Below are 114,274 nucleotides of genomic sequence, written 5' to 3'. Positions count from 1 at the left end.
AGGATGAGCATAAGGTTTTGCCTAAGTGCAGCTGAGGACAAACCATCGCCTGTGGGAGTTCATTCCTTGTCATGGTGGAAGACAGAAGAAGGGAAATCTCCATTGACTCTCAAAGCCCAGGTGTCATTTTGCAGGCTAGGGACGGTGGAATGAACATCTCTGTTTTAAATACATAGAAAAGACAGCAGGGACTGTAAACTGGCATGGAAATCAGTGACATTAGAAACCAGAACCACTGCTGAGGGACTGCAAAAGCCAATAGGTGTCTCTGGCCTTCAGAGCAGCAGAGCCATCAGTTGGATGCACAGTCAGTCTCCTTACCCCTTGCAGAAAATATGTCTGCATTCTATGGGAATCTAAACAGCATCCCTTATTCCATCCTGGCTTTTGCTGCTGTTGTTTCCAAATTATCCATACTAAGAAGTTGTTTCCAGGGTGAGGATTTTCAGAGGATAAGGTATAAAGCTTTCCAGCTGTACTGTCCATATCTTAACAAGCTGGAAAGGCCAGATGCAAGGAGCTTCTCATTGTTTCCCACAGGTTGTGTTATTTCAATGTGTAGCTGGGATTAAGCTATCACCTGTAAAATGCTGTCTAATAAGAAAAACAAAGAGCTTGAGTTGTAGTGAACAATGTGAAAAGACTAGAGAAATGAAAAAACTATGAGGACATCCCTGCCTGTAGCCCAGGGTCTGAATTTGCACAGTGAAACCGTCTTAGCAGTAGCAAGCACAGAACAGCTCTTCTACTCCAGCCAGTCAATGGTACCTCCTGGGCTGCTTCAGCCCTGTGTGGGGAGGCTGGGGACTCTGGGTCCTGCCACAGACATGGCCATCTGACATTATCAGGCAGGCTGAGGGCTCCCTTGATCTGGAGGCACACACCAGCCACCCACCCACCCTCTGCACAGTATTCACTCACTGTGCACCTGAGATGTTTCAGATCTTCCCCTCTTGCCCTGATACCAAAGATATTCTCAGCTTCCCAGGGCATGAGCTCAGGGTGTCCAGCTCTCCAAGTCTCTGCAGCCACCTCCCAGTTGCCATTCCCAGCCTCTGTGTGAACAAATAACAAACACCAGCCCTTGACATGTGGAGGAGCCAAGCTTAATGCACTTAAATGGAGCAGCTTCTGATTTGGTTTCCCATCTTTGGCCCACCTGTGAGTACCACACTATTTATTTCTTATCATTAAGTAACGGCAGTATTAAACATTATAAGGGCACACTGAACCTCTGAAACAACTTGGTTTTCATGGTAGTGTACGTGTTTGTTGAGGCACTGCAGACTGAGCGTGCCTGGGCTGCTCTCCCCTGCCCTGTTTGCTCCACAGAGAGCTGGTTTCTCCCAGCAGCAGCTCCTCCCCAAGCATCCCCAGGCAGTGGGCAGGTGCCCCAGGCCTGCAGGAGCACCCAGGTGCTGTGGACCAAGAGACAATTTTGGCAAAGTTATATCAGACAGAAACTCTTCCTGCATCTGTCAAAAACGAGTGTTGGGAGTGTGGCCTCTGGTTTTCTCCTGCCTGGGGACAGGGGTTCCAGCAGTGCTCAGGGCTGGCCTCATGTTCCCCACCAAATGGGATGGCAGGATGATGGTGATCAGTAAACCCCCCTGAAAAAATCCTCTTAGATTCTAAACTTCATTTGTGCTGCTCATTGGCTGCACTCAGAGGGAACATTAATTAAGGGTCCAGTGTGGTAGTTTGGGGCAGAACTTGCAGTTCCTTGCCACCAGCACCTTTTTATTTCCTGTCATTATTCCCATTTCCAAGGCAACCAAATAGTTTTTATTAGTATCCGAAGAAAAAGAAAAATCACATCCAGGGTTTCAATCCAATAAGGATCTAAGGAAGGTTACTAAAGACATCATGCTCAATGTTAGTCATACAAACTAATGTTTCTTTGGTATTTTGTGTTTAATTTTCTTGTTCATGTGGCAGACATGTTTGTGATTTATTTCATTATTTTAGATCCTCTTAGATTTAGCCCTGCTGGTCCTTCAGCTCTTATGCAGAAGTCCCAAAGACCCCGGGAGCAGAACTGACTGAGCAATTACCAGTGAGTTGGGCACATGGTGCCTGGTAAAAATGAAGAGCTTAATTACCTTGGGGATTTTATTTGTGTGCACAAATGCTTCAAGGAGACAAATTGAGCTGCATTGCGATATGTTTATCTCTTCCACTTGCTCACTTCAATTCCAAGCAGTCTTGTAGTTAATATTTGTGTATTCAGCATTATTTTTCTCTTGAACCTGAAGTGACCAATATTGTCTTCCTCTGACAGGAGTACTTAATACCTTCTGATTTTAAATATTGCTGAGTGATGTGATGGATGCAAAAGTAGTTAGACATTTGTGTGCTGGCTTTGGCTGTGATATAGTTAATTTTCCTCACAGTAGCTACAATGAGGGTCAGTTTTGGATTTGTGCTGGAAACGGTGTTGATAACAGAGGGATGTTATCATTATTGCTGAGCAGTGCTCACATGGTGTCAAGGACTTTCCTGCTTCCCACCCCATCAGCAAGGGAGCTCGGGGTGCACAAGGGAGATGGGATGGGACACAGCCAGGGCAGCTGACCCCAGGGATACCCCAGACCATGGTGTCATGCTCAGCATGTAAAGGGGTAGGGGAAAGAAGGAGGAAGAGGGTGACAAGTTCAGAGTGATGTCATTTGTCTTCCCAAGTCACACTACCTGTGATGGAGCCCTGTTTCTCTGGGGATGGCTGAACACCTGGCTGCCCCTGAGAACTGGTGAATGAATGCCTTGCTTTGCTTGTGCATGCTTTTGTGTTCCCTATTAAACTGTCTTTATCTCAACCCATGGCTTTCTCACTTTTGCCCTTCCAATTCTCTTTCACATCCCACTAGAAGGGAGTGAATGAGTGGCTTTGTGGGACTTAGTTGCTGGTTGGGATTAAATCACAACAATTTGTTTAAATTTGGGCAGGTATTTTTGATGCTGCAGAAACTAATAAATTGAGATAAAACATGACCAAGAGCTGAATGGATCAAAGTGCCCAGTTCCTATTTAGGTCCATGACCATTCCACAGGGAGAGCTTTCCCTGTTCCCTCAGGCTGTTGCTTCATTGCAGCACAGAACAGACACAACAAATCGAACTTGTAATGATCTACTACGAGCAGACTCACTGCAGCAGCATGGAGTTCAGTATATCCTGTGTCTTGGCAAAATTAGATACCTCTCTAGATCTAGATGAATGCTTTGTAAGCAAACCTACATATCCTAAGGAAGACTTTTACTATTCAGAAAGGAGAGAGACAACTATGAATTAAATTAATTTGGTCGACATATTTTTCTTACAGCTGTCTAGAATTGCAAGTGTCCTGTGTGTTGTTGCCTCTAGCTGTTGTGATGTGTTAATTTCCCCCCCTGGTTCTGTTGTAAGCTCATCTGGTGGTATCCTGGGTCTCCAGCTGGTTCTCTGCCAGGCAAGGCCCATGGGAAGGACACGCGGAGGCGAGTGGCTTCCAGGCACACCAGGGGCAGCTTTTGGGGACGTGGCCCTGTGCTGCTCCATGCTTTGGGAGTCTGTACCTACTGAGCAACGTGTCAAACCTGCCTGATAAAAGGAAAGTAGATGATCAGGCCACCAAAGAAGACGGAGAATTTGGCGGAGGGTTGTGTATGTTTTGTGCCCCCCAGCACGTGCACGGTTCCCCCAGCTATTAACTTCCAGTTAGGACCTTTCCTGAGCTCTTAGTGTTAGAATAAAGTTTTCTTCTGCTGATAATGTATTTGTATTATGCAATGTACTCAGAAAACAGAAAATTATCTCTCTATGACTGTCCTCTCCTCTCGAGAAGTTCTTCTCCTCTGTACATATGATATGCAGAATGTATGGGAGTCTTACCAGCGTTGGTTTGCATTTTTAAGACTGTACTAATTAATGTGTGATACTATTGTGTTTTTGTAGTGGCATCTTTGATGTAAGATGTAAAAACTATTTAAATTTTTTTTGTTATTGTTCAGCTTTTAGAGATAGCACCAAGGACTGCATGTTCACTAGAATCAGCCCTTTCCAGGGGCTGCCATAGCTGCACGCAGGCACCGGTGTTTCACCCGGCATGTAGCACCTGCGTTCCTCTCTTAAAAGGGGTCAGTTTGGAGTGGAGATGAATTCTTCCTGAAAAGTCTAGTTTTGTCTTTCCCTCTCTCAATTCAAGCTGTGTGATTCCCTCCCACGCTGTGTGCCAGCCCTGGCCCCACAGGAGACCTGGGAGGAATGTCCCCTGTCCCGGGCACCCCGCTGGCATCGGGCTCCCTCACCCCGTGGCTCACTCCTAGGAACGTGGTTTTCCTTGGAACTGCTGGCTGTGCCAGCACAACAACAGTGGGCTCACATTGCAAGACAATTTGTGCAAGTGACTTTAAAATGAATTAACTAAAATTGAGGGGAATGAAGGAAAAGAAGAGCCTGAGCAGCAATTTTAGGGTCAGAATCTTATTGGGGTGCTTAATATAAGAAGAACTTGGGGCCAGTCCCTAAAAGGTAGGACCATTTGAATGGCTTAGGTCTACATTTCTTGTCAGGTTTGGAGAATGAAGTGGGGCTCAGATCCAGTCTTTCAGGCAGGGTTGACTTACTGGATAGACTGAGTCTGAGATGCTTCTCCAGATTGTGTAGTGGGCCAAAAGACAAGACATGCTGCAGCTTAGGAGTTATTTTTCTTTCAGGTTATTTTTTTTTCCTTTTTAATGGAGAAAGCAGTTCAAACTGCACCTGGCAAAATGACTGACTTCAAAAGCATGTTTTTCCTTGTTATATAGACACTCACAAAACAGCATTGTGTGGCTAAAAAGGCACATTTGTGACAGTTTCTTTCTGAGTGCCAAAATATATAAGCAGTATTGTTTGAAGGGAAATAAAAATTTTTTTACTGTATTGTTATTACTGTTGAACAAATATATTGTTTTTAAATGTTAGATTTTGAAGACTTTTGTATTGTAAATTGTTTTGTGACACGGTGCTTTTTCATACTGGAATTACTGATTGCACCTAAATATTAATTATTGCTTTCTTATATAAATATGTGACCTTGAACAATCTTGATGAAAACCGATGTGTGGTGGATACCAACAGTTCAAAAAAATTCACCTACTGAAATCCCCTAAATGTTCTTTCCTACTAATAAACATTCTGCTGCAGCTAGAGTGATGATGTGCCGTGTGCTTTATTCCCTTCATGGTGGAGCCCTAAAGCCTCACGTAGCTCCTTGTTCTGGGGAGAAAAAACCCCAGAGATGCCTTTGCCTGCTGCCTTCACTGCCCTCCTGTCCTGCTCACTGCTGTGGGCACAGAGTCAGAGCTGTGCAAGCCAATCTGGAGGGCTCAGCCAGGGCTGGAGCTGGGCACGGGCACACTGCAGCCGGCTGGGTGCTCCACTGCTAACACGGATTTTGTTCCAGCAGCTAAAGCCAGCAGCTGGGCAAGGAGTAGGACATCATGGAGTGGGTTATAAAAGCAAAGGAAGGACAGCATAAAGTTGAGAGTCCTGGTACTGTGAAGCTGGAAAGAGCAGCTTAGCTGACTGACAGCAACTTTTCCTGCGATAGATAAATCTCTCTCCGGGTTTAGAGGAGTTTTTTATCCCCTAATGATAAGGGGATAAAATGATAAGCATCAAAGGAGCAGGATGTGCCAAGGGAGCATGGGCATGTAGCTGTGCTTAGTTGCTCTGAGATGAGGCTGGTGAGGCAGCAGCAGAGCTTGTCACAGCAGGGACTCCTGCCAGCCTCAGACAGGCTCTGGAGGGGGCTGGCTGATGCTTCTGTGCATGCTCCTTAAGCTCCCCAAATTTTCACTTCGGTTAAATTTGGAGCTGGGATTAGCTGAGTCCAAAAAGTAGTTTAAAGCCTACTGGAAAGTAACAGAAACCAGTGCCTACTTCCTCTTCAGATTAAACAAAAATGCCTATTTGTGGAACTGCACATTAATCTGAGCTTGAGACAGGCTGGAGACTGAATGAAGCATCATTTGCAGTATTCAGGTATCTCCTGTGCTCAGTGCAAACTTTATTACACAAGTTTCCAATGTGCCAGACTCCCTGTGATGTACATTCCCCCCACCCTCCCTTTAGGGCCATGATACGATTTAGCATAAAAGACTGGGTGTAATGAGGTGTTTATTTGTACAGGGGGGCTAAAATCCTCCACTTACCCCCTTTGCTGTCCCTCCTCTCGCTGTGCAAAGCCATCTGCCCCAGGCACTGGAGCAGTTGCACTCCCACAATCCCAGAGTGGAGCTCCCACCACCTCAGGGAGGAGGGAACTGTGATCCTGCAGCTCATGGCTCCATCTGGAAAGTGGTGTGCTCCAGAATCCGTCAGTGTTTTCTGCAGCACAAATTGAGCCAAGAGACTGAGAAGGTGCTGAAAGGGACAGCTTTGCTGCTCCAGTGAGTCCCCAGAAGTTTCAGTCGGGAGCTAGAGGTGGAGAGTTTTGCTTCCTGCTCCTAAAGAGGGGTCAGTCCTTCTCAATGACCTTTAATGAAGGTGACCTGAGTCACCTTGCTGGAGCCTGGCTCAGCCATGCCAGACACAGCCCAAGCCCTGAGCACACAGTGGGTGCAGGGGCTCCCATCCGCCCACACACTTCTCCTCACCCCTCCATGGCCCTGCAGATGGAGCACTGCCAACCACACAGCTTTAAAGCATTTGCATCCCAAGAGCCACTCAGTAAAGCCACTCCTATAAAACATAATTAAACATCTATCACAGGCAATGCCCAGGAAATGTGATTACCTTAAAGGGCTCCATGGGAGCTGATCCTGGCTCACCCTGCACTGCTCATCCAGAGCACTGAACTCCTGCACCCCACTGTAAGACAGGGCTGTCCTGCTACTGCTTGGGGAATCAACCTTTGCTGAGGAAAATGCTTTTTCCAAGCAATTTCCCACCTACTAAGATGTTCTGACCTCCCGAATATTGTTTGAAAAGCCAAACTGAACGGGTGGAGAATAAAATGTTTGATGAAAATGTTTTACTGCAAGATACATGGCCAGGTATGCTTCAGTGCTTTTGGAGTAGGTGTGGTAAGGATCTCAACTCAGGTGCCCAGGAGTCGCAAAGAAGTTACTGTCAGTGCTTCCAGCCAGGTTCCCAGGACACTCCAACATGTCACAGAATCACACAATAGCTGGGGTTGGAAGGTATTTCTGTAGTTCATCTGGTCCAATCTCCCTGCTCAAGTGGGGCAAACCAGAGTTGATTGTCCAGGACCACGTCAAGGCAGCTTTTAAATATCTGCAGGGATAGAGACTCCACAGTCTCTCTGGGCACCCTACTCCAGTGCCTAGTCACACAGTAAAAAGCATTCCCTGATTTCAGAGGGAACCTCCTGTGTTTTAGTGTGTGTCCCCTTGCCTCTGGTCCTGTCACTGGGCACCATTTAGAAGAGCCTGACTCCATCCTCTCTGCACCCCTTCAGGTACTGGTACATATTGATACCTCCTGGAGAGATGTAGTAATACACACCACAGCAACAGCAATATTGTCTCATACATAGGAATATTTATTTTTTTCCTTCTTAAAAATGTACAAAAAATAAAATAACTGTATTTACAGCTTATCAAACCCCTCTCCCAGTTGCAACACTATTAAGTTACATGAGCTAATTCTTAAAATAAAAGCACACTATTTATACATTAAGTTTCCTTGTTTGCCAGAAAGACGGCTTGTCACAACCTTTGGCACAAACATTCTTGTTTGTATCTTGTCTCAATTAATAGGAAATGGAAGAGCATATAAACATTTAATAAGCTTTACATTTTATAAGTCATAAGATACTCCTCTCCAGTTCCATCAATATACAGCATCTCTGACAGCTAGAGAGTTTAGATTTTACTAATTGTTTGAATTAATTTACATTTAAACAATTCATAGAATGAAAAAGAAAAATATATAAGAAAGACATTTGATCTCTGAATTCCATTGACCAAAAACTTTGTGAGAGAGGACACACATGATAAAACCTTTGTAGCTTACACTCAGTGTTAGAAATCCTCCAAAATGTCTTGATGGGGTGATCATAGTACATCCACAAAACTTCACTCAAGGGATCCACTATATTTTGGGAATATCAGCACCTGACTGTGAGAAAGAACTAGAATTTGAGAATTTGAATGGGATTTCATAATAAAACATCTAATGGACGGACAAAGTGCCAAATCTGCAGCAGGAACCAAAATTAGAAGTTCTCCTTTTGTACATCTCTAGAGTTTTTCAAAACACAACATCTACAGACACTGCATTTTCTTCATAGGGAAAATGCACTGAGCAGCAAGCCACTCTTCAGGCTGTACTATTTAAGATTCAAGACTGCTGTCTTGAAGAAGAGAAGGAAATGAGAATTTTGTTCCTTTAAACAAACAACCACAGCAGTTCCACAAAGAGACAAAGGAGGCAAGACAGATATTCCTGTCCCCTGCTGAACAGTAGACAAATCCTACTTCCATTTAACTCATAATATTTGGAAGACCCAGCATTAATCAATATTTTTTTATCAAACAAAAGCAACATGCATATTTTAAACAATATACATGTAAGCACTGTGTACTCCTCAGGATATCTGAGTCAAGCAGGGCACAAGGCAGCCACTGCTTCAGAAGTTTGCATTACTCATACCACTACTGCCCCTTTCCCACCACTCTGATGGGCTGATTTGGACCAAAAAGGTGAAGCCTGAGAGCTTGGAGCTTGCCACAAGCAGCATCCAAGGTTCAGTGCTCCTCCAGCAGCTGATGCTACAACTACAACTGAAGGGGGTGCAGCACGGATACTCAGTGCTTGTGAGGCACCTGCATCTGGAGCAGAGAAACAAAGCCCTCAGAGCCTGGCAGATAAAGTAAAGGATGATCATCCTTACCTAGCTCTAGTTGTGGTTTTAAAATAATCTTGCCACCAATCTAGTCACCTTCCTGATAACTTCACTGAGACTGTAAGAGGAACTAAAGGCAGGAGTATTAGCTTTCTACTATCAGGAATCTGCACACTTTGAGATGTATTTAGAATAGCTTTCAGTTAATCTTGGAAGCAACTTTGCTTTTCTGGACAGTGGCTGACTGAAGGCCCTTAAAATGACAATGGAAAACTCCTTAACTCCCAGTATTCCTGAAGCACTGCACTTCTCACTGATCCTACACTGCTCCTCATCACAGGATGCTGCAGCACCCAAGAGATCTGTCCAGACATCTTGACCAGATGAGAGATCCCAGATGATATTCTGAGGATTCCAAACACCAACAGAGAAATACAAGAACTGACAGTACTGCTTACCAGTCCTGTGTGCTGGTCCCTAATGCTTCCTGTATCAACTGTCCTATTTTTTTCTTTAAGAAAAAATTATCTGGGATAAGTCAGCATAGACTTTTTATCTCAGTCTGAGCCAAGTAGAAACAAACAGAACCATCATAAATCTCTTGTATTCCCAGATTGTTTGCTCTTGAACAGCATAGCAAGAGCATCTTTCCTGGAGTGCATTTTTATATAAAGTTAAGCAAATTACAGCAGAACTCTGCATCAGAAGGGGAAAGAGTGCATGACAAAAGAAAAGGGTGGGAGAAAGACAGAATACACACTTTGCTTTACAGGCATATGTGAATTCTTGGTATGTTAGTGCTGATGCTACCAGCCTGAACCCTTTATAGTTTCTGCTCCCACAGAAACAACATGTACTTAACATTTCTATTAAAGAAGAGATTTTAATGGGATGCTACTGCTAATGAAGTTAAGAAAGTGTTCATGAACTTACAGGACAATTCATGCAGATATGGCCAAATTAGACTGGTCAGTTATCCCAGCTACTTTACTTGAATGTAAATAGCTCCACACATGAGCCCTGTTAAACATGGCAGTGTTGCTTTCTGCCATTAACCACCAAATAATAAAGGTTGTGTGACTAAATGAGAAAAGGTTTTAGAAAGAAAAGAATAAACTCTAAAGGCTGCATGTAGGAAAGGACCCCACTTCTGTCTGTCACACATCCATGCACAGTGGTAGAGAATAAAATTCAACTGAAACTCATGGAATTATATGCTAAGTGAGGAGCTCTCCACAACAGCCAGAGGAGATGGAATGGAGAGAGAGAGATGCTGGGTTTGGATGTCATAGGGACATTCAGGCCTTGAACCCCTTTCCTGGTATGAGTTTAGCCTGCACAACTTTATCTCTTCACAGAATTCATAAGGCAGGTGTGGAATTTGATGGAATAACCATGTAGTTCAACTTGGGTTCAGATGCAGCCCTTGAGAGAGAGACCAATCTCCACTCCTCAGTTGTGGGATACTCAGCCTCCAGTGGAAAAATTGTTCCAGTTTGATAAAATATCTACATCAAGCCCAGGCTTATACATCACCCAAGTGTCCTAGGAATCACAGCTGAATCATTCAATGGAGATACAAGAGCAAATACACTTAAAAGGAAGAGTCTGAAGTCCTGTTTCTTACAGTCTAGAGGAATGCTTTGATGCACAGGCTGCTGCAGAAAGAACCTTCCCACCACAGGTTTGAGAAAATACCACTTTAGGAGCCTCTGCTTCATCAAAGGAAAACGATCAGGAAGAAGTCCCTTCTGTACCTCTTGGCAAAGCAGGCAGCAGACACACGGTGTCTCTTGGATTTTGTTCCAGCTGGATGGGAGACTCAGGTTCTACAGCTGGGACTTGGGCACCTACAGTGGGCCCCATTATGCCAGAGCATCCAAGACCCAGTAGCAGAGTCTGCTCTAATATTTCAATATACAATTGTGTGAGCAAGGATGGAGCATATGAGTACAGATTCAGTTATCAGCTTCTCAGTACACACTCTTTAACAGATTGCAGCAATTTAATCCTCTAAGAAAGATTCTATGAAACCCTAAACCAAATACATACAAAAACATAGTGGCAGTAAACATGCCCACATACAGTAGTTAAAATATATTATTGCATATTATAAACATTATATACAAGGTTAAAATGGTTTCTTTACCATTTACTTACAAGTTACATTTGTAGCTGAATGCCTTACTTACAAGTCCTCATTGCTACATGCTGAGAACTACCAGAGGTATTTGGCAAGACTATACAGTAGAGAGAGATATGGATCAGTCTGAGCAAGTGAATTGTCAGCCACTTTGCCCATCTTTAGCACTGCAACAGATTTTTAGCAATGACAGAGTCAACTACTGGTAAAGTGATTTATACCAGATTTCTGAAATTAGACCAGCATAGTTACTGAATGTGTTTTAGAATGAGCTTATCCACACTGAAGTATGGATTAAAATGCTGCATTTCACATTTGCAGTGGGTCATCTGGTTACAAATCTGGGGGCTGGTAACTGCTTGTACACTAGAGAGTGAGGAACAATAAATAGGGGACCAGGTTACTGTGAATGGCCTTGTCCTTGACAAACCCAAGGCTATATCTGCAGGGGCTGCAGATGTGCAGAATGGACAGTATTTTCAATGCAGTCTTGTAACAGTTTCTCTGATCAATGTCTGTCAAGTTTATGGGGAATCTGCTTTCCAAGAAGGATGAAATGCTGTGGTTCCTTACAAAAATGGCTCTGCCTGAGGCTAGATCTCTGTCAGTGTGATCTTGAAGCCTTCAACCATGCTCTCCATGTTCAGGATGAATGTGTCCTCGTTGGAGTAGTGCTCAATAATGTTGTCATCCATGTTTACCAGGATGCTGGTGACAAAGGCAGAAATCAATGTTTTTATGTACCAGAACACTGAAAGGAAAAGCTTTACACTCTGCCACGTGTACTTGCTTCTCTACAACACAAAACCAGACTCCAGCACACGCCAGTACAGGCTCACCAGTAGGAATCACCAGCAAGATCTGCCCCGTAGTCCCTTGTAGTCTTTGGATTAGAGGCTGCTCCTTGCCAGAGCAGTTAAGGGACATGCCAGTGCTGGGATGCTAACACACTTAGGCTACCTACAGATGGGCTGCACTTCAGATCCCTGGCAGACCCAGCCAGCTGGTGCTTCCCGTGCCTGGTGGTGGCTCCCACAGGGACACATCTGTGCTACTCCTCAGACACACCATGTGAGCCGCTGCACCTCTGTGGTGGGAGGGAAGCACAGGGAAGCAGTGGAATTTGTGCTTTGCACACAGCTCACAGACTTAGAACTCAGCTTAGATGTGAGACTATCAACAATGACTACACAATTGTGTAATTGTGTAATGTACAATTACAAGTGTATATGAGTGTTTTCCTCACTCTTTACCTCCAAGTGTTTCTTCTGTCACTTAGAAAGAAGCAAAACATGAGAAGTTTCACCTGTCTTCTCAAAAGCTAAAGAAATTCCCAGACAACAATGCCCTAAGCTAGTTACAGCTGAAAATAAATTACTGGTTTAAAATTATATTGCTACAATATTGTGGTTAAATAGAACTTTAAAAAACAGTTGAAGTGGAGAGATTTAGTTTTATGGCAAGGAGCAGAAGCCTAGCTATTCTAAAAGTCCAGCTGTGATGTTCATGTCTAAATTTATTCAGCTGAAATGGCTGCAGCAAACATTGCCTGTCTTTCAGAGTAAGACAGTGGCCTTCTCCCTAACACTGCAGGAAAACTCCACACTGCATTCACAGCAAAGGCAGCATTTCCCATGCTGGCCCTCCACGAGGTTATTAAGCATATTGCCTACAAAACAGACTTTACCCACATATCTTATCCACAAACCTTTCCTTCACAGTAAGCTTATGAATACTGGTCAGACACAGATTGGAGATCCATGTTTCCTATTCTGCCATCCCTTACAGTCTCCATAGACATGAAGATTTCAAGCACATGGGTTTGTCTCCTGAAAGAGTTTGTGCTGCCCAGCATCATGAGGCCCCAGGTATAACTGGGATCTGTGACTACTTCTAAAGGATCCTGCAATAGATCCTTAGGAAGGTAAATAACTTACCCCTTTTTACTCTTCTTATAAAGTTTTGCAATCTTTTCAACTGGCAGCCCATATTTCTCAGAGATCTGAAATAATAAAAATAAAAGAAATATCACTAAAGATGAATGAGAAATATAAAAATATCACCTCTTACCTTACATAAGACATTAAAACAAAATCTCTGCAAACTTTGACAGGATAGCTATAGAGAAAAGTCTGTTACAACCATATCATGCTTTCATTTAAGGATGACTTGGGGAGCAAGAATCCTGAGCAGCTTAATCCAAACTCACAATTGTCTCCATTCAGAAACTCAGATACTATAGTTTTCATAGGGTGTGAGCCATCAGAACTGCCCCAGGATCTCCTAGTGCTCTGCCCGAAGAGTCAATGTTCTTCCCAGCTTCAGATTTTACCAGGGAATTTCAATCTGATCTTTCTGTTGTTTCTTAATCTGATTTTTTTTGGCTCATAGAAGCAAAGACTTCTCCCACCAGGCAGAAGGCAGACACATGGCAACCCAACAGGAGCTGATGGACTGATGGAATAACAAAAACGTACACATTTCTATTTCTCAAAGACATTTCAAGGACTCTCCATGGTGGTACTTCTGTCTGAAGTGTCTTCAAGGTACCTTTAATTGTGGGAGGGCTACCAACATCAAACACACAGAACTAAGAAACTTCTGTATTGTTGGGAAGGTGACTGAGTCACCTTCCCAACAATACAGAAGTTTTCATTTTACAGTAGCAAAATGAAAACACTGATTCACAAAACATCATCTGAGTGTATAGATAACAAGATGAGACGTCACAGAGAAGTGTGTTATCAAGGTAAAGAACTTGTAAAATAAACTTCTTACTAAAGCAACTAAAACAATAAAGCAGAAAATACAGTAAAACTTTAGAAGGAAGAACTACTTAGCTGACAAATTACCCATGCCAACAAGTACTTCACATGGGTGCTTTGGCATTGCTTTGCAGCAGTGTACTAGTAACTTTTTGGGATGTCTATTCTGCAGTGAGTCTGTGGTGTGCTTATGGTGTCCCTGGGCCCTTCATCTGAGCCAGGTTTGCTTTCCAAATTATGATTCTTCTTTGAGGGAACAGGTCTCACAGTTCACATTTTAGAAGAGGATTGTCCCAAAAGGCAAAATAGTTACAGAAAAATTACTTTTTTTCCCCCTAGTGATTAATGTTTTGTGTTGTTCTATTGCCAAGCAAAGTAAGTGTCCAGCTCTTCCCAAGTGAAATGAAGTTGCAGCTAAATAGCTGACTACTTATCTTTTGCATTAGAGAACTGAAATGCATAATTAAAAATCCATTTAAAGACTGACAAACATCAGGCACTGTAAAATCCTTTCTTTGTGTTGGCATTCAGAGTTCTGTTGAGAAAAGGTATTTTAGGAAGTACATTAAAGCAATTATCACAAAAGAGAAAATGGAATGGATAAACTCAGCACTGAGGACAGATTCAAAGAGGCTGAACACCAAGCACGGCTCCCATCCAGACGGCCAAGATTTTCTGAAAGAGAGAATTAATTAGCCTACACTAGTCTACAGCACCTATAATAGTATAATTGTCATCGTAGCCCAGATGCAATTTTGTACTTAAAACTACCCCTAATAATGCACAAGGCTATCAGCCTGACTGGCATTCTATAGCAAAACTCCAAGATTCTGAAGAACCAATAAAACTTCTCATACACTGAAAACAGTGTCCTCTGACTATTAGCATACATCAGTGGCTAACAGAAAGGGGAATAACTGATGGGGTACAATAGACCCATCCACTCCCTAAGTTTTCCACCTTGCAGAGAATAAAATACAAACTGAATTTGGGTGACATTTGCTACTTCAGTTTTGCTTGCACCAGCATGTTTCACTGTGCATTTACTCTTTATTATCCTCTGGTCTTGCTTATCATGAACAGAATGGCATCAGATAAACAATCTGGTGTTGAATTTTTGTATCTGTGCTTCTGTTGTACCCCTAATTTTAGGTTTTCATGTAAAGCAATAATAAAAATGGATGAATTTCATCAGACATTTGAAAAAAATCCTTTGTAACAGGCATTGGAGAAAAACTGGCAACCCAAAACTGCAGAAAGTGTCACAAGTGTGTGAACACAAGGAAATGATCTCCCTCTCTGGGTTGTTAACTCTGATGCCCAGTGATACTGTAAAGACCAGCACTTGAAGACACTATTCACTGACTCCATGCAAATAAACAAGCTGAGCAAAACATTTCTTGCCAAGGAGGCTTAATAGCAGCTAATATACAGCATTCTGCAGATTCCAGCATAAATCTTCCCTGGGATATTTGGCATACCTAACACTCATGCATTCCAAATGTTGCTCAAAGTAGTTTGGGACTCTGGGACACCACTTCCTACATAAACTATGAGAGGCTGGGCTGAGAAAGCCTTGCCTGTCACACTGCCTATGACAGGTGTAGGATTTATATAACATGCAGGGATTACTGAGCTTTGCAAAAGACTTCCAGCTGACTGAATAAGCACATTTCTCAGGAACCCCTGGGATTCAATCAATTATACCAAACAGCAAGCTGTGGAAGCAAGGCTTAAAGTGGGGGTATGGGAGAGCCTCCCTCTCCAGTACAAATGTGCTAAGTCCTGATGCAGAACTGGAGAAAGCACAGGGCAAGCATCTGCTAGGGCATCTCACTTAACACCCTCTTCTCAGAGTGTTTGCTGCCAGCACAGGAGGACCACCTTTTACTGCCAACTTCCATACAAAACTACAGGATTTCTCACCTGAACCCAAGCAGGCTACATTAAATTTTTAAAAGGTGTCTTTATTTGGAGCAGTATTTTTCTTATCATCTCAATTTTCCATTTGTCAATCTTCTGAGCAGAGATTTATTTCTGTTAGGATGCCTGAAGCAGAGCAACAGCCTTCTGAGTGGCACTGAAATACCTGTCTGGGTGTCCCTTTGGGCTGCAGTCCCCTGGCATGGCAAGTTTTTCTGATTGCATGAGCCACCAGAAATGCTCTCTGCTGGAGTCAGACCAGAAAGGGCAATACCTGGGTGGGTCAAGGCATGTAGGAAAACATCTTTGCCAGCTTATTTCTATTAAATAATCTGTCTGTTGCCCTACACTGGCTGGAAGATCACGTATATATTGGCAGGTATCTAATAGTCTAAGCTAGATCTACTGAACTCAGCTGTTAACTTTTAATTATTGAAAGATTTTGGGAGATGCTTGAATTTCCCAGTTTGAACTGCCTTCTGTAATTTGAATAAGTATGCAATTTTGCACAATGTAAGACTGAGGTACCTACTGAGATCCACAGTTATCCTGACTTTGGATCAGGCTGAAATCAAGATGTAGAGCTGGTCAGTCACACATATATGTCATGTTTTGCTATTTTCACTTGATCAAGACTGATTAGCAAAAACCAAACATATGAGTAGCTTCCTGAGACATGCTGCATTTCTGAAACCCAAAACCTCTAGATATTTGCCAAAAGAAAGGTATCTGAAAAGGAATCTAATTGTTAATTTGGAATGGGGGTATATGTGAGAATAAAATAAACATAGGATCTGAGAAAACCATATAATTAATAACAGAAAGTTAGGGGAGAAGTCAAAGATCAGGAATAATGACTAACAAAAAAAAAAAAAAAAGAGTAAAATCCATAAACAGAGAAGGAGGGTATGGCTGAGGATCACTGGAGCTCCCTTTCAGATCTGAGGCTCTGTAATACTCAGAAGCTCAGTTCCTAAATTCTTAATACTGAGAAAAGAATGACGCATTTAGGACATGCACAATTACAAAATTACATGATTTGCTGCAATGACTGTAGAGACAATATTTAAGAATATGCAGTTTGACAGCTTTTTGGCATTGTTTTATCCACAATATCCTACCAAAGAGAATTCAGATTTTCTGAATGTGTTCCTTCCAGTGAACTGGGACATTTTACAACAGATCAGATTTCTCTGGTGCCGAAAACATGCCAGTGAGTCAGCAGCTGCACTGACTGAGGCATGCAGAAACCCTTCCTGCTTCTGCACCAGCTTTGTTTTTGTTACATGGTGGCTGGAGAACAGGCATGGAGAGGCACAGACTACTAGAGATAAAATATTCATGCTAGCTTGAACAGATTATAACATACTTTTAACTTCCATACAAAGACAAGATGAAATCGTGTTGCAGCTTACCATGAATCAAACTGCTGCCTCTTCAAGCAAAGCCTGGTTTTTGTTATCCATGTGCTCTGCCTGACAGCTGAGCTGCAGTCACAGCTAACAAACAGCATCAGCAGAAGCACAGTTAGGACATCCTTAGCGTGCCACTGACTCTCCTCAGAGATACCCCCATCTAAAGAGGTGCTTTAAGCAACTTCACTAACCCACAAATCTTTTTCTGCCTTCTGCTACTGGCCAAATACTGACCAAATAACTCAATCTTTACTGCATTAAAAGTGTTCAGTAAATGTAACAAGATACTGTGATGGTTTTAGGAGAGTATAAATATACACATTCTGGCACTTGGCTGAGTTCTCTAGGGGCATTTTCATCCATTTCCGTCTTCTCCCCTACAAGTAAACAAGGCTGGAAATCAACTCAGCATCCCACATGTCAATCTCACATTCCTCCATTGAAGCAGTGAGACACATGATTATTTCTTAACTTTTCCCTTACCAAATTTCATGAGCCATCAGCTCATATAAACAAGATTAAACATGGAAACAGCAACTCTCATGATGACAGCTAAACCTCAACTCAAAGAAGCAGCAAAGAGGCAAGTGGTAGGTAGGTCATGCTGTAAGTGAGGACTAGAGAAGGAATTTGAGACAACATATGAATGACAAGTCTGCACTGGCTCAGCACCTGCCTCTTACATGCTGAACAGCAATTGCACAAAGGCCACATGAAATTCCCACAGAAACATTGCATCCTTGGGCCTCTTCTTGGAAACCAGGCTGGGAATGTACTGACAAGCATTACAGGAAAAGATTCAACAGGCTCTGAAACATCAGTTCAGAAAGAAGCATTTCAGAAAATGAAGCTTGCACCTCTCTCCTTCCCTGACACTGGTTAACTACTGCAATTCCTCAAAGCTCAGGTGTCCAATAATCAGCTCTGTGATGCTATTTAAAACCAGTAACCTGCTGATAACACTGAATTAGGAAAATGCCAGCATTTCAGGGTTCCAGAAAGCTTTAAGAAAAGCTTTAAATGCACTTGAGAATAACTTCATCTTTACATAATGGTTTATGTCAATAATACATGGAAAGCCTCAAGATTTTCTTGCCAAGAAAGACAAACAATGTGAGGACATTGGATACTTACAGCTTCCATTAGCCCCTTCACTGTGGGTGATTTCAGCATCAAAGCATCAAACACCTCATCTGTCTCCTTCCTCACATACAAAAGCACTGAAATAGGGAAAAAAAAAAATCAAACCAGGAGCAGGTTCAGTCAATTGCACAGATGAAATACCCCACACTGAATAGAAAAACAAATATTAATCCATGACAGATAAAATGAAGCACTGAAGATGGTTTGCACTTAAAAAGATGTACCTTTAATATTATCAGTGATCTAGACATGGACAATACATTGGAGTTGCATTGAAAATACAGTATTGAAAATTTAATCTAATGTGAAAAATCTCTATCTTCCAGAATCTAAATCTCCATTTACAGAAAGAAGCTAAAAAGCACTGGGGCCTTGTCCCTTGGTTATAGGACAAAACACACAATCTAGGTCTTCTTAAACCTCTGTCTTGGCTTGTACCTCTCCAGGTTTCATCTAAAAGGCTTGAAAGGACATTCAAAAAAGGCAAGTCTGGGTTGCCTTTAGCTGTGCCTTTGAGAGCAAAATCAAAGAAGAGGTAAAGAAATAGTTGTCTCTGACATTACTGGGCGGATGACTGCAAATGGCCTGACCAGTATGAAATTAAACACTGGAAAAAATGAATTCAAAGTAATTTGAGACTTTACAGGGGAGACATTCAAGAGCACAGCTGGCAGGCAGGCATTTACCAGTGTGCCCACCTGCTTAGGTACCCAAATGCCATTTCTGTTCCTCTTCCTCCCTCAGATGTTAGCTGCTAGCTGTCCACAGGCACAGTGCCCTGCCCTCTTTAGCTTTTGCTTTCTTCACACCAGTTCAGGTAAATGGAGGAACCTTGCTATAACATGGCAGAAGCAAAGCAGACAGGTATACAAAGCATGTAAGCATAGACACTAGAAAAGTATTTTAGGCATAATCTCACATGACTGATAAGTAACAGGTTGAATAAGACAGGTTCTGCAATATATTTTGTTTCCTAAATGAACTGCCTTTTCAAATAGCACTGCTGCACAAGAGGTACAAACACACATGCACTGTCATGTCTGTGGGACAAATTACATTGGTAACCCGTTTTTTTTTTGGGGGGGGGGGGGGGGCAGTATACAGAAATGGGCATCTTTTGAAACTGCAAATTCTCACGGTCCAAGAGACATCTTCACCATGTAACTCAATAGATGACACTCAGATGAACCAAAAAATTTGATGGTATTTTTCACATACAAGTAATTGTGTAAAGTTAATTCTCAGGCCAAGACTCTAGCAGGATGGACACAGGCCCATTTGTGGAGGATTGTAGCTCCTTTGCCCAGGTTTTGAAATGACTGGAAAAAAATAATGGGTAGTTCAGTTCCCTCACTGGGCCTAAAAACCAAGCATGCAGGAGGACAATGTTGGATTTTTTGCATCTTTAATTCAAAAATATGAGCCATGAAACTGCAACCACAGCATGCAGAGCCACATCCTTTTCACCTATATTTTGGCAACTCTTGGGGCCTGGCCTGAGAACATTGTTTCAATGGAGTTAGAAGCAGAGACAACTTTGGGTCACAACTTAACCTGTCAAAACATAAAAGAAAAACAAAATTCCACACCAGGAGTTAAATTTTACCATGCCTGATGTGCTTAATCACATGAACAAGCTCTCACTCAATGGACTAATTTTACCAGTATTAACACTTATATTAATTTAGTAAACTTTTTCCTTGTGACTAGAGGGTTGTCCCGGAACACCTGGCTTTACAAACACCTGGAGCTCTGCCAGCCTTAACAATTACAAATATATCTGAAAGGAGAAAAAAAATCACTTGGTCCAAGGTTAAACTTGGGTACATGACACAATCCCAGTGCTGAGCTTTACATCTCTGCTGTGCTTGGTGTGCCAGGCAACATTACACACACACAGAGAGAGGATTAGTAAGCACACGGGAGGGTTGTTAGGCTTTTCTTTACCCTGACAGGTGTGAAACTCCTGGCTTTGATTTAGTAGAGTACTCTTCCACAAATGACTTCTGGTGACAGTGATGCCTTAGGAAGTCCCTGTCTCATCCGTATCCTTACACCCTCTTGTTCTGGCTCATCTCAACAAATTTTCCTGGATGAAAAACTCTCTCAAACAGCAGATGCGAGTGAAAAAACAACACTTTTGTTGAGTTATTCTTCAGACACATCAGATCCCTGCCTCAGTGTACCATGCAGCCCCACAGGCTTCATGCTGGCAGAGCAGCAGAGAGACAGCCACAGTGGGAGGCACAGCTTAAGGGGAGGGAAAAGGGCTGCAAAGGCTCCACTGGGCTCAGCAGCAGCACTGCCACTGAATGCCTGTGACCATGTAACACAACTCATGTCCTCTGATCCTACTGTCATCACATTCACAGCGTCTAGATGGGCTCACTCTAATAGTACAAATTAAAAGATTTGGAGGTGAACAAGGGGGAGATCTTGTACGAGGTAATGAGCTATTTTTGCCTGAAAGGTACAAGATAAATTCAAATTTGTCTGATCTACTGCCTGGTCTTAGCCCTTAACTTTCTTGCCAGCACTAAAAACTACTGCAGACCTTAATATTTTTTAGATGTTAAAAAGATTTGTATAAGATGGGGGAAGATAAATTTGTCTTTAATTACTTAAGAAATAGCCCCAACACATCAAATTGCTGAGGGGCAAAGGGATGTTGTTGCACCAGTGAGACTTTTAGAAGCCAGGCCACCCGAATTGAGGATTTATGTGTGAATGCAGAAGAACAATGTTAGATACCTCTTTTTAAATTGTTAACAACATACACAAGGAAAAATGAAATTAAGGACACAATAAGTCAGTAAGACCTGGGGCTTTAGGAAGGTCTGAGCCTGGGCACTACCAGTGCTGTGACTGGCACCCTATGAATAATGACTACAGTCTCTGTCAAGTAGTCTCTGGATAAAGATGTGGCACATCTTAGTCAAGGAAAGAAGGGCTGGTAGCTGTAATTTAGCTTTCCTTTCTCACATTTGGAGTTTTCGTTATTGCCCAGGCACAAATTCCCTTGGCTGGCTCTCAACATCCTGCTTGCTATGAATCCAAAATGTTTCAGAGTAGTTCAACATAACTTTCCTAAGAGACAAAAGCTACCCAAAAAAATTACTTTCTTGAAACTGAGAACTACAGGACTGGAAATCCACCTGATCTATAATTCAGCTGCTGGATTTATAATTAACTGCAACTCCCTATGAAATCTGAAAGGGAAAGTGAATTGAAAACTTACTGAGAACTCAAAACAGGAAAAAGCCAAGTCTAGCCAAGTAACTAGCTGTGATGCACATTTGGTACAGATTAACATACTTCACATTTCTGTGTTGGGCACTTGGACTTCCCTTAGAGGTCAAGGAGATGAAAGAATAATTCAAAAAGAGGCAGCTACCTGAGTGAGAATACAAAGAGCATTTGCAAATCCCTTCAGACCTGTTTTCTTGAAGGCTGCCCCTTAATATTTTTACTTCCACCATACAGTGTTACAAGTAGGTCCAGAAGGTAGGGGTGAGGTCATACACTTCCACTTCAGTTCTTCAGTGGAGCTTGGACACCTCACTGGCTGCTATTTACCTGCACTGCTCTCCTAATAAGACACTTTGGGATTACATTGCCTTTAATGTATATTTTAATGTCTATTTTCACATATCAGACCTGCTCCCTCTCAAACATTACACCTGCACCCCATCTACACCTGCTCTCTAGGACTCTTGATTCTGCTGTACCAAATAAATCTTGAGAAAAGAAGCTTTCAATATGGCTTTCAATATGGCTGGGGAAAAAAACCCCAAGCATTTTAATACCAGTGAATCCTCTGGCAAAGATAGAGTTATCAAATGGGTAGGCTCAGCTGAGCTGCACCCCACCAGCACAATCCCAGAGGCAAGGTTGCGGATGGCAGGAAGTTCACCAGGGCAAAGGCCACACTGGAAAAGCCTTGGCCTCCAGCCAGCATATCCAAGATGAGAGAAACACTGAACAGGAAGGGGATGTGAAGACAGCATCCTCCAGCTTCTCTGCTTCTGTGCCTCTCATGGATTTAATCATTTTACATAGCTTTGCCAGCAGCTAAATTTTCTTTCTTTCTAATCTTATCCTTGAAATACCTGCAAGTCCTGAATGCTATCAAAACAACTAACCAAAGCAAAGGATAGGAATAATCAAAGCAAACCAATACCTCCTTGCAGACAACTTCCTAGGCTTCCAGCTGGGAAGCCCAGGTGAAATTGTAGGAAATGACAGTTCTTTATACAGCCCTCATGGCTGTCATCTTCTGCTTGATAGAGCCCTGATAATGTGAATTGGGCCAAGGTCTTGAGTCAACCAAATACAAGTCCATAGTCAGTGCTAACCTCACATAATTAATTTAAGATTTAATTAAAAGAATCATATGTTCACATTTATTTCAAGAAGGTATCAGTCTCCATCCTATAATCTTCTATGCTTCCCCTGGTTCAAGCAGACCACCCTAACCAACAGAGAAACTTGGCAAATGCGGGCTTGTGGGAAGCAATTTCTATAAAGCTCTGCTGCAACTGTAATAATACCCACCTGGGCAGCAAAAACAGTAAAGGGGAACAAACCCTTAAACAATTCTGTTACATCTGCTGGAAGATGTCTCTCCATGTTTTATATTTCTAATAAGGTAGGAAATTTCTGATTTTATTCCACCCAATCTAAGTTTGCAGTCAGCAGGAGCTTGCCTGTTAAGGTCTCTGTATTTGACCCAATGCATCTTGCATATTTGCTTGTGATCCCAGACAGAACAGAAAAGATGAGCAAAAGTTAAAAATAGACCATCACAGATTTGCTACTAGAACTTTCATAAACTTTGTAGCTTGGCCAAGAACCAAGAAACTTTCTAAGTTTTTTCTATACACTTGTGTCCTGATCCCTTCTTGAGAAAGCACAGTCCTTTTTTTTTTTTCCTGACGTAATTTTTAGCATTTGTTAAAATGCCTCCTTATGGACTGCAGATACAAAGATCTCCTCTCCCATCTACCCATATTTGCACTTGCATCCTACAACTGACTTTGTCCAAACCACACCTGCCCCTCCCAGTTTGAGGGTTTGAGTCCCACAGAATGATTTTTAACTGCTAAGAATGGATTGTTACCTCTTTTCAGACCTTCTTCTTTGATTTGTTTCAAAGGGGAAGGACCAAACTCTTCCTCCACAGGCCGGAACATCCTTTTGACCAGGACACTGCTACTAGAATACACAAAACAGGGACCATGTCACAGTAAAACTGTTCTCACAGCAGGAGAGGAGACAACAGCAACAGTCATGACTCACTTTGTACTCTGGCAAAAACACCCACTAGATACTCATGTAGCACCAAAAGCAGAAACTGCAAGGATTTAGTTTTTGATGCTTATCTGAACTATCTAGGCCTCTGCAGTTGCTGAGACTGACTGGCTGGGACAGGTGACAAGAAAATATGTTCCAATGTTACACACTAATCTGAAAAACCCCAAAGGCCCTTAACTGTTTAAATATTGAGGGAAGGGGGGTGGTTATTGCTTGATGCAATAAACCCCTTTGTTTCTCAAATTCCACTGTAAGCCTTATGAAGAGCAGCAGTTTCAAAAAGAAATAAAAAGGGCCTCATGTTTTCAAGCCAATGTTGACTTCAGGTGCTTGGCCAGTCCCTACTACAGGTCACTTTTTGCAGATTTATGGGAGCAGTTATGTTACTCCAGAATCTCAAACTTGAGGGTGTGTACTTGGGGATTCAAGCAACTTATAAAAGTATGGGGCTGGCACACAATGTGGGCTGAAGTTCAGCAGCCCATATTAAAACCCTTATTTCATGGCACCTCTAACTATCAGAGGGACTTTCATCAATTCTTCCAGTCCCTCCAAAGTCAGATCGGGAGTGCTCCCACTTCCAACCTTTGTCCTTCCCAGGTTCTCTCTTCTCTTTCTGCCTTCCTCTTCTGGCACTTGGCCATTCTCTCTGCAGTTCCTGTATTTGTTGCATACACGTGTGTGCACTGCTAAACAGCTTTCAGGAATGCAGTGAAGTCCAGTGCTTCAATTAAAAATTCCCAGTTTTTAAGTTATTTGAGAACCCTCATGCTTAAATAGATGCTTACTTCATTATCAAATATATTGTCCTCTTCCTGTATCAAACCTTAGGGCTCTTTTACTTGGAAATGTATTAAAATACAGACATAAAAAGCAAACAGTTTACATGGGAGAACATGAGGGAAGGGGGAGAAAGGGGTCAGTTTTATCTGATTTCATATTTTGTATCAACTTTCTATGAGTTTAAAATGTTAACTGCAAAGCTTGTGAAACAATAAATATCTTACCCTTCTCTCTCGTCATCTGTATTGTAGTAAACCTAGAAGGATGGAAATAAAAATCAATTATTCCCAAAACTCAGACACTTGCTTAACAGAATAACTTCAAAAGGGAGAAAAGACAACAAGTTTTTGCAGTTTGTCATATGTTAAAAATCCTTTTCCTCCTATAAAACACAAACACCTCTAGTTCAAAACTGTTATCTGGAAGAAGTGTGGCTTAGAGAAACTGTTGTTGAATATCATCTACTGGAAATATATCAAAGTTTATTTGAGAGACATTACCCTCTTCCCTGCTTTATATCATTTTCCCAATTATTTTACAATCCTCTAAATCAGATTGCTACTCACCTAAATAACCCTTAATACAGTTTAAGCCACAACACTCAAAAGCTTTTGTATGTATTTAATACTGTCTGAAAATCTAATTAAACTATAAAGAACAAGATTAAACTACAGGCCTAATGGGAATACAATTACTAAAGGTACAGCTGAACATTTTTTGCACAGCTGTGGGCAGAAGCCCAAGTCCAGTTTTGTGGAAATCCACGTAGCTGAAAGTCACCGGGACCAAATTTACAGCAGCAGCAAATGCAGCTGACAGCAGCAGGGGAGGTATAAAATCACACTCTCTTGTCCAACACTTCACAGAACACTCAACCAAACTCCTCACAATGTGCCCACACTGCAGGTCTGCACCAACAAGCGCAGCAGCCCTGCAGCTGCTGAGCTGGGCAGGGCAGGGCAAGCCACCCCAGGCAGGTCTCTAGCACTGGCTCAGAGCACACTTGGCTCTCACTGGGAGCCTTCCCTTCTGAAACTATGCAATGAAAATAGCTCAGAGGTGTGTGTGTGCAAAGCTGAGGGCTGTAACTATGAGTTACAGCAATAAAAGACATGGCTGAACATTGCCTAAGAGCTAGGAAATGGGGATATCTTCCAGTTAGTTTAGAAAATTATTTACAGGATTATATATATTAAGGAATGTTTCTACCGTCTCCTGTTTTGAAACAAATCCCCATTTTGGTTTGAAAGCCATGAGGACAGAAGGTACCCAACACTGATTTGTGAGTGGGCGACTTTCCAGCTTGGGAGAGTAAGCCTGTGACAGCTGTGATTACAATGTCTGTGCTCTTTGTGCTTTGCTCAACCACAATTCTCACTGCTTCAAAATTGACAATTCCAAATGGCCTGTCCTTTTAACAACCTTCCTAAAACTTTCTGATTTTTATGGATTCCCACAATGCATATTAGATTTCCTCATTAACTACTTGTCTTAATAAACATATGCATAACTGTCTCATTCTGCTCCCTGAGATGTTAATGAATAACACGTTCATAGTAAAAAAGTTGTCAGAGCTGACCCTCCAGTTCAGGCTTTCAACTTCCCAGCAGGTGATAAAATAGAAAAGAGCCAAGTTAGGAAAGACTTATGTTTACTAATGATAATAACTACCAATACTGAGTATTTAACATTAGCATGACAGAGTTTTTACTTGGAAGAGTGAAAATATTTTTTTCAAGGAATTTCCAGATCTCTAAGTGATGCTGACAGAAAACGGGTAGTGGTGTTTAGTGACCCTACTATTGACCTTTCTACACGGGTAAGAGCTTGGTCGTTGTTTTCAGCTGTGACAGGGAGGGGGATCTCTGCTACCACAAGGTGGCACTTCATTTCATCAAGCCAGAGAGTACACTCAAAACCAGATTGTGTTTCAGTCACAAATCAACCTTACACTTGAAAGCAAAAGAATGACAGTACTGTAACAAAACTGGTCAGTTGTCAAAGAAGTATAAACTCCTCTGCACCCAGAACTCAGAAAGGTACTTGCCTTTTCTAAGGTCCTCTATTAGTGATGTGCCAAAACTGCATTTACCAAAATGAGAGCTGAAACAAGTGGCCCCCAGGAACAGCTATTTACTTCCCAAAACCTGCCCCAGAGCAGAGGCAGCCAGGTGGCAAGTGGGCACCTGCTCATTTCATTATTTCCTACCTGCCCAGTTCTTTGCAGGTTTCCAAAGTGAACATCCGGTATGAAGAGAACGGGCTGGGAATCCAGGTCAGCCATTGTTTTGAAGAAGGTGATATCACTCTTTTTCTGCAGAGGGAGTGCACTCAACTTCCCTTCAGCTGCTAGGTGGATCACAAAGCACAGAGTTGTGAAGGGAGGCATGGTAAGCGTGACTTAGCCCCAGACCAGAAAGGCCCATTTCACTCACCATTATTACATGAGGCTTGGGATGCCTGGCCTTTGCCTTTCTTCCTGTTCTGCTTTCTCTCTTCATCTCGGATTTTCCTTTCTGCTCCCTGATGCAAGAAAGATAACAAACAGATATTACCCAAAGAGGAACCACCATGAGCTTTGTACTCTGCAATGCCTGGAACTACAGCATCAGACACACAGAAATGCTAAAAGAGAAACTGGTTACTTCATTGAAGACAGATCTGTCCAGTCTGTTGGGAAGGTTTTGCATGGATCACCTGTGCCTGAGACTCAGCTGGCACATCCAGTAGCTCCCAGAGCTGCAGACAGCAAGAGGAACATATCCATATGTTGGTTTGGAGGAGCCAGGACAGGCAGTGTGCAGTCTGTAGCAGGACTGATGCCAGCACAGCTTGTGCAAAGGGCATCCCAAGGGCATCCCAAGCCCAGTGTCTCTGCAATGGACAGAGTGCTCAGGCCAAATATTTTGTGTATGTAATGGCATAAAACACCTGCAGGATTGCTATCATTTTACATAATGTCTGTGCTGAGGTCTTCCCTAAACTCTCCTCCACCCAATTTGTCTGGGGGTGGCTGCACTGTAGCCAGCTGTGCAGAGCCTTTGAGAACTGACAGTCCAAAAAGGCTGTGCTGACAGCTTGCCAACATTGCAAGGGTTCTTACAGAAAAATACAGGCATTTCAAACTGGGAGAAGCTCTCCAGAAATAGGAAAGCAATGTAGCACTGCCCTATTAGGCACCAGGAACTCCTGGGAAGTTGCAGGCTTCTGTTATGTAAATACACTCTCAACAAGTTTAAAAAATAAAACTTGTTATTGGCATAAAAAGCAGCAACACCTCCTTTGAAGTTCTCCTAATTTACTTTATAAATAATGCCTATCACATTGTGAAGGGTAATGAAGATCCATCTGCTCCCAGGCAGTTGGCATGCAAGATTACAGAATTTTTTTCCAAATTAAAATTAGAAGTTTCTTGAATAGAAAGGGAGAGGAGGGAGGTAAGGAAAGCAAAAAACACCCACTCAAGATGGCAAAATTCACACATGAGTCAATGAACCAAGTTTAGAAAGAGTGCAAGGAAAGATGTACTCCTGGCTGTGATCTATCAGTAGATTTCCAGAGACTGAAAGAGCTGGAGGAAGAAATAGCTCTTTAGGAAAACATGAATGTGTCAAACAGAAACACTGCCTCCAGACCAGGTCCCAGTCCAGTTGTCACTCACCAACCTCAACCGCAGAAGCCAAGGGATTGAGAGTTGTGCACTTATCAAAATTGTTTCTAGAGGTACATTTGTAACCTTTAAAGACACCTGTTCTTTGTAAGAAAGGAGCAAAAATACACATCCCAGCCCTGTTCAGCAAAAAGCACAGCCTGAGAAACCTGTGCAGCACAAAGGGCTCTGCCAGGTGGCCGCAGCCACACCTATCACTCGGTGCTGCCACTCTGCTGTTTCTCACAGGAAACAGGATGAACCATCAAAGTACTTCACACACAGCACCAAGTGTGAGTTTTCTCTCAGGAAAGCAGAAACTGAGGAGGACCCAGCCTTTTATACATAATTAAAAAAAATATATTTTACTGATTTTCTGTAATATTCTTTGTAACCATGAACTCGGTGACAATTTACAGCTTTCTCTTCAGTCATTCATTCAAGGCAACACAGCCCAAGATCTCTGAGGGGCAGGCAATCCCTGGGCTGGGCAGTCATTCCCATCTAGCAGCGTTTATTTGTGCCACAGTCACTTCACAAATGTGGCAACTGCAATACCCACAAAACTACCTACCAGCCCTTTTGAGCTTGGAGCAGCCCACAGGGCAGGGCCAGCCCAGCCTACAGAATGGATGTCATAGTCACAGGGATGAGACCACAAAATTATTTTTGCCTACTAGAGCATTTCTGCTGCATAGTTTTGAGAGCTGAGCCATCTGACACATACCTAATAAAGCACAGTTTGCACATCTCTTCAGGACAAAAGAAACTACCTTTCTACTGGGGACTATAAACTATGCTGCAACAAGTGAAATAATTGAGTTCTTAATTTTTTCATTGATATCTGGGCTTTGTATAAATGCAAGGAGTACTTCTGCTACTAATTATTAACAAAATGCAGCTTACGAATTTCAGCTGACTCAAAGTATTTTCTTCCTAATCTTTAAACTTAAGTCTTGCACCACACTGATGCTCATATGTACTGTTGCTTCTAGTTCCAGGCTAAAGCATTCCACATCTCTTTGGGCAGGCACATAGACATAGGCTGATGTCTGTGTGCCTGCCCAATGAGATGTGGAATGCTTTAGCCTGGAAATAGAAGCTCTCTCCAAAGCTGAAGATTAATAGTCAATTAGAGTTTCTAAATACTCTATGATAATCCATTTTCTCTATGATGATCCACACCAAAAACAAGGACGTGTGAACTGCACATATTCCAAAGAACATGTATTTTTCAGGTTAAATAAAACTGGATTAATTTATTTTATTTTGGATCAATTTTATGGTATTTGCCAAGTCAAGTTCTGCTTCTTTTCAGCAGATAATCACATGTAGAAAATCAAGTAGCTCTGAAGTCCCAGTTCTTTCATACACAGTGGCTAAACATTGTGCAATATATAAATATAAATAGGCCTGGTAGCAAGTTTCCCTGACAACCTACTTAAGGAATAAAAATTAGATAAACTTATAATGCAGCATCAGTGATCTGCACTGATGACTGCAAGGCAGAGAATTAGCACTGACAAAACAAGATGTGGACTGTAACAAATGCTTTGAAGATTGCCTAGTGAAAAACAAACATGGGCAAAAGATTGGATGACAAATAGGGAGTATGGTAAAGTTAAATTTGTTAAGTAACATTTACAGCCTTTGCAACATTTATCTCCATACATTTATGTCACAAAGCACATACTGGATGTTAGTTCATGTTTCTCTCTAGTTTATATGTAAACTAATATTAAAATGAAGGAATTGCCAGAATAAATACTAATTTATATATATATAATATGTACCACATAGCTAAATGCAGATTTATTTCTTCAAAGATAACTCTTTCCACAACAGCTACGCTGTGTTGCAGCTACAAGACATTAATTTGTCAGTGAATGTTCTTAAAAACTGGACACCTCCACCTGTGATTTATCTAAGTGAATATACAAATACATCCACTGGTTCTAAAGATGCACCACCACTACAGAAAGAAACATTTTTAATAACACCTCAGAGACAGAAACATTTTTTTCTTCCATGTTGCAGAATGAGAAACATTTCACACTTAGGGAAGAGGAATTTACTGTGCAGTTCCACCAGGCCAGGTGATTGTAATAAATCAGGTACTTTTGTCATCAGCTTCTCTTTGAGGCTGTCAGATTGGGGCATAACAGAGCAGTTCACACTTTCAGAATATATAAAGATCATTATATGATTGCTGAGTGGTTTTTTTTATGTTCCTATAGTACCTCTTCAATTCATCAGGACAAGGAGGTAGGCAATAAATAACAGTCACAGCTTCATGGCCTTCCCCAAGGAGGCAGCAAGCTTTGTCCATGTCACTGGGGGGAGAGCCCCAGGCTAGCAAGAGAAACTCAACCATTTAGCACCACCTTAACCAGAGCCAGGGGTTTATTTTGACCCAGCCACACCAGCTACCTTCCTCTGAGCACATTGAATTCTCCCAGTGCCACCAGCAAGTGGAAATTCTCCAAATATTTATTTACTTACAAAAGCCCTGTGACAAATGGATGTTGGTAAAGATCTGGCAACATAAGTTTGGGGACAAGCAAGAATTTGTCTTTTACCAAGTGCAAATTAGCACAAACTGTCATGTGCATTGACCTCAATAATTTTCATTTGCTCAAGTCACTTTCACACCTGCACTTTTCACACTTAAAAAGCTCTACATGTGTGTATATATTTATATTAAACACATATACAGCCTATTATCAATACCCTTGAGCCCTTCAGTTCCCACTTCCAATTTCTGATGTGTATAACACTTTAACTACCCCTGTGATCTCTCCTACTTTGAGACAGTTTTGATTAATAGACTCAACATTCATTTCCTGCTTTTTCGTCTGGATACTTGAAGCTTCAATTAAGCCAATAGCTGCAATGAACATTTATTATTCAAAATCTCCACCAGTTGTATCTAGAGGTCACCCTTGATGAGTTTGTGCTCTGAATTTCCTTCCTTTTTTTAAATAATTCAAATTTTTCTAATTGCGCTTCAGAAACAGGTAGATGAAAACGACTTGTTACTTTGATATTTACTGAGCTTTTAAGATCCAGCTGTAGCTTCAAATCTCTCAATATTTGACATTCAAAGTTACAATTAAAAGCATAGCATTTTGGCTGCAAGAAGACCTCAGTGCAAACATTTACATTCATTACTTCCAAAGATTTTCCTCCACTAACACAACAGACTGATCAGCCCTCAAGATGTCAAAACAGCAACAGGGGAATGAACTGAAAAGGGGGAAGGAGCAGCAACACAGAGACCTGAAACAGTTGAACTCTTACCCTTTCAATTAAAAAGTTAATGTTATGTTTTGCCTGGGGCATGGCCTTTTGTCTTTCTATTCCCACCTGTAGGATGGCAAGACTAATTTGGATAAAATTCCAAGTCACTTAAATAGACGTAGGATCCTGAATCCCTGAACCTTGACTAGAATCCAGGCATCAGCTCCCCTATGAAAGATGTTTCTCGGCATGGAGAAAGTCATCAGCTGACAGATGCTAAACAAAACTGAAAAGTGGTCACACTCTCTTTGAAGTATCATCACTGACATTTCTGAGGAACTGTTTCTATCTGGTGATATACACTGCTGACCATGACACTGTCTAATTCATTCAGGCATGATCTATGTATGGTGCTGAAACATCTTACTAGTCTCCACAGAGGAGCAGTCATACCTACAGCAAAAAACCAAAATTTTGCTTAAGAGGGTGTGAACACACACAAAAAATAGTGACTGAATTACAAAATGGGAATGGCTAATATATTTTTTGTATTTTACTTTTGATAAGAAAATCCTAGCAACATAAGAGTTTCTAAAATAACTGCAAGCAAAGCAGGGGGAAAACCCATCAGCTGTGTCACTGGAATTTGCTGGTTTCCATTGCATTATATAAGGGAGCTTGGCAGACCCTCACTGAAAGAGCATTTTTTCTGTCAGAGAAACTGATATGAAGTTTATCTATCTATCCGGGCTGTCAGAAGGGAGGACATCAGCAGACTACCACTTATGTGAGTGAGCCTGTGATCAGCACTGACCTTCCAAATAGAGATACTTGCATTTGCATTTTCTATTACTTTATTGATATTCCACAATCATGACCTGTAACATGCTATCCTTAAACAGTCCAACTATTGCTCACAAGCTGAGAAATCAGGGCCAAAAAGGCTGCAAAGCAGTAAATTAATGACATGATAATCACTTAGATTTGTGATACAGCTGGACCAAGTGCTATGATGAAATACAATTCTTTAAGGAAAGAAACAGCATTTAATTAGGTCTAAAATACAGCAACAATAAACTGCCTAACAAGATTCCTCCTTTATCCATGGTAACTGTGCTTTGCACTTACCTTGTCACAAAAAACCTTGATCTGGCAGTAGGCTCGGTGGATAGGTTTATTGCTGCGGTTGTTGTAGCTGTAAGTATCGATCTGAATCATCAAAGGAAGCCCTTTTACTCCTTTTTGTGAGGAGAAGTCTGTGCTCAAGCAATTGACTGTGATGAAAATCTGTGTGCCAGAGAGATTACTTTTTAAAATGTGGTGCAAACAACAATTAAACTTCCAGAAATACATAACAAGAAATGGGAAAATAAAATAAAAAGGTTTTAATTCAGCTATGATGCACGCTCTGGCAATTCACACATTTATCCTCCACTTCTGTCCAGCAAAGACACTCTATCCTGGGAAGAACAAACTTGAAAGCCATATATTGCTGCTTCAGTTTGGATCAGAAGCTCACATTTGAGGTGAATCATTTGGTTCTCCCAACTTATCATGCTTTGGTTCACACCAGAGGCTCAGAATACACGAACTAGATTCTTTTTGGAAGACCCAGGCCAGAAAGATACGTTCCAGGAGCACTCAGATCCTCCAGCTGCTCATAGTTGCTTAGTTCATGGGAACTGACTAAAGATAATCTGAGATAAAACCTCCTAAAACGTGCCTTATGTGGATGTCAGGTCTTTAGCCCTTACTTGTTCCACTCCTCAACCCTGCTCTGTATGTTTGCACTATTTGTTGATACAAATCATCTTGCTTCACCCTTTCCAGTTGCCTTAGGTATGGCTTGCTCATCTGACAGCTCATTCAAATTCAGTGGGACAAAGATAAACTCTACTCCTTTTATTTTAAACATTTTCTTCACATCTCATTGACACTACTGCTTTCTTCATCCCATCAATAGATACTCCTGTGTTTCACTTTAAGGGCCCTTCGCAGTCTTTCCTCCTTTTTAAAGACCCTGTGTTTCAAACTGGGAAGGAATTTTTCAAATATTCATAAAACTACTCCCTACATCTTCTCAGAAGTTCTCTTTGTTCCACAGCATCCACACAACTTGACACTGCATTCAGAGAGTCACAGAGTCATCTGAGCTGGAAGGGACTGGGAAGCATCATCGGGCCCAGCTCTTAATGGCCCATCCAGGGATGGAACCCACAACCTCGGCATTAACCAACAGAGCTAGCAAGTCCCCTGCTTGCCTGTGCTTCAGAAATCCATCTCTTGCTCTCCTTCTACAACAAAAACTTACAACTTAATAGCCACTAATCATCTACCTCTCATTAACTCAGTTAGCACCATGGGACAAGGTATGTGTCATCTGTACAGGACCTGGGAGTCTTCTCCCACCACCAAAGTCTTCCAAGGACTATTCTGATGTAAAGCAAACACTATAAACTGAAATACCACCAATAGCTTTCAGTCAGGATGGCATTCATAAAACTCAAGAGAAGAAACTAGATTAAAAATCTGATTTTCAGCCCAGTGAGGAATATGTGCGTTACATAATAATTTGGGGCAATTGTGTATTAACTTGATCCTACTTTTCACTTGCCTTTAGTTTAAAAAGCAACAACAAAACACCAAACAAAACAAAACCCCAAGTGTGAACCAAGGAAAAGAACTGAGAAAACCAGCAGTACATACTTCTGAACCAGGAGGATGTGAAACCTGCCCCAGAAGAATAAGGAGGCTCGGGAAAGAAGAGGTCTCAAACTGGTCTCTCAAAGAGACCTAATGCACCCTTCACAGGGCAGAGGAGAGGGCAGCAAACCCCTGGGATCTAGGAGGATTCCTGAAGGAAGAACATGAAGGACATCCCTCCCCCCTCCCCCTCCATTCCACAAACAGGGAAGATAAACCAACAGCATGAGCAAGGAGAATGCAACATCCCTAAGAATGCAACATCCCTAAGAAAGACAACTGAAAATAAAGAAGGGCTCCAGCAGGGCTGGTGGGGGATACTTTACCCTCCTGGCAGAAGTTAACATTACAGTCAGGGTCTTTATGATGGAGCCAGAGCAGCTTGTTTGCCTGACTGAGCTAATGGCCCCTCCTCTCTGCTTCTGATTGTATCGCAGAGCTGCATTTACAAATGAAATAGTTGAACTTTAACTGCCGAGAGAAGAGTGAGGCAGGGAAAGGCCCTAGGTGAAACTCTGATTTTGAAGCTGATAGTGTTATTTCTGTTTCAAATTACAAGTTGATCTCCTCCAGCCCCAAAGATAAGTGTAGACAGTGAATACCCTCTGAAATACAACAGCCTGAATTTTCATTTGCCTTCAGAATAATTTATAGTGTCGGGGCAATGGTTTAAAGTGTGTGTGAACACACAGTAGTGGAAGGAAGCCTAGCATAAAACAGAATCTGGTCTCCCTATATTTTAGCCCATACTTCTGCACAGATTTTCCAAAATGTACATTCAAATGTGAGAAGACATGCAGGCTTTGCATCTATCTAGCAGTTTGTACTTCTTCCACCCTTGCTGCACACTCAGCTGAGAAGCAAAAAAGATCTTGTCCCACCTTAATCAACTACATACACTGTGTCATCTCTTCCACTACCTCCACAATCACAGAGCAGAGTAGGAACGGCTGGGGAAGACAGACTTTATGCTTTCAAGAGTCTCCCCACAGCAATAACAGATTATTCAGCATGAATAATAGATAGATGCTGTAAGACTCAATATCTTGTCCTGACACTGTAATACATCAGGATCTCTCTGAGGAGCAATGACTGTACATTCATGCACATGAAGTGTACTACACTTTCTGTCATATCATTTGCACCTCACAGACAGACAGATGGATTTGAATTAACACAGATCATTGATTGTGGGGAAATTTACTGTCTCCATGCAATGTTCTATTAGCTTTCCTGTAAAGCACCACACTGACTTTGGATTTGGAAAACACAGGGGTGTATAGAGTGAAAGGAAAGAGGGCATAACTTCTGTTTTTATTTTAGGGAGCTTCTTCTTTGCATGACTGAAGATTTGCACCAGTGCAGCAGGCTACTATGGTGAAGAGGACCTGAAGAAACATCTGAACAGTCCCCTTCTCTCTCCCCTGGTCTAACCAGAAACCACCTTCCCAAAGCAGTGACCTGCTCTGAGCAGCACTGATTTCAGCCATTTGTCCAAACACATCCTGCTTTGCCCTTTGCAACTCTCATCTTCCCCCTCTTTCCAGCTCCTGTCCATAATGCATGCACTCCCACTCTTGATGAGACAAGGGGCAAAACAGCTCCATGGGCAGCCACAAAATGGAGAGCTATTCCACTTTTCTTAGAAGATATCCAGATTTAAGATCTCCTTTGCTGTGGTATTTTGCATAGTAGAGTTAACATGGTTAGAAAATGTAGAGTTAAGTAGAAATTACAGTAGCAGGAAGAGAAATCACTGTCTCCCTCCTAATCCCTGTCTACACTTGTCTTAGAATTGTATTAATAAAAGTTAGTATGATTGTACCCAAATTCAGACACAACTTTTTTCTCCTGTGCAAACTGGATTTTAGCAATGTTTTGCTATCTGGAACATGTTGTATAATTGTCATTATAGTGATGTCTTTTTTTTTAATGTCAGCATATCTTAGATTAGAGCAATTAATGGCAGAGTTCCACCCATCTAGTCTCCAGCTCAGGCATGCCATTAGCAATTAAATACTAATTTAGAGAAACATTTGGTGCTGAGAAAGTTTCACAAGTGGCCCAAGATAACAACAGCTCTTCTATTTGTTATAGATCACGTCTAGAAAAAGCACTCTGTCTTTTGGGGACTACTCCTCCACGGTGTAGCTGCTATTATAAGAATTACTGTTTGTTAAATACTGCAGCATAATTAGGGATGTACAAGACACAAACACAGTAAGCTGCCTTAAGGGAAAGCAAGGCTCAGAAGTGCATTTCCCTTTCTATCATTTAATTCAGCCAACATGACTCTTGCTGCGGTCTCTCAGCTTATACACTAAAGGTCTACAGCTATGAAACTTCTAATATAAGCCTTTTATTACTATTTACATTTCTGGCTCCCATTGTCTCAGAAACTGCCAAGGGCAGAAGGGAGGCACAAAATTATAAACTTAAAGCAATTTCTCTACTGAGTACTGGCAATACATAGAACCCTGGTGATGGGTCTCTTAAAAGTCTGCTTTAAAAGGTTCCTCCCTCCAGACCCTAACAACAAAGAGTTAACTGACTCGTCTCTCAAATGACTAACATCAATCCCATCATTCCTCACACACACAGAAAGTGTGGGTTTATAGTTTCTCCTACCAGCCGTTACCTTATAAATCCCACACAAAGGTAAGACCTTTGTTTTATTTCAATACAAATGTCTCCAGCAAATGTTTACACTACTCTTTTGAAGCTTCCTCAACCCACACCACACCCCGGCAACTACATAAAAATGCCATTTGCTTTGAATCCCAGATGCATACTTACCAAGCTATTTGTATACACTGAATTTCAACATTATGCGCTACCACAGGTTAACTCTTCTCTAATATATACACGTGTGTGTGTGCATGTCTCACATCTATATATACACTCATATATATATATGCACACTTGCACACACAGACATGGTTTATTAAAGTAGCTGCCAAGTCTAATCCTACATAATTTCTGCTACTAACTCCCCAAAATGAAGCATCTTTTCTTTCAACCTCTACATTTTTAGAGTAGAGAAGACATTAATTTCCTTCCCAATTAAATTGATGTAACTTGAAAAGGAAAGTCACGATTAAGGAAAAAAAAAATCTTATCCTAGTCAAAGCCTGGCCTAAGTATCACTAACAATGTTTAAGAAATATGGATTGCCACAACACAAATTACTGCTAGAGACAATGCTGTTCTATAAACTTGATTTTACCATTGTACCCACTGGAATTGGAGCTCACTTTGGCCCACAATATCCAAGAACCTAATCTGGCAAATCAGTCACTCTTTGAAAACAGCTTATTACTGTATGAGCCATGCCAAAACTCATTAAATAACTGGAAAGGTTCCCAGAGGCTTCAGCATACTTTGGATTAAAGATCTACATTTCAGTTAAATATAGCAGGGCAGTTATTGCACGCAAGTATACACAACAACTGCTCAGCACACAACTCTGCACTCACTGAAATCATCTCACTCATCTGCCAGCACCTGCCTGAATAACACAGCCACAAACATGTCTGTTTATTGCATGTCCAAGTTGCAGTGCTTAGCAGAAATCTGTGATCTCTTGATATCACTGAAAACTGTTTGTCTCTTTAAGGTGTCATATTTTGTTAGCAACTGCTCACTGAAGTAATATCTTTGATTTTTAGGCTAAAAAATACTTTCCATAAAAATATGCAATTGTTTCAAGAAGTAACACTGTCACAGCCAATTTAAATGCTCCAAGCACCTACCAGAGAGAAGTCATATCTCAAGGAGGTGGTATGGTTTATGACAAATATATTATCCTTTGACCAAGACAATTCTGTCTCTTTAACCATCTTTCTTACAAACTAACTTCTGTCAGCCCTAACACTGCAAGCAGACAAATGAATGTCTATCAGAAATGAAGCTGATTCTGTTCAAGAGCCTCCACTAGAACTTTGTCCCCTTGCCAGATGCTGCAGCAAAATCATCTACAGGGCAACAGCAAGGCAACTACATAGCTTCTAGCATATTATAAGGACACTTTCAAAAGACAGTTAAAATGTCAGCCAGTTGTTAATTGTTGTTTGTTTCTTCATCTTTTTTTAAATAACTCCTTTAAAAATACCAAACATAGCATTTGGGTTCAACTAAAGGGAGACAACAAATCACCTTACCCATAAACATTACATATTTATAACAGAATTAAATATGGGAGGGAAACAAAGATGGATTGTACAAAACTGTTCTTCTCTTCCTACCCCTGCTCCCTTACAGCAATATTTTTGTTTTAAGAAAGCACTGAGCTTGACATGGCTATAGAGCCTTCCCCTCATTTCCCTGGATCCTGCTCTGAGACACAAGCCCCACAGTGACCTCTAGATAAGAGCCCCAGCAGAAAGGGATGCTGTTCTAGAAAAGGGTAAGGATGTGCCAGGACTAACTCTCCTCTGCCAGAGGCAAGGGAACTGCTGCTGTCAACCAGACACAGCGGAGAGAACACTAGCAGAGTGGTGCTCCTGACTTCGGTGCTGTTTCCTTAGATCACAGAAAGCAACAGTGTGATAATTCCACCTCTTGACATGCACTGTACAAGATTCTTGTTCTGCCAAGCAGCAGTTGGAAGATGACACACCAAGCATGGTGAACTGGAGCCAACAGCCCAGTTCCACTGGCATTACTGGGGCAACACAGAGAGGCCTCTGCCTGTACCTTCTGCATTCCTGTTTATCCCACTAAGACCCAGAATGAAATGCTGCCCTACCAGCCCTTAGCAGGCTCACTGGTAGCTGGCAGATTCTGACTGCCACACCATTCTCCTATACCCTCATCCTGCAGGGCTGCGAGGGGAAGGCCTGCTCTGTCTGTGTGTGAGAGGAAAAGTCTGACTTCAAATGAGGAGAACCATGGCTTTAAATTAGCTGCCATCCAGGTGGAGTAGGAAAGTGAGAAACCTGCTGCTCAAGATAGCTCTTCTAAATGTGGGGTTTAGTTTCCCAGGAGAGGGAGTTCTATTTGGTTAGGTGATTTCTACTAGTTATGTTTGATTTTCCACATCACTCCCCAGTGCACTTTCAACAAGAAGTATTTCTTTGCTTCTTCCAGGGCCAGTAGAGTGCCTCATCATATCCCAACTCAGAGGCCCTGAAAAGAACCGTTGTGTGCCACTTTTATCTGACTTGATAAAAAAGAAAGGCTTTTGTGCCTCTGAGGGGGTTAAGTTTTAATCTTGAAATTGTGGTGAAAATAGAAAATAATACCAAACAGAAACAATGGAGGCAGTTGAAAGATCATAATTCAAAAAGCTTAGGAAAAGGGAGTCTGTAATTATTCTTCATCTCCCATGGATGAGGTAATTGCTGGAGAAAAAACAGCCTTCAGTGAGGTGCCTTAGCACCCACAGCTTTCCAACATCCTATGGGAATCCCCAGACCCAGTGCAAGCAGTTATTGTATCAAACTTCCCAACAGGAGCAAGCATGTACACATACATGTGTGTGTGTGGGGAGGGAAACACTGGAGTGCAGACAAGGTGATAAGCTTTCACGTACAATCTGATTGCCAAACACTAAAGCATGTTATAAATCCTCTTTTATCAATACATTTACAGTTCAAGCTCCTAAAAGATCAGATATTTAATACCTCAAAATAAATATGCATAAGCCAATTTGCATTTTAATCACTATTTCCTGCAGAAATACAAGCAGCTTGAATTTCACTCTTAGCACTTTTTTAATCCAGACGGAGTCTTTACTTGAAAATCTCAGCTTGTTTTGTTTCCAGTGATCATTGCAAAAGTTGTGTTTATAATGTTCTGGCACCCAAGGCAAGAGCCAGGTGAATGGTGTGAGATTAGGAAAAAACGTCTGAGGTTAATACCTGACATTAATGGATGTGACTTCCTTGTTCCTAGATCAACATGGGTGTCTTGCTAAGTCTGGCTTGGAGCTGCAAATGCAAATGTCTTAGAGATCTGCCAGCCCGGGGACAAGACTGCCAGGTTCTAGCCCTGGTAGTGCTTCTGCAAAGGTCCTCGAGGAGGACTGATGCGTTGGAGATCCCAAATCGGTGTTTGCTTGCACAGTGATCACACACACACACACCAGTCGCCTGTTGTGACTGCAGAGGACAACCTACTGTATTTTGAAATGGAAACACATAATAGGGAAATATCTGGGCCGTTGAAAATGTAATCACTACATGAGTAAATACAGCACCATTAGCAAGTGGGCCAAGTACAACTCTGTTTATCAACGCCTGCTTTTGAAAGAGCTGGGTGATTTTCAGAACTATTGTCTTTCCTTTTAAGATGCGCATCAGAGATTAAATCCCTGTTACTATAAACAGTCAGTACTTTCAGTCAGGAGTCAGGACAGTGGGCGTTAATGCTACCACTCAGTGTTCAGTAAAGTTCTCAGAGGACTCACTCTGAGGATGCAACCTCTCTAATGCTGCTGGAAATGCAGTGGGCAATTGTGCATGAAGAGGTCTTTGTATTTGAAAGATTCACAGCTCTACTTATGCCCTGGACATTTTGTGTTCAACATGAAAACGCTATCAGGAGTTTGCCGAGCTCAGTGTTTGCTGTTTATTAACTACATCCCCAAGAGTACTGCATTACCCTCACTCATTTTACACAGCCTATTTCCCTTGTTGTTTGCTTTCCGGGGGCCAACTTCTTCCTATAATTACCGGCAGTTTTTCATTTCTCCCACACTAGTCTATGCAGTTGAAGCACTCTAAGAGCCTTTGTACAACCTTATCTGTAAGAAACTAGTTAAGGTGTTCTGATGTCCTGGTTTATAGGTCCACTTAAGAGTCACATTCCTGAATGAAAACCCCATGCCTGAGGGTACCTGACCATTAAAAAAGGGAAAAGAAAAGAAAAAAAAACCAAACAGAAAAACGTCTCAGTCCTCAAAAATACATTCATTCCAAACTGCAAAGATGGTCTGCGTAACAATATAAAATAAATGGCACCAACACAAGGGAAGGCATAGTCTAACTTACAGAATACGGATTATTGGAGATGCTGAGAGAGTAGAAAGTTAGTTGACAATTTGGAGAAAGAAAAGAGACAGCTTGTGTCTTATACCAGGCTTTGCAAATAGGAAAAAAGTCTTTTACTGTTTCTCAGGCTGGGACCTACCAACAAGCCCTCTTATTTCTCAGAAAGGAGGGAAGTGGAACAGTGCCTAACGGTGGGTGGTACTTATAAATGGATGCCGTCTGCACGGCTTTTCCTCACCTTTGCCTCCTCATTGACATCCCAAGTAAAGGACACAGCATTGAATGCAATTTCTTCAATATTCCCAATGGTATTAAAACTCTCCTTGTAATCAGCTGAAAGAAAAAACAAGAGTCATGAAAAAACCTGAACTGTTTTACAACTCATAGTGCTTCTTTGCTTCTTAAGCTGGGTTGTCTAGTGCATCAAAACCACCTCTTGTATTGTTTATGATTAATTATGAATAACCTTTATTACAAAGAGGTAATATAATGCAACCTGAGTCTTAAGCATAGTATATCACTAGCTAATGTTCTTGCAAAATATTGTTGGCTCTCAAAAAGGAGTGTGACTCTACTGGCAATGAGTCATTGCATTCATTAGCTTGGCCAAGGAACGGCCAAAACTGGAAAATTAACTGAAAACTATTGAAGCATTTTAAGGGAGTGTTCAAACCTTGATATTAAGAAAACACATGGTAAATCCTAAAGAAGCTTTCTAAAAGTCTAAGAGCTATGACTGGAGGAAATCATCAGTGTGCATTCCAACTTTTGCGCTGGATGCTGGATTAATATTTATATATTATTAAAAACAAAATTAAAAAACCCACAAAACTCCAAACCATCACAAATCCCCCACAAAGAACCAAAACCACAAAGATCCTTTTTCCAAAGTATGTGCATCACTAAAACAGTAAACGAAGAAAAAAAAAATTATTTGTCTGACTACAATATCTGCACCTTCTTCTCACTTCTTCCCCACGTGTTGTTATTATTATCATCAATAAACTAGCATTTTGGAAGGAATGAAAAGCAAAAGGGAGGAAGATTTCAAAGTTTACTAATCCTCTCCCAAAACAGTAAGGCTGGAAAACTATATAAAACAGACGACTCCCAAGTCCTCTTTATAATTGAAAAAAAGAACAAGCACTGCTTTTCTCTCACTTTGCTGGACAGTTTAACACCTTTTATTCTTTTTGATGACAGATCAAGAGAGATACCAGGTAATAGCTGCTTAATTAAAGGAACTTCCAGATCGTTCACACTAATGGAATAACTCTCCTTGGGACAAACATTTCCTAAGAATTCCTCGAGGGCTGTAATTGGACTCAGTGCCAGAGGGCTGAGATTACACTCCTGATCTAAAGTTTGCCCAAATCCGTGCTTCAGAGGCATGCTGATTCTTAGCTTTGTAATCAGTTATAGAAAGAGGGCGTTTTTGTATTTTGTGGGACACACAAATGATTCCAATATTCACTCCCTTTGCCTAAACTGTTGATCTCTAAAATATAATTTCTAGATAATAACTGTTTTAAAATAATTTATAACAAAAAACATTGCTACAAGAATAATTACTTCATGTTTGAAACTGGCAACCAGTATACTTTTCTCTCATTTGAAACACAAGAATGCTGGCATCTCACTGGGCAAATAAAATTGTGTTCCTGGGATCCATTAATGATTTTAGATACAGTAAAAAAAACCACTTTAGACCATAAGAACAGCACAAGATATTTGGTGATGTAGCAAATTAGCAAAGTGTTTGAGAGGGCAGGCAGGCTTTTCATTCCCACCTTGTACTCAGATCTCCCTTTTAACTGAAGTCATTGGCTTCACTCTCGAAATTCAGTGTAGGGATGCAAATGAGAGGAATTAGAAGACACATAAGTAGTTTAATATGCATGTGCACACATCCGCCCACCTCTTAAATTTATGATTCACCAGAAAGTGCCTCGTGCAACTGACTGCTGCATATGGGCGTGCTGTGTAGGTGCTCTTTGGAAAGACATGAACAAGATGTCTTGTAAAGACACCTGTTTTCTTGTCTTAAAAGGCTGTCAGAACCTCACAACCCACCAACCCTTCCTTTCTCTCAACACATGCCTGTCCTTTAATTGCTATACACAAATCTCATGGATTTGTGACACTGTCAAAAAGCAGAAGTGCATCCTATTCCCCTCAATTTACATCCAATTAAAGAACGATCCTCAGTTGATTAAGAAACTGTTTACACTTCAGAATATTTGAAAGCTGTTAGAGTGACTACAACTTTTCCACTTCTCCTGCTGTGAGTTACCAGAAAGAGAAAATCAGCGTGTTCAATAAGCAAAAAATGGTTGCACAGGAGTTATTTCCTCTTTTGTTACATAAATTGCATATAAAACAATGGCAAATTTTTAATGTTAAACATTAATCATGCATTACATGTCATTGCATACTTTTGTATTGTGCACATAAATAATACAAACTATCCTGAAAAAAACAAGGGCAAGTTTCTATGGAGCACAAAGCTTCCACACCCACACTTCATATTTGAACCTGTTCTAGTATGTCATATTATTGTACTTATTCTGAATAATCAATATTCACTGCAATTAAGTATTGTATTCTTTACATTACAATTATTTTAAAAGAAAAAGTTAGTGATCCAGTGTCACAGCACTATGAAAATAAAGCTGTTTTCCCCCTGCCCACTTTATTCCTCCTACAAAAAGCAAACATGCACCTTACTCCTTCTTCAGAAAAATCCATTACAGTACATAGTCTAAATTTTGGAAAATATCTTACCTTCTTGCTTAATAAGTGTCAAGCCCTCAGGTTTATTCCTCAAGCACTAAGGACTTGAATACATGTAAGTACATGTTTGTCTTTATTAATATCAACACATCTTCAGACTTGTCACTGCACCTAATCCACTGAAGCATCCTTCCTCCTAGGAGGTGCACCAGCCAGCACACAAAACAAATTAAAGCAGTGACCCCTGTTTGTCTGGAGTGAAGGAGCCAGTCACTATTCCCTCTGATGTCCAGAATATAACTGCAGGGCAGAAAGCAGACAGACAGATCCCTTCCACAATGGAAAGCTGCACAAGCATAGTCCCCGTGTCCATCTGAGATCTGAACAGCTGGAACTGGAGCATCCCAAATCAATTTGATCCTCTGCCTGCTAAGGATCATGGTCTAGATTAAAAGTGCATTCATAAACAATTAGAAAGGATTCACAGATTCTACACACATCAAATTAAGAGTAACATCTATGGAAGAGGTGATGCGGAGTTTTGGACACTTAATTTTCTTTTTATACAGGGCCTGGACATTAACTCAAAGTATTGAGAGGATCCCTTCAGGGATCTGAATTTTTAACGTAAAGAGAAATCTTCATAGAGTCATTCAAAATAATTTTTGCATCGAAGGGACCCCTGGAGGCTATCTGGTTCAAGCAGGGCCAGCTTCAAATTTGGATTACGTTATTCAGTTAGATAATTTGATGGTAAAACTAGAAGATTTTGCTAAATGCAGTTTTGATACTTGGGAGCCACTCTGGCCTAACAAGCCAATTAACCGTGCCAAAGAAAATGAAATGTACTTCAGAAACACCATACTTGTAAGAGGTAAGGCTATATTTCAGTTGTTCTCAAGAAAACACTACCGAGCAACATTTAGGTCTCTTTTTTGCTGAAAACTGAGGTGAACCATGCTCTTACAGCTCTTATATCTGACAAGAAGGGCTATATCAGTAAGTCTTACTACATTGTGCCTTGCTTGTGTTTGCAGCGCAAATAAAGAATATGCACCTCAGTATTCACAAGTGCCTCAAAAGTCAGAGCAGGGCTATTTCACCTCAAACTAATGAAAAATTAAAAGACATTCACTTTAACACAGGTAAACATACAGCTCATGCACAGCACTTATTTTGCAGAGCACTATTTTTCAGAATATGTATCGTAAGTTAACTTGTTGGGGTAAGGCAACTGAAATGTGCCAGGACACCACAACTGCAGTGGAGTCAGAGCGTGCTGGCACTACAGTGGAGCGAGCTGCTCAGCACATACTTTTCAAAGGTGTGAGCACTACTACCACGAGCTTGTATGGACTAGCACAAAAAAAACCAGGCAGTCTTCAGAAAGAGCTGTGAAGTGGCCTATTTCTTCTTTTAAGGTGTCATGATAAAAGTAATTTGTTCTGGGGTGGTGGTTTTATTGAGTTAGGTACCCCAATGGACAAGAAAATGGGGGCAAGGGAGAAAAGAATGAAGTTCATGAAACAGTTCAGCCAGAAAAATGATGAAAAGACAAGAGGCAGTGAGGATACTCTGGAAGAGCTGCTTGGAGAAAATACACTTGACCTTAAATAACACCAGGCCTCAGTAGAAACTACAGCATTTGAAAATCTACAGGCAGCACAGTGATTAGGACCGCTTGGGGACAGATTCCCTGATCACCCAGTTCAATCGTCCCCTGAAGTGTCAGAATGTTCTCTACAAGTAACCCTACTTTGGTTTAGCCCCCCTCTCTGCCCCTTCTCATTCCTGCCATTCAATGGTTTGGTTCCCTCAGGCGGTCAAAACAAGATAGACTTTGCCTGCTTTGGTCTTGCCGACTCCTTTGACTGGAATCCGTGCAGATGGGTGCATGTGTAAACTGCACGTGGGAGGGGAGAAACGCTTGATGTCTAGACACTGCCACTGACTTCAACTTCAGGCTCCTTGGCAGCAAGTACGTGTTCTTCCTCTGCTAAAACCTCCCGAGCATGCAGATAGGACAGCTGAGGCTCAAATGGGCTAGTAGATACTTTAGATGGGATGAACGATAAACAGGTCTCTCGGGATAGCACACCAGAGCTCGCCTCTCCCTCACTGCTGACACTGACTCACTCCAGGGGTGGAGGAATCCTGCACACTCCTTTGCAGACACCACAATGATGACATCTGCACTCTCAGGCTGCAATTCCACATCAATTGGCTAACATAACTGTTGCTGGATCAAAGACTGGATCACCCTTTGAAAAAATAAAGGGAACAGATACTCTGCCACACCTGAGGAGGTGCAGACCTTGATTTCCCAGATAGAGGTACACCACTAAATACACATGCAAGGGGAAGCTCCTCTGTGTAAATACTGAGAACCATTCTTTCTGCATGGTGTCTACCCAGCTCCATAGACCCCACAGTCCTATCAGCAATGAGCCATTGCTAAAAACTCTGGTTCAAGCCAAGAAGTCATTGCCAATATATTCCACCATATTCCTGTGCAAGGCACCAGAGCTTTCCATATCTGAAATCTTCCCTGAAACATCTGGAGATGTTGTTACACTCACCAATGTCAAGGACTCTCTGTTTAGCTGTGTGCTGCCGGGAATGCCAGTACTTCCAATATTTCAGCTGTTCATCTCTGTTTTTATCCTCACTGAAAACAACCATGACCACACTCTATGAAAAACAATACCAGAGCCACATTAGTTAAAATAATTAATAGTCAGGAACACAAAAATTAAAATCTCCACATGCCTCTAATTCTGATCTAGCCACTCTCATGTACTTTGATGAAGAAGACTGGGTTTTAATCAGTCCAGCACTACAGTGCACTTAAAAACTCAGGACAAAAGAAATGTAGTTGTAAAATAATGCAAGGCCCAGGATTATGTTCTTGATAGTCCAAATAAAAATTAAGCATATTCATAGTTTTAAAAAGTCACCTTCACTGGCTAAAGGCAAGATATTTTCAATTTAGTGTACACAAATACCATTTTTGGGAGCAGGACTCTTGTACATATGTGTTTAATGACAAATTCAGTGTAACTGAACTTTGCTGAGGTTTTCAATTCACATTCTGAATTCACTTTTTTAAACTGTCATTTAAAGGAAACAGATTGAATTTTTATGCAAAATTTTACACAAGCAATACAGGCTTTTTGAATAAGCCCTGCTGTAGGCAAGCGAAACAACACAGAACAATGGAAGAATGATCATACCAATTAAAATTAAGTGAAAATAAACCAGAGAAAAAAAACTTCACTTCTGAATGTTCATTTTCATCCTGAGACAGTAGGCACAAAAAAATCACTATTAAGCTGCTTTATAAGCCAAGGAGGTAGATTACAATTGATTCATCATCTGTGTCCCTCCACAAACCACCATCACAATCCTTCATGCACTCTGTGACCTTCTGCATTCCACCTATAAAAGGTGACCACCATCACCACCTCTTTGTCTCCGTGGCACGAGGCAGTACACACCATGGAGGAGTCCTGGGTTATGCCTGTATATACTGGCTGGGCACCAGGTGTGTGTGGCTGGCCAGCTGACTGCTAACCAGAACTGGCCATGCAGACTGGCTTTTCCACCAAGGACAGCACTAATGTTTTTATGAACCACTTACAGGGAACTTGTAGAGGTTTAATACCTTCAAAACCTCTTGCCCCTCTGTTAGCTTTGGATGGAATTGGCAATAAATTCAACAGTCACTTGAGTAGAGCCCTGGCAAACAGAACATGATTGTGAAAGCTGCACAGTTTCACAATCTTCTGTCAACTACATCCTCCAGAAGGATGCGATCTCACCTCTCCTTTATAATTTCCACCCTTCTGCTGCCACAGCTTCAAAACTCGTGTGGCAGTGCACTGAACCAGGTATATGAGGGCTGGTTTTCAGTCAGAGCAGTGACCTCCTGACTCCTGTTTCAGCTCTAGAAGTGCTAGAGCTGGAACCACAAAATGGGAAGGAATGGGTGGCAGCGAAAGAGATTGTACAGCAACAGAGCAGTCTTACATCGGATTCAGCCAACAGCCTCCTGTCCCAGGGAAACCAGGCTAAAAATTAACTGCTAATTCAGGTTTCCAAATCATTGCCTCTGTTTAGGAAGAGTCTCTCTAAACTTCATGTATGATAGAAACATATAGGTTGTTGTTTGCTTCACTGCTCACATTGACTTTCATTGCTTCCTTTAACTAAAGTCACAACATTTTTAGAGAACTTCATGTATTTGGATGTAAACATTTTTGTGGCCTCATACATTTGCAGCCCTGACAGCTTCAAGGTAAAATTTACAGGGCTCATTGTTCATTCCAAAGTTACTGGGTTAGGATTCATCAACTCAAAAGCATTACCAAGGAAATGAGGAGGTTCGTTTACCAGGTAGATGTTGCTGAATACACAAGCTACAGTTCTATGCATAGAATCTAAGATGCAAATAATTTATTTTGTTACATTTCTGTGTGAATGTCAAGTGAAAGCTCACACTTAGAGACAATGAAAATTATTTAAAATTTATGTCACAAAGGATGGATTCAACTCTTCATGTTTTCTCTGAAATGCACTGGAAAGCAGCTGATGAAGTGCACCAGTAAGTAAAGATGGACTACACAAAGTACATGTGGCAGATCTTGGACTTCTTTGCTTTATTCATAGCAATAAGTTCACCAGTGTTAAGTGTAGTGTCTGTGTAACCACCATTCTGCCAAACCATAAACCGAGGCTATCATTAACTCATAAGATCACACACTGAAAAAACTGGACATCAAAACATTTGTTACCATCAATAAGGTGTTATCTCTGTCCTTCCTCCCCCCGCCAAAAAAAATTAAATTAAAAGCCAATCAACCACAACCACATCTATCTGCAGAGCTACATTTCCATCTAGGAAAGAAATGGGTCCATACCCTGACTTTGCTGATGGGATGCCGGAAGCATTTGTTGTCACCCGTCTCGCTCAGGGTGATGGCGTAGAACTGTCCTTTGTTCAAGTAGGTCATGGGCCCTTCCCCTTGCTTCTGACGCAGAGACTTGGTAGCTTCTAGTGTGTATTGAAAAGTGCTGCTGAAAAGAGAGAAACACCCACAAAATCCATATCACTTTCTCCTTTTTTATTATGTAATTATTGCATTGAATAAGGCATAAGAAGCTAATAACAAAATTCCAGGCAACTGTGACATAGCAATTTAAAATTGCAATTTTCTTTTTTTTGACTTCATCAGATCCCGCAATCAAGCGTAAAACTATCTGGACTGTAAGTTTCTTGGATCAAAGGTACTATCTCTGAAAGGAACCATTATGAATTATGAGACTGTGTACCTCACACTGACAGTGTCCATTACCAAGAGGGGATTCAGTATGATTTGCAGAAAATCATCAACTCCACAGACATTTAAACTTAGAAGAAAGTTGCAGAAAGAGAAATAAATAAATAAATAAATAAATAGCTTTTTTTAAAACCCAACCAGAATAAAATGAAAGATATTGCAAAAGATGAACATGAAAGAATGGAAAGTCCAACTGCTACTTTCAGCACAGTTCAAAGAAGGAATACAAAGAGAATGGACAGTAAGTTCATTTGTTTAAAGACAGCAAATCAAGGTTTTTATAAGCTTTCTTTTCAAAATTAGTCACACTGAATGAAATGCCTACATTTAACTTTATCTTCAATCAAGTAACCTCCCTTTAGAAAAATGTCAGGCAAAAAACAGCTCTTGTGTTGAAATTTTAGATTTTAAAAAGACCCTCCTTCATAGAAGAACTTTCGAACTTCAAAGCACTTCTCAAACCATGAAAAGTTAAGGCTCCATGAACTAGTGAACTGTTATTTGGAAACAATTCTCACTGAGCCTCTTCAGCCACAACCTCCAATAATGGGCTTGAACAATAATCCAATAAAAACGATGCCTGCAGCTCCTCACATTCTCTTACATTAAAATAATGCTGATCTTGTAAAAAAAATTTTTTCAAACTGCATAGGAACCTTAATACAAAGTACTCATGAACTAGAGATACAGTGGAAGCATTTTCACAAAGGTTCTAATTCAGAAAAGTATTTAAGCAGTGCCAGAGCAGGACCAAAAGGAGGAATATGTTGGTCCAAAACAACAGTGTATCCCTAACTTTCTAATTCAAGCAAATACTCTAGATCATCATAGTGATGATCATCGCTGCCATAGCGATATAGAAATAAAGGGAAAACAAAAGATATTTTAACTATCCAACAGGAAAAAAACCCACAACAAAACACGTAACTAATAATTACATTTAAATCCCCACTTGAAGAGAAGGTAGAAAAAACCCAACAGACCCAGTCTTTCCATCCAAAAGGAGGTTCAGACAGCTTAGTATCAATTATTCAGTTTAGTTGCAATCATTCAATCAAATGAAGACAACTTATAAGTCCTTCTTAGCTTATAAATTGAAGTCCAGCCATTTTTCTAGTTGCTTAAAAGTTACAAGTCAAAGCAAAACTAAGGTAATAAGCAAACACTCATCTATACCTATCCAACCCATCGATGGCAGCACTGGTGCTTCCACACAGGGCAGCTGGGGCCACCATGAAGGCTCTTCCATGCAGCAGGAAGGCACTGCCCCTGTCCTCTGTGCAAGGGAACAGAGGCACTGCCAACACTGGCAAGTGTGGACCCATCTGAGTGGACTGGAAGAGCTACACCAGCAGTGCTGCAGAACCAGCATCCCTCCTGCTGCACCACTTGTCCTATAGATGGACCACCCACGAGAGATAGGGGCACAGCCTTGATTTAGCATCACATGTAAGGACTGCAGATTTTGTGCTCAAGACCCCTTAATGACACACATCAAAGCACAGTGAGTGTCCTGGGAGATGTGCCTCAAAACCTCACACCAGACAAAAGAACTAACAGTGATGTGTGCTGAGAAGGGCTTAGAATGATCAAAGTCAGACACACACACAATGTCTTAACAGAACTGCCTGCAGTCTGCCACAGGCTGGTCTTCTGTTCCTTGGCATTCTGTATGTTTCAGTCAAAAAACATAAATCCCAGACACATTGCACTTGGCCAGTTTTGGAGCCTCTGTGTAGTGCCATTTCAGAATTTTCTTCTTGTTTTCAGTTGGCAAGCAAAGCATGCCCTATAGCAGGAGGATTACTCTCACTCTTAAAACTTATTGCAGTCACTCAATTATTGTAATACTGTAATGAACCTTACCATGAGTCTCAACTAAACCCCTCTGTAGTCACTAAAAGATCTTCTAGCAAGATTCCAATTACTTGCATATTCACCACTTCTTTTTTCAATCTGAAATTCTCATTTCTGAGCCTTCCACTTCCAGGTAAACTAAATACATCTTTCCTGGGAGTTTTCTTAATGTGCATTCAGAGGTTTCATTCTTAATGTAACCTGGGCCATAGCATGAAAGACATAAATGTGTGAGATTTGTTAACAATACCAATGCTTCAGGAGTCAATTTTACAAATGTTCAGTGTAGTAAGTGAGCAGCCTTTGCTAAATATCAGTTTCATATCTTCTGACTATATAATGATTCAGTTCTGAGCTCACTGCAGTTAATGATTGTTTTAACATTCCTCAGGAAAAATATCAAGCTGTAAGGAGCCTTCACCACAGTCAGAGCCATATGCCTAATCCACAAAAACTACATAGGCAGTTCCTGACTCTAAAGTGAGAGTAATCTCTCAGATATAAACAGAACCCTTCATAAGTATGAAATAAAGCATCGGTTTAAAATCTTTAGTGACTGCAGTCTTTCCTAGATAAAGGGATTCTGCAGTGTTTGCCCATGCTACATGCACATTCTTCTGTGCTTAGGCAGAACAGTATTCTTTTCAAACTTTAATTTTTGAAGCTTTTTCTTGAAGCTTTTCAACTGTTCTGGACATTTGACTTGTGCATTCTGCAATCCTGAAAAGATTTTTCATGACCTGGTTGTCAAAGCTATACTCCTTTACCTGGGGAACCTCTCAACAGTTTTCATTTGCATATCTTGGGTGGGAGGGCTTCAGAGGGATTATGAGTTTAAAAGAATGCTGAGGGAAGGCAACAGATGAAGATATAAACTGTCCAGATCTAAGAGTTAACATGAATGGGAGAAAAAGGGAATAATGCTTGGCAGCATCAAGGGAGCCTTGCAGATACCCCAGGGGGAAGAAAGGAAGGGTGGGAAGTGGACACAGGCAGCTACTCCTCAATACATTCCTGCCTGATGCCAGTCAGCCCACTGCAAAGCTTATGCCATACCTTGTTTGTTCATAAATATATTCTTCAGCCCCCACTGACACACTCCGATACTTCTGAAAAATAAGAGCAATTAAATATTCTTTGATAAAATCAAAATGCAAATACCAACAAAAGTGCAACTATGTTTATTTAAAGATAAACTCAGAAAAAAACATCAACCCTTTAAAACTCAAAATATCTAAAAACTAAAGTGGATATTAATAAGCTAGTCACATTTTATATAAAAGTTAAGAGGTTGACATTGTAAAAAACATACAATGATGTTGTATGGTTTTTTTGTACCTAACCTCAAAGAATTTGTTTATACTATAGAGAACTAACAAACTAAGCACAGCTAAACAAAAAAATGAAAGAGATTGGAGCAGCATATGTATAATTGTTAAAATTGTAACAAAGAACACAGCAAGCAATTGACCAAAGTGTCCACTACCACAGCAATCTATAAAAGCTCAGCAGTCCTTCAGTACAATACAACTAAGTCACTTCATAAATGTTTTGAAAGCATTCCTAAATATGTATTATAATGTGTTTGAAAATTGAGTAAGTATTAGACCAAGTCCAAACCCAGTCATTCTCACCAGTACTTAGGAAATACTTTGCAAGCACTTATGAAAACTAGCAAGAACAATTGCCTTCCTACTTCTAAACACTAACTTTGCCTAAGTTTCTTTTGGTATGTTTTGACATTTTGCCTTATGGTTTCCCCACACTTGCCCCATCCAGCTGTGCCTACACGACAGTGGCTGGAGGAGCAGTCAGAGCACAGCCAGGCTAAGCACATTCTGGAGTTTGGGCAGGTGAGAAAAACAAAGGGACAGGCTCGGTGCTGAGTGAGGCTGCAGCAAGGTGGCAAAGCTCTGACTGCTCCCATGTTACATGCATGTGAACACTTGGGGCTAGAAGGCCACCAACAATGGCACACAGCTCTCCTAACAACTAAGGCTGGGGACATAAAGTTAATTGTCCAGCGTCCTTTGTAGAATTAATAACAGAGGTGAAGATGGAGAGGAGTGAGTGCACTTAGAAAACCACTCCACCCACTTTTGGCAAGCAGATTTGAACTGATTCTTTCTCCACAGACTGCACAGAAATCCTAGATGGCAAGTACCCACCCTGTTATTATCCAATCATTTTAAAAACATGTAACAACATATTAAAAAAAAAAACATGTAACAAAGTTACTATAACACAAAATTTGGGATGCAAAGCCAACATGTAGGTGTAAAGTTTCTTTTTACATCCAAATTTAACAAGTTTGCAGGTTTGACAGCTCTCTGCACAGGGCAGATGTTTGGGAACCTCTCAGCATCATGTCCCAGACCAAATCAAGGGAATGGAATCACTCTGCTCCAGCACCACAGGGAAAGCCATGGGTATGGTACCATAAGAGCCATTTACCAGTAACACATAAGAACTGCCAAACTAATTTTGCTTGATAATGCAGAACAGTGTTTCTAATCCAAGGTTTGGTTCTACTGATTTTACAATGGGAAGCTAGATTTCTTCATTATTTATTTAGTTAGTTGACCTACATACGTTCTTTATCTGAAAAAAATTTCACCTCCAGACACCGTGGATCTGTGTCACTCATGGAGACAATGGACTTTTCTATACTACACAAACACACAGCAAATTTCTCATGTACTAAATCAGGGCAGCTCAGTCTTAATATAGCTTGCCTTGTACTTTTGTTATGTTTACAATTTTGTAGAGTTGGGAGGATAAAAATCCTAGGGGAGTTTTACCATCTAATATCTCTAATTATTTGCAGAGGTACTGTCAGCTTTAAATTGTCTTTACCTTTCTACAATTCCAGCTTGTTTGCCTTATTCTGCAGCAGGCAAAAGCAGCCAGAGGGTACTCACCAAACTAAAGCTGACTGTAAAATTACTTTGATTGTAGCATAACTGTAAAATAGTTAAAAGGAGCCCTCCTTGCCTTTTTTCTCCTCATTCCTGTACATGTACACACAGTTGTTCCTTGTCTGTTAAGTTCTCTGCTCCCCTCTATTATTCTAATTCTTCTACCTTTTCTCACTTGCTTGTGTTGCAGAATAGAGCTTAGTGCAACAAACAGCTTCTGAATAAATTACTTGGGTTTTTATCCAGCAGCAGAGGCTGTTGCTACTCATTTGCATTTTCAAAAGAACATCTAGAATTTCCCTGTTACAAAGTGGCTATTTCTTACTATTCTGAAGGCAGATCTTGTTAATGGTAAATAAATCTTCTTTCAGAATAACAACTATCTTCTACTTGACACAATATCCCCAAAGACAAAAAAAAATTATCAGTGTTTATTATTCTCAGAAATTTGAAAAAACGTCTTTGTAATTGTCTTCTGAAATGCCTCATGATGCTCCCCTTTAATCAGAGCACAGCCTGATGGAAACACAGCAAGGAGTAGAAATTAATTTGTTGAAACAAGCATCACTATTCTTCTAATGGCTCTTGTGGACAGTTCAAATCTCCTTATCTTGTTTACAAGCTCAAATATCCTTATCTTGTTTACAGCTTTTTATTGCATTCTTAGATGCTAATTTGAGGTGAAAAACTTACTTCTGTTCCTCCATCTTTGAAGGTGTCGCTGTAGGTACTGTCAGGAGTACTGCGCTGATCATCTTTAAGATAATTTGTGTGGGGAGCAATGTTGGACACTTCGTATGGTTCAAAGATAACACCTCGGTGCTCCTCATTTTCTCCTCTTGCATAGTGTGTTTGTGGGGTCATAAAAACAGGGGTGAACTCCTCTGCTTTCACCACAGTCACTGCAGACCCTGTGATGGGTGTCGAGCTCCCAGACACATTTGTGGTGTATTCCCTTTTGGATGAATCCAAAGGATCTTGGTTCAAGGAAAGGTTAACTGGCACTGTCTTCAGGACTTGCACACGGTTCTCGCCCCCACTTAAGTTATTCTGAGCTTCCGTGGTATTAAGACAATTTCTGTGAGACAAAACCAAAATATGTTATGAACTGTACTGACAGAGGAAATCTCCTCCTTAAATAGCTTAATGGTCTTAAATGTCAGGGAAGGAGATTTTTCAATTCTGATAAGCCACTGCCATAAGAAGTAATACATTAACAAATACTAGGCAAAAGAAATTCTGAGGCAAGCAGAGGTCCAGAGCTCTTTAACAAATGGGGAAAGATAATACATTTGATTTGACTTGTTACAATAAATTCTGGGTATTTAGGGTTGCTCTTGCCTTAGCTTATAATTTGGATGCAAAATCAATCCAGCAGTACAACAGCCTTTAGACACAAAATAAGAATGAAGAGTAAGGCAGGGCATGGATTACTCACAGTAGATATTTTGCACATGAAACAGGCAGAATATCAACAGCAAAATTCATATGCAGATGGCATGCTCTTCCAGGCTGTTGACAGGCCACTACTGTTTGCTTAACTCTGGTAGCAATGCTGTTCTAAAAGAGCAAGCCCAGGAATTCCATTGTAGCAGAGTAGATCAGTAACTATAGTGGCTGCAAAGTAACCTCAGCAGCATTCCCACATCTACCCACAGTTGCTGTTGAAAGCAATCTGATTGCTGATAGTAGTTACACTGATATAAAATTGTTAACTCCTAGAACTTTCAGTTGGTATAACATTGCTTTGTTTTCAACCCAGGAGAAATGCTCTGACACTACCCAGTGCCCAGTTCCTCTCTCTTGGCTTTCCACTGAAGGCAAATTTTGTCAATCACACTCAGTTTAGGAACTGAACATCAGGAATTTCTCTGGTTTGCACAAGAAAAACTGTCCAAAAACCAGTTCATAGCCTATTTTGAAACAGTAAATTTATACTACTACCTATTGAAACAATCACCTTATGAACAGCTAATGGAGACCATCTAAGGCTGTCACAAACTAGCTACATTGAAATAAACCTTATATAGCTCATCTCTGTCATAATTTTATATGGAGATACTTCCAGTATGTAAAAACTTCTTTGATTCTAAAAAAATATACACTCTTTCTTTTCTTTTAATAGTAGGAGGCAGCTTCCTTTGACTCAAGTCACTTTTAGCCTACAGAGAAAAGCTGAAATCTGAGGAGTGAGAAAAACATTCTAAGCAAATGATTTTAAGAGTTACTTTATTTGCTGGGTAGATCCTAAATGATGTTAAATAAGACTCTATAAATGAGATTACTGAGGCCAAACTACTCACTTTTTGCCCTAAAACAAGAAAACGAAGAAAAACAGCCAATAGCCAACTGTCAAGATAATCTGATTTTACCAATTTCAGCAGAAGCAGCAAAACAACACCACCAAATAAAAGCAAGGAGTGAAACTCTCAGCTACCTTCCAATGAGAATACCATCCATTTTTTCTAATCAATTGAAAGTAAAAAGGAGTAAAATGTACTTCCCAAAACAGCCTTCATTCTTTGAACTTTTGAAAGAAAACCATCAACGCCTCAGGCTCTCACAGTTCCTTCAGTTCACAACTGATCAACACTTTCAGTAGTTGGGTGTATGATTTTGAATAATACTGTACCTTTTATCTTGGTCTTCTTGATTATCACTCACTTTGTTAAGAGACAACAGCCTTTTATCTCTGGGAACCTGAGAACAACACCAGGCATGGGGTCAGGTAAATGCAACTGTCAGGCATTTGCAGCTTCAGACTGCTCTACTACAACAACTAGAAAAATGTAACTCTATCAGTGTTGTCTAGTTCACAGATGCCGGAGCTGTTTTTCTTTGGGTGACTGACTGTAAACAGAAAGAAAATTTCCAAAGACCAAAAAAAAAAAAAAAGAATTGCTTTCTTTTCTAATTCTTGGGCACACCAGTTAGCAGCAAAGGGCTCTTCTTTATGTTATATCTTTTGAATATCAAGCTAGGCCAAGCTACCTCAAAATCAAAGCTCATATTATTCCAAAAACACACACACACACTTTTCACTGAATAAAACAAGATGAGAAGGAAGATACCGTGCCTTGATGAGCTGTGCACTGAGACCATTTTAGCTCAGACAAAAAAGGCTTTTCAATTAAACCATAAGCACCAGGTAAGCCCTCCTGTTAGAGAGAAGCCTGGAGAGTGCAGGACTCACACTTGGAGAAAGTTTGTGGATCTTTCCCTTTCTTAGTATGGGGACAGGTCAGGACATGCTGGTATGTCATCAGAAACACTGACTTCTGCTTTGCTGACTGCATCAATAGCTACGACAGGTAAAAACCCAGTCAAATCTGGCCCCTTGACAGACTCAGAATTGACATCAAGTGACTTTAAAGATTTGAATTCCCACACACCAGTGTCCTGACACCAGCACAGATATGAAAGCACCAAGGGAAAAGTTTCTGTCTTTACCATATTTTTTCTTTTCTTGCTGAGCCATTAATTTGGCTTCTAAAACTTCTAATCTATCTTTTGCACAAGCCATATCCAGTCCATTGCAGCAATTAACTCAGGATTAAAAAGCAAGAATAGACCTATGAATGGGCTAAAGCCATGCTTTTTACTTTTAAATATTTTAAAGAAACATCAGAAAAATATTTGACTTTAGAGGAAAAAAAGTATTACAGTGCACTCCAGTAGCCAATGATAACATCAACAATAACTGCAAGACAGCAGCACAGTCACAGAGTTCTATCCAGAGTTGTTCTTTCTTTTAGGAACATCCCCTTTTCCTATTAAGCATCCTGCTGGCTAAAATACAATTTTCTTTTATTTCTTTTTGAACTGGGATAAAAGCCACAGTTTACATATGCTGATTCCCCTTTTAAGATTATGTGTTTTTCTCTGAATGATGTTCTAGGTTTAGGTAAATATCACTACAAGGAAAAGGAAAAGTTAAAAAAACATAGACAGTTAAATTCTAATAATTCCTATTGACTGGACACAGTAATTCAAAAATATTATCCAGCATGTTAGAGCTAATGAGCCAGATTATAAATAAGGACAATTCAAGAGTCTCGTGCATTGGAAGTCCTCTACACTTCCCCATTACACCACAGAGGTTAAGTTTTAAGTTTGTGCTTGGGAGTATCAACAAGACTTATCATTTTATCCCTATTTAAGACAAAAATAGATATGATTGAATGCTGGAAATGGTTTTGAGATGTTAATCTGACCTTATTCCATCTGAACCCCAAGTCTTTAGCAAATACCTGGAACAAGGAGCAGATATGTCTTTTAGAACATGGTTTTGAGAAGGAAAAGGGGTATTTTCTGGTTTTATTACAAAAATCCATCAGATTAATGAACTGCTACATACAAAGGTATTACTAAGACAGAAGCCAATACTCCAGATGCTCATAGACATCATGAATTTTATGAATCCATATTAATTTCAAAGACTCTGGCACTGTGGTAACTATGTCAAGCAGAGAAAAGGACCTTTTTTTCTTTCTCACTGGGAACAGTTTTCTCTACTGACAACAACACACAAAAACAAGGAATACAATCAGCAAAGCAATTAAAACAATATTTAACCATAAGGCTGGTATATGACATCTTCCCTACAACCCCTTCTCCTGAACACTCAATTAATGTCACAGAGATTAAAAAGAGGAGTCCATTCATTAAAGCATTTATACTTATAAATACTAAAAGAACAGATTTTTAATTCCCATTCCTGTTACTTCTTCATGAATTACAAGGGGACCTGGCATTGCTGTACTGGCTTTCACAGAAGATCATCTGTCCAAGGCAGCCATAGCTGATTTCAGGGGTATGGAGATAGTTGCAGTGAAATGAATATCACATTCTAGTGCTTGGGAGGCAACACTGATGCTGTTTGCAGTCTACCAAGGGGTCAGCATGGGCTTCAAAATTACATTTTTGCATTACACAGAGATGCATTCTCTAGGATTCTCCTCTGATTTCAGCAAAAAATCTCAAACATAGCTTTACTTAAACACTATGAAATATATATATATTAAAAAAAAAAAGTTACCAAAATTGCACGTAAAGCCCTGGGTTTAGAACATGACAAATTGAAACTACATCAGTGCTTTTCCTGTAAACTGACTTAGATCTCTGGCTCTGCATCCAGCTTCATTTCTGTCCTGCAATCTGCCAGTGCAAGGGCTAGCCCTCACTGTGTGTTTGTATACAGCCTACTGCAATCATTATACAAACAAAAATAACATGGGAAATTGTCAGATGAGAGATACCCCAGTTAAAGAGCAAACTAAAACATGTGTGGAATGAACCAGAAAAGCAGATAAATGTACAGATGGACAAGGCCTCCCCTTTTACACTTAAGTATTTCAAGTATCATCCAACATCCTTGCAAAGGAAGAACACTATGCTCAAAAAAACCCCATGGTATAAAATTTAATATGGGAATTCTGAGATTGTTTTTTTTCCTCTCCAGAATTAAATACATCAAAACAGTTTCAGACAGGCTTCCTATAACATAATGGGTATATGATGGGAACCTTAGAGAGAAAAGAAGATGCAGTGACTTTTGTCTTTGAAAACTGGTTGTTTTGTTGCCTCTTAAGAGTGGTCCCTGCTAGTGCAGCAGGGAGGGATAATGACAGAATTACCTACTTTATAATAGTCATACAATAGGCCAAGAGCAGCAGCACTGTCCTCATCACCATTTATGCTCATCATAGCCTTGGTAGCTGCTGTTAGGGGATTCTCCAAATACGACTTCCAGGCTTCATCTTCACTGGTGTAGGCTCGTCTGGTGTTGAATGAAGTGTCATTTGGCACTAAGGCCACAAGTCGCTTGTTACTGCATAGACAGGAAGAATAAAATTGTGATCCAGAAGGGATTACTTTATTCACAAGGCATGGTAAAGAACATCAAATAGCTCATTTAAAGTTATATGATTACATCAAGCAAGCGTCTCTGTATTACACTTGGTGACATAAATATTTATCAGTATTAGCTATCTTCAGTCCTTAAAAAAAATTCAATTGCGTGCAGATCTTGTGATAATAATTCAAATTTATTTTTGCTAATATACAAATAGAGTTACAAAAATATTTTAAAACTATTTGGAAAAAAAATGAAGCAACAATATAAGAACACTCTGCCCCAGTACTCTTGCTATGTGTACACTTGATTAGGGAAAAACCACGACATTTAACTGACATAAGACATGAATGAAAAACAAGAAAAAGCATCTAATACTAATCTAGGGTTCACCTAAACAGAGTATAGTTCAGGATTTATTAAGCAGGTACACCTTAAAATTAAGCTATTCTCTGCTTTTAGAATGCAACTTGTCAGTAATTCCAGAGAAGTTTTTTGTACCAGGACATGAGCAATAGGTCCAGTGGATGGAACAGAAGTAAACATATTTGGTCTCAATACACACTTTATCACTCACCACATCTAATTACAAACCCATGGTAACACACACAAGACCATTAGCGAGTGGCATTTGCAGCCAAAGCAGTTTCCTCCAGCCTGAAAGTGGTACAAACTGACCAGGGCCCGTGTATACTGCATGAGCAGCTACTGCACCACAGCTATGGCTGAAATTTCCAGTATAATGGAAATATAAATGAAGATAATAGCACCTCCTTTTGCAAACTGTTCAATAAACTTATTGATAAAATAACCGCATTAAAAAAAAGTTGCATAAGATAGTAGGCAAACAGATTAGGCATGGAAATAGTGGAGTGAGGAGTGTGCTGCTCCATGGGTGTTACAAGAGCACTGTCAAGGATTGTGGCTCAACTTAGAATTATGACAACAAAACTTTTAACATATTACACCTTACAAATGCGAAAGTTGCAGAGATGGTATTGTTACTAAATATACCAACTGGTAAAACTAGTAGTTATCCTGGTGACCTTCATAAAACACTTTTTGCCATGTTCCACATAAAAGCCAGTTTAGTAGTCAGCCTCCTCTTTCTGTTCTGCCTTACCTGCACCAGTGCCAGCTCCACAGATCTAACCCAACCAACTGCTGCTGTTGCACAGAGAGTGGCATTTAAACTGTGCAAACAAGACTTTTATTTGTTTTCCGAAATAGGATTTGATAAAAGCACAACTGAACCCACACAGTAAATGCTCTCAGATGCTGGGAGCATGCCTTGCCTGGCCCCCAAGCTGCAATGACCAGCACCTTGGGGTAGCACCAGAACTCCGCTGTGGTGCAAATCCAACCTGCAAAGTGCGTGCTCCAGGGCTTAAGGAAGAAGAGGGGGATGGTGGAGATTATAATCTCTATGGTACAGAGCACTGTTTACAAGTTTCTTTATTTAATGAAAAACAAAATAATCCATCTGGTACACAGAGCACACACAATTTTATGAGCTCTGGGGGGGAAGAGAGTATTTCATACCTTCATATCAGAAAATACAGCCAATTACAGTACTGGTTCTATTTTCCTTTCATGTAAAGTAACTGGATTTTTGAAAACTACCTTTTTGTTTGGTTGGTTTTTTGTTATTGACAACACTTCTGCCTGGCCTTTCGCTGAAGATTTTTGTCTTGTTTTCACACATACATTTATGTTGTTACAGGTTTGCTTCAGCAAGTGTAGCTGAGCATAAACTAGGAGTCTAAGGAAATACAGAGGCAACTGCTCGGTCTGCCTGCCTTTTCAATACCTTATTGTTAGCAACTCAAATCAGATTTGCAACAGCCCTGCTGTTTGTGCCAAAGGTAGCTGAGGGCCTGTTTCCACTCTGGAGTAGTCAATTCTCCCTGGCTCAGATGCAATTATTCCAAGCAAGGATTCTCCTTTCCTCAACAAAGCTCCCCTTCAGCTAAATCTGGGCTGCTTCACCACATGGGCAGCTGCCCATTGCAACGCACAAAATCCTGCTCACCCTTCCTCCTGTAGCAATCTTCCCTTAAAATCAATAACTGCCTTTTGTTCTCAGAGAACTCACAGTGTGCAACAGTCATAACTGATTTATGAGCACTACAGTCAGACAGCACGATCCCTTTAAAAACACACCTTTTATGACTTGGGCTGTGCTTGTCTGTAAAAATGCTGGAGGGGAGGAGTCAATCTCTGTTGCTCTAACTTAGCCAAGATGATCTCAAAGCAATGACCAGAGTGCAGTCTCTCAGAGGTGAGCATCTGATTGTCTTGGGGAGAAGCCAAAGCAAAGGGGATAGGTGCTGTAGAAACAGCAACTCAGTAAGTAAGCAGTTGAGATGGTTGGAAAGGCACAAGTGCATAGACCTAGAGCCTTCCCAACATCTCTTCAGAGCATGTTTTTTTTCTAAAACTCAGGTTTTCACGTTTGAAAATGAAGTATCTGTCTCCTCTGCTTTGAGAGATGGTCTCCAGCATAATCAACTGCCACACTCATTGTGTTTACTCTGCAAACAGACTGAAACAATAGCACTAAGAAAAATAAAAAACTTCCTCATCACCCCTATCCCTGTAATCAGCTCTGCAGGAGGTTAATGGTCAGAGCTAATTATCATGACTTAACATAGTCAATCATTTCAAAGATTATAGCCAAAGTAGTCAGCCAAAATAATTGGGCCCACTTAAACAAAACTTCTGTATTAAATAAGGCCGTTTGGATGAGAGGGAGAGTTTCTCTGAAGAAATGAGACTTGTGCATGCACACACATTCCTTTTTGCACAACTGCTGAACCTCCTTGGACGATTTCAGCTAAATGTGACAGAGCAAAATCCTCCATAACCAGAGGAGATAAATACACTGTATTTTAATATACACCAAGAAAACCCAGCATCCTAAGTGAGGCTCCACACAGATAAGCTCCCTGATCTTGTCAGTCATACTTCCATGCCAGGGCAGCCCCAGCTGTTCCAGCTGTGCAACTGATGACAGCTGGCAGCTGCTAGGGAGGAAAGTGATTCTGGTGGTACCTGGACCGTGTGGAAGACAAAGGGTGACACCTACAAGTAACAGCAATCCCACTGTAGAGCTGCCCTGACCATCCCAGAGGACAGAAAAGCCTAACTTGGAGCCTGCAATTAGTAGATCCATAGATCTTTGAATCTTATCAAAAGCTGAAAATCCATCAGTGACCACATCCACCAAGAACTACACACTTGAGGAAAAAAGATAGGCCAAGATTGCAAGACTCCCACTCAACCTCACCAGCAACACCAGCAAATACCTGCTGTAGCCCCAGGCACACCTAAAAACCTGCAAAAGAGCAGAGAACAAGAGCAACGCCTGCTCTGCCCATTCCCCACCCGGGCCAGCCCATCACTGCTCTATCTGGGAGTCAGGATCTGTGCTAACCAGAACTGGGCGGGACACGCTGGTACAGGCTGAAAGCGCGTCCTCATTTTATCGTGGAGAAAGAGATGAAGAATTAAGATACTTTGTATCTAAAAAGCAAATGTTTCCTTTTAAGCTACCACTTGAGCTCCTCATGAATGCAAAATGTTTCCATCGTATTATGTCAAACAGTAGTAAGTGTGCAAGAATGAAAAGTATTTACTGGCCAATGGTCTAGCTAGGAGCCAGATTGATCTGACACGGGAGCATTTATGTCAAAACTAAAACTTCAGACGGCCTTTATATTGCAAAATCTTTTTTTCTCTCCACTGCTTAGTAGAGATTTTCCTGTTCATACCATCCAAAGTGATTTGTGTGTTTTCACAAGACATACATAAATTTTCCAGATTAACAGCAGTTACAGTGATTTTTTTGAACTTTTTTATAATTAAGACTATAGACTTTCACAAAATCTATACAAGTGTAGCATATAAATAAAAAGATATCCAAAACTTTGTTTCGTTTCAGTTACTGCAATGTGAATTGCAGAGGTACATTGTACTTAGCATCAATAATGCTAAATGGAAAAGGCCAGCCTTTCAAGCTCTTCCTCGGATTAAAGATAATGAACATCCAAGAGCCAGCCCTTGGGGCTACAAAATCCTACTACAGGCAAATTCTCACCCAACTTGATGCAATTTGCGAATTAGCTCACAATGAATCAGAACTGCCAATTAACACACTCATGAACAGTCGTAAAAGGCTTGGTGACCAGAGCTTCCTTTTTATTCAGAAACAAGGTGTCCTGCCTGCCAGTCCCCCAAATCCAGTTTTGATGCTCAAGATCTTTCTTTTGAATTTGCAAAGCTCAAGCAGCCCTCAACTTCTCAGCTGTATCTGCCACTGAACATAAAGCAGACTGAGGCAGCCATGCTGCATCAAGTCCATCTGCATCCTGCTGCATCATTTGCTCAGCATTACATTGTAATCCAGTTGGAACTAGTGGGAAAGAAAGCCTCTTCCTACCTGCCCCACATCTTTTGCCTTGCTCAGGAAATTCAACCCTGAAATCCAAAGCAATTGTTTAAACTGCCAAGGTGGGCACCCAGCCCAGGCATTTCCATTTTTAACTGTGGGGTGTTGTTTTGTTTGTTTTTTTCGTTTCTTTTTCTTTTTTTTTTTCTGACATTGCATTTGTTCTTAAAAAAACAAAGTTAAAATCAAGATGCTCCATGAATATACCTGCAGACTGCTTTATCCTGTGACAATGCAGGAAGCCTTTCCCCTCCCTGCAGAGGCTAGGTGCTGGATGGGAACACACAAGCAATGTGTGTGAGGCAGGAGAACGGGAGAGGTTCCAATTCCCAGGTTTCAGCCCAGGCCTGGCCTGCCCATTCTCACACAGGTGAGACAAAAGAGCACCAGGCACTTCTGCACACATTATCTGCAAACTGTTCCTTCAGGAGAAGGGATACAAGGCTTTGGTCCATACAGGTGTTATAAAACATCCAGAAATTTTAGCACTAGTCAAATAACCGGAAAAGGCAAGACAGACCCACATCATCCTTGTTCCCAGCCCAGCACATCAAGGTCATAGGATATTTATCATAAGCTCCTTGTTAGTTCCATGATAAGAAGGTGGCCAGGGCAAATATCTGCAATCTGCAAATGCTGGGAGAAACAAATTCTAGCAAAACAAGATTCTAGCAAAGGGACCACTTCTGTTGCCACACAGACATGCATCACACACGCCAGGGCATTCTGGTCTTTCCTCCAGTGCAAAGTCAAAGAAATGGTGAACTTGTAGAACACCCATGTTTCATTTGGTGTGACAAAAGGTACAGGAGCACGCTCCAGACACATCCAAGAACCACAAAATAGAGCAGAAGTTCCCCCTCCAGTTTTGACACAAGAAAGAAGATCAGAGTATGATCACGCACAAATATTTCAGTAGTTCTCAAACCCTCTGTAAGTTTATTTTACATTTACACAAATCTTAGTTCAGCTGTAAGACAACTATAAAACAGATCTAGAACAGATGTTCATGCAATTTGTCTTAAAATTAATGCACATACATATGAATTCACAGGCACAAAATGAAGTACTATGACCATTTAAAATGCAGGACAGATCCCACAGAAGCTGCATAAGTTCAACTTCAGATTCCAGATGTTAAACTTCTGCCTGAAGTATAAATCAAAGCTAGTCCTAGCACTTTAAACCAGTTGTTTCAAAGATTCTACTGTTTGTTTTGGACCAAGTTTACTACCTTCAGAAAACTACTTTGCCTACTTGACATCAAGTTAAAAACAAAACAAAAGCAAAAAAACAAAAACAAAACAAAATTTAAAAACTAACCAAACAAAATACCACCAAAAAAAAAAACCACCCCACAACTTGTGTGGCTCACTGCAAGTTTTGATTTATTTGATTAAAAAAAAAAAAAAAACACCCCAAAACTTGAGACTCATCAGGATTTATTGCCAAAGGTATAATTAAATAGTCTCCAATAATACTGTTGTTTCAATTAGATAACAGGGTTCCATTAAAACTACAAAGGAGCATAAATATTTAATGAACAGGAAAATTACGGCCCATGTTTCTCAGCATTATGTCTTTCATAGCTGACAATCACATCATTCCCAGCACAAGAGATCTCCAAAATGTACTTAACCTAATCCAGTGACTATATAAATATAAAAATGAACTGAGAGTGCAGGAAAAAAAAAAAAAAAACAAAACACCAAATCATTTAGACCACCGGGAAACAAAAAGGTAAGATGCCCTCTGGCCCACAAGTCCATACCAAGGAAAAAATTCCCATTAAAGAGATTGAGTAATTTTGCCTTCTAATGAATGCAAGTTTGGGACTCTTGCAATTTTGGGACAATTATACTTTTTGAGCACAAGATGAATCTGAACAAGATTACACACGTGAAATGATTAAAAGAAATTACCATTACTAAACAGTCTGAGAGGAAGTAAAATAATATATTAAGAACAGCAACAATGAATGGCAAAACAGACTAGTTTAACAATTAGATGCCTAGTAGAAGTTTTATTTGTTTTTACTCTGAACCAAAATAACTTGAGCATGCAGTAGTGATCAAGAGATTAGAACAAATAGGTGATTCATTAACATTGACAAAAAATTATTATTAACTATGTCAAAGAGGAAGTATGAAAAAGAAATCTGACACAAGGATTAAATACATACAATCTAGTTCAAGGAGGCAATTACTTACCCCTGGACAGACTTTTTATATATTTGATTTCAGAGGCTTTTTTTGTTTCACTTGTAATAAAATATTATTTCCACCAGATAATCTTGTGTTACTTGTGTACTAAGGCTGTTGTTCTTATTTTTTTTTAATCGTGACTAAGATCCTCAAAAAATGACAGGTTTCAGCACATTCATAAAAAAATCAAAATGAGGAAAACCTGAAGCTCACAGCATTTCTGCAGGAGCTGACAGAGTTGATCAGAATTAGCAATTATTCAGTAGCTTCATGGCAGGCCATACTGTTTTCCTAAGAAGAGTACTTTGTGTGCATAGCACCTGAGGTTGTTTTAGCTGACTTGAAGCAGCCAGAAGCAGGCTGTAAAATTAAAAACAGGTCATGACAAGGCTGCCCAGACCTCCTACAATTTAACCTGACCCTTGGCCCCGTGGTCCGTGTTCATTCACTGCTTCCATAGAATTAATGGAAATGGAATAGTTTCTTCACTGATAGCACTGATTGCTTTTTCTCCAGGATATTAAACCTTTCATGTAGTTAGAAGGAAAACATGACTTGAACAAGTAAAGCTGGGAGTCAAGATTTCCCACAAACATTTTTTAAAAGCATACAAACCCAAAAATATACTTTATAGAACTACTTACATACATTATTAAGGAATATACCATTGCCTGTCCCAATAAGGAATATTAACAAATCTATATATAAAAGTACATAGATATAAATAGATAAATATATATATAAAAGAAATCTATATATGTAATCTTTGATGTTTGAGACACTCTCAAGCTATAGATACATTGCAATATTTGACTTCACAGTTCAGATGTATTTAATATGGTTTCCTTGGTTAAATATTGTGTAAGCAACTACTGTCTTTTTTATTATGTCAGCACTATAGAAGAAAAGAACAGTACCCCTGTATACTATGATGTCTGAAGTAATTACTTCTTTTAACTAGCTAGTACTGTCCTAATCACTGATCAAAAAGCTAATGAAGATGCACCCCAGGATTAATTCCTAGATCAGCATTTGAAAGTGCTATTTTGTGTATATACAAAGAACAGCAGCTTAATTTGCTGCTTCCTAATAAAAAAAAATACTTAAGCTAACCACTGCACTGGATTAATATTCGTGAAATGTTTGGCAACAAATGTCAACTGGTGTAATATCACTTCCCCTTCAGATGTCCCAGCCAAAACAGGGACAATGATGTCCCAGCTGACCTCATCCACAGGGAAGAGGTTATGTGGCCATTACAATCAACTTAAAGCGACCTGGAAAAATCCCCTCCCTCCTCCTCGGCTTTGATCTTCAGCCTGGTCTCAGACTCCAGCGCCAGAGAAGACAGTAGTGCAAACAGCAAGTCCTAACCATTTGATACTCTTACTCCTCTTAGCTAAGCTTATGGTTGCAAGCTCTATGAGGTTCTGCACGCTGATTTTTCACCTTCCTTACCCAGAAATGGTTTTCTAGGGAACATCTGTGACAGTATGTCTGGCATTCAAACAGTGCAAGAACCAAACACATCCAATTCCTGTTTCTGCATTCATTCCCAGATGAGAACACTTTGGAAAATTAATCTCACTGGATGCCCCATACAGACAATCGGCTGAGGGGGAAAAAAAAATAATTGATTTGTCACCTAATTGCTACTTAATATCTGCTGATGGGAAACGTGTTTGACCCTCAAAGAAAAAATTAAGAACAAAACACAGAATCACATTGTAAATGACAAAATGACAAACCCCCTTTCTGTTACAGCACTAGATGCTTAAGTTAAATATTATGAAGGCAGTAAATTTACATACTGAGGAGAAATCAGTAAATCAAAATTACCCTGTGAAGAGCCCAATATCAACTTCTGCCACAGATACTACCAAGCAGCAAGCTGGATGTGAACATGCCTCCACTGACACATGACACATGGGAACAGGTCTGAACCCATTCCCACCTACGGGTTCCTCTCCACTCAGTTATTTACCTACGAGCACACGCTCTGCTGCAGAGCCAGGCTGCCCCAAAGCCTCCTTTATGTGGGCAGTGTGAGCATGCCCCAGCTCCCCGAGTGGCTCTGCACAGCCCGGGCTGTTGGGAGGCTGGCAGGGGGCAGGCAGGCAGCCGGCCAGCCCGCAGAGAGAGCCGGGGCAGCCAGCGTGCCGGGGCCTGCCACCAGCCTGCCCTTCCTGCAACTGCTGTCCCAGCCCACCGGGGCCTTCACACGGCTCCAGGAGCAGCAGGGACACAACGGTGCCATCTACAAGACAGATCCCAAATGGTTGTGCAATTGCTGCTCCTCGTTCACAGAAGCGCTGTCAATTTCTAAAACCCAGTCAAGTTTCACAAGTAGCAAGCTCACTGATGTACTCCACTAATGCACTAGAGCAGCGACTCTGGAGTTTTGTGTTTATCACATTTTTGTATACTACTAAAGAACAACTTTAGCCTATAAATGCAGAAGTGTACCCAAGAATAATCTTTTCACCTTGCAAAAGGGATGCTCCCACCTTCCCACTCTGTGTCCCTCAGCCTCCCCCTCAAAGGATCTGGAAACTGGATAATAACAGAAGCAGCAGTACAGACCTAGAAAACACTCAGAGCAGGAGGGGGACACATTTCCTTCTGCAGAGATTATAGCTTGAACTGTTCTTTTCTTAACAGCTGCTATTTGCTTGCAGCCCTGCTGCATATGAACCTAGACCAATGAAAAATGGATGTCAAAAATAACATCAACTCTGAGCCAGTTCTCTAGCTGCACAACAGCTCTACTGACACAGCTGAAAGGTTGGAACAGAGGTAGGAACAAGTGGCCACAGCCTGCTTCAGTCGGTATTACCTCTGAAAAACGCATGTGCAATCATGCCTTATCTCTCCTGACCCCAGAGTTTGTGGAAACAAGCAGACAAGACCCACTTTAGGCAGAAAGACTAAAGGGAAAGACAGGGAGATAGTACACCTATCTCAAGGATAATCTCCCCTTCGAAGCTCCTCAATTAGCATTAGAATCAAACACCTGGCTCTTTAGCATTTTCACCTGTCCACCTCCCTCCCTTAAAGCACTACAGAAGCTGTCCCCACTGCTCCCTCCCAAGACAGACACTGCAGGCAGCTCTGCGTAGTACAGAAGGGTCTATCGCCTCTCCAGCAAGGTGAGTCCCACAGAATGTATTTTTCCACACCTTCTATGTCCCCACCCCTGCTTAGTCCTCTACACCAGCACTTTAGTAGCACAAGCTCCACAAAAACACATCCAACGACTCTGACAAATTAACTGACTTCAAAATAATGAGCTCCACTCTCCAGTCTTGCCTGTAGGGAAGATCTAGTTTTAAGTAAAAGAAAGGCCATGTGGAGGAGAATAACGTACTCTCTGGATTAGGTTCTAATAGGATATAATTAGAACCTAAAAGAAAAAAAAAAAGGAAAAAAAAAAACACCACTGAAAACCCTCCCATGCAAACTCCTCACACCAGTCTATTATCTCATTCCATCTGGTCATCTCTTCTGGAAACAAATGTATTTGTCTTCTCATGTTACACTTGTCTATAGAAAGCACAGGGGATTTCTTTACTCTTCATTTCCTTTTCAAACCCTTACCTATCACCTATAAATTCTCTAAACACCTTAACCAGAAACAGATCACAGGCATACCTGCAATGGAGCAAGTGCTGTTACTTGAGGTTGCGTGCTCTGCACTGCTCTTAAGTTCCTCACAGTGGTAACAGCAGCAGCACTACACAGAGCAGGAGATGAAGGGCATTAATCTCCAGTCTCAGTAGTTTACACCTTTGCCATATTGTTGCTGTTGGAAAGGAAGGATAGTCCAGTATCTCAGTCGCATCCCAGACCCAGAGGGAAACCACTTCAGCCCTAGTTTCTTACATGACTTAGGTTTCTCTCCACTGTTTTTCTGATTCAAAGCCGACTGTGGAGCGAAGTTGCTCTTCTGACCCCCCCACCTTTCCATATTCCCCTCCCACTCCCATTAACTGCCCTTGATCTGCCGCAGCCTAGTTTCTGGCTGCTGGAACTACTGGCAGCTAGAGTTAGCCAGGAAGTAACTTACAGGCCCCTTTCGCCGTTCTAGAATTGCCCATTGCTTTGGGATGCCCTCTCTCACTGCTTATCAGCTCTTCCACAGGTAATTTGGTTCCCCTCTCAACTGAACGACTGCTCTTTCAGTCACCCGCACCCCTCGGGGCTCTGTCGTTATTCCCTTCCTCGCCCTTTAATCATTTACTGCGCTAATCTGGCCACCTAAAGCATTAGTTCCAATCCCAACTCAAATGAACTCCTAAATGCCACTCTCAGCTCCTACCCAAATCGGTTCGATTTCATGTCAGTAGCTACCTTCGCACAATCCCACTGTCAGCTGATGTTTGAAAAGGCCAGGCCTAGTATTTTTGTTTACTCTTTCCCCTCTGAACCGTCCTATCCTGTCTCTTCCCTGTCGGGGCTCCCAGCCCTGCTGTTTTCTTTCGCCGGGTAATCTCCTTCTTTCACTCTTTGACAGGCAGGTTGTCACCAAGCCTCTCTCCAACCTCAGGCTCCTCCTCTCCACCTCCTCTGGCACAAAGGCTCTGGGCAGCCCAACCAGGGCCAGCACCTGAGCAACACCAAGCGTAGCCGAGATCACACCCGTGTTTGGGGCACTCCTACCCGCATCAGGGCAGCAGTGAAACAACACAGCCACCTCCCGCCCTCCATCTTCCTTACCCCGTAGCTCTCGCCAGCCGCCTCCTGCAGAAGCACTAATCACCCGAGCAGGGAAAATGGCCTTCCCGCCTGGCTGCCTCACGGCGCCTCTGGGCGCCACGCCGAGCCACCCGCCGCCATGGCGGGAGCGCGGCATGGCCTGGGCGAGTTATTAACCGGGGGTCGGTAACCCAGCCCCGGCCTGGGCCGCTCGGCACCGGGCGCTGCCGGAGCCGCGGTGGCGGGAGCGGCGCACGCCGCGGCCTCCGCGCCCACCGACGGCGCTCCCCGTCCCGGGGACACCGAGCCCACCGCGGTCCTGCGGGCCCCGGGGGGCACACAGCACCACGGCCGGCGCCCCCGGGAGACAACGGGAGTACCCCCGCACCGCCGCTCTGTCCCGGCCTCGCTACCGCCAGGCCGGGCGGGAGAGGAGCTGCGGCGGGCCCGGGGCCGGCAGGAGCGGGAGGCTTCCCTCTCTTCTTCATCCTTCTCCTTCGGCCCCGCTACTGGGAAAGTTACTTTTTAACCCCGCCGGTCTCCGGGCAGCCGCGGGCCCGCCCGGGCGTCCCGCCGGGAAAACAAGGTCAGGACGGCGAGGAAGAAGGCGCCGCATGGAGCGGCCGGGGAGCACCTGGGCCGAGGCAGGGCCTTCCTCCCGCCGCCCGGGCCCCCTGCCCCGCCGGCCCCGGCCGAGGGGAGGAAGATGGCCGTCCCCGGCCCTCTGGGGATAAAAGCCCTTTGTTGCGCCAACACAAAAGCCAAGAAGCTCTTTACGTCCGAGGCCTTCGGCGGGCGGAGGCCGCTCCGCTCTTCCAGGGCGAGGAGCTCTCTTGTCACGAAAAGCGACCCTCGAGGTGAGGGGGGGAAAAAACAAAACAACACAAACAAATAAACAAAACAAACAACAAAAAAAAACCACCCTGAACTAAAAGGGGAGTTAAACAAATAATCGCGCAGCCCCACGGTCAGGCGGAGAGCGAGGTGCGGGGCCGCGAGCCGCAGCCTCGTCCTCGGGCTCTCCGGAGTGTCTGTGCGCCCGCTCCGGCGTCGCTGCAGGAGGGAGAAGAGGCAGAAGCGCCGTCCCGGCGGGTCCGCGTCCGCCACCGGCGAAGGGGAGCGCGGCCAGCCCGGCGGGCCGGCCCGCGCAGCGGGCGCAGCGGCGTGCCTGCGATCACTTACTTGTCCGTCTCTTGTGACATGTTTGATCCAATGAACTCTCTCCCCTTTTCCCGGTGCCTCCGTCTGCCTGGCGGAACTGGACTTTCAGGTCTGTGCAGGTGAAGGTGTGCGTGTGAACGCCCGAGACGGCAGAACCAGAGCTACTGGTAATTCTGCTTTCCTTCCCCCCCTCTCCCGGCTCCGCAGCCAGCCGCCGAGGCAGGACAGGTAGAGCCCCCTCCCCCTGGCATGTGGGGAGCGGCGGGGCTGGGGCGCCGGCGGGGCTCGGCACGGGAGAGCGGCCGGGCCGGGCGCGCACAGGTAACTTTCCCGAGCGGCGCTGGATTCTTTCACTAAAGGAGCGGGGAGAGGGACGAGCCGCGCGCTGATTGGGCGGCGCGGCCGCCAGGTGCGCTGCCATTGGCAGAGGCGCGCACAGGTGAGGAAGGAGCCGCCGCCGAGCGCCAGGTAACGAACGCAGCGCGCGCCCGCGCCGGGAGGCACCGCGGGGCCGCCGCCGGCGGGAAGGGAACGGAAAGGAAAAGGGAAGGAAAAAAAAGAAAAGGGGAGCCGGCGCTCGGGCGGCCGGCAGCTCCACCGTCCAACAACGCCTCCTGCCCCGCCGCGGACGGAGGGGCCCGGGCGGCCGCGCTGAGGAGGCGAGGAGCGGCGCAGGGCCGAGGGTGCCCGTGGCGCTGAGGCGGCCCCTGCCGCGGTCCGCCCGCCTCACCTGTCGGGTGTTCCGCGCCCGAAATGCCCGGCATCGCTGGCCTGCGGCTGCCGTCGAATAATGCCCAGGGAGGTGTCGCCCTTCGCAGGACAGTTTGGAAGACTGATTTTTTTTTTTTTCTTGGGTTTGGGGATATTTTGACCTTTTTTCCCCGATCTTACTACGGTTGGGACCAGCCGAGTTTGACGTTGGTGAATGTCTTTCTGCAGAAGGCATCTCACGGCAGCAGGATGAGGTGGTGCCAGGTGATGACACCCACTGTGTAGATCTGAGAGCTGATACCTGAACCGGGGATGTTGATGATGGGTGTTGAGGGGTCTGTTTTGTCAGCAGGGGAAAGCTGGAAGAGAATGGAAAAGCTGGAATGGAGCATTTATCGAGGCTCAGTCATGCGGAGATGAAGTGAATGGAGAGGACTGCAGATCCATCAGTCACCCTTCAGCCCAGTACAACCTACTGTGTACTTTGCCAGAGGACCAAAGTGGGTTTACAAGGGACAACCAGAGCGGGCTGTGGGGGCAGCAGCTTTGATCCTGATGGAGAAGGCGGGGATGGGGACTTCCGTGGGTCAGTTTGAGAACAGGTAGTGGAAGGGTAGCAATGCGGCTCCCATCTGCCATCACCCATTCTCAGTCCTCGTTCCTCCATCAGAGACAGGCCAGGACTGCATTAATCCTTCCTGCTGCCCCCGGCCCTCCTGGAAACAGCTTTGTGTACTGGGCATCCAGCTTGACTGCTGACAACCTCTGCTGTACAGATCGTGCTGAATGTGTGAAGAATGTACCATTATGTGGCGTAGACCATTATATAACTTAGCCATCTTTGCAAGACAATTACCTAAATTATTACAAACCCATCAAATTTATAAGGTCTTAGGGAATTTTCCATTTTCTACATTTGATTTTGTAAAATCATAGAATATCCTGAGTTGGAAGGGATGCTCAAGGATCTTCAAGTCCATCTTCTGAACAGGGGAATTTCCCTTGTTCAGGGAAAATGTAGTAGGAGGGATATTAGTGGAAATACATATTTGTATAACCAAATATATATGTATACACACAGACACACATACATATATACATAGGTATAAAACATGTTATGGTCTGGAGCCTCATCTTCATTTGCCTACTGCTGCAGTTGAAATCAAGCTTGATTTCAAACTCTGCTAAGTCTGTGGTATTATGGGATCACAATCAGGCACAAATATCTATTACTGGGTATCATTCCTTATCTGTGTTCATAGTAACTAATCAAATAAAAAAAATCAGTATAAATCAGTTCTAACATATTCCCATTAAGATTTGTCACTTTTACTAAACAGAAATAGAAAAATACTTTCCCTAGATCAATGACTCTTTGAACACAAGATATTAGTTAGCCAATCTCTTTGTCCATTTACCAGTTCATAGGAAAGAAACATACAATCTGTGAATCCAGTTAAAATTTGTCAGTGAGGCCATTGTTCATGGCAATGCTTGTATGAATTGTTTTATATGGCTCATTTTGAGGAAGCTATAAGGCTTCATAAAACACAAGAGAAACAGAGTTACTTATTCATAGCAAATGATGCAGTCATTTTGAATACAGAAGTCTCTATAATCTTAAAATAAATTGGACCTCTCAAATGCATTACTATATACTGCTTTCAAGAAATAGTGGTAGAATGCTATAACAGTTTAAGTTGCTGAAGCTCTCCCTGTTAACTGTAGAAGTTATAAGGTTTCTTTCCCAAATAGTTGTTATGCTGAAAGAAACTTTGAGACCTGAAAAGGTTACCTGTTTGAGCACCATCAATAGGATTAGCGCTAGTCAGGTATCCTCTTTCTCTTTTTTAATTTTTCAGTTTTAAGAAACATTTGGATGTTGTTGTGTTCATCCCCCTACTCAATTTTTCCCATATGAAATGCATAGGAAGAAGGAGAGGAAGATCAGTGATGAGCACATTTGAAAATGCCACCTTCCCCAAGGTAGAAATGCTGCTGATATGTGATTTTACAAGAAAGAAAACTGCATTTGATGCCATCTGTAGTCCTGGACCAAACCCAAGCTGTAACTCAAACTGAAATGGAGTTTGTTGTTCTAGTACTGGGTCAAATACAAAACTGCCTTTAGCAGCCTGCTCTCAGGAGAGATCCTCTTAGAATGGGGTAGTCAGGAGACTGAATTTCTGCTCACTGTCTTAGGAGTAGTTCCAAGGTCAGTGTTAGGAATATAAGTGGAAAATGCAGTAATGAACTCTTGATTTGAGGTAGTTTGAGATGACAACTGTTATTTAGTTAGGAGTTGCTTATATAGAAAAATATACCCTGAAAATTATTTTAACTAGGAAGGTAGGCATGGGGCTCAGAGTTTCCTGGATGAGCCTTTTGCTTCACACTGCAGGCTGGAATTAAATTGTCAGAGTCCACCTCTAGCTGAACAGGTCAAACAAGTCCTACTTAATCCAGCCTGATGCTCATTCTTCATGATCTACAAGATTATTATAAACTAATCTGTTAGTCATTGAAACATCAGATAATGTTATTTCTGGGCAGACCAGTCTCTCTACCTGTAGAATCAAGGCTGTGTAGAGCAAAAATAGAATATGCCATACATTATTGAAAATCTAGGACTTGTCTTTGGAGTGTACAGGAAATATTTAAGATGGTAGGCTGCTCTTTTTCATACTGTGCTTGCTTCTTTGTTTGCACAGTAGCTGATATTTTTTTGTGGCATTGTAAGGGTTCAGTGTAGAATTCAACAGTCTAAAGCTTTACCTCATGTTTATGCTATGCACTCCATAGCAGTGAATATCGTTTGGACTTGCCAGCACTGGGTGAAGGAAATCAAGTGTACAAATAAGGCTTAACTAGGCTTACTAATTGCACCAAGCACTTAAAATACACTTCAGAAAACTATTAAAATAAGTCTATGAGATAAAAGATGTTGGAGAGATATTTATGTCAAAACAGTGTTGTAAAGCAGTTCAGTGAGAGAGCAGATGTTTGAAAACAACTGTTTTCAGTAGGCAGTGATTACCACATATTTTTATTTGTGCCTTTCTGTCACTGATGGCTGTTGATATAAAATGTATTCTCTCATAGTAAGTTCAAAGACAACCACCTACTTACTAGTTTTGTGATATGCAACATTTACTGTTAATCTTCCCTACAGCCCTTCCTTTGTAGTCTTCTGTATGGAACTATATTGGAATTTGTGCAGACCTTGATCCTCAACTGACTTCAATGAAGCCAACGTGTACATCAAAATAAGCTTAAAAGATTGCAGTGCAACCTTCCTATACCCCTAAACAGGTCATTCTTCTGCTCTAAGATTGAATTGCTGTGCACTGTTAGCTTCAAGAAGGTGATCCTAACTAACCATGATCCTGGTAACAGTTGACTTTTAATGCTTCACAATTAACTATAAAATTCCTATTGGAATAGGAGATTTTGTGATTAATGGCAAGTACTCGTGGATTTCTGTAATGCTGCTGGAAACTGCAGTTTGTGCTCCCCAAACAGGCCTGCTGGGAGCCTTTTAACAACCACAAGCTCTCAAGTACTCCCACATTATGTGTGACAGCAGCAGCTCAGCCATGTGGAGGATCACAGAATATCAAGCATTTCCTGGCCACAGAGTAAGGTGTGAAGCTGTGTGTGGCACTTTCTATATGGAATGCTGATTTGCATTTCTTTTAGATTCATCAAAGCAATATGTAAACATATAAGGGGAAAAAAAGGAGAAGACATTTATCTTTATTTTGCTCATTTTGAATGTAGGCTTCACAGTTCTGAAACATGACAGAGTTATAACATGACTATCCTGTATATCTGCAGCACTGCACTGAGGCTGCGTGGCACGCACAATGTTGCTCCAGCTTAAAACAGAAGTGATTTTTAATGATGAAAACACCTCACAGTATGTCAGTCCTTTCAGGATTGACACTGAGACATTGATACAGGTGAGAAGGTGGCAAAGCCTGAAAATTGATTGGAATATTAGGTGCAACCTTGATTAGCAGACATTAAAGCACCAATCTATTTCATAAAGATTGCTCATAGTTTTGGACCAAATTCAATAGAATTTAATATAGAATGATGGCTTTTCTGCAGATGCTTTGATCTGCCTGATAGAGTTTTTTAGTGATTCATACAACCATTTTTAAACACTGGGAAAATACAGTTAGGTGTCCTAATGATGGTAAATTTGCTGATAGTGTAAAACTGTAGTGTGAAAAAAAGATTAAGGAGACATCTCTGAAAGACAATTTCATGCGACGTGGGAGCCAAGAAATCCATTAATTATGCTGACATTGAAATCGTGCCCTGTATTTACGGGGCAGTGCTAGAGAATGTAAATAACCTGACCAGTGAGAAAAATGTTGAGAGTGCATCTTCCTAAAGCTTTGCCCAACTTCTTGCATTAATTGACAAGGTCTTTGCATCATCATAGAACAAAATTGCAAATTCATAGACACATTTTGAGTCATCCTAATTCAGACTGGTTTAAGATAAATGTAAAGTGCTGTTAGTTTGTGTTGATTGTAAACAGCTCCCAGGGAACATAAGAAGATTGTCCTAATACCCGTATGTTGTCATTATAGTGCAAGAGTTCTACTATAACTATATCACAAAGGTTCCATATTACCAGAGTTTCACACCTTCTTGATGTTTCTTGTAGGCAGCTCCTCCAGGCACTGACTCCTCCTTGTCCTCACAGCAGCAACTGACTCCAGTTCCCTCAGCTAACCAATCCACTCTTTTATAACACTCTTCTGATTGGCCACAGCTGGGCCTGTTAACACCAGGCCTGCTCCTAATCCTTGATAATTGGCCCAGCTGCAACTCTTTAGGGGATAAGCTAACTTTCTATTCTATCTTTATTTTCTTATATTGTATCCCCCTACACCTATATATGTATCTTTTTTTCTCTTTAATTATTAGATCATTTTTAACTGCCAGTAATACTTTAAAGCCAACTTTTTATCAAAATTTTTACTTTTTTTCTTCTTTTTCTTTTTTTCTCCTTCTCCTTTTATCAAAATTTTAATTTTCTCCTTTTTCTTTTTTTCTCTTTTGTATTTTTCCTTTTTCTCTTTTTTCCTTTATCTCTCACTTCATTTTCCCTTTTTTCCCTGTATCTTATCTTTCTCTTTTTCTCTTTATTTGATACCTTTTTTTTCTTTTTTTTTTCCTCCCCTCCTCTTCTCACCATCTTTTCCTCTTGACAAGGCAGAGTTCCCTCAGTTGTACAAAATCAGCCCAGGGTTGTTCTTGGTACTGCAGTGGGTGTCTGGGGGAGATGGGCTGGTGTTCTCCAAGTTCCATGGAGGCCCAGACTGAAGGCTCTGACTGCAGAGTGGGAATGGCCAGGACTGTGTTTGCTACCAGGGAAGCTGCTCCCAGCTCCCAGCAGTCAGTCCTTGAACCATTGTGACCAACAGAGCACCATTTTAAAGGAACCTGAAATAGGGATGTGATCAACATGGGGCAAAACCAAGAGCTTCAAATGTGTTTGCATTGGTTATAAGTATGTTGAGAGTTTAAAAAAATAGAGAGGCTCCACAGGTCTAAAATATTGCCCTGCAACAATAAGCTTTCTAAAAGCCATGATGAATGTGTCTTTTTGCTCCAGCAGTCTGTCTTAAAATAGGCATAAGTGTTCCAGAGTGCAGAAGGTGAAGGATGGCATATAAACAATTGCTTGTTTACTTTTCCCACACTCAAGAACTAGAGTAACTACCGTCCATAGTATCCACAGAAATACTTTAGCACTAGGAGTTGGGAAACAGAGCCATGGACTCACCAACCTGTTTGCTTAAAATCAGTGTAGTTTTCCCTTAAAATAGGTCAATACTATAATCAAAGAGAAAGGTATTCAAAAAATCACAGCAAGTAGGAAAAGCTGCTTTCAGAAATTGCTGAATAAGAGGTGGGGTTGACAGTCACTAGGCTATTGCTCATTTTTCCTTGTGGATGCCCTCAGAAGCAAGCAAATGTTATTTTATTTGAAGGGCAGAGGATAAAGAGGATTGTCTGGTGGCACAAAAGGAACCAGTGTTGGAGCCAGGGCACCTCTGCAGTGCCTTGTTCTGTGGAAAGGTCACCAGACCCTGTGTCTCTGTGTTTCTGTTTAAGCTTTGTCGGCTCTGCCTTTAGTACCTTTACAGACAGGTGCAGCAGTGTCACTTTCTACAACTTTTTGGTATTCTCTTTTGAAATACAGGAGTATTTCAGAGAAAGCCTCCAACTGGTTTCATTCATAAAGGCAGTGTATAATATTACTCCATGGAGCATTTTTGGCATCACAGCTTGTTGCCATAACCTTTGGCCTTTCTTACTGCCTAGGTTTGGTTCTTCGGTGCTCAGGAGCTTCAAGACCATTTAGTCCTTGGCTTGGGGAAGACCCCAGTTTAGATCCCCTGCAGCTGCTTCGTCAGCCTGCCCTATCAGGTTTGCCATCTCAGTGATACCATGTTTATACAATGCACATGCCCTGCATGCACCTACAAGCCTGCTTTATCTCTACTCAGAGTGCTGCAAAAGTAGATTTTGCTTTTCCTCTGCTGCTGGAAGGGCTTCCCTGACACCCAGGGAGATGTGATAATTATTCTATCTTGTTCTGCCCATGTGTTGTGGGATAGCCAGACCCAGAAATCAGGCTCTCAGTGCCTCACTTTGATGAGTTGGTTCCAAGTTACTTTACATCTTATTTTTTGTTTGCAGTAACTCTGTTACCTGTCTGCACTGTTACACTGTCTAATTCACTGTTGATTTTTTCATTGTCGTTTAATGCAGATTGAGAACACTATGTAATTCCAACTTTTTGGAATGTTACATGCCTGTAAGGTATGCTGCTTTTACCCTACCTTTGTTTCTCTTAGTTCCCAGTTTAAGAAATGATCAGACAAAACATCCATGGGGTTTTTTTATGCAGAAATTTCTTAATGTGTCATGACCTAGACACTGTGTGTAAAGGAATTGCACTGCAAATTTTCCCTCCTTTGTTTCAGTAGAGAAACCAAATCTTTTAGAATAAACAAATTTACGATATCTATGCTTTTGCCTTACATTTTTATTTCTATTCCTTTTTCCCACGTAAGAGGAAATTTTAGCTATAAAAAAGAATCAAGGTGAAAGCATTCTGCAGCAAGGAAGCTTTACCTGACTCCAGGACAGAGGTGTTGAGTATTTGCTTGTCTCTATTTGACTTGAAAACAGTACCTGGAGATGGCTGTTTGTTTATATGGAGTGTCTGGGTGTGAGGGGAAAAGCATTTACATTTACATTTCTTCACTGCTTTTTTCTCTAGCTCCCACACATGACCAATAGCCCTGCAGGGAAGGGTGGGGCAAGTTGTGCATGTTGCTCTCTATTTCACCATAAACTTTACTCTGAGTGCTAGGACTTTTGAGGGGAAGGCAGACTCTGCTTTAACACCATTGGAAGTGTGAGTTACCCCTCTGCATAAACAATACCATAGTTAATATGCTCAGGGAGAAAGGCAAGTTAAAATCTGTGTAATTCCAGAATGAACTAGGTGCAGGAGGACACTTTCAAAGGTTCAGGAAACCTTTGTGAGAGGGAGCCCAAACTGACACCACAGGCTCCCAGCCCCAAGACAGAGGCATTTGGTATCAGAGAAAAGCTGTTTAAACTCTTTCAGCCCAGGCACCATGTGCCTGAGACAGTTCTTGAGCTTTGCTGCTTTCAGGGAAGGTGTGCAAGCAGCCCCTCTCCATTTTATACGCGAGGTTTTTGAGCAACCTTGCCAAAGGTTATATGGGGAGCTTGTGCAAAGCCAGGGATTTATTACCCCTTGCCCAAATCTCAGGCTGATGCCAAATACAGCTGGGTAGTTTGCTGAATGCCTCAGCCTGACTCCTGGAAAGTACTCTTGCATTCCCAGTGAAACCAGTGAGTTCCCCAGTTTAGAGTGCATTTATTTTTAAACTGCACAGACAGGGAATATGTTTTGACAAACATGAAACCTGTTTTGAAACATGTGCCAGACTGTTGAGTGCTTTGTGGATTCTTAGCCCCTGAAACATCATCGTGCCTAACTTCTCATTAAACCTGCTGCCTGGCAGCATCCATCAGTCCTCCTGTGAGCTCCCAGGCAGAGCCTGAGAGAGTGTGAGGTGCCTTTCTTAATCTAGCCTTGTCCTTTTTTTTTTGTTTCAATCCCTAGCAAAGCTTAAAGTGGAGCTTACAGAGGGAGAAAAATTCCAGGTGAGTTCCACTCACAAAATTGACAAACTACATATGAAATGTGATATTTTAAACCTCGTTTAAAATCTCATTTTATCAGGGCTAATTGGTTCATCCTATTGGTGCAGCATAGGTTGAATTTTGAATGTTGCATTGATAACTCTAAACTGACACCAGTATCTACACAGGACAGCTGATGATGCAGTATCAAATTTGGCTTCCAGTACACATCTTACATTAGGCAGAGTGGAGCCCTCTCTCACCACAGTTTTATAACTCTTGATGAAATCTTTCTCAGTGTAATGTATGTACGAAGTGCAGGTGGTGGGCACTGAGCTTGGTACCACTATGTGGAGCAAAGTGATCCCATAGCAGTGATTCTATCCCTGAGGTCACAGTGATGAGCAGGCAGCAACTTGAGTAAAAAAGCAAGACACAAAAATATGTCAGAAGGCCCTGTAACCTTAGTTATCCCGAGATCTTATTTGTAAGGTGAGGGGGAATAACTGCCTGCTTCTACCCTCCTCCTTGGAGTGGGGCTGACTAAAGCACATCTGTTTGAGATCGCCAAGAAATCACTGTGTTTGGGATCACCACTGGGTGGCTGAGCTGGGCAGAAGAGTGTGTGGCTGCCCAAAGGGGCTTTTTCTCTCTCTTACCCAGGTCATGCATTTCTGCCCTCTGGTGTCCCAGCAGGAGCCTTGCTCTTTCATCTGCCTGAAACCTCTTTTCATTTGGTTTGTTTTTTTCAATAGGGTTAGTTTTCAGGCAGGTACATAGGTTTGTTTGACCTCTTAAAATTCCATTGCCAAAGTGTGGGAATGCTGGACCCAACAAAAGGAAAGAGGCCCACCTCTTTTGGCAGCAACCCAATTTTAGCTTTGAGTTAAAGTGATTGTGAAAGTGCACGCGAAGCAGTCTTCTGTTCAGGGTGAACTAAAGCCTTCCAAGTGTAAGCATAGGGAATTAATTACAGCATTTTCACAGCCCTTTTCTCCTAGAGTCTCACTCATGGCTGGACACATGATGTTTCTTGGCATTGCCAGCAGATGAGCCATCACCAGCCGCTCTGGGAGCACCCATTTCTTGTGTGTTTCAGCTCCTCCAGTGGCCGGAGTGGTGGTGAATCTCTGCAAGTGCAAGACAGGATCAGCATCATGCAGTACCAGTGAAGCTTCTGAATTCACAGAAGTGTATGGATGTGCAGTTATCTGGGCAATAAGGTATTCCATTAGCCACAGGTGAAATTACCATCTTTTCATTGAAGGATGTACATATAGAGGGTGTATTAATAGATAGTATCATGAAGAATGCTACTCATTTAAGTTGGCCTTTGCACTACATGCCCATTCTTTGGTTTGGAAATGACTCCATTTCTGGTTAGTACTCCACTTTTGTAAGGTTTAGACAGTAGATGCCTGAAGTTAAATTTGATGCTATGGCCCTCCAAACACACTTGCAACATGGTGGATGGGAAGCAGGGATTTCCCCTTGATCTGTGCTGCTGCCTTTGGGTTCCAGAGCTTCCATCAGGGCAGGGAGGGGGAAGGGAGACTAAGGATATCTGAAAATCTTCATTGTCAACAAGGCCAATTATACACATGCCAATTACCTCAGTTTAAACAACCAATCACACTATAATGGGGAGAACCTTTAGAGCCTGAGGAAGGTGCTTTGAAATGCCTCTGCTCAGACATCCCCTATTAATGCAAAGAATTGCCCCAGCAGCAGTTCTTGGCTCCAGTGACTGGCGTCTGGTAACAATGACAATGGAGCTGGGCGGACTGGGAGATAGATGGGAGTGGTATGACAGTACAGGAGTTGAAATTTCAACAGCAATGAAGCAGTAGCCAGTAGCAACCTGGCTGCAGGATTCCTGTATCAGCCAACCAAAATCCTTGACAGCAGTGTGAAGGAATTGGAATTTTTTGTTACATGTATGTGTAGTCATTGTCTTTGTGTCCAGGAAATTGCTTGACCTGCACTTTACTGACCAGTCACTTTCCCAAGAATTCTGCAGCTTCCTCTAGCTTTGGGTCTTTCTAAGCCTCAAGTATCATTTTCTCCTTTGAAGCACTATACTGCTTTTTTAGAAGGCCTGATCCTGTCGTGGATGGAGTCCACTGAGAATTCTTCTAATTTTGTGAGCTACTGATCAGGCTCTATATGGTTGAATTCAGTCCGTTTGCAGGTGAATGCTGCTACTTGCTTAGTAAGGCTCCTCACCCTGGTCTCTGGTTTTAGAAGAGGATTTTTCCCATGCCACATGACTGCTCCTCTTCTAAACTTCCCAAATATTCACTGCACGGAGTCTCTGCTCAGTCTGGGACTGATGTACTGCTTTTGTCCTCCTTTCCTCAGCAGAGCTGCATCATCTACATCTAGAGGTGATCCATCAGTGCAATAAGGGCAGACATTTCTCCTGTAGATGTAGAAGTGAATTCCAGTTTTAAGGCAGTACTTGTGTGATGTGTCACATTTTCTGTGAAAGAATACAAGTCACACCCAGGTAATATAAGTGTGTCTAACTGTCAGCTGGCAGAGGACTATGTCAGCTTAGGCTAATAGCTGCCAAATAATACATACGCAGATGCTCTAAAATTGGTTTAATTTATGTATGTTGGCCCTGACAATTGGAAGAAAAGATAAATATACACAAAGCCTTCAAAGCTTGGGGTGTTGTGATGCTAATTGAAAAGTCACCAAAGGAAGCCTGCATGGTGTGTGGGAATCCTAGTGCCTGAGATTAGTGGCTAATTAGTGGCTGTGAGCTGGAGGGCACTTCTCCCAGCTAGCTCACATTGAGAACAGGCAGCTTGGCCCTGGCAGGCAATTCTTGCTCTGATACTGGCAGTGGAGCAAGTGCTGTGGACAGCAGGTATTTGTGGAGATGGGAAGATACACGTAGTGTCAGGGCTGCAGCAGATTCTCCGTACGTGCACAGAAGCAGTGCCAGAGATGCTGCGGTCTCTGTGGCTTGCTGTGTCCTGAGCCACAGCAAAGATCCAGGCATCTGAGAACTGAGCTCTTTTTTTCTTTTTAACAAATGCACAATTCCTGTTATCTTACTTTCTGCTTCTTTTATGCTGTGTTTGCAGCAGATGACAACACACTCTGGAGGCCCTCAGCTTCAAGCCTTGCTTTAAAGTCTGAAGTGAATGCATACAGATGGTGGCACCCCCTTCTTTGCATCGTGCTTTAGAATCATGACATTTTAAAAATAGAGGTTTCATCTGTCTGCCAGTGTCTCGGTATTTCCCTCTAAAGCTCTTCCCTAAAGTACAAATGAGTATGAGAACAGAGATTTGAAGAACACACTTCTGTCATATGACACTGTGTGAGGGTGGCCTTTAGAAAATTGTAGGAATTGGCATCACTGATGCATCACTGACACCACTGAACTAACCAGAGCTTGCTTTGATTAGGCACACATCTCTTTTTCTCAGTTGTTTGGCATCCATTTGTGATAATCCCTTGTTTATTTCTGAAATTAAGAAAGGTTGTTTTGTAACTCTAAAGAGTTACACTTTTTCTTCTTTTTGTTGCATTTGCTTTACCAAATCTGAAATGTGTAAAAGACTGCTTAAAGTTTTTGCACCACCTCTCGATTAAACTAGTTGGTACCAATTAGGTATCACACACAGGCATCAAGTACCAATACCAGGATGGGTCACTTCTGAATGTCACAGAAGCTAGAAAACTTTCTGTGTCACCAGCTCTGTGAATAACACTGTTTAGCTCAAGCTGGAGTCACAAATGGGATAATGTCATAACCCTGTGGCCACCAGCAGTGGCTTGGGACCATGTGAGGTTGGTTGTAGTCAGATTTTCTGGTGGTCAGTGCATGAGGACATTAGTCCAGTTTCCTTAACCCTCAAGTCAATCAACCCTCTTCAACAGCTGTTAAAAAAAAAAAAAAAAAAAAAAAGCTGAATCACCAGTAAGAGCTAATTACAAAGTGGACATCCTCTATATTGTAGCTATGTTGTAAAATTGATGCTATGAGGAGAGATAAGGTTTGCTGGCAGAGCTAATACATAGTTGGGAAAAGGTAACAGGCTTTCAGACACAGAAGTTCTTCTATGAGTTTGAAAGAGAAAGCCAAGTTATAATTCTACAGAAAGAACAGGCATGACAGCCCTAGACATGGACAGTCAGCTCTGTCACAGATAACACCAGCTTGCAGGGCAGCCTGGAGAGCCCAGGTGCTCCAGGAATCTTAATAGCCTGTGTGAAGCAACAAACTCCAGAAACCTTGCTCTTCGTTCAGTAAATGTTTGTCAAACTAGGAATGAGAGATACAGGAAAAATCAGCAAATTTCTGGCGAAATTATTTCCAGCTGGTTCTAGGTGGGTATTAGTAATGCAGCTATCAGTTTCCACATGATGGCTTTTGAACAGACACCCTTTCATTAGTCATCTTTTAAGGTATTTTCCCTTTTTATCTTAAGCAAAATACCTATGGGTATCATTATTGATGGTTTCAGGTCCTAGTGGACAGTAACATTAAGATGATACCCATGGAAGCTGGTCACTGCAGTGATTGATGCAGCATGGGAAGCTGGTGACAGTGCTGCAAGCTGAAAGACACTTCATGCTCAACCTGGCACGGAGCTGGGAGCAGATAAGGCATCTGAATAATCTCCCTGTAAGGTGAAAAGGGAGAAGAATCCCAAATCAAATATATTCAGCTGAATAGAGCTTGTGAAGGGACCACTGTTTGCTTGAATAGCTTTTGAGAGGAATCTTAAGAGGACAGACTGGCCTGGCAGGCTGCAGAAAGGTCAAGATGCTGCTTCCTTTTGGGAACCATAAGGGAAAACATTATTTCCCCTTTTCTTCTGGCCATATTGGAATAGCCCCTTCTCCTTCCCTCCTGTTCCCTGCCAGGCCTGGGATATCTCTTGCTACTGGCTGAGGAGAAGTAGGGCCAGACCAGCTACTTCTTCACAGCATCCATTTAAAGTCAAGGCCTGACAATGGTTGTGTGCCATGGGTTCCTCTTTGCTTGGGAAAGGCCCTGTCACGAGAGCATTCAGATGATGCAGGTGGGTGCCAGCTGGCCACAAACAGTCCAGCCTTCCCCCAGAGTGCAGAAGAGGCTCTGGGAGAGGGACTCATCCATGCCCTGATCTCCAGATGCTGTGTCTGAGCAGTTCCTGTATTGCTGAGGAGTTTTGTGGGGTTCTGACAGGCTCTGTGTGTGAGACAGGACAGGAGAATATTGTGAAGGAGCTAAAGAGAAGGAACTGCAGGGGAGTTTCCAGTTTCTGAAGGAAATGTGCATGCCCCTGTGGGTCTACAGGAGCCCAAAGCTGTGCTCAGCTCCATGAAACCTGTTAGCTCAGATGTAGATACCAGGATTCCTTCTGGTTTCTGAGTAATTTCCTCATCATTTAGAGAAGGTGCTGGACTGAGCTGAAGTCCTGCAAGCATCTGATTTTGTGTCAGCTAAAAACTCCTCAAGATCAGCACAAAGGGCTAGCCAGCTCCAAAGAAAAGCACCAGACCTCATTCTGCAGCTTTTGTGGCAGAAATGCCATTAAGGTGTTCAGAGGGCTGGAGCACTTCTTCTATGAAGATGGGCTGAGAGATTTGGGGTTGTTCAGCCTGAAGAAGAGCAGGCTCTGGGGAGACCTTGTAGGTGGCCTTCCAGTACCTAAATCTGGAAGAGAGAACTGGAGAGGAACTTTTGGAAGGGCATTTAGTGATAGACAAAGAGGAATGGCTTTAAACTGAAAACTGATTTTGATTAGATATTAGGAAGAAATTCTTTCCTGGGAAGTGGTGAGGCACTGGAACAGGTTGCCCAGAGAGGCTGTGGATGCCTTTTCTGTGGAAGTGTTCAAGGCCAGACTGGATGGGCCTGTGAGCCAACCTGGTTTAGTGGAAAGTGCCCCAAACTAGATAGTCTTTCACCAAAACCATTCTGTGATTATATAAAGTAAAAAAATTGAAATGCTTCTTCAAAGAAGGTATAGAAGCCAGCTTGCCTTGCAAAAGCTCTCTCTAACAACTGTTTTCTCCTGGTAACTTGCAAAATAAAACTCAGCTATTCCAAAACTTAAAACAATAAATTCACCTATAAAATGTTAAAAAATTATCCATTCCAAAATAAAATTCAGTGCTTAAGATGACGTCTGAGAGATCTACAGAAGTCTGGTTTAACTGGAGCAAAGCTAAGGTGAGAGACAGGTCAAAATCAAGTTTGCCATGGAGGCTCTCTGCAACCTTTGCAGAGAAAGCTTACCATCTTAGTGGGCAGATCATGTTTCTGTTATTACCAATAACAATCTGGTTTATACTGCTTACTCTCCCCTCTTTCCTAAGCTATTGCCTCTGACACAACACCTGGGGTGAAGATCTGATGAGACTGAGTCATGTCACTGATTCAGAAGTGTCCCAGATCATATCACCCACTGTGAGAATGTGTAGGTCCTCTCCCCAAGGTACTCATCCTCCAAGCCAGAGAGATTGTAAGGAGGGGGTCATTGTAGAGTAGGGATAGCTCTGCTATTTTGAATGTTGTGATTTATAGCTTTAGTTTTTCAATGAAACCTTTTTTTTTTTTTAATTACATTTTGATGTTAAAGCATATGAAATCTTACAGATATTTAGTGAAAACAGCCTGCCTTTCCATTTACGCTGTGAGGGAATGTCTTTTCTATGCAATTAGCCAGGAAGATCAAACTTTATGATGGAGCAGTTTGGACTGAGTTGCTTTCTCTCTCTGGCCTGCTCAGAAAGCTCTAAGAGGGGCCAAGCCAGCCATCCTTCCAGCCTCAGTGGGTGACAGGAACAGGCTGCTGCCTCTGGCTGTGTGCAGAGACCCCCTGCTCCACAGGAGCTGATCCTGTTATGCTCCGTGGAACAAGTCTGAACAGGGTGAAATGAAGAGGAAATGCCAGTTCCAGGCCTCCCAGATGGCTCTGAGTTACTCTGCACACTAACTTTTTCACCCTCAGGAGGTTTTGCATATTAGTTCCTCACCATCTACAAACTGCTTTTGGATCAGCCCTGGAAAGCCACCCCACTCAGGGGGTTTGGGGGACGTGAGCTCTGCTGTGTTTGCTGGGCTGCCTCTCTGCTCTCCCGTGCTGGTAAATCCTCTGCTCTCCTGCAGGTATTGACACGTACAAGAAAGCCTCATCCCAATAAATAATACTGCAACTTGCCACTTTTTTCTGTCCTTCAAAGATACCATCATCCTTTTAAATCAGCCCCAGTAAAAATCATCAGTGGGGCTGCAGAAAGGTCAAAGGTTTGCTGGTTTAGGATTTCGTGGGAACACACGCTTGTTTGGGCTTGGCCCAAAAGCTTCGTTGACCTGTTTGACAGGTACCAATTAGCAGTAATAGCTCTGCCGGCTGGAATGCGGCTGCGAGGGCCAGCGGGCCTGGGTTACCCGGTGGGCAGGTGTGGTGCAGCGCCCAGATAGGTATGTGCATGCACAGCATTCCTGGGAATCAGCTTTCCCTTAAAGATGCAGCGATGACTGCAGGGCACAAAAGGGCTGGGCTTAGCCCAGACTCCAAGACACTGGAGCTGTTTGCAAGGTAAAGAAATAAAGTAAATAGAGGAACAGGAGAGGAGCTGAGGAAAGGGCTGCAAGCAGCAGCTGTCCTTTTATTTCCTTCCCTGAAGAGAGAAGAGTTTTGATTCTTCCCTGAGAATCCTGATAACAGATAATTTAGTGTGATACGGTGTCATGGGAGATAGAAACAGAAAGAAGGGAAAAACCAAGCTCACTTGGCACAGGATAGATGTGAAGTGGGGAAACCATGTCTCAACTGGTTTAGAAACGGTTAAACAGCTTATGTGCAGTTACCTCAACTCTGCCATCAGCGAGAACCCAAGCCTTAGTGGTTTATTGAATAAAACCACTTTATCTGTGGCCCCATTTCCATCTCCTGCAGCAGTCAGGGAAGATTCCTGCATCAGCCCCTCCCTCGAGGGAAGCTGGTATAAATTATGTAGACAGTCAGGGACTTTGCAGGTGGGTTTGATTTTTTTGTTTTTTTCTAACCACTGCAGGTGACCCTCTTCTTTTAGCTCTTCTAGGAACAGAAAGGTTTGCTCATTCTTTTCATATTTTATTCCCATTTGTGAACAGGCTTCTGTGTTTGTGTGTTTCCACTTTGGTGTTTCATATTTGACAATTGAGCTATTGTGTGACTTTGGGGAAGCCACATCCTCTTTCCTGGTCTCTGTATTTTCACCTGCAGATTTGGAGTAACAAGTCCTGTGTTATTAACCACAAAAAATGCAGATTACAAGTACTGCTAGTTATTAACATGTATGCCACTGCAGATACATATCATAAAATAATTCCTTTGAATCTTAATTTACTGTGTTTCCAAAGTATTCTATTTTTAATAAAAACCACATATTTTTAAACTTATAAACAGCTTCTCTGGCTGAAAGAACTTTGTCCTTGGGGTACCAGTTGATGACGTTTGAGGAAGAAGAAATCCAAGCATAATTTGAGACCATCTGCCTTGATCTTAAAGGACCTAGCATCATTTTGAGTAATTATGCATTATTTGTACACTGTTATTTAGCAGGACCTTCATTAAGAGGGAGTCTCTTTGCTCAACAGTGTGTAGGCCAGTAAATTGTCATTAGGCCTGACTGCTGGCTGACACAATAGCAAGGTTTGTATTTATTCTCATGAACTCCACAGGAGCCACAAGAAAGCACTACAGAAGCACAGAGACATCTCTGCACTGGGGACCAAACCAAGGGAAAAGAATCCTTTCTCAGAAAGTTCTGAGAAATACATGATGAGTCCTGTCCCTCTGTCCACAGCCACTGCATGAGAAGCTGCAATTACCTGTCCTGGCTTGGACCAGAGGCTCAGACACTGCACGGCACACCTCAGAGAGCCCCTGCCCTTTGGGAAGAAGTGAGCAGCATTCTTCCCCTTCCAAGCATCCTTCATTCTGAATCTCAGACTTCCTCAGCTGGAGCTTGGATCTGCATCTCACATCTCTTAAGTAAACACTCTGTTTCATGGATTGGTCTGACTGCCATTGGAGCCCCTGTGTAGTTTTTACCTCCATAATGTTATGCAGCCATGAGCCCCACAAGCTGTGAGACACTTCAAATAATCATTTTGTTTATTATAGGCCACATTTTTGACGGCAGCATTTGGCATCCATGGTACTGTGTGAAAGAGCAGGCAAAATAATCTTTTTGTCTCCCATTTACTGCTGGCCTATCCAGCCTGCAGAGTCCTGCATATTTTGGTGTGTCTTCCAACTGTGGTCATTTTGACCTTGTAACATTTCCAGTCACCTGCCCTTTGGAAGGGGACTGCATGCAGTGTTCCAGACCTGGGATGCTCTATATGGCCTGGTGATGTGACAGTGATTTCTTACATTCCTGATGTTGCTTCAGCCCTGTTGAGCATGGGAGCAACCAGAGCATGCTGAGCAATGCTTCCACCTGACGTCATGATTTTGCTGCACAGTTGTGCTGCATAAGCACAAATGCCTTTTGAGTCAAGCAAAGAACTCTCCTCCCTCCTGCAATTTTCTGCCCACCTCTAGGTTTTGTGTCCCTGTGTGTTCTTGATCACCCCACCACTGGTGGTCAGTAGAAGAAGTTTCAGCAAGATTGGAAGTCCTGGTAGCATCCCTTGTTAAGGACAAGAGGAGCTGCACAGACAACCTGAGCCATGATTAGTGCTGAGTGACGTGCTCTTCTGGTTCTTAGGAATCGGAAATTTCATGCTCGCAGATTTGTTAGCATAGAAAAGAAATAAGGTGACAGCCAGTGACAGCCTGGTGGTTTCACTGGTTTCACCAGTGGCAGCCTGGTGAAAATGTTTTGCCTCACCTTTCACTGTGAAAAATTCTTTCTGTGAAAACAAGTAATTCAGCTTTTCAGTTTGGTGCTGCTCTTTGCTGTATCAGCACTTTAACCAGAACAGTTGGAAGCATTTAAAGAGTGGCATTAATTAAGGTGACTCAGAAGCAAATGGGATATGAAGAACTTGGAAAGAATGGAAGAGTAGCTATTGTACAAAATGCATTTCTAAATGAACACCTGGAGGGATGAAGCTGTGGAGAGCATGGTTAGGGAAGCAGCCTTCCCACTGCAGCAGTGCAGTCATGGTGATTAAACACACCTTTTGGAAGCACACACTGTTTGGAAAGGGCTTTCAACCATCACCAGGTAAAGCTTACAATGAGTGACTCATTGCATGTTAAGAGGCAGGATGACTCCACTTGCTGTTTGGGTTCTGTACAAAAGCTTAGCAGTACTTCAGGCTGAACAAGGGGACTCTGAACAGTATAGCAGAGACTCTGTTGTCCACTGGTAACTACCAATAAAGAGCCCACTAGATAAAGTGAGTCATAAATGGCATCTGAAGTAGTGTTTTCTCCCAAAAGAAGATATTCCAGCAGACACACATAGGAAAAAGGATCAACTCAAAGGAATTCACCACCACATCATCCTCTTTTTATGTCCATAATGGTTTTGCTCTCTGAGATTGGGCAAAATATGTATGATTCAAAAATATCTGAATTGCTATTGATGCATTTTAATTTAATGTTTATAAACCACCTGACATCACCATTACACTGCTTGGTATGATGATTTGAATGAAGTCCATGTGCTTGTTTCCTTCCAAAAGGATCCTCATGTGTTTAATGCAGCTGGAAGACAAAGCGTGTCTGACACATCAGTGGGGATTATATATTCTGTGTGTCTGAACCAGAAGGCACTGTGCAAGGAAATGTGTGTTAAAGGGAAATATTTCAAATAAAATTGGTTGAATAGTCTGTTTTGGAACTTGTCACTTTAGGCTATCAAAACTGCTAGATGTTGCTTTGCAAGATTTGTCTCTTATACTCATATGTCCCTCTGAAATGCCTGCAGCAGTGATGACCAAGTAAAAGAACACTGCCCTAGGCAGACACATTCTCTGCCTTGTCAACTCTCTTCAGTATTTCCTCTTACACTAGATATTGTCTCTTCCATGACAGCTTATCTATGTACAGGCTTTCCTTTCATGGAATATCTTTCTGCTTTTTCCCCTCATTTTTTCCTAACCTCTTTTACTACTAAATTTGCAAAGTTACAAGTTACAAGTTATTCCCAGGCAGCATCACTGCCTAAGGAGGAGCAGAAAACATGTGGCCTTATTCTCTGTGAAGCATTTGTGGAATTTTGGTCACCATAGCACCAAGTCACCAAATACAGAAAGGTCCCTCCCATGATTCATAACTGAACTCACAGTGGCCACTGCTGTTTCTAACCATCCTTCTGGCTCTGCCCAGTGTGCAATAGCTGAATGGAGCTTTGCTGGACACCTACAGGCTGCTCCATCCTCCCAGCATGCTGCAAACAGATTACTACACCCAGCAACTCATTTCATGAGCTTTTTCTGGGCAGATGAAAAGAGCAGGTATTTCTGTGGATTATTTTACACAACCATAGGTCTGAGAGGTGTTACCTGCTATTACCAGGGTAAGGACTCAGAAACACTGCATTATAAGACCTTGGGTTCAGATCTCCATGTCCAGATCTATTTCAGAGGAAGTTTTCTGAAATAGTTATCAGTTTGAGGCTGATAATGTAATGTTAAGAAATTTTAGCCAAATGGTTCTGCTGCAAGTGGCAGTAAGAGTAGAGAAAAAGACACTATTTTGTCCAGTTCTGTTGTTTTCACACATATGAACAGTTCTGCCATTCCCATGCTTCAGAGAAAGACGCTGAAAGTTAGCATGGCATCAGGAGAGGCTGACAGAAATGAAGTCTGCTTTGGGAAATCCCTTTGAAATTCACATTTGCTCAGCAGTAGTTGTTAATGTCAGCAGGTAAATGCATCTGGGCTTCCATCCACACTGAGCACACGCCAGGCTACGTGTGGCCTCAGAGCAGACACCTCTGCCTCTCCAGAGCTCTCCCGCTGGGATGACACCCTGGAGACAGGAGCTCCCTGTGAAGACAAGCTGCCCAGCAAAGGCTTTCTGGGGTGGGGACAGAGGAGCAGACCACAGCAAGGAGCACAAGGGGAAAGAAGGGGCTGAGAGCTGAGAATGTGAGCAGACAGGCTGCAGCTGGGAACCAGAGCATGGGAAGCACTGGACTGCCTGGATGAGGCTGCAGCAAAGGGTGGGGACCCCTGGGCACAGCAGTAACAGAAGGGCTGAGTGAACACAAACATGTGGGCATGGGAGGGACTGGGACTTTTGAACTGGAGAGAACTAACAGAGGTAGAAGGAAAAGTGGTGGGGTTGGTCTGTGAGGAACAAGGGCTACTGATGGCTGAGCTGGACAAGACCAGTGACTGTGTGTGGCCTCCTGCTTCAGCCACCGTGTTTTCTGCCTTCCCCTGGCATTGGATTGCCCAGAGATCTCAACACTACTGACACTAATTACACTGCCAGGAGCTTCATCACTGCAGAAAAGTCACTTTTCATATGCAAACCGGACCACAGATGGCTGCTGGTTTTAATGGTAGAATCACAGAATTCTAGAACAGCCTAGATTGGAAGGAACCTTGAAAGATCATCTGGTCAAACCTTTCACACAGAAGAGAGCCTAGATGAGCTTGACCCCATCCAGTCACAGATTGGACGCCACTAGTGATGGTCTCCACCATGTCCCTGGGAGGCTGTAGAATGAGACACCGTGGGTAGGACAACCAGAAACTGGAGAACTGGATTAACATGAGTGGATCTCTTCGTGCTGGATTGCTGCAGGATGTGGGAGGTTGTCAGTCAGAGAGAGAGACCAGGAAGCTTTCCCTGACAGCAGCACAACAACGGGCAGCACTGCTGTACTGCTGCAGGACGGGAGGATGGACAGACAGCACTGCTGTTCTGTTGCAGGACAGACAGACGGACGGGCAGCACTGCTGTACTGCTGCAGAACAGACAGACGGACGGGCAGCACTGCTGTACTGCTGCAGGACAGACGGATGGACAGGCAGCACTGCTGTTCTGTTGCAGGACAGACAGACAGACGGGCAGCACTGCTGTACTGCTGCAGGACAGATGGACAGGCAGCACTGCTGTACTGCTGCAGAACAGACAGACGGACGGGCAGCACTGCTGTACTGCTGCAGGACAGACGGATGGACAGGCAGCACTGCTGTTCTGCTGCAGGACGGACAGATGGACGGGCAGTACTGCTGTACTGCTGCTGGACAGACAGACAGGCAGCCCCTGCAGTGCTGGGGCCACTCTGGAAGGGAGCAGTGAGACCCCAGGGCATGACCTGCCTCATTTTGCCCCAGGATGGTGCCCCAGGCTCGCTCTGCACAGAGGAAGACTGCAAGGAGGTACTAATGCATCAAGGAAGTTACTACCAAGGAAAGGAGGAAGGAAACAAACAGGATTTAAATTAAAGGGCAGTGTTGTCACAAGGACAAAAGGGTACAAATGGACTTTGACATATTCCAGGTGGTTAAGAAAGGGTGGCATCTAACCAGGTGAGAAATGAGTTGCCAGAAGAGATCTCACAGGAGGAGCAGTGAGAACAAGGGGCTCAGGGATGCAGTTGGGTTGGGACACACTACCAGAACCATTCAGAGCCAGGACTTGGTGGGAAATGTGAGTCCTTCCAGACCACCTGCTTGAGCAACTTCCATTTTGGTATTTCCTAACTTTTGAGTTGGTTTTGATCTTCCAGACCTTTGGAGGAGCATCATATTCGGTCTTCTGCAGCTTTACCTAGAATAAGATCTCATATAGACCTAATTATGTACTACTAGTAGGGGGGAAAAAAAAGAATCAGAAAAGCAAACTATCTGTACTTAACAGCTGAGTTCTGACACAAAGAACTTGTCTTACCCAAGGCTGGTTGGGACAAAGCAGACAATGTGCATTTGACTGTAGCTCAGCTAATGCTGGAGCCTTTGTGAAAAATTAACTGCAGCCATCACAACTCAGGGGATTCTTTCTCTGCCAGAGATAAGAGAACTTATGAAGGATAAAGAAGAAATATCTCCTGGACTGTAGTATATTGTCTCTCCTTCAGACTGGGGAAAGGTAGTGCCTTTATGTTTTGTGTTGCAAGAATTTAGATTGTAAAGGATTTGTTCCTTAAGTGATACATAATTTATTAAATCTTTTCATATCTGTGAAATAAAAAGCAAACAAATCCTCACACCCAAGCAGGAACACAAATAGGTTCTTATGCAACTCCACCCTCTGGAGCTGCTCTTTGCCAGTTTCGTCAATGGCTTAATTTAAACAAAATCCCAGGACAGATGCACTCCAGAATGCTTCAGCGTGACCTCAGCCTGAGCTTCCTTTCAAGGTGGCAGGTCCTGGGGTTTCCTTCAAAAGCATGTGTGCTTATTGGCATCCTGTGTTGCCTAGGGGAAGGCCATGAGACCCATCTTATTTCAGACTGGTGCACACTGTGATAATAGCTGTGCAGCTTGGACTGTTGCTGATGTTTCTTTCTTTGTAAGAAAAAAGGAAAAGTATTTGGAATTAGTGTGCCATTACACCCACTTCCTCCCTCCTCTCCCCACTGTAAGGCTTATACAAAGAACACAGCCAAACACAACCTGTGCATTGCACATAGATAATATTCAGTCCAATATTTTATAAGTAATTAGTAACTGATAATTTTTACTACATCATTGTTAAACATAATAATAATGCTTTCCTTCTACACGCAGTGTACATGACACTGTATGAGAGTTTAAACCTGGATAACAAATATCACAGATTAATGCCGGCCCCTTCCAGATCATCCAAATGGACAGGCAATCTCAGATGTATTTCTAGTTCTAAGAACCGCCACAGTATGTTTTGCCTTTCCTTCCTATCACCTCTCCAAGGTCTTCCAAGCCTTCTGTGCTGTGGCTTCTCTAATGGATGTTTCTCAATCAACAAGTGCAGAAGTCCATGGGAGTCTTTCAATATTTATCCGCAAGATTTGGAGTCCTGCCTCTAAGAATGGTGGTGAGACTGCTCTTAATCATGCTCAGCATGGTTAAGGCCCAGGCTGCAGAATGGATGCCATAGGAGAAATGCTTCCTTCCTTCCTTTAGGAGACTCGGTGGTTTTCATAGAACAACAGGTAGCAAAATTTTCCTCCTTTTGCTTCAGCTTTTGACTATAGAGAGGACACTTGCATGATCATTTAATGTGTAAAAAGGTATGCAGGAAAATTTATTAAAGTTTTGTCTTTGAATGCAAATACTAGAGCCTGAGCCTTACAGATTTTTTAGCAAAGACTCCCTCTTTCCTTGTCATAAATGAAAAATAAATTATGTATGCATTTTTAAAAGATCTCACCACTCCCACACTTGGAATGGGATATTAAAATGCAACCTGAAATTATGTTTCAAATGTTAAGCTCAAAATATTAACCTAAAAAGATGCAAAGGTGGAGGTGGCCCAAGAAGTCTGTCTATGTCCCATCCTGTCCCACCCCATTCCATCCTTAATCCTGGGAGATGGGCAATGGAGCAGCTTGGTCTGCAGGAAGGCTTTTGGCACACAAAAGGATTTTTTTTTGTGCACCATTAGCAGCAGAACAGTGTTTCTGTCTGGAAGGAGGGTTGCTGTTGGAGGCAGCAGAAAAAAATAATCACCAAGCACTTTGGGTAATATTCAGGGCTTCTGTCAACACCACCTAAATTACCAGAGCACTTACCAGAGAGGCAAACCTTGGGAAACCACGTCAAGTGTTTAGCAACTGGTGACCTCATAGTTTGTCTTATTTGAGCAGTGCAGGATGAAAGCCTCCTACAAAGCCTGAGCAGACAACTGACATGTCCCAGCCTGTTTCCTTCAATGGTTGAAAGAAGTTATGGCAGCCATTTAAATAAAATCTCCCTTTGTCTGTGCAATTATCTCTGAAAACAGCACAGGATGTTATGGGCAACCTTCACAGGCAAGACATATATCTGAGGTCCTATGCAGCACTTTGGGCTTGGGAAGCAGTTTAATCTGGTCTTGGAATGTTTCATCATACTCACTTAAAGGAGAGCACTCACCCTGGATGTCCAACTTTTGAGGGAGGACAGGAGGTTTTGCACACATTAGCCCATGCAGCAGATGATAGAGACTTTTATGAGGAAAATCTGAGTGTGTTTATTTACAGAACCTTTTCCCCCAAGCCCTTTTAAGCCTCCTTTTCTGTCAGCCAACAAGCCCCAATGGCTATGCTGAGGCAGGGGTTGCAAAGAACAGTTATGTGACAAGATTTATTAGGAAATAAACCAGGAGCACCTGATGACACCAGGCACCCCACAAAACACACAATACAGGATTATCAGGTTCAATCTCCACTCCAAAGCCAATGATAATGCAAGGCTGGTGAATGTCTCTGCAGTGCACTCCTCCCCTTTCTCAGATGCTGATGTGTAAATCTAGCCTTAGGACCTATGAACTGGAGAGCATTTCAATTCCATTTATCCCTATTGTTTTGTGAAAACTCTCATGATCTTTACAAATGCACTCTGTGAGAAGCTGAATGAGGCATGGAGTCAAAAGGAAATTCACCTTTCTACCCCTAAAAATGGTCTTGCTAAGAACTGAAAGAAGTCACAAAGGTTACTTTCAGAATTTTTTCCCCACAAATTCACAGACTGGATGGGGGTTTTTGAAAGAATGTCTTAAGTGTGAGAAATTATTTTACTCCATATTCTAGTGATTCAAAAATCCTTGGTGAGATGTCATGTATTTTCAGACAGGTTTTGCAAATAAATTGGAAATAAATATTTTAAAGCCTTCTCTCTCTCTCTTCCCCCAGGAGCTGAGCCAGCACTGTGAGATGCCCTGGAAGAAAGGATTGCTATGCAATAAGTTACAACTTTATGACTATGTAAAAATAAAAAAACAACTCAAACAATTATTGTTATACCTGACACTTATGTATGAGTGCACAGAAGCAATTTGACACCTGTAAAACCCCTTGCCAACCTTGTTTAAGCTCACCCTGTGAAAGAAATGGAGGTTAGTCACTTTTATTACTTGCAGTGCAGAGACTGAGTATTTTAGAACCTGGTAAATAAGTTGGGCCAGACCCACGGATGGTGTAAAACAACCTCCTGTAGTTACTCTGACCTATCTGTGGTCTCAGAGGGCTCTCTGCAGTCATTGCTCAACTGGAGCTGCCCCAGGGAGCTCTTACACCAGGTACAACCTCCATGAGCTGCAGACACTGCAGTCTGCTGCCTCCAAAACTGCAGCTTCCCACCCCGCGTCCCTGGTGGAGGTGCAGGAAGAAGGTGCTGGGAGCTCTGTTGGCCAGCCAGGCTGGCATCTCAGCCCTGCCTGGCCTGGGCCCAGCCCCATCATCCTCTCCTGAGGTTTCTTTTGGAGCCCTTGTGTCCAACCTCATCCCTGCCTGTTCCCTCGCTGCTGTAGTGCCATTCATGAAAATGGCATTTTTTAATAGATCCAGCCATGGTGGAGAAATGAGCATTTTTAGGAGAGTGTAAGGACCAGTGGCTGTAATGTGTTTCTCCCCCCTAGGAAAAGGGAGGAGGAGCTGCCTGCTGGCAGCAGGTTATGTTAGCACAACACTTCAGGATGACTAAATCGCTCAAGGTAAAAGGGTGGTGAAATTTGATTTGAGCTGCTGTCAACTGTGAAAATGCGCTTATCACAGACTTCTCCCCCTGCCATGGAAAGGGTCTGCATCCCAGCTTCTGGCAGAGCCCATGCAGCTCTCACTCTGTCCTCCGTGGGATGGGAGTGACAAGGATACCATGTCCCAGCCACCCTCTCCCCTGACTGAGCTCAAACCAGAGGCAGCTGGATGCAGTCTGCAGCTGGGTTCTTAACTTCCATGGAGCAACACAAGTTATGAAATCCACCTCATGAGACATTAGGAAAGGCAACTCAGCTCTTTCCCACAACTTCTAAGGTTTTATTCTCTTTCCATGGATAACTCTGCCCACATATCCTCACCCTCGAAAGTGGTGCCTGCCAGTGTCATATTTCCTTCTGAGCAGCTCCCAGCCCAGCTGAGCTCTCCTCAAGATGCCACAAGGAATGTTTGGTGTCAAAGTGGAATTCCCCCAGCACAATAATGGGGAGGCCACTTCTGGCAGCCAAAAGAGAAGACCCAGAGGGTCTGCCTCTGCAAATCTGTAAATCCCAGTGACTGACACTTCAGCCTGCAGCAAGTTGAGCAGGCTTGCTTCTAGTTTTCTCTTGAACAGCAGCATCAGAGGTTAACAGCTCTTGTGGTGCTGTTGCCATCTAGTCATAAATTTAAAGTAGAGTTTGACTCTGCATCTTCCTTTCATGGATTTTGTCTCAGGTCAGTCTTTCCCAGAAGTTGAGAAATGAGCAGTTACATGTCTGAACTTGCAGCCATAATTCTGTGGCCAGTTATCAGACATGATACATCAAGTAGCTGCATCTGATTAAAAATGACTGTGTACGCATGCCTCCTCTTTTAGCTGCAGTATTCCTCAGTCATGCTGAATGTGTGAACTCATGAATGATGCTCATGTGAATAATCATCTAAAGGAACTAGACGTTTTTTCCAACTGGCTCACCCATATCTGCCTCTACCTTTGTTTGAGAAGGCTCCTTTCCCCGTGTTCCCAGTTAGCTTGTCAAATTCAAGATTCCTTTGACACTGTTGGCTCTGTCCCTTAGCTCTGCCTGTATTTTAGGTATATGCTCTAAGTGTCACTACTTTCTACAGTGCCACTTTATCTCAGAATCTTCAGTTCTGGTGTGACTTTCAAATGTCCTTTTACCCCTGTTTTCACACACTCCTACTTGGTCTTGATGGTCTGGGGCATGCTGAATTTCTGGGTTTAATTGAGTTTGAAAAACTCAGTTCTCCTCAGTTCTGGGTTTTGGATGCCATCCATGTGTCCAGGGCATTGGAGGCTCCTGCACTCACCAGCCTCTTCCACATCTGATTTTCACACAATGCATCAGTTGTCAGCAGCATCCTGGGAGGGCTGCTGTGTGTTTGCAAAGCTTCTCTTGGCAAAGGGACAGGGCATTTGCAGTTGCAGCCAAATAGCACAGGCCTCCCAACAATAAAATATGTTACTTTTTTCATGTCTGGACTGTGACAGTGTTGAGGAGGATGACTGTGGGTACAGAACACTACAAGAAATTGGATGAGTATCAGCCACCCAACAGCTGTGGGATTCATCCCCACCCCTTCTCCTGTGAGCACAGCCTGATAGGCCACAGACCAAGGCATGTTTTGTGTCAGATTAATAACTGGTATTTGCATGTAGAGAGGCGCAAAGCCTGCCAGGATTTTAACTCTCCAGACATATTTTTCACACCACTACTGAAACCACTCCTAGTAGCAAAGTGTGAGACCTCTGCAGGTTGCTGTAAGGTCACAGTGATCTCTGGGAGAAGGTTGGAAGCCACTGCCTCAGCAATCCAGGCATGCTGGCCTCTGTGCCCAGCCCAGCCCGGCCCATGCTCAGAGCCACCGTTTCTGCTCTCCTAGGAAGCACCTCAGCAGCACACAGTGTGTTAGGGCTACTTGAGAAATATTTTTGCATTGCTTCATGCCTCAAACAATTGCTTAAGCCCCCTTCCCCCCACTGCTCACATGCATTTCAAATCCTGCCCCATCCCACTTTGCCAATTTTCCTCAGGCTCATTGTGCAGAGCGGGAGGTTGCATGCTGCAGCATGGCACCCACTGCCTCCCAGTCCCAGGGAGACCTCTCCCCTTTCCCAGCTCATTCCATAAGCAGTGGCCCTGGCATTGGGGCCTTCATGCCCCTGAGGGAGCAGCTGACCCTGCAGGGGGGGAATGGAGAACCTCCCTGAGGAGCTGTGCTTAACCACCATCCCCAGCCCAGGCAGCACACACAGCCTATTTCATGTACAAGTAGTGACAGAGGCATCCCCAGTTTCCCATCCAATGCCTGTCCCAGTGTCCACAGAGGTCTGTCCCTTCACAGTGCCAAGCTCCCCACAAGCCCCTGCCCTCAGCACCTGCTGCAGCACTGGCTAATGCTCAGGGCATCTGATCCTCCCCAGTGGCACCCACTCAGCTCCTGAGAGCCACTGCAAACTTCAACTATTTTAAGATTAAACTGTCCTCGGGGTATTTTCCTCCAGCCTGCATCTGAGACTTAGCCAGGATGGGTGGAATGGGCCAGCCCTTTGCAGGAGGGGCCCTGGGCCAGGCACTGGAGTGCTCACCCTGGGAAGAGCAGATGGTTTCATCACCTTTCTCTCGAGATCCTGACATCACTGCTGCAGCTTGGCATTGGGCATTGCTCTTCCTGTGCCTGTGAAAATCCACCAAATCCCAGTCAGGTTACAAGCTATTTAAAAGCATCCCCATATGTACATAGCAGGCCTGAGTTCCTGTGGGGTTTTCTGTTCTAAACAGCTGATCTGGCTTCCAAGAACCCGTAACCATCAACTGGAGGCTTTTTTGCGGCAGGAAGATTTTGAAAACTGCTATCCCATGCATACCCTCTGGTGAGTGATAAATTGCAAGCTCTTGTGGCCACTTTTTCTACAGTTTGGTGGGGCTTTTTTCTCTCTTTCCTCCCTCTATTCCTTTATTTTTGTGGGAAAAAATAGGTAGTTAATTATATGTCTGACATCCAGGTGAGTCAGCCAGTGGCTTCACGGCTCAGCAGGGGATGACAGGCAGATAAAGAGCCAGACACACAGACACACATGCCCACACATGTATGCACACACACACATGCACACTCACACAGGACTGCACCAGCTGTTTCTCTTAGAAACCTGGATCTGCAGCAGTGATGGAGCTACAGTGCTTTTGGCCAGCAGTGGACATTTGTCAAAGACAGTGACCCTTGGCCAGGATGGAGAGATGTCTCTCGAGGGAAATGGGGCTGGCTTTTCCTTTTGTGCTTAAAAAACCCAAACAACTTGAAAGTTGTTCTTCAAAGACTGTTTAGGTAACATGTCCATGCCACTGAACCCCTCTCAGGCCACCCCCAGGTCCAAGCTGGAGGGGTGCTCTTGGCTTGACCCAAGATTATGTGAACTCTTATTGCATAGTGGGGCTGGGGCCCCAGTCCTGGCACTGCCCAGCTGATGTGTTCTTGTGCTTTGAAAGCCCTGGCAATACTGCTCTGCCACCCTTGGAAAGCCCCAGCAATACTGCTTTGACACCCTTTGAAAACCCTGGCAATACTGCTCTGACACCCTTTGAAAGCCCTGGCAATACTGCTTTGGCACCAGCAGTTATGAGAATTGTTTCACTGCTCTCTGTGGGGCACATATGTACTCAGGTTTGGGGCACCACTGATGACCCCAGAGGAAAAGCAAGCCAGAGCAAGGTTTAATTTAGGGAGTTATAAATCAAGCACATAGCAACACAATGGGAATAGATGGGTTATCAATGGCAGTATCCAGCACACTCCACATTTTCACTGGGCTGGGGTCCTGTGCAAAGTGGATACACAGGCATCATTGAAAAGGGACCTCCAATCCATGAAACTGCAAGAAGCAGGGAAACCCAGCCTTTGCAGCCACCTAAATTTTGGGATGTGACATATAAATAAGGAAAAATAATTTTTCTACCATGCTGATAATCTCATGCATAGGAGAAAAGGGTCTGCTGCCTGCAGAGGTTGTGCTGCCAAACAGGCTGCTCGCTGCTATGGCATCTAGTCCTCATGCAAAAGACATCCTGAATCTATCTAGAAAAAGCAAAGCCACAGATGTAACAGCCACAGGTTATTCAAGACACAACGTGACATTACAAGATTCAGGTTTATTCTGATTGTTGCACTCCTGTAGAATTGATTACAGGTAATAATCAGGGTTTGGCATTCAGGAGAGAGCATGAATAGTGACAGAACCTACAGTTTGTAGATGCAAGAGGAGGTGACTTGATCCTCAGCAGCTGTTTGGGTTTGTGGCTGAGCACAAAGACCTGCAGACTCCCAAATTTCTTAGACCAGAGAAATGAAACAGCTGGCGAGAGCAAGCAAGAAAGTGAAGAATGGAAAGCATTTTCAAGGAGTTCTTCATTGGTCTTACAAGCACCATGCAGAAAAGCCTCAGCCAGCTTCACATGCACTGTCTGGAGACTTGTTATGATTTAAATCCAACCAGCAACTAAGCCCCACACACCCATTCACTCCCCCTCCATGGGATAAGGGAGAGATTTGGAAGGGTAAAACAGGGGAAACTCGTGGACTGAGAAAACTATATGCAAAGCAAAAGCATGTGTTCCTTTCTTCCTCCCTTCTTTCCTCCCTGTTGTAAATGCTGAGTGTGATGCCATATGGTGTGGGATATCCCTGTGGTCAGCTGGGGTCAGCTCCAGTACCACCTGCCACGGCAATGACAAGTGTCCAAAGGTGTCTGCACTGGGCTCAACCGGGAGCTGATCTCAACAAGGTCTGTTGAGAAATAAGTTCAAATACTTTAGGAATTGCTCTCTAATTGCTGACTATAGTAATCATCAGCTGATGAGATCTGAAATTTGGATCAAGGAACAGCTTAAGCAAGTGAGTATTGCAACAACAGAAATAGAGAATTCACACATGAACATTATTTTTTGCAAGAATGAATCTAAGCTCTTAGATCTAATCTGCCACTACCATGCAACTGCACAAGTTATTTTCAGAAGTGGGGTTGGAGGTGGTTGTACTCCACAGAGGGCTTTGCTACAACATAGCAAGGCGCAAAGAATTCAATTTTAGTCTGAGCCAAGATGACCTACAGAGCCAGGGGTTTGTGCCTGCTTTTGCTATTGCTGACTTCATTCATGGGTACGTGCACAGGGAAGTTGTACAAGCCTGGTAATGTGTTTGCACATTTAGGAGGCAGTGGTGCAAAACCACACTTGAGTCACAGCTGAACACACTTGATGGAGGAGACTGATACATTTCACTATATTTAGATCAGACTAGATATTCTAAAAAAGCAAAAACAGCAAAAAGGAAGGAGGGCAGAGAAGGCATTTTCCTTCATAAGGCTATTAAAGAGTAATGAAATGAAAAGGGCAAAGAAAATATTAACACTTACTTTGCACTCTGGCTGCATTCATGTGCGTCCACTTTATTTAGAATTGGAAATCTCCTAAACTTGGCAAAGTAATGGAAGGCTTAACAGAATGCCTGTAGTTCTGGCCTGGCCTGTGTCTGCTGGAAGAACTTGTTGAAATAATGTCTCAGGGTCTGGCCTGAGGACATTCTGGGGTGGTAGAGGTTATATCCTTATTGCTCTCTAGGTAAAAAGGGAGTGATTGAAGGCCTGGACTAGAACAGGCTCTTTTATAGAGAAATAGAAATGTCAATCCCAATTTTGAAGTTCATCCCAAAAGGCGATCTGGAAACAAATTTCTGAAAGAAGCAAAGTGATTTTTATGGGCATCTTCCACCTTCAAGAATGCTGAATATTTCTCGTGCCTTTAATCAAAAGTAACCTGTGAGAGTAAAGAAGGGAGAGTTACTCAGCCAGGCAAGCAGAGGGCAGGGATGTGATGCAGCACCTCGAGGGTCTCTCTCCACTGGGGCTCCAATGGCGTGCGCAGAGTGCTCCGAGCAGGACAGACCTGCAGGGTCTCCCTTACATCCTCTGAGCTGCTCCTCTGATGAACCCCTTTCCCTCCCCACCTGCCACCCAGCCCCATCCTCCAGAAGTGGAGTCTGCTTCCAAAACCCCTACAAGAAAGCCCAACAAACAAGGCTGACATTCCTGCTTTCATCTCAAGTTGCCAACGGTGCCTAGGCATTGAGGAAGGAGTGCTTTCAGCTAGATCCTCAGCTGGCTGGGGCTTCATTTAGTAAAATCACAACCTGGAACTGCAAACAGCAATTCTCAGACAGATCGTGGGGCCTTCAGCTTCAGAAGCAGTACAAGATATAAGTGTTAATTTGTGGTTAAGGCGTATTTATCTGGAACAGCACTGAAGGGTGTCTTGGCCTTTCCTGTAGCACAGCACTGAACTGCCAAAATAAAGAGGCATTAAAAGTTAATAAAAAGGTCTGAAACACGTTCATTAAAATACTTGGAAAACTTTGCTGTTTGGCTTCGTACCATAGAGTGAGTATGTGAGAACTTGACTGGGCTTGCCTGCCTCCCTAGCAGACTGTTCTTGACTTAATACTTATAAAAAAAATCACCTGGCGCCTGATGCTGTGTTAAAAAGCCCCTACCATGTCAGGTACTGTTGTAATTTACCCTGGAAATGCATCTGAAGCAAAGGAATGCATAAGCACAGCTTCAGAGCTCAAACGGGGAAAATACTGGTTGTTACATAAATCAGTGGATACAGATGGCATTTTGTTTATTTTAGCCATCAGCCCAATGTTTCAGGGGCTGGTAACTTTGTCACCCCACTCTGGTTCATCCTGCCTCTGGATGGACAGATGTTGCAGCTAGTGCTCCCAGAGCAGGCTCTGTGGATACCACATTTTCAGGTGTCCTGGCCATATCTGGAACCATTTCAAGGAAAATCTAGCCCTGTATTTGACCTCATTGTTCTATTTACTCACCACACTGATTAGGCTGGGCAGAGGGAAGGCCAACAAGACAGGCAGGATGGACTATTTGCATAGCTGCAAGCGGCCTCTATCTGATGGAGCGGAGTGGATTGAACTATAGGTGGATTGTGGGTCAAGAGGTTGTTTGACTTTCACATTCAGGGATGCCCTCTCCACAGCCAGTGCTTTTGTCAGCTGTTCCACAGCACCCTGTGTTGCTGCTCAGCCATGAACTGGGGGCTGGATTCAAGCTGTGGTCCATGCAGCACCAGGGGATGAACCCTACAGTGCTTCAGTGGAAGTGCCCACCGTCCATCTCAGCCCATGGCCTGCCTGAAATCCTGAGCCTTGGCAAAAATCTGTCAAAAGATGAAGCCATCTTTGATCTAGTATTTACTTTCAGGGTAAAAATTAAAAGATCTATGAAGCACAAGCTTGGGATTCTTTTCCTAGTCCTTGATCCTCTTACCCCACCCATTTCTCTGGGATGCCAAGCCTCTAACATTCCACTACCACACTTGGGATTATCCTGCTTCATAGTGTTTATCCTGCCTCCTTCAAAATGCAATTACTACCTTGGGACAAAGACACACTATTGAATTTTACTACCTATCATAACATCTATGAGTCCAAAGTGTTGGAGCTGGTGGCCTTTGGCCTTTTCCCTAGATGAGCTCTCAGAGTTTTCAGGTATAACAAAAGCAGCTTTATGGGTTTTTTGAATGTAGGACATATTTTACCAAGGAAGGAAACTAGTTAGCACTTTTCCCTTTGCCTAGGTGAAAGTGTAAAATTATGCAGCACTTCAGCAGTGGATTGCTGTTCCCAGACATGCTTCCCTTGGGAGCCTACTGTGGATTTGAGCTGCATGTCTCCCACCCTGCAAAATCCCAAGGCAGGGCTATGTGGAGGCACAGGACAAGTTCAGAACACGCAGGCTGTGTGTGGAGGTCACTGGGACCCATGTAGCACCATGTGTAAGGAATACAGGGGAGAAAGGATTTTCAGCCTTCCTACCCACATTCTCTGCCCAAAATTACTTCTGCTTGAAGAGCATCACACAGCCAGCAGCTTGTTTAGTTTGGGTGACTGAACCCAAAGTCTCAGTGGAGGAATCACCCATTGGCATCCCTGCATGGGAACCACAGCTCTTGGGACAGTCCTAGCTGTAAACACCACCACAGTCCTCTGCAACCTGGAGCACACAGTATCAAGTACGATTGTTCACAGGGACCTCAGTTCATGGCAAGAACAGCACCCAGCTTCTCCACATCTGTTCACCTGTCTCTTTCCTTCACAGGAAGTTAATTGAAAGACTTCCTGATAGGAAAAATCACTGCTGAAGAGATGGAAAGGAGCCCACACAGTGGAAGGTATGCGCAACTCCTCCTTCTACAACTTCTCTATTATCAGTAAAGAACAAAGAAAGAGCAGATGTATATCTGATGTGTTTATATGAAAGCTGCACTATTTACTGATGCTTTTAAGGTCATATTTTACTTCAGACAAGCATAAAAAAAATGTAGAGAGTATCTTGCAGTTACTTAGCTAAACATCTTTCCCTGCCTTTCTATTGGGTAAGACAGACACTCACAATAAACTTTATCTGGGAGACAGTTCAAGGAACTGGCAAGAGAACCTAAAATCCACTAACTCAAGGTCATTCATCCACTCAAGGTGTCCAGGCTGACAAGGAATGGCCAGAAATGATCACATTTGACACCGATTCAGTGGCTTGTGTAAAACATGAGTGAGTCTGCACACATGTTCTTGTGGGAAGAGTATCATCTCACACTGACAAGCTACAGAGGCTTCCATGAAGAGGCCCAGACTCCTCCGGGCACAGAAAGATAATTTTCCACCTGACTCCTGGGAGTTCTAATCAAAGCATGTATATAAACAGGAGTATGGACAAATCTGTCACCTAAGCCCATTCTGAGCTATAAATCCAGGAAACTGGAGTCTGGAAACACAGCCAGGACACACCCTGGCTACTCCTGCCATCAAACCAAGTCCTGGAAGGGGACATTACCTCTTGTCATCCTAGTAGCTCTCTGGGAGCTGTGTGGGCACCATCACTATGGTATCCCAAAATGTCCTAGTGACCAACAAGACAGGGAATTTTACAAATAAAGACAGCTAAAGTGAATGGTCTGTTTTCTTGATGATCCATGGTTCAGATAAAAAATCTTGGGTCTCTTGAATAGAAATTCAATGTTTTATGCACCAAAAACAGCCTTCCTAGCAAATTTACTCTCCGGTTTAGTAATTAAAGCTCCCCACCTGATTTCTGGGGTGTCAAGAAATCACATGGAAGATGAAGTTGTTGCCAGTCAGCTCGGAGGACTATGGCCCTGGTCAGTGCCAGAGGCAGCATACTAACTAAATGGTCCAATTCTGATCCAACAGTTGTCCAGTTATGGTGCTACCTGAAGCTTGCACAGAAAAATCAGGAGAAAAAGCAGAGAGTTCCCTTTGCCCTTTAGAATGGAAAATCTGAAGCTACTTTGCACTGTTTCATCCCTGTTATCATTCTGTGCTGTCCACCATATATAAAAACTGATGTAATGTGAGCTAGAGCAAAGCCTGTTGGGAGGTACTAACACAAACATAGAAACCTCCTACACTAAATGAAACCAATGCTGTGCATGTGCTAAGACCTGTGTGAGAGAGACTGCTTGTAAATATTCTTTGCAGTCTGCGTAGGAGTCGTGTGGAGGCAGCCTGAAGACCTCCAGCAGCAGAAAAAATGAGATAAATGGGCATTTATTTGGCTGAGCGTCTGGGGAGAAGGGTTTTAATATGTGCTAGAAGAAAGTGGAGATTGCTGTTATCAAACTGTCATGATGGACTTAAATAATAAAGGCCTGGGCTGCCTTGTACAGCTCCCATGTCATGGAGGAGGTTTCAGAAAGGTGAGAAATAGTCTCTCCCCATATCTTTTCTGTCTTCGCTTGGCAGCTTTCTGTGTTTCTTATCTAAAATCTCATGGAAAGCTGTCACAAATCTACTGTGCACAGCAAACTTCCATTGCATGGAAATGCCCTTCCCAGCTGAAAGACTCAGCACTGGAAAAACAGTTTAGCTGTGTGAACCCCACAGTTGTGCTATGTTGTGTTGTGCTGAGCTGTGTTGTGCTGTGTTGTGCTGTGCTGTGCTGTGTTGTGCTGTGCTGTGTTGTGCTGTGCTGTGCTGTGTTGTGCTGTGCTGAGCTGTGTGGTGCTGTGCTGTGTTGTCTTGTGCTGTGTTGTGCTGTGTTGTGCTGTGTTGTGCTGTGCTGTGTTGTGCTGTGCTGTGCTGTGCTGTGCTGTGCTGTGTTGTGCTGTGCTGTGCTGTGCTGTGTTGTGCTGTGCTGAGCTGTGTGGTGCTGTGCTGTGTTGTCTTGTGCTGTGTTGTGCTGTGTTGTGCTGTGTTGTGCTGTGCTGTGCTGTGCTGTGTTGTGTTGTGCTGTGCTGTGTTGTGTTGTGCTGTGCTGTGTTGTGCTGTGTTGTGCTGTGCTGTGCTGTGCTGTGCTGTGCTGTGCTGTGTTGTGCTGTGTTGTGCTGTGCTGTGTTGTGCTGTGCTGTGCTGTGCTGTGTTGTGTTGTGTTGTGCTGTGTTGTGCTGTGCTGTGCTGTGTTGTGTTGTGTTGTGCTGTGTTGTGTTGTGCTGTGCTGTGCTGTGCTGTGTTGTGCTGTGCTGTGCTGTGCTGTGCTGTGTTGTGTTGTGCTGTGCTGTGCTGTGCTGTGCTGTGTTGTGCTGTGCTGTGCTGTGTTGTGCTGTGCTGTGCTGTGCTGTGCTGTGTTGTGTTGTGCTGTGCTGTGCTGTGCTGTGCTGTGTTGTGCTGTGCTGTGTTGTGTTGTGCTGTGTTGTGTTGTGCTGTGTTGTGTTGTGCTGTGCTGTGCTGTGTTGTGTTGTGCTGTGCTGTGCTGTGCTGTGTTGTGCTGTGCTGTGCTGTGCTGTGTTGTGCTGTGTTGTGCTGTGTTGTGCTGTGCTGTGTTGTGCTGTGCTGTGCTGTGCTGTGCTGTGTTGTGCTGTGCTGTGCTGTGCTGTGTTGTGCTGTGTTGTGCTGTGTTGTGCTGTGCTGTGTTGTGCTGTGCTGTGCTGTGCTGTGCTGTGTTGTGTTGTGCTGTGCTGTGCTGTGCTGTGTTGTGTTGTGCTGTGTTGTGCTGTGCTGTGCTGTGCTGTGTTGTGCTGTGCTGTGCTGTGTTGTGTTGTGCCCCATGGGCGCTCCCAGGCGCCCCAATGCGCACACGTGCGCCACGGCCGCGCCTTCTCACCCGGCTGCTCCCGCCTCCCGCTCCGCTGCCCCGCTCCCCTGCCCCACTGCCAGCCCTGCCTCTTCCCTAGGCAATTCTTCTGCACTGCCTCAGGCAGTTTCCGGCAATTTTCTACTTATCTGGAGCTTACGCTTCCAGCCAGAAAGTCAAAGTGTTACCAAGCAAGAAAAAGAGTAGGAAAAAAGTTATTTGCTTTAATTTTTCCAAAATTAGGTAAATGTGAGCAATTTTTTATTTTTTATGGAAATGTGGCTTCTTCCCTTTCTTCTTTTTCCTTCCCACCAATATATCAGACCCTGTGGTTTCCAATACCTTCCCAGAGCCAGAAAACATGTGGTTTTCTGTATCTTTTTTTAAAGAACAAAAGTCGCTGTTCAAGAATCCGACTAAACAATTTTCTTTTTAAAAATCATACAAAATCCAACAACATTTCAAATAAAAAGCTGCATATTTCACAAGTGATAGCTGACCAAAAATATAACTATTAAGGAGAAATTTCAGACATCTCTATATCTTCCTCACAAAACTACGGACCAATAGACGACCCATCCATATTAGAATAAGGATTGAGTATAAACTATTTAAATCTATTACATGAGTTTATTTTGTTAATTGTAGAAGCTTCATAGCTCCAGAAATCTGACAGCTCGTGAACATTAAATATGAGCTCATCTCAAGGAGACAAGTGTCTGGTTACATTTCATCTTTGTTTCAGCACAGCAGAGAGGGGGCTGGGTGCTCACAGAAGTGTGCCTGGCAGCTGGACCAGAGCAATGGGAATATTCCCATTTATGTGGAAGGAATTGGGAAATCTGATGTCAGCTCTGGGGGGAAAAAAAAAAACCCAAACATTTTGTGCATGCTACAAGTCATCAATTTACAGCTGTAGCTAGTCATGCTGATACAATTAAATTGCCAAGTATGGGTGCAGCCTAAGAAGACTCCTTATGTAAAACAATGGAGCATTTTTTGTTGTTGGTTTAATCATGTGTCACAGGAATCTTGAATTTGACAAGCTGACTTGAAAGCCAGGTCTTACTAATACCTGCAAGAACACAGTCATGCAGGATTTCCCCCACAACAACAGCCCCTCCTACGCTGGGCTTTGGACACTGATTTCCATCACTCTTCTGGATTTGGGATGCTTCTTTTCCTACACTTTTCTGGATGTGATAGGTCATGGGCTGACAAATGACATGGCAAAGGAAGCACAGGAATGTCCTCCTGGGCATCATTGTACTAATGCCCATGATTTAACTTCAACAGTATCTTCCCTGTGGTCCCTCCAGAAGAGGAAGAGTGACCATCTTTGAAAATACAATGTCCTATAATGTAAAATTAGTACATCTGCATTTGAACCTGGACACCTAGGTGCTCCAGGCCAGGCTGAATGGGGCTTTGCACAAGCTGATCTAGTGAAAAATGACCCTGCCCATGGCACAGGAATTTGAATAGATGAACTTTAGAGGCTCCTTCCAATCCAAACCATTCTGTGATTCTATAATCCTATGATTCCATGATCTCCTCTCCACTCTTGAACTCATTTTAGATACCTATAAATACATGTGCATGCACACATATGTGCACAAAGATATGTTCATTCACTGGCCAAAATGAGACTTCAGAAGCACTGGCATGAACATGCACAAATATTGGTATAAAAAAAATACAGCATGTTCTTTTTCTTATTTCTTCAAGGCAGTGTTACTGCTGGTCTGGCATCCCAGCATCTACTGGGCTGTTCTCAGCCCTGTACACGAACACATACATATGGGGATATGTGCCCAGGAAACAGCACTGGCTGAAGACCAGAGAGGACTTATAAATCAGTCAGGAATTGCATCACTTCCTCCTTGCTGTTGAGATACTCCCTGGAACTTGGGTGTTTCAGTAAGGAAGGAATATTTCTCAAATTTATGCAAGGATACCTGCAATATTTGATTGATTGATTGATTGATTGATTGAAATCTCACCTAATCTGAAATAATATCAACTCACAAAGAACTGGAAGAAGTATGGCAGGTTGGTACCTCTGCCCTTTGTAAGTTATCCACTGTAGGTTATCATAGGTAAATATGTAACGCAAACATAAATGGATCTATTTAAAACATGTTAGGCTGCTTACCAGAAACTGTTAGAAAGCAAGCCTATGGAGCACCACATCTACTAATCTCATGCCTGGAGTCTTCTGTGGACAGCTCTGTCTTTTACCTTTGGTCTTATCTCACCTCTGTCCAGACTTCGAAATGCCCAGACCCTTAGCTGGGCAGCAGTCACATCCCCCTTTACCTCATCCTGCCAGCTGAAAAAAATCTGACACTCAACTCTCCTCTCATATGGCTTTTCCATCCCCTGCTCATTTGTGATGCTCTTCTCTGCACTGTCAAAAAATCCCTTGGGAATGCAGGCAAACACAGCTTTCCAGCTGGCATTCAAATAGCCCTGAACCAAGGCATTAAACCAGCCCTGCTTTGCTGGTCAGCTGTTCATGTTCCACACCCTGGAAGGATGCTTCCCATGTATCCATGGCTCACAGTCATGCTGTGACTGACTAATGCAGCACAGCAGCTCCAGTGGGACACACTCCCAGGCAGGCAGTCACCTCCTTCCCCTGGCAATGGCTGCATTCACAGCAAATGGGGCCCAAGGGCTGAACATCCTCACTCTTACAGCAGCCAGCCCAGAACCCATAGCTACTGCCCCACGATTACATTTCACCACATCTGTTACCAGCATGGTGTCATCAGTTTATGTTACTGCCTCCTTTTCACTTCTGGTGACACAGTTGTGAATAAAGCATTAAATAAGGTCCACTCCAAGTCCAGTCCTGGAGGTATTTCACTAGCATTTCTTTCTGGCATGCTTGGTCTCATTAAGTCATAACCCACCATTATCTCCCTATTTATCAGTGTTTTCCTTACATTAAAATTCATGTTTCTCCAATATAAGAAAGAAGTTATTTGCTTTATTTCAACATCTTAGTGCAGATTGCATTTGCCTTGCCTGAAAAGGTCAGCTATCTTACAAAAAAAAGGCACAATGTTAACTCGGCATCATCTAGTTTGAGCAAATTCATGTTGTATTTCCTCTCATTTTTAGTTACCTCCTGTCTTTTTCCTTCAGCAGAGTTTTTAGTCCTGCATGTGCAGGAGGGGGAGAAAGAGGAAAAGCTGGTGCCAATTTCCCTGTTTCCCCACTCTGCTCTGTGTCTGTGACATTGCAGTTACTGAAGTCCCCACAGGCAGCCTAAAACAGAAGGAACAAAACAAGGAGTAAAGTCATGAGCTCACCCATGAAGGTCTCCCATGGAGCATGAACTGTGAGTCCTTCCTGACAGAACCTGTTGCCTCATGAAACTCAGAGCCCAAGAGGCTTAGTCAAATATCTTAGATAGAGATGAAACACTAGCAATTATTAAAAGACAATTAAAAGGATTATCTTTCTTCACTCTCCATAAACTGCTCTTTAGCTGGTCTAGAAGGACATGAACTCCTTGACTGAAGAGCTGTTGACCATGTGCACACCATGAATTTAACAACATTCTCTGTACAGTTTGGCCACCACCCAGAGCAGATCCCACTGCAGATGAAGAACTGCCCTTCTGCACCAGGGCCATGGCTGCATCTTCAACTTCCTCAGTGCCTCTCCATTGCAGACACACCATTTCTGGGGAACACTGATATGTGGATACAGTTTGCTTTCCACACACTGCATTTGGAAGTAGACAGCATGGCAAAGCTCTTGCATACACTTCACGCCAAGCAAGATCAGCTGGAATAGGTGCTGGGTTTGGTAAGCTGGGAGGCTCTAAAAGGATGGTGTCTACTGATCAGGGCATGTAGATAGGTAAGCTGCAGACACAGAGCAAGGTTTAAGGCTCTGCAGCTCAGAGTGGCTTTGTGAGAATGCAGCTGGCAGGTGTATCACACACATGGGCAGCACTGCAGAGCGGCACAGCACTGTGCAGCCCGGGGAGGCCCTCATTGCCCTGTTCCCCAGGCACACAGGCATTTGTCACAGCAGCAGCAGCAGCACAGGACACTGCCAAGATGGCAGGTGCCAGTGGTAGCACACCCCCAGCTTCCTCTGTCTGGAGAAGCCTGTGGCTGGGTGCTTCAGGAAGGGGTGCAGCCCAGACAGGCAAAGCCTGTGTGCTCCTCCAGCTGGGTAGCAGTATGGGACTGTCATCACTTATGTTCCCAAATGACCCACAAATGTAGAAGTGGGCCCAGCCTGCCAGCTAAACCTTCCCAGAAGACTGGAAAAGGAGAGTAAGGGAGAAGACAACTACAGTCTTGCCAAGCATGTCCCACCCAGGTTGCTGTGCGTGTGCAGCTGCTCAGGGAAGCACTGCCTGTGCAAAGCTTTGTGTGCAGCCAGCCAAGCTCTGAGCACTGCCTCAGGCACCTGCCCCTCACTGGTGCCATCCCCTCTGCCCATTCACACATATCCAGCTCTTCCACCACAGCCATTTAGAGAAACAGTGATGGGCCTGCCTCCAGACACCTCCTGGCTGTTGCTGGGGCAAGGTCACCCCAGGAATCAGACCCCCAGGAGCAGGGCAGTGGCATCCTTTC

At 42.8% G+C, this 114,274-nt stretch overlaps 1 protein-coding gene across 1 annotated transcript; it reads right to left on the bottom strand.

Annotated features, from left to right (window-relative positions):
* Window positions 1–11,072: 11,072 nt before the first annotated feature.
* On the bottom strand, window positions 11,073–64,880 carry GRHL2 (grainyhead like transcription factor 2). Its single transcript, XM_054274778.1, has 16 exons — window positions 64,768–64,880; window positions 59,389–59,578; window positions 56,381–56,448; window positions 54,442–54,826; window positions 51,887–51,939; window positions 48,554–48,710; window positions 46,214–46,325; window positions 41,140–41,234; window positions 32,335–32,493; window positions 26,753–26,840; window positions 26,527–26,666; window positions 24,542–24,573; window positions 23,341–23,435; window positions 18,213–18,298; window positions 12,913–12,977; window positions 11,073–11,683 (listed from the first exon to the last, which is right to left on the bottom strand). The coding sequence occupies exons 1-16, from the start codon at window positions 64,878–64,880 to the stop codon at window positions 11,569–11,571; spliced, it is 1,953 nt and encodes a 650-aa protein (XP_054130753.1). The 3' UTR covers window positions 11,073–11,568.
* Window positions 64,881–114,274: the final 49,394 nt, after the last annotated feature.

The sequence above is a fragment of the Melozone crissalis genome, unplaced genomic scaffold, assembly GCF_028551555.1.
Source record: "Melozone crissalis strain CALT ecotype California unplaced genomic scaffold, PUWL_Pcris_2 ptg000002l_1, whole genome shotgun sequence".
Taxonomy (NCBI): Eukaryota; Metazoa; Chordata; class Aves; order Passeriformes; family Passerellidae; genus Melozone; species Melozone crissalis.
Note: the sequence above shows the minus strand (reverse complement) of the source record. Positions and strands in the feature narration are given on the sequence as shown.

Bases quoted from the DNA above. Each gene is read 5' to 3' on its own strand.
- GRHL2 (XM_054274778.1), bottom strand. From the start codon at position 64,880: ATGTGTCTGGAGCGTGCTCCTGTACCTTTTGTCACACCAAATGAAACA. The intron at 51,940-54,441 runs GTAAGTTTTTCA...CTTATTTTTCAG, and splicing joins TCAAAGATGGAGGAACAGAA to AAGTATCGGAGTGTGTCAGT. The intron at 46,326-48,553 runs GTATGGACCCAT...TGTTTTTCATAG, and splicing joins ATCCCATCAGCAAAGTCAGG to AGTGTGGTCATGGTTGTTTT.